The following is a 144,179-nucleotide window of genomic DNA, read 5'->3' on the forward strand; positions in this document are numbered from 1 at the left end:
ATATGTTTCCTGATGCAAATGAGAAGTTGAAGAGGAGGAAGAATGAATCCATTATTGACCAGAGGGATAGAGATGTGTTTGGCCAAGCGCATATGATCATTGTCTATGATCAGAGGAGCTGGTGAGGGCGTTCACCATCGGTGTGGTGGTGGTGGATATTGACGTTTGTATCTTTGATTGAGGAGTTGCATCTGCGCTGATCAATAGACTGTATTTTATACTGGTGAGGATTGAAAAATTGAGCATCAATTCAGATCGGCAGCAATTTTGATTGTACTGTGGAGTAAAAAACATGGCCACTAACCAGGAAGTGATGTTTTTATCTATCTATCTATCTATCTATCTATCTATCTATCTATCTATCTATCTTGTTACAGTACACTACAAGTTTTTATTACATAGTGAACTCCAGTCAGGGATTCTCACAGTTTCTAAGCATGAGCAGCTCCCTTCCCCCTCAGACAAGCTGAAATTGAGAGCAGAGAGCTGTCTGTGACTAACAAACAAAGCACACACACCGAGCCTGCAGCGGGCGTGGAGGGGGGCGCACATAACTTCTCCCTATCACAGCAGAGGCACTGCATTCCTCTCTGGCTTCACAAGGCTTGACAAAGAAAAGAAGATTAGATATATTACAGAGACAGCGCAACTAGAAAAGACTGCAGTAAGCCAGACCACATTAGAACAGGTATAGGAACTTATAAGATACAAGAAATAAAGCTGAAAATTTTGTTACAGAGTCTCTTTAAGTTGACACATTGCTCCCTGCCTGTCCCAGAGTTGGCGCACTACACATTTGTAACACTATATGTTGGGCATTTTTGGCCTGCTTGTTGGTTATGATGGATCTTGTATGTGGACAGAGCGAGAAGTGCTTGTACCTACCTCATCTGGTTCTACAGTGTTATGTTCCCTGCTGGATGTAATTGGTTTTATGCATATGACTAGCTCTGAGAAATATACCAGACTGATCCTCTGATGAAGCGGTTTGATGGACCGTGAAACGCACGTCAGGCTTAACTACATCAGAACATCAGAGTCATATTTGATATTGAGTTTTATGATTCTGTATCTAGCACAAGGGATTGCATGACTCTTTGATACGTGATCTACTTTTTATGGATTTGGATAAAAAAAGTAAAGTTTTGAGGAACAGTTTTGCATTTTGCCTCAAACAAACCCGGTGGTTTTATATATACAGTATATTTGCTGTATGTACTGCTATCAGTTTATTTCACAAACAGATTTTTTTCTTTCAGTTAAGGTCACATCAACAAATTTAGGAAGCGCTAAAGCTTGGTTGGTACCGCCAGAAGATGGTTCGGGGAACCTACGGCGACCACAACCTGAGGAAATATCATTCTCTGATCCACCCTCTACCACGGGAACATAAGACGAGAACTATCACACTACTTTGCACTGGGATCTGAATGACCTGGTCCGCCACGTGATTCTTCAATCTGTCACAGTCATGATTGCCACATGCTCATAGCTCCCAACTGTCCCTCTTTTGGAGGGACAATCCCTCTTTGGGAGCCCTGTCCCTCTTTCCTCCTCATTTGTCCCTCTTTCAGGACTGATGTACAGACCTATGTAAATATATGTATTTTTTTCTACTGAAAAAGGAGTTAAATTGACTGCTTTATTCCCATCCTTTAAATTGACATATTTATTTCCATGTGTTAATATCAGGACCGGATTTACCATAAGGCATTGTAGGCACGTGCCTACAGGCTCCTTATGTAGGAGAGGCGGCTCCCCCCCCAAGTGTCCTCCCACCCATTGGGGAGGGCTACTTAATACTGAGGTGGGGGCACATCTAACTCCCTATACTTGTGGTAGGGACACATCTACTGCCTAGATTAATGGGGTTACCTAATAGGGGAGGAGGGATGCCTACCTAATATGGGTGTGTGGCCTGAGGTGAAAGGCGGAGTTTAGTGCACCAGAACGCCTGTGTCTTCAGGCTTCTGATCTGAAAATCCGGCGCTGGTTAATATGAAGGAAAATGAACCAGGATAGAAAGGACCAGTGTGGTCTGAATTATAAAACCACATATTTTTCTTATGAAATCTTTATGGCATCTAGGGGTGTGCCAGAGATGTGATTAGGGGTGTGTCAGGGGTGTGATGAGGGGTGTGGCTTAAGTGTCCCTTTTTCTTATCTCAAAATGTTGGGAGGTATGCATGTTGTGAAAAACAATAGTTTCATTGTGCAAACGTACCCACAGTTGCAAAATCACAGAATCGATCATTGTGGGAAAAAGTCACTGCAAAAATTACATTGTCGGTATGGACTTTAAAAGACGAAGCGTTTTATGAGACTTATTTACTTATGAAGTTCGTAAAAGTACGCTTAGGGCCTTTCACACAGGGGCGGTGCAGTATTTTTACCGCAACCCACCGCCGGGAAATGAAAGTCTATGGAGACTTTCATACTTCTGTGGTACGGTGCACGGAAGTGACTTTTCGCCTCATCCCCAACGCTGGTCCAAAACTACGTTACTGCTGTGTTACTGCGTCGACTTGCGGCAATCTGCATCTGGATGGAAGTCATGTTAGTCTGTGGTCACACATGTTTCTTTAAACACATGGGCGTCGATGTTGTGGCACTCATGCCCGGAAGCGTATTTTAACAATATACTCCAGGCAGGAAGTTACGGCAAGCGCTTCCTGCTTGGCCGGTGGCCAGACTATTGTGCTGTGTTCTCTGAAGGCCTGCTTTTGGCGTGTTTTAATGCAACACTAAGCTAACGCTGGTTTGCAGTCTGAAACCGACCTTAAAGTCAAATAATAATCTCAAAACTTATGTGTATGTGTATTAAAATATATATTTTTTTAAAAATCATAATATGTACCGGTATATATAACAATAAACAAAAAAAGTATACACATGCATATGCATGTACATAAAATAATAAAAATACATAATACATGTGATGACACATGAACCAAACAAGACAAGGAAAAATACCATGCGACTGTCGACAGTTTTCATAAAATGTATTGATTGGACCACGGCCCAATGCACGGTTGAAAATGGCCCAGCATGCATCTTCCTCCCGCATACAATGCTTCCCTAAGGGCAATTTGCATGCTTTTTTGTACGCATAAATGTAATACTGCATTTTATCATCATGATAAAAAATCTGATCGCAATCGCATGTAAAAAAGCAAGCGTTAAGAACGAACGCAAACTCATGGTTTTCTGCACAGACAAGTGTGCTCCCAGCCTGAAGGATTTAGAATATAGATTTCTTATTGCCTTGGAACGTTGGACTGAAATTTGAGTGGGATGGTTGTTTCAGATAAGTTTGCACGAAAAATAAATACATATCCAAATTTGAGTTCCGTTTCACACTAGGGCGCTGCCAGGGGCGTAACTAGAAATCACTAGGCCCCCCTGCGATACTTTGAATGGGGCCTCTTGCCCAAATCCAAACCCCACCCCCCTTTCCGAGTAGATGCAGTCATTAAATCAGTTGTGCAGAGAGCAGAAAGCTTTTTCTCTTCATGCCCTTAGTTGTCAGTCTCTCAGGACAGGGAAAATAAACTTCTACCCCCACGGTGCCCCCTGCAGCTTATGGGCCAGCCTGCAGCTGCATCCCATGCAGGGTCTATTGTTACGCCCCGCTGCGTCGCTCTCCCTCGCCGCTCACCCGGCACAGAGACCATTAGTCTCTATGAGCCACTAGACAACAGGGCCGCATTTGTACTTTCCAGTGCCCTAGGCCTGCTGTCATCTACCCCCCCCCCCCCCCCCCCCGCCACCACCACCACCAAAAAACATTCTGACCAACACTGACTATCGATCATTGGTTTGAATGGGCTCATTTCAGTTGTGCTGCTCTGCCTCCCATTCAGCCAAGAATCAGAGGATGCTCTGTCTGCTCAATAATTCCTGCAATTTGTGCTCCTGCCCGAAAGTGCACAGCAGCCAATAGTGTTCTGGGAATGCATACTTGAGAAATGACGCTGATATATGTACTTGTCAAGAATGCATAACACTATACTGGCGTTGGTTGCTGTGCCCATCTGGGCAGGAGCAGAAAACTTGCGCAAGTCGCAAGTGGCCAGAGCATGCGCTGCTTCTTTGTCCTCTGTGCGACTGGCTGCAGTCATAGCCACATACAGGTGACAGGGAGCGCGAGTGGCCAGAGCATGCACTGCTTCTTTGTCCTCTGTGAGACTGGCTGCAGTCAGAGCCACAAACAGGTGACAGGGAGCGTGAGTGGCCAGAGCATGCGCTGCTTCTTTGTCCTCTGTGAGACTGGCTGCAGTCAGATCCACAAACAGGTGACAGGGAGCGTGAGTGGCCAGAGCATGTGCTGCTTCTTTGTCCTCTGTGAGACTGGCTGCAGTCAGAGCCACAAACAGGTGACAGGGAGCGTGAGTGGCCAGAGCATGCGCTGCTTCTTTGTCCTCTGTGAGACTGGCTGCAGTCAGAGCCACAAACAGGTGACAGGGAGCGTGAGTGGCCAGAGCATGCGCTGCTTCTTTGTCCTCTGTGCGACTGGCTGCAGTCAGAGCCACAAACAGGTGACAGGGAGCGTGAGTGGCCAGAGCATGTGCTGCTTCTTTGTCCTCTGTGAGACTGGCTGCAGTCAGATCCACAAACAGGTGGCAGGGAGTGGGAGTGGCCAGAGCATGCGCTGCTTCTTAGTCCTCTGTGAGACTGGCTGCAGTCAGAGCCACAAACAGGTGACAGGACAGCTCAATGGAGAGAAACAAAGAACAGATAAGTAGCAAACATCCTGTCAATACCCACTTTGGATGTTTGGTTGTAATTAGAGCGGACCTGAACTCAGAACTTCCTCTCTGCTTCAAAAGATACACAATAACATAATAACCTTTAAAAAAAACATTTCTTTGTTACAGCTGATACAAATCCTGCAATCAATCGGTAGTGTCTACTTCCTGCTTTCATGGAAGCAGACATATTGTTAACATCCTGTGCTTTCAAATTAGCTTAGATGTTGTGGCAGTCAGGGGACACAGGAGAGATCAAATTACAACGTCAGATTAGACACAGATGAGGGGGAATTACACAGGCTCTCTAAAAAAAATACAAGGTAGATTTTTCTATGTTTTCCTTCTGTCCTGTGCAAGAGTTCAGCTCCACTTTAAAGCATCTGAATGATATTTATTTATATTTGAAAAATCTATGTATCTCTTTTGAATGTTGAAAGTACATATGGTGGTTTGCTCTAACATATTGACAGTATACAGGAACAAAGTCTTAAGAAGGCTTATTCACAGAAAGATTACTTTTTTTCTTTTAAGCCAATAAATGGTATCATCCTCATTCAAAACTCTCTGCTTTCGCTGTGGCTAAAATGGTACAATGCTTTACTGCTACAGGAAAGGAGAAGGATGCCAAACTATACAGACTAGCATAGAGGTAGTAACAGCTCAGGTGACAGTGACAGTTTAGCAATGAAAGTAAAGCAAACAGCATTTTTATTCCTCTCATAGATGGTAGGAACAGAAAATGAGTCAGGAAAGAGTTAACTGAGACCACTGCTGGCTAGGAAGAAAAAAAAAACCCTAAAGCCATAAATTTAAGTAGACTAGAGATAAGAAAGTGTAATTTATAGCTGCTGGGGTCAGTGTCAAAACTGTAAAGCCCCGTCTACACCATAAGAGGTTGTAGCGATCCGGCGGCTCGATTAGCCGCCGGATCGCCTCCTGCGCGTACCCGCCGCGTCCCCGCTCGCCGCGCGTGCGCCGCATTCGATTCCCCGCTCGTGCCCGCTCGTCCCCGCCGACGCCGCTTATCTTCTGCTCGATTCCCTGCCATTGTCCCCTAGCGGGGAGCGAGCAGGGAATCGGCGGAAGCAAGATCCGTCCTGTCGGATCTTATCAATCGAGCCGCATCAGTGTAGATGAGGCTTTTAGGAGAAAGTGAAGAAATTAGCAGGGTTCACTGATGTCTTTAAATGCCTACATTAAAACTCAGCGGAACTTAGTTCTATCTGCTTTGTAATGTAAATCCCTGGTATTTCTCACATCAACTTGTATGATCATGATAAGAGGAATTGATCATCAGATGAGGTGACAGCAGATGTTGATTGAGAGAGAGACTTGCTGGAATTGGGGAACTCTGGAATTCAGCTATTAGTGCAGAGCAGGGCGCTGGCTGGCTGCGCTGCGGGACCAGAAGAGGTGATTAATTTTGACATATGACCTCTTCTCTCTCCAAGTCATGCCGGCCTTCTTATCTTATCTGATTTTATCGCCCTAGGCCGTGGCCTTTGTGGCCTTTCCAGAAATCCGGCCCTGCTAGTCAATAGATTACGCCAGTCTATGCATCGCTAGATCGGATAGGTGAGAGGCCAGCAGGAAGCTTTTGGCCCCATTTAAAGAGGTTCTGTGGAGTAAAGAAACAAAAACAAAAACAGACACTTACCTGGGGCTTCTCTATCGCCCCCCTGCAGCTGTCCTGTCACCGTCCTCCTCTGATCCTCCGTTCCCCGCCACCGGTGCTGGTCTAATTATTTGTCTAACAAGACGGATAGTGCGCGCTCCTGCTCCGTCTCTGGGAGCTTACTGCGCAGTTTCGCTGATGGGATAATTAGACTGGGACCGGCGGCGGGGAACGGACGATCGTAGGATGACGGCGTGGGCCCTGACAGCTACAGGTGTCCGATAGAAGCCCCAGGTAAGTGTCTGTTTTTGCTTTTTTTTTTTAACTCCACAGAACTCCTTTAAAGCTTTATTATTATTATTACTATTTATTTGTATACAGTAGTGCCAACATCTTCCATAGCGCTGTACAGCGTAAGCCTTCCTCCTCTTTAGCTTGTCTCGTCACCGTTCTTAATTAGCTGTAAGCAAACATTTCTCTGCCACGTTGTTGTAGGAGCAGGAGCTCCCCTTGGGGTTCGTGCAAATATAATTTATTAGCCACTGATTCCATTGCATCAATTATACTCGGCTGCCTGTTGGTTGTGAAACTGGAGGCGGTGATTTGTCAACTACTCGAAGAGAGATTCACTCAAACCGTTATGTCAAAAAGAGAGTTGGTCCCACACCAACATTATGGATCCACCAACCCTTTTCCACGCACAGCAGAGGATAGCAGCACAGCAGAGCTGGCCAATAAAATGATAATCATTTCGTCTTGTAGGCAAACTTTACCACTTCACATCCAGACCTCGTTTCTCACTTATGGACAAAGCAGTTTTGACAGTTTAGCTATGTCCTTATTTAATCAGAAATAACTTGATCCCTACTTACGGGATCGGTTGAAAAGGGCGCCCGAGCTGCCTGTATGAAAAGGGCGCCGCCATAGACATCAATGTTATTTCTGGAAATATGGGCTACAAGGTGTAGAAAAGGGCGCCCGAGTTTTGATATAGGCTACAAGCGGGCTCCCCTTTGTAGCCCATATTTTTTCGGCTACAAGGTTTTCGGCTACAAGCGGGCTCCCCTTTGTAGCCCATATTTTTTCGGCTACAAGGTTTTCGGCTACAAGCGGGCTCCCCTTTGTAGCCCATATTTTTTCGGCTACAAGGTTTTCGGCTACAAGCGGGCTCCCCTTTGTAGCCCGTATTTTTTTCGGCTACAGTAGGGCGCCCCTTTGTAGCCCATATTATTGCATTTTTTGTAGCCTATGTTTTTATATGGGCTACAAGCACTGTAAGCCGAATTATTTCATTCCCCCACGATCCATGGCGCCCTAGAGGGGGAATAGTAATTTACACATCCCAGAGTTTTTTTGTAGCCTATGTTTTTATATGGGCTACAAGCGCTGTAAGCCGAATTATTTCATTCCCCCACTATCCATGGCGGCCTGGAGGGGGAATAGTAATTTACACATCCCAGAGTTTTTTTGTAGCCGAAGTTTATATGAGCTACACCAGGTGCCTTTTTTGTAGCCAAAGTTTATATGGGCTACACCAGGTGCCTTTTTTGTAGCCGAAGTTTATATGGGCTACACCAGGCGCCTTTTTTGTAGCCGAAGTTTATATAGGCTACACCAGGCGCCTTTTTTGTAGCCGAAGTTTATATGGGCTACACCAGGCGCCTTTTTTGTAGCCGAAGTTAGTATATATGGGCTCCACCAGGCGCCCTTTTTTACCGGCGCCCTTTTCATATAGACCCCTACTTACTACTATTTTTTCAAGACAAACAAACTAGGCTTTCATTGTATGCCGTTTCTTCTTTTGTTTTCTATGAATTTTAGTGGGAAAACAAGGGGAAAAAAAAATAGAAAAAACACATTATTTTTCGGTTTTACCAATTCCAGTTTAAAAATAAAAAGTGCTACTTTAGATAAAAAAAACACAAATTTTGTTTGGCTATTCTTACCGCTTATCACAAAACTTAGATATTGTTCCTGTCACACTTTATGGTAAAGATATTTGATTCCGAAATAATGCTACAGAGTGTATTTTTCACTATGAACTGAGAAAATAAAAGTATTTTTAATGGTAAAAATCAATCTCATTAGCTCAGGAAACATATATTCCCATTCACCAATTAGTGCTGCATCAGATAGTGCCAGAAATGTGCACAGGAGCGAGCCCAATCCTGCACAGCACTGCTTCTGTACAAGTCAGTAGATCTACTGACCTATGGCTTAGATGAAGTCACAGAGGACGTAGATATACTGTAGTGGTGGATAAAGTGGTTAAAGAGGCCCTGTAGTGACTTATAGTAGAATTCAGTAAATTATGCATTCACTTTTATGGTAATTTACCTGGTTTTACCATCAGAAACACTACCTATATTTGTAGTTAGGTTCATAAATATTTGGACAAAGACAACTTTATTCTAATTTTGGTTCTGTAATTACCACATTGAATTTAAAAGGAACCTAAACTGAGAAGGATATAGATTTTTCCTTTTAAAATAATACCAGTTGCCTGACTCTCCTGCTGATCCTGTGTCTCTAATACTTTTAGGCACAGCCCCTCAACAAGCATGCAGATCAGGTGCTCTGACTGAAGTCAGACTGGATTAGCTGCATGCTTGTTTCAATTGTGTGATTCAGCCACTACTACAGCCAAAGAGATCAGCAGGACTGCCAAGCAACTGGTATTGTTTAAAAGGAAACATCCATATCTCTCTCAATGTAGGTTCCCTTTAAAATGGAACCACTCAGATGCAGTTGAAGTGCAGACTTTCAGACTTCAGGCTTTCATTGCCAGCATAGGTTTTTCAACCAAGTATTCGAAATAAACATTTTATTTCCAGGTATTTAATTTGTCCAATTAATTTACTTTCGAGCCCCTGAAATGAAGGGACAGTGTTAAAAAATGATTTAGTTGCCTCACATTTTTGTGCAATTGTTTTGTTCACCCCACTGAATTAAAGTAAACCAGAGCTGACATCATATGAAAAATCGATACTTACCCGGGGCTTCCTCCAGCCCCATAAGCATGTGTGAGTCTCTCGCCGTCCTCCTGCGGTCTACCGTTCAGCCGCGATCAACCCCGGTAACTGGCTCAGTCGGGTCCAGTCTGGGTCTAGTGCGCATGAGCGGGAGGTCTGGAGGAACTGCATTTGATTGGCCTAATTCCAAAATCAAGTGCATCTCATTGACTCATCTCCAGATCACACAGCATCTTCTGGGGAGGCCGTGCGGTCCAGCCGGACCCATGGAATGTGGCATCAGTCATCAGTCTCTCATTGTCACTACATGCGCTGGGACTGCTCACCCGTCCTCATATCTCACGTCAGCGGCCCAGAAGATGGAAATCTCTGTGTAGACATCAGGAGAGAGGGAGCCGTAAGTCTGTTATTACCACCAATATTGCAGATTTAATTAGAGGTTAGCTGATGTGGAGACGTGTGGGTGGCAAGCAGGCATAAGTAATGGATTTGTGATTGACATCTGTATATGGAAAAGAGGAAGCCGCGTCATATCTCTGACCTCTGCCAGCCGCCGCCGCCGTTCCTCTGCTTCATTAAAGTGCCGTTCAAACCACAATTTTTTATCATTACTATTTTTTTATTTGACAGACTGGGGAAGACTTAGAACATTTGCGGGGCTTTAACTGATGTCACTTCCTCCTCTTGATACTGTAACCGTGTAACTGGGAGAAGAAGTGAGGAAAATCTTCTTAGTAGGAACACAGACAGCTATAAAAGTCTCACAGATTATTATTGTAATGGTTTTCCACATTACAGATATTTTGTGCTCAGGGCTCTTTCACACCTCAGCTGGTTTTTGATGTTTTGACGCAATGGCGATAGTTTGTGTTTTCTAAGGTAAAATGAAAGTCCATAGACATTCATTTTACCTTTCACATATAACGGTGCGTTTTTGTGCGTTGCGTTTGACACACCCCGGAGCTTTTAATCCTCCGACGCTTGCGTTTACGTTACATTGTAAATGAATGTAAAATGCAAGAGCATGCGTTTTTAAAAGGTTTCAATGCACACAGTTACAGTTGAGAGTCAAAAAACAATAACTTCACCTGCGTTTTCCTATGTGCTGTAATAGATTGAAAACATATTAAAAATGCATAAAGACGCAGTAAAACGCAAACAGCAAAACGCAAGCTTTTAGCTTTTCCAAACGCAAGCTCTGATGTGAAAGAACCCTCAGTTCTCAGGGAGGCAGGATAACCGATAGTAGTGTTCCTAGCTATCGGGAGACAGGAACCAATGACCCACAACAGTACAGATAATCTTATCATTTTTACTGATCATCATCAATCGCACTATGACCATGTCCTTCATCAAATGAGATATTTAACAAGTCCTGCCTAACAGGTGCAAGGTGATTGGCTTTCCATATTTTTCATAGGTGTAAGATCCTAAATCAGGCCTGGTTTTACCATAAGGCTCTGTAGGCTCGTGCCTACAGGCGCCTGACGATGGAAAGGCGGCTCACTCCCCTCACCTAGTGCTTCCCTCCCTCCTTCCCTATGCAGAGTCCTAGCAGAGCGTAAATGAGGGGTTACTTACCCAGCTCTCGGCATTACACTGACAAGATCTCCCTTCAGTCAGAAGCACCTCTAGCTAACTAATACTGAGGGTACCTCTGGCTACCTAATACTAAGGGGTACCTGTAGTTGCCTACACTGGGCAGGGTAAGGGAGAAGCGACAACTGAGCAAGCCAACACATTTGCTTTGCAGTTTGGTGGGGTTTGTAGGTTAATGGCGGGCGAAGTTTAAGGTGCTGGGACATCTTTGCCTATAGGCAACCGTGAGGTAAATCCAGGCCTGTCCTCAATGCCTTGTCACTCTGAGTGGTTAGAAAAGGTTGATTGCCCCTGTTTCAATATTCCTGGTCTCTTAACTCATCGTAAGCCTTAATTTTATCATCTTAGCAACTGAAGATCTTTAGGGACTGGACATTGTGGGCGTTGTATGTTAGCCACATGAAGTTTAGTGTGCATAGGTTTACCGGTTAACAACTCACCTAGCGATGCTTGTTTAGTTGCACATCCAGTTGCTCTGTAAACATGTAAGAACTCTGCGGTAAAAACATTTCCAGATTTACCTGTAAAAATTGGAGTCTGAAGAGCTTCTTTAAGAGTTCTGTTGAATCTTCCAACCTCTCCATTTGCTCGGAGGTAATAGACAGGTGGTTTCCTATACACAATATTTCTCTCTCACAGAAAAAGTTCAAACTTCAATGATACAAATTGTGGTCCATTGTCCAACACCAGTTCCTTTGGAGGACCTTCCTTGCTAAATACTGTAGAGAAAAATGTAATGACAGTAGCGGTGGTGACATTGGGCACAAAGACAATTTCTGGCCATTTACAAGTTCCCATTAATGTTATGGCAACGTAATAATCTACGGGGGCTGCACAAATCTTACCTCACATCCTGTTCTCAGTGACCCAGACTCTGCAGCAGGAAATAAGGGGAAAGCTAGAAACAAGACAAAAATAAAAAATAGAGGTTTTAACCTTTTGACACTATGGCCTCAATTCACTAAGATCATGCTAGAGATAATAAGGCAAGAGAAAACTTACCTCCACACGTGAGAGAGTTATCTTACCTCTTCATTCCTTAAGTTACCTCTCCTGTAGTTAATTTACCTCCTCTGTAGTTAATTTACCTCCTCTGTAGTTAATTTACCTCCTCTGTAGTTATTTTCACATGCAGCTAATTAACAGCCTGTCTTTTATTTTAAGGATTGGAGAGTTAATTTAAAGACAGAAGAGTTAACTTTAGGCTTGCCTGAGGTAAAATGTTTCCTGAATACTACATGCCTTATCACCATGGTAACAACTCTAGAAGAGTTATTAAAGACAGGAGATAAGTTTAGTGAATTGAGGCCTATGTCCAAAACTGAAAAAACAAAACACTTTTTGACTGGGTTTCCCTTTAAAGGAATACTTAAGTCTGGCCAAAAAAATGACTTTTACTCACCTGGGGCACCCCTCAGCCCCCTGCAGCTGAACGGTGCCCTCGCTGTGTCCCTCCGATGCACCAGGACTCGCCGGCGGCCACTCTCGGTTTGGCAGTCACCGGCCGACAGACTGGGAACGCGGCTGATTATCCGCGTCCCCGGACGCAATAGTCCCCACCTATAATGCTATTTCGTCCGGGGACGCGGATAATCAGCCGCGTTCCCAGCCTGTCGGCCGGTGACGGCCAAACCCGGAAGTGGCCGCCGGCGAGTCCTGGTGCATCGGAGGGACACGGCGAGGGCACCGTTCAGCTGCAGGGGGCTGAGGGGTGCCCCAGGTGAGTAAAAGTCATTTTTTTTGCCAGACTTAAGTATTCCTTTAAGGCATGTGCCCCATTGTAAACCTGCTTTATCCACCCCCCTCTAATTCGGATCATGTCCATCTTGACATAGGTTTCTTCATTAATAGTACCCCCTAAGTGTCTCTAATTATGATAAATGATGTATAATGAATCAATATTTTAACCCCTTCTGCTTCCCCCTCCCTATGGAAGATAATGAGGGTACATCTGTGAAACAAAATGCAGAAATATCAATTTTAGTTGCTTTAAATCATTGTTTTGTGAATGTCGCTATTTAGGAAGGTCCTCAGGCCTCTCTGTCTGTTGCAGCAGAAACCACCTGTAGGATTCATAGTTTTTGTTTTGTTTTTTTCCCCCAAAAAAAGTCCTATCAGAGTGGTATGAAACTCAAAAATACATTTGTGCTCTAAAACATTAAACACAGCAGAGCAGACCACCAATAAAAAAACATTATAAAACACAGCAGACCACCAACAGAAAACAATGAGACTGATGTTAAGTCACTGAAAGGCACATTTACATGTTACAAAAGCTAACTGATTACATTGCCACCAGTTGCAGGATACATTATTAGATTGTATTGTAATCAAGTAATTAGTGTGCAAACAAAGTGGAGAAAGTTCTCTGCCCTGGATACAGCAGATGCTTTTCTGCACTGTTTACACATCTCAAGATGCCCATACATTCCTTGATTTGATGCATTGATTTCTGACAGATTCGATCATAATGATGCCAAGACTTTCAGCCCGGCATGCTGGAAAGATCTTGCTTGAAAAGGGGTGGTCGTGGTGGTAGTGGGGTTCCATTATCAGCCCCCCATGTTAAATTTGTACTCCCTGAATCTGCGATGAGTGTTGCAGCAGAGCTCACACTCGCCTATCCACTGGGACGCTCCTCTTGTGTCTTCTCTTCATCACGTCCAGTTCTTACCATGCGACTTGATGGCATGTGCATGGTCACATGCACGCAAACGGGATTCATGAGGAGCATGCCAGCAGACAGGTAAGCTTAAGCTGCAAGCTAGCTTCAGTCTTGCTGATCTCTCTGGCTGCAGTAGTGTCTGAATCACACACCCGAAACAAGCATGCAGCTAATCCAGTCTGAATTTAGTCAGAGCACCTGATCTGCATGCTTGTTCAGGGGCTGTGGCCAAACGTATTAGAGGATCAGCAGGGCAGTCAGGCAATGTGCATTGTTTAAAAGGAAATAAAAATGGCATCCTCCATATACCTCTCACTTCAGGTGTCCTTTAAAGTGACAAACAAAGCAGCCCCACCCCCCTCCCCCAGCCCTGTCCAGTACCCCCTGCCCCGGGGCAGACGCACCACAAGCTATAATCCACACCAGTTGCTTATAAAACAAAAGTACCCCAAACTCAGGCCTGAAAATCCCTATTCCAGAAGGCAGCAGGATTGCGGAGGCTGCCTGAACAATGCGTCGCGGCCCTCATTGCGTTGTGTGTCACCAGCCTCTCGGTAAAAAGTCTAATGACAGCCTTCGACACTCGCAAAAACATAATTCCAGCCTCTGGTGACAGTAAAATGTATAATACCAAACTCAGTAAAAGTTAATGGCTACCTTTTATTGGTTAATATCGAGTAGATTAAAACCGCAAGACAGTCGAGAATCTCTCCTCTGACAAAGAAATTTCATCCGTCTGGAAAGCTTGCAATTTTAATCAAGGCTGCCAATAAAAGGTATCGCTTAAGTCTATACTTATTATTTAGCAGGATTTTTTTTTCTTTCGATGGCTGACACTGTAGAGCTCTCTGCTGCGACGGATTGCAGGAAGGCTCTGCTAATCCCAGGCGCTGGCGGGGACGATGCAATAAACTTCTGTGAGGCCCGTAACGCCGGTGATCGCTTGTTTTTCTTTTTAGAAACTTGCTGACTAGATCAGGGGTTCTCAAACTGGGTTCCACGGCACACTGGGGCGACTCGAGTACCTCCCAGGGGTGCCTCGGCATTAGTCCTCATCCTTTGTGCATTGCTATCAGGTAATACAATTGCATATTGAGATATAAGGCGGCTGCATTACCCGCCAGTTCACCTTTAGTCCCGGCGCAGCAGTGGACATCAGAGGAATCAGGGTGGAGCGATGGACGGGCCAGATTTGTACTCTTTACCACCCAAGGCCACTGCCAGTAGCTGCCCCCTCGGTATACTGTAGTCAGATGAACCCCCCTTTCAGTATAGGTAGCCAGATGGCGTACGTTAAAAAAGGGCGTCGGGAAAAAAGGGCGCAGGGTTTTAAACGATAAGCATGAATAACGTTTAAAAAGAAATTGTGCTATATTTCGTTTAAAAATAATGTTTTATAAAGTTATAAATCATTAAATAATGTGTATAAAATCGGCAATTGTAAAAACGTTAATCTTTAGTCTCTAAGACCCCCCTGGTGGTGCCTAAACCTAAGACCTCCTGTGATAAGCATTAATAAGGTTTGAAAAAATATTGTGCTGTTTTTCGTTTAAAAATAATGTTTAAAAAATTATAAATCATTAAATAATGTGTAATCATGAGAAGCAGTTATAAAACAGTAAATGTCTCCGGGCGCTGCTTGTAAAACGTTATTTTTCTCCGGCGCCCTTTTTTCCTGTTGGACGCCCATTAAACGATATTTATTATGGGAGTGAATGGCGGCGCCCCTTTTGTCCACTTGCTTCAGGCACCCGAATTTACTGTTTCCAGCCAGATGACCCTCCTCAAGTTTAGATAGACTGGTGACTCCCCCACTTCCTTCCAGTATATGTATTCTGATGACCCCCCATCCCCCTTTTCCCTCTAGTATAAGAAGCCAGATGACCGTCCCCCCCTTCCATATAGATAGCCTGATGACTCTCCTCCCTCCAATATAGGTAGCCAGGTGACTCTTCTCTTCCCCCTAGTATAGCTTGCTGCCCACCCGTCCTTGGTCCTGTGGTGCCCTAGGCCAGGGCTCAAAACCGGCCCTGGTGATGGATCAAAGCGGCTTGGCCTGGATAGGTAAAGAAAAGTTTGTCCAGCTAATAGGGGTCCCTTACCATCTGGAATGGGTGCTGAGGAGATGCTGTATAATTAAAGGAGGTGATACTAACTGCAGTCCCCAAGTGGAGAAATCTCTATGTGCTCTACAAGATTGCCTTTTTATCCTTATCTTCACTTGGTGTGTGTGTGTGTGTGTGTGTGTAGGGGGGGGGGGGGGGGGGGTGGAGGTTTGCTATTTCTGTAGTTGTTTTTGCCGAGGGGTGCCTTGAAAAAATGTCAAAGCCACCAAGGGTGTCCTCACTCAAAAACGTTTGAGAACCGCTGGACTAGATGCTAATAGCAGATGATTCAAAAACAACAAGCATCCGCCAGAAAAGTTTTGCATTGATCTAGCACTTAATTTTGTGTATAAGTGAATGCATGAACAGGACTTAAAGGTAACCTAAACTAAGAAGCACATGTATTTTTCCTTTTACTAGCCGACCCGCGGCGTAGCATACGCCACATAAGAGGGTAGAGGGCAGGAAGGGGGTATTGGGCACAGCGGCGGGGAGGGGGGTTGGACCCCCCCTCAACTGCGTCCCCCATGTGTGCTCTACCTCCAGCTTAAGCTCAGCAGGAACCCCCCCCCCCCTCACCTGGGTCCCCCATGTGCACTCCCCCTCCTCCTTAAGCTCAGCAGGAAACCCCCCCCCTCACCTGGGTCCCCCATGTGCACTTCCCCTCCTGCTTAAGCTCAGCAGGAACCCCCCCCCCCCCCCCTCACCTGGGTCCCCCATGTGCGCTCCCCCTCCTGCTTAAGCACAGTAGCAGCTGCCACTATTAGTAAGAGGAAGCGGGCGGGAATGACTCACCTCTTCCGTATTCCATCGTGCGTTCCACTGTCGTCACTTCCTTACACTGTATTGGTGTAATTTGCCTTTTTAAAACAGAAGGAAATCTGCAATAATTCAGCTATAAGTGAACATTTGTGGTTACCCACAATGCACTGCTACTAAATATGCAAATTACCCCTTTTCCCCCTTGGTAGGCCAAGCAAGCATCCAGAACCGCTGGTGTATAGCAAGCATATAGCTTTAAATTTTACACAGTCATATCAAACCTACATGTGACAGCCTGTTTCAGACTTTTGGTCCTTATCAGTACATGGCAGAGATTGATATGGCTGTATGAGATAGGGCTTGGACCAGTAGAACAGAGTAACCAAGCAGCTCAGGGTGACCCAAACCACTCAGAATGTATAGGAGGATAAAAGGGACCAAAAAGACCTCCTACTAAAAAAAAACAAAGCTTGGTGTAATTTGCCTTCCTAAAACAGAAGGAAATATGCAATAATTCAGCTATAAGTGAACATTTGTGGTTCCCCACAATGCACTGCTACTAAATATGCAAATTACCCCTTTTCTCCTTAGTAAGCCAAGCAAGCATCCAGAACCACTGATGTATAGCAAGCCTATAGCTTTAAAATTTACACAGCCATATCAAACCCACATGTGACAGCCTGTTTCAGACTTTTGGTCCTCATCTGTACATGGCAAGGATTGATAGGGCTGTATGAGATAGGGCTTGGACCAGTACAACAGAGTAACCAAGCATCTCAGGGTGACCCAAACCACTCGGAATGTATAGTGGGGTAAAAAGGACCAAAAAGACCTTCTACTAAAAAATAGTGTTGTCCGGAACTCCGGATCATGAACGATTCAGATCTTTGATCCAAATCTCTTTTGTGAGTCGAATCATCCGAATCATCAAAATGAGTGATTCGGATCGCAAAGGGGGCGTGACCAGGAGCGGCATGCCCCCCTCTCAGCGGGCAGCGGGGTCCTGGAAGCAGAGCAGAGATGGATCGCTCTGTTGGAGGGGAGCCAGCCTTGCAGGTACAGGTAGATGAGAGAGAGGGGACATGGGTGTCACTGCCAGATATGTGTAGAGCACACATACTGGCTTCAATGTGCTGCTTATTTTATGCTGTCTGTTCCGTAGTTGTGCACAGTGAACAAATTGGAAACTTTTGGCTCAGAAGCACAGCTCAGTAACTTTGTAGACAGCGTGCTGGGCTAGAAGGGCAAGCGCAATATGATCCTCCTGCACTGCTCTAAACAGCTGCACTTCACTTCTGGGAATGCTTTGGGGATTTCTTTCTTTCACTGTGCGACGTTTGCATTCAAAGTATACAGATGAGCATATAGGTGAAATATATGTAAAGCATATGATTGCAGCATGTGGGTATTGTGTGCAAACAAACATTTCTGCTCTCTGCTCGTCCCTCCTCCTTTCTCTGTCCACTCCCTGCCCGTCTAAGTTCACCATCTTCCCTTCTCTGTGTGTCCACCCCCTCCCCTTCTCTGTCCAAGGTAGGGAAAGTCCTGTCCTGCTAGTCATTTCACCCCCGAATGCTTCCCTAGTAAAACGATCCGAGATTTGGATCAAAGATCCGGATCTTTTCAATGATCCGATTCGAATCATCCGAATCATTGAAAAGATTCGAACTTCCCATCTCTACAAAAAAAAAATCAAAGCTTGGTATAATTTGCCTTCCTAAAACAGAAGGAAATATGCAATAATTCTGCTATAAGTGAACATTTGTGATTTTCCACAATGCACTGCTACTAAATATGCAAATTATTCCTTTTCACCCTTAGTAAGTCAAGCAAACCTATAGCTTTAAATTTTACACAGTCATATCAAACCCACATATGACAGCCTGTTTCAGACATTTGGTCCTCATCAGTACATAGCAGGTATTGATAAGGCTGTATGAGATAGGGCTTTGACCAGTACAACAGAGTAACCAAGCAGCTCAGGGTGACCCAAACTACTAAGAATGTATAGGAGGATAAAAGAGACCAAAAAATCCCTCCTCCTAAAAAAAAGCAAAGCTTGGTGTAATTTTCCTTCTTAAAACAGAAGCAAATCTGCAATAATTCAGCTATAAGTGAACATTTGTGGTTACCCACAATGCACTGCTACTGAATATGCAAATTATCCCTCTTTGCCCTTGGTTTGATATGACACTACTTCTTCTTCTTGCTTGGACCAGCCCCTTCTTCTTGCTTGGACCGGCCCTGGGGGCGGGGCGCTACTTCTTCTTCTTGCTCGAAGGTTGAGGCACTTACTCTATTATATATATAGATATAGATAATAATACCAGTTGCCTGACTCTCCTGCTGATACTGTGTCTCTAGAGCTGCTCAAATCCGAATCTGGGAGAAACCCAGATAGTTGCTATCCGGATATCTCCCAGTTACCTGTGCGAATATCTCCCAGTTACCTGTGCGGAGTGGGCGGGGGGGTCAAGCTTACCTGTCTGATGTCTTCTTCGTCCGTCCCTGGCGCCTCCCACGATGCAGTCCATGCGCATCCCGTGACTACAAACACTTCCTCCTTCAACCCGGAAGGAGGAAGTGTTTGTAGTCACGTGACCGCATCGTGGGAGGCGCCAGGGATGAACGAAGAAGACGTCAGATAGGTAAGCTTGACCCCCTTGCCCAGCCCGCACAGGTAACTGGGAGATATCCGGATAGCAACTATCTGAGTTTCTCCCGGATTCGAATTTAAGCAGCCTAATGCTACGTACACACATGCGACAACGATCGTTCGTTGAGAACGACGAACGAACTTTTAATTGATGAAAGAACGACCTAAGTAAAGTTAGTTTTAAAAGGTGTGTAACAATCTGATCGTTAGAACGAACGTTACATCACGTAAAGCAACTATTGCGCCTTCGCATAAAAATGAAAAGTTTCACGGAGAATTGTGAAATGCGCATGTCAAGCCTAGTACGAACGACCGTTTCCAATGATGTACTACTTTTGCAAACGATCGTCGTTGGTTAAAATCCGCCGAGACAGAACTTTCTTTTGTAGCGATTTGGCTCGTTCGTCATTTGCCTTAATAGTCGGTGGTTCGTTTTTTGCAACGATCGTCGTTGGTAAAGATCGGGGAACGATCGTTACAAACGACTATAGTCGCATGTGTGTACGCACCTTTAGTCTCTAATACTTTCAGCCACAGCCCCCGATTATTCATGCAGATCAGGTGCTCTGACTGAAGTCAGAATGGATTAGCCGCATGTTAGTTTCAGGTGTGTGATTCAGCCACTATTGCAGTAAAGAGATCAGCAGGATTACAAGGCAACTGGTATTGTTTAAGGCTGGTTTCACAGTGGGACGTTACAGGCGCACGTTAGAGCAGCCTGTAACGCAGCCCACCGCACAGTAATGAAAAATCAATGGGGCTGTTCACAGTGCGGACGTTGCGTTACATTGTAACGCTGCGTCACAAGGCAACGTACTGCATGCAGTACTTTGGACGCGGCTGAGCCGCGTTAGACTGCTTGCACATGCTCAGTAATGTTGGGGAGGAGCGGAGAGCGGCCAGGCACATGGCTAATTAATATGCACTGCACGTTATGACGTGCAGTGTTTACTTCCTGGAGCAGCCGCTCTGTGCGGCGATTGGCCGGCGGGACCACGTGATGCCACATGCGCACAAGAGTGCGCATCACGGCATCACTGACGCCAGAGTGAGCTGCACAACGCGGCTGACTCTGACGTCCAGATCCAGCACCACCAGGCGTTGAGTTAGGGGGACGTTATGCGACCTTAACGCCCCCTCTAACGCAACGTCCTGGTGTGAAATTAGCCTAAAAGGAAACATCCATGTCCTTCTCAGTTTAGGTTCCCTATAAGTTATCCCATTTGATGCTGTGAAATGTTTAGCTTCTTCTCACTCACCTAGCCTCCTAGCCTGCAGGGGTGCCCAATAATGAGCAAGGGATTATGGAGCTAGGTAATCACCCCAAAATTGCACCTATCAGCTGTGCACAGCCAACCCGGCTAATATGTACCAGGGGTATCCTGAGACCCCTTACACGTTTACCCAAAGTTTGTAAAGGTCAATAGAAAAATAGTGCAGTCTGTGCTGCAGTCCGGTTTGGAAATACAGGATCTTCTCAAAAAATTAGCATATTGTGATAAAGTTCATTATTTTCTGTAATGTACTGATAAACATTAGACTTTCATATATTTTAGATTCAAATACACACAACTGAAGTAGTTCAAGCCTTTTATTGTTTTAATATTGATGATTTTGGCATACAGCTCATGAAAACCCAAATTTCCTATCTCAAAAAATTAGCATATTTCATCCGACCAATAAAAGAAAAGTGTTTTCAAAACAAAAAAAGTCAACCTTCAAATAATTATGTTCAGTTATGCACTCAATACTTGGTCGGGAATCCTTTTGCAGAAATGACTGCTTCAATGTGGCGTGGCATGGAGGCAATCAGCCTGTGGCACTGCTCAGGTGTTATGGAGGCCCAGGATGCTTCGATAGCGGCCTTAAGCTCATCCAGAGTGTTGGGTCTTGCATCTCTCAACTTTCTCTTCACTATATCCCACAGATTCTCTATGGGGTTCAGGTCAGGAGAGTTGGCAGACCAATTGAGCACAGTAATACTATGGCCAGTAAACCATTTACCAGTGGTTTTGGCACTGTGAGCAGGTGCCAGGTCGTGCTGAAAAATGAAATCTTCATCTCCATAAAGCTTTTCAGCAGATGGAAGCATGAAGTGCTCCAAAATCTCCTGATAGCTAGCTGCATTGACCCTGCCCTTGATAAAACACAGTGGACCAACACCAGCAGCTGACATGGCACCCCAGACCATCACTGACTGTGGGTACTTGACACTGGACTTCAGGCATTTTGGCATTTCCCTCTCCCCAGTCTTCCTCCAGACTCTGGCACCTTGATTTCCGAATGACATGCGAAAGTTGTTTTCATCCGAAAAAAGTACTTCGGACCACTGATCAACAGTCCAGTGCTGCTTCTCTGTAGCCCAGGTCAGGCGCTTCTGCTGCTGTTTCTGGTTCAAAAGTGTGTTCATGCTTCCATCTGATGAAAAGCTTTATGGAGATGAAGATTTCATTTTTCAGCACGACCTGGTACCTGCTCACAGTGCCAAAACCACTGGTAAATGGTTTACTGACTATGGCATTACTGTGCTCAATTGGCCTGCCAACTCTCCTGACCTGAACCCCATAGAGAATCTGTGGGATATTGTGAAGAGAAAGTTGAGAGACACAAGACCCAACACTCTGGATGAGCTTAAGGCCGCTATCGAAGCATCCTGGGCCTCCATAACACCTGAACAGTGCCACAGGCTGATTGCCTCCATGCCACGCCACATTGAAGCAGTCATTTCTGCAAAAGGATTCCCGACCAAGTATTGAGTGCATAACTGAACATAATTATTTGAAGGTTGACTTTTTTGTTTTAAAAACACTTTTCTTTTATTGGTCGGATGAAATATGCTAATTTTTTGAGATAGGAAATTTGGGTTTTCATGAGCTGTATGCCAAAATCATCAATATTTAAACAATAAAAGGCTTGAACTACTTCAGTTGTGTGTATTTGAATCTAAAATATATGAAAGTCTAATGTTTATCAGTACATTACAGAAAATAATGAACTTTATCACAGTATGCTAATTTTTTGAGAAGATCCTGTAGATACCTGCCTAGCAATTAAAATGGAAAGGGTATTTTTAAAGCAAATGTAAACCGAAACTGGAAAAAAAAATATGAAGATACTTACTAATGGGGAGGGAAAGCTCTGGATCCCCATAGAACCTTCCCGGTCCTCTCTCCATACCTTCGTTCCACCGCTGTCCCCCGTTGAAATCTCTCACTGACGGAAGTCCTCAGAAGGCTTTGGAAACACTTGTGTCCCCGAATGCTTCTAAAGATGGGCGGCTCCGTACTGCTCATGCACAAGCACAGGGCCGTTTCTTGGGCAGTGCGGGCAGGGCAACCACCCTGGGAGCAGATCTGCAAGTAGAAGAAGGGGGGCGCAGGCAGAAGGACATAACCGCTAGGGAGCTGGTGAGACAAATAGAAGAAGAAAGATTACCAGCGGGATCACCTTACTTGACTCCTCCTGGGCTGCCTGTGTCAGACGTCAAGTCATCATCACGCCACCACCGCATGATGACACCTGATGTCCTGTAGCGGTACTGCAGGCTGTGAGTGCGCGGCGCCCATGGAGGAGTCGGCTTTCCGGGCTCTCCTCGTCTGTGTGGTCTCCTGGTCCCTGCTTCCTCCTGGTTGAGCGGCTGGTCACTAGTAAGTAGGCAGATCTACTTATGACCTGTGATTGTGTGACTGTCCCTAAAGAGTAAGGGTTCCTGAGTCCAGGGGGGGGGCACAATTTTTTACACCCTCGCCCTAGGTGCAATTGAGCCTAGAAACAGCGCTGCACAAGCACGCACTCACTTGTGCACACTACATACACTCTTATCTTCAGAGGCACTCAGGGACATGATGAGTGCTTCCAACTTGAAAAATACAAAGCGAGACCGAGAGCCCAATATATTGTAGTGCCTTAGTAGCAGATGATAAAGTGTGTAATCAAGCAATTGTTATACTCACAAGTATAGGTTGCCACAAAAGGCAACCACTGGATAGGCAGGTGGGGAGAATTATAACCTGACTCCACTCAGGTATAAGAAGTCGCTCTCTGTACATAGGAAGAAGGGGATACAGGGGTGGACTAGTTGATTTGTAAAACAGTATAACAGGGGTGCCAACAAGAGTAAAAGCGATTAAAAGCCATTTAAAAGAGGGAAGTTGGTGGACTCGCCTCCCTCGTAGAAAAAAAATGGACAATCGGACGTTACTCACATACAAAGTAACTTTTATTAAAAGCTCCAATATTTGCAACGCGTTTCATGGGTCACTATCCCGCTTCATCAGGCAATAGTTTGGAGGGTACACTGTCGGGTCAATATCCTGGCTAAGCGCCTCCATATATCTCATATAGAGAGTCGGGGCAATATCCTGGCTAAGCGCCTCTATATATCTCATATAGAGAGTCGGGGCAATATCCTGGCTAAGCGCCTCCATATATCTCATATAGAGAGTCGGGGCAATATCCTGGCTAAGCGCCTCCATATATCTCATATAGAGAGTCGGGGCAATATCCTGGCTAAGCGCCTCTATATATCTCATATAGAGAGTCGGGGCAATATCCTGGCTAAGCGCCTCTATATATCTCATATAGAGAGTCGGGGCAATATCCTGGCTAAGCGCCTCCATATATCTCATATAGAGAGTCGGGGCAATATCCTGGCTAAGCGCCTCTATATATCTCATATAGAGAGTCGGGGCAATATCCTGGCTAAGCGCCTCCATATATCTCATATAGAGAGTCGGGGCAATATCCTGGCTAAGCGCCTCCATATATCTCATATAGAGAGTCGGGGCAATATCCTGGCTAAGCGCCTCTATATATCTCATATAGAGAGTCGGGGCAATATCCTGGCTAAGCGCCTCTATATATCTCATATAGAGAGTCGGGGCAATATCCTGGCTAAGCGCCTCCATATATCTCATATAGAGAGTCGGGGCAATATCCTGGCTAAGCGCCTCTATATATCTCATATAGAGAGTCGGGGCAATATCCTGGCTAAGCGCCTCTATATATCTCATATAGAGAGTCGGGGCAATATCCTGGCTAAGCGCCTCCATATATCTCATATAGAGAGTCGGGGCAATATCCTGGCTAAGCGCCTCCATATATCTCATATAGAGAGTCGGGGCAATATCCTGGCTAAGCGCCTCTATATATCTCATATAGAGAGTCGGGGCAATATCCTGGCTAAGCGCCTCCATATATCTCATATAGAGAGTCGGGGCAATATCCTGGCTAAGCGCCTCTATATATCTCATATAGAGAGTCGGGGCAATATCCTGGCTAAGCGCCTCTATATATCTCATATAGAGAGTCGGGGCAATATCCTGGCTAAGCGCCTCTATATATCTCATATAGAGAGTCGGGGCAATATCCTGGCTAAGCGCCTCTATATATCTCATATAGAGAGTCGGGGCAATATCCTGGCTAAGCGCCTCTATATATCTCATATAGTGACCCGTGATACACGTTGCAAATCTGCTTTTAATAAAAGTTACTTTGTATGTGAGTAACGTCCGATTGTCCGTTTTTTTCTACGAGGGAGGCGAGTCCACCAACGTCCCCCTTTTAAACGGCTTTTAATCGCTTTTACGCTTGTTGGCGCCTCTGTTATACTGTTTTACAAATGAGTGCTTCCAAAGTTTTCCAAGGACTCCCAAAGTTGGTCAAATAACTTCAATGCGGGGGACAGCGGAAGACCCAAAGAGGACCTGGAAGGCTCTATGGGATCCAGAATCTTCCCTCTACATATGCATGTTTCAGGAACTAAGTATGCTCGCAAACCAAGGTTCCACTGTATTTTTTTTTTTAAATCTGGCTTAAGTTTTACTTTAATAACATTTAAAGGAATACTATCACATATTTTTTTCAATTGACACAGGAATTGTTTGGGAAGTGCTGCTAAGTACTGGTGTATACATTTTAGTAGCAACTTCTTTGTTTACTGTTATCAATATACATTCAAACTGTTCTGACGCCAAAACTGAGGGCTGACTGAGCCATGAGGAGAGGGAAAATTCCCCTCACACTTGAACAGTTAACTCTATGGGCTTGATTCACAAAAGAGTGCTAACTGTTAGCACGGCCGTTTTCGCGCGAATTTCCGCATTTCGCGCAATCGCGAATTTTCGCGCAAAACGATAATGTTTTCGCGTGCAAATGCAAATTTTTGCGTGAAAATATCGATTTCGCATGAAAATTTGCGTTTGCGCGCGAAAACATTATTGTTTCGCGCAAAAATTCATGATTGCGTGCAATGCGAAAATTCGCACAAAAAATGGCCGTGCTAACAGTTAGCACTCTTTTGTGAATCAAGCCCCATGTGTAGCTCTGTGTGTGACAGAGAAGAGAGCTCCCAACAGCTGCAGCTCCTGTGTCCTGTGTTTCTGACTGACCTGTCTGAAGAGAGCAGAGGAAATGTAACTAATTGTCACAGCTTTTTTATACTGTTTTTGCTTTCAGAGTTTGATATGTTTGATATTTGCTTTCTGTAGTCTGATATGCAACTCTGGCTGTGCATTGAAGCAGACACCCCTTCTGCAATTGATTTGTCCCAGTATAGCTAAATCCTACCCTTAATAAATTACAGCTTTTGCCTCTGATATTTAACATGAAAAGTAGGAAAATGTTTACACAGCTACTTAGACATTATTTGCACACTGTCATGTTAGAACACTTGGGTATCGATAGTATTCCTTTAATTTCAAATAAAAGTTTGTTACATTGTACACTATATATATATATATATATATATATATGTATGTGTGTATACACACACACACACACACTATATATACTTATATAAAACTATATAAACAAGAATTTCACAACAACCCCGCCCGCCCAAAAAAACAAAACAAAACAAAAAACGCTCCCAGGGGCAACCCTACCATGAAGCTAATTGAATCACGTGATTCAAGGCAGCATCAGCTCTACATCCAGCTGACCTTTTTTCAGTCCCTCCCTCTGATCTGCTGCTTCATGGAGCACAGAGCTTGCCTGCTGTCTGAGTGTGTATGTGCTGGCCTGCCCATTACTTACATATTACTTAACCACTTCCCGACCGCCTAACGCACAGAGGCGGCCGGGAAGTGGACCCCGCAAGGACCGCCTTATAGACAAATGGCGGCGGTCCTTGTAGGGGCATGGGCGGAGCGATCGCGTCATCCGTGACGCGATCCTCCGCCTGGCGCCGCTCACCCGCCGCAACATCCCGCCGGCCATACGGAAGCGCCGGCGGGATGTTAACCCGACGATCGCCGCATACAAAGTGTATAATACACTTTGTAATGTTTACAAAGTGTATTATACAGGCTGCCTCCTGCCCTGGTGGTCCCAGTGTCCGAGGGACCACCAGGGCAGGCTGCAGCCACCCTAGTCTGCACCAAGCACACTGATTTCCCCCCCCCCTGCCCCAGATCGCCCGCAGCACCCATCAGACCCCCCCCTGCCCACCCCCCAGACCCCTGTTTGCACCCAATCACCCCCCTAATCACCCATCAATCACTCCCTGTCACTATCTGTCAACGCTATTTTTTTTTTATCCCCCCCCCCTGCCCCCTGCTCCCTCCTGATCACCCCCCACCCCTCAGATTCTCCCCAGACCCCCCCCCATGTACTGTATGCATCTATCCCCCCTGATCACCTGTCAATCACCTGTCAATCACCTGTCAATCACCCGTCATTCACCCCCTGTCACTGCCACCCATCAATCAGCCCCTAACCTGCCCCTTGCGGGCAATCTGATCACCCCCCCACACCTATAGATCGCCCGCAGATCCGACATCAGATCACCTCCCAAATCCATTGTTTACATCTATTCTCTCCTCTAAACACCCACTAATTACCCATCAATCACCCATCAATCACCCCCTATCACCACCTGTCCCTTTTACCTATCAGATCAGACCCTAATCTGCCCCTTGCGGGCACCCAATTACCCGCCCACACGCTCAGATTGCCCTCTGACCCCCCCTTATCAATTCACCAGTGCATTAATTACATCTGTTCTTCCCTGTAATAACCCACTGATCACCTGTCAATCACCTGCCAATCACCTATCACCCATCAATCACCCCCTGTCACCCCCTGTCACTGCCACCCATCAATCAGCCCCTAACCTGCCCCTTGCGGGCAATCTGATCACCCACCCACACCATTAGATCGCCCGCAAACCCGCCGTCAGATTACCTCCCAAATGTATTGTTTACATCTGTTATCTTCTCTAAACACCCACTAATTACCCATCAATCACCCATCAATCACCCCCTATCACCACCTGTCACTGTTACCTATCAGATCAGACCCTAATCTGCCCCTTGCGGGCACCCAATCACCCGCCCACACGCTCAGATTGCCCTCAGACACCCCCCCTCCTTATCAATTCGCCAGTGCATTAATTACATCTGTCCTTCCCTGTAATAACCCACTGATCACCTGTCAATCACCTGCCAATCACCTATCACCCATCAATCACCCCCTGTCACTGCCACCCAACAATCAGCCCCTAACCTGCCCCTTGCGGGCAATCTGATCACCCACCCACACCAATAGATCGCCCGCAGATCCGACATCAGATCACCACCCAAGCGCAGCGTTTACATCTATTCTCTCCTCTAAACACCCACTAATTACCCATCAATCACCCATCAATCACCCCCTATCACCACCTGTCACTGTTACTTATCAGATCAGACCCTAATCTGCCCCTTTGCAGGCACCCAATCACCCGCCTACACGCTCAGATTGCCCTCAGACCCCCCCTTATCAATTCGCCAGGGCATTATTTACATCTGTCCTTCCCTGTAATAACCCACTGATCACCTGTCAATCACCTGTCAATCACCCATCAATCACCCCCTGTCACTGCCACCCATCAATCACCCGCTGTCACTGCCACCCATCAATCAGCCCCTAACCTGCCCCTTGTGGGCAATCTGATCACCCACCCACACCAATAGATCGCCTGCAGATCCGACGTCCGATCACCTCCCAAGTGCAGTGTTTACATCTGTTCTCTACCCTAAACACCCACTAATTACCCATCAATCACCCCCTGTCACTGCTACCTATCAGATTAGACCCCTATCTGCCCCTAGGGCACTCAATCACCCGCCCACACCTCAGAATGCCCTCAGACCCCAGCCCTGATCACCTCGCCAGTGCATTGCTTGCATCTATTCCCCCCTCTAATCACACCTTGAGACACCCATCAATCACCTCCTGTCACCCCCTAGCACACCTACCCATTAGATCAGGCCCTAATTTGCCCCGTGTGGGCTCCTGATCACTCGGCCAAACCCTCAGATCCCCCTCAGACCCCCTTCCGATCACCTCCCCAGTGCATTGATTGCATCTATTTTCCCCTCTAACCACCCCCTGAGACACCCATCAATCACCTCCTGTCACCCCCCTAGCACTCCTATCCATCAGATCAGGCCCAATACAACCTGTCATCTAAAAGGCCACCCTGCTTATGACCGGTTCCACAAAATTCGCCCCCTCATAGACCACCTGTCATCAAAATTTGCAGATGCTTATACCCCTGAACAGTCATTTTGAGACATTTGGTTTCCAGACTACTCGCGGTTTTGGGCCCGTAAAATGCCAGGGCGGTATAGGAACCCCACAAGTGACCCCATTTTAGAAAAAAAGACACCCCAAGGTATTCTGTTAGGTGTATGACGAGTTCATAGAAGATTTTATTTTTTGTCAAAAGTTAGCGGAAATTGATTTTTATTGGTTTTTCTTCACAAAGTGTCATTTTTCACTAACTTGTGACAAAAAATAAAATCTTCTATGAACTCGCCATACACCTAACGGAATACCTTGGGGTGTCTTCTTTCTAAAATGGGGTCACTTGTGGGGTTCCTATACTGCCCTGGCATTTTAGGGGCCCTAAACCGCGAGGAGTAGTCTAGAAAACAAATGCCTCAAAATGACCTGTGAATAGGACGTTGGGCCCCTTAGCGCACCTAGGCTGCAAAAAGGTGTCACACATGTGGTACCGCCGTACTCAGGAAAAGTAGTATAATGTGTTTTGGGGTGTATTTTTACACATACCCATGCTGGGTGGGAGAAATTTCTATGTAAATGGACAATTGTGTGTAAAAAAATCAAACAATTGTCATTTACAGAGATATTTCTCCCACTTAGCATGGGTATGTGTAAAAATACACCCCAAAACGCATTATACTACTTCTCCTGAGTACGGCGGTACCACATGTGTGGCACTTTTTTACACCCTAAGTACGCTAAGGGGCCCAAAGTCCAATGAGTACCTTTAGGATTTCACAGGTCATTTTGCGACATTTGGTTTCAAGACTACTCCTCACGGTTTAGGGCCCCTAAAATGCCAGGGCAGTATAGGAACCCCACAAATGACCCCATTCTAGAAAGAAGACACCCAAAGGTATTCCGTACGGAGTATGGTGAGTTCATAGAAGATTTTATTTTTTGTCACAAGTTAGCGGAAAATGACACTTTGTGAAAAAAACAATTAAAATCAATTTCCGCTAACTTGTGACAAAAAAAAAAAAACTTCTATGAACTCACCATACTCCTAACGGAATACCGTGGGGTGTCTTCTTTCTAAAATGGGGTCATTAGTGGGGTTCCTATACTGCCCTGGCATTTTAGGGGCCCTAAACCGTGAGGAGTAGTCTTGAAACAAAAATGACCTGTGAAATCCTAAAGGTACTCATTGGACTTTGGGCCCCTTAGTGCAGTTAGGTTGCAAAAAAGTGCCACAAATGTGGTATCGCCGTACTCGGGAGAAGTAGTATAATGTGTTTTGGGGTGTATTTTTACACATACCCATGCTGGGTGGGAGAAATACCTCTGTAAATGACAATCTTTTGATTTTTTTTACACACAATTGTCCATTTACAGAGGTATTTCTCCCACCCAGCATGGGTATGTGTAAAAATACACCCAAAAACACATTGTACTACTTCTCCCGAGTACGGCGATACCACATGTGTGGCACTTTTTTGCACCCTAACTGCGCTACAGGGTCCAAAGTCCAATGAGTACTTTTAGGATTTCACAGGTCATTTTGAGAAATTTCGTTTCAAGACTACTCCTCACGGTTTAGGGCCCCTAAAATGCCAGGGCAGTATAGGAACCCCACAAATGACCCCATTTTAGAAAGAAGACACCCCAAGGTATTCCGTTAGTAGTATAGCGAGTTCATAGAAGATTTTATTTTTTGTCACAAGTTAGCGGAAATTGATTTTAATTGTGTTTTTTCACAAAGTGTCATTTTCCGCTAATTTGTGACAAAAAATAAAATCTTCTATGAACTCACCATACTCCTAACGGAATACCTTGGGGTGTCTTCTTTCTAAAATGGGGTCATTTGTGGGGTTCCTATACTGCCCTGGCATTTTAGGGCCCCTAAACCGTGAGGACGAGTAGTCTTGAAACGAAATTTCTCAAAATGACCTGTGAAATCCTAAAGGTACTCATTGGACTTTGGGCCCTTTAGTGCAGTTAGGGTGCAAAAAAGTGCCACACATGTGGTATCGCCGTACTCAGGAGAAGTAGTATAATGTGTTTTGGGGTGTATTTTTACACATACCCATGCTGAGTGGGAGAAAGATCTCTGTAAATGGACAATTGTGTGTAAAAAAAAATAAAAAATTGTCATTTACAGGGATATTTCTCCCACCCAGCATGGGTATGTGTAAAAATACACCCCAAAACACATTATACTACTTCTCCTGAGTATGGCAATACCACATGTGTGGCACTTTTTTGCAGCCTAACTGCGCTAAGGGGTCCAAAGTTCAATGAGCACCTTTGGGCTTTACAGGGGTGCTTACAATTTAGCACCCCCCAAAATGTCAGGACAGTAAACACACCCCACAAATGACCCATTTTGGAAAGTAGACCCTTCAAGGTATTCAGAGAGGGGCATGGTGAGTCCGTGGCAGATTTCATTTTTTTTTTGTCGCAAGTTAGAAGAAATGGAAACTTTTTTTTTTTTGTCACAAAGTGTCATTTTCCGCTTACTTGTGACAAAAAATTATATCTTCTATGAACTCATTATGCCTCTCAGTGAATACTTTGGGATGTCTTCTTTCCAAAATTGGGTCATTTGGGGGGTATTTATACTATCCTGGAATTCTAGCCCCTCATGAAACATGACAGGGGGTCAGAAAAGTCATAGATGCTTGAAAATGGGAAAATTCACTTTTTGCACCATAGTTTGTAAACGCTATAACTTTTACCCAAACCAATAAATATACACTGAATGGTTTTTTTTTTATCCAAAACATGTTTGTCCACATTTTTCGTGCTGCATGTATACAGAAATTTTACTTTATTTGAAAAATGTCAGCACAGAAAGTTAAAAAAATCATTTTTTTGCCAAAATTCATGTCTTTTTTGATGAATATAATAAAAAGTAAAAATCGCAGGAGCAATCAAATAGCACCAAAAGAAAGCTTTATTAGTGACAAGAAAAGGAGCCAAAATTCATTTAGGTGGTAGGTTGTATGAGCGAGCAATAAACCGTGAAAGCTGCAGTGGTCTGAATGGAAAAAAAGTGGCCGGTCCTTAAGGGGTAGAAAGCGCTAGGTCCTCAAGCGGTTAAATATGCGCTGCTCTGCTCTCATCTCCATGCGTGCTGTTCTGCTCTCTGGCTTCCCTGCTGTGCTGGTAAGCTGAAGTATATTGCTGTGCATTTATGACTAAGGAAAGTGTTCTGTGTGTACGTGCGTGCGTGTGTGCATGCGCGTGTGTGTGTGTGTGTGTGTGTGCGTGCGTGCGTGAGAGTGTGTGTGTGCACATGCTGCCCCAGCCAGTCCCCTTTAGCTGTCGCAACCCAGCCACCTACCTACATATCTGCACTCAGTCGAACACCTATTAGCACCCATTGACTCGACCATCAGCATCCAGCCCAATACAGGTAAAAAGGGCTCTGCCAGAGAGATTAATGTAAATTGCAGCAATATACTGTATAAATAATGGCAGCGTTTTTGCTTTAGGCAGCAAAAAGCCTACAACCTGCCCTGATGCCTCCCGTATTTTTATCACTCTCGGAAAATTCCCTTAAATGGTCATCAGGACTGCTGAAACTAACCACAAACGTCATCAGCCAACAACCCCGCTTCTCTAGAACCTTTTAGACGTTAAGCATGACAATGTATCTATGCGTAGAAAGCATCTCCGCTGCGGGTTGTGCGCATTTTCATTTTTGTGCTGCTGCTTCTGATCCGCCACCATCCAGGGCCTTGTGTGTAATTGTGTCTGTTAAACCGACATATCCATATTTATACAGAGGAGTTTAGCACGGGTTTTTTATTCCGCTCTGTAGCCGACACAAAGAGCCCTCACTGAATCCTCGCAGTCCCTCCCGTGGCCGCCGCTCGTGATCTAGTGGATATTGTGCTTTTACAATTCCCTGAAAGTGCTCCCCGTAGCATTTGTAAATGCATTTTCCTCTCAGCCAAATGCGTGCTGAACAGGAAGTGCGGCCGACGGAGAGGCGGTATTTTCACAATGTGTCAGGGAAGAGCTGGGATTCATTCTTTTCATTTGCAGGTGTCAGCCAGTCGCGCGTTCTGCGAAGGTTCAACGAAAACATATTGCGGTCCCAATTAATGTAATAATCACCTCCGAGAAAAGACAAGACGAGTGGGGAGAATGCTCTTCAACAAACGGGCATTTTTATCAGAATTTTGTTTTGCAGGAAACGGAATTTTTTTTTTCTCCGTTAGCAGCTATAAAGTTGGCCAGATTGGGCTTGATAGTGGCCTGTTTCAGCAAATGATCAATCACTATTCAATAAAGAATCGATCGGTAGTTGCACTGACCCATGTATAACCCAGCTATGAGGCCTCTGATCCCTACCACTCTGCCTCTGCCACTTAAAGAGACACTGAAGTGAAAAAAAAAAAATTATGATATAATGATTTGTATGTGTAGTACAGCTAAGAAATAAAACATTAGGAGCAGAGACATAAGTCGAATATTGTTTCCAGTACAGGAAGAGCTAAGAAACTCCAGTTATCTATGCAAAAGAGCCATTGAGCTCCATGCCTTTCAAAGTCGCAAAGAGCTCTGTCTTCTGAATCTCAAGTGTCAGTCACTGTATTGTTTTTTTCTGTCCGAGGACAGTACAATAAACCTGCTCTGTAAAATCATTTAGAATGCTGAGTAGTGTGTAAACTGCAAATATTAGAGAATGAATGATGCAATGTTATAAAAAAAAAAAAAACTATATAACTGAAAATAAAAATATGATATTTTCTTTGCTACTAATGTTCTAGTAATTATCCGTACTACACAACCAATTCATTATATCATAATTTTTCTTCGCTTCAGTGTCTCTTTAAGCTACCTACACACGTTCCACAAGACACAACATGCAAAGGACCACCCGTACGACATGATGAACCGAACGACCTGACGTACCGCACGACCTGTATGTCCACGCGTCCGGACGGATAAACGACCAACTCATTTATATACTGCGCACAATAGCGGAACAACGGACTACACACTGAAAACAAGTACAGTCATTCGAACGACTTGTACACACGGACCATCTGTACAATATCAAATACCATAGGCAAACATAGTTCCGACAGTTGGATCTGGCGCAACGCCTGTTATCAGTCGCTTGTCAAGTCGTTTGCATGCCTACACACGCCTGATTGTCGTCCAACAGTCTAAAACGGACTAAAGTCGGACGACAATCAGTCGGTTTTGTTGAGTATGTGTACGGGCCTTAATCATACATTGCTGTTCCCTATCATCCTTTTATTCTATTGACTGTTCAAGTTAGAAGTATTGGATGTGCTATGCAGGGGGGAGGAGGGGGGGTGGTTGTGGGAAGGCCATATAGGCCCATGCTCTGGACGCTAGGAAAGCTGGGGCAGTACTGTGTTGCTGTGTTATGTCCTAGTCCCACTGCCCCACCACCACACACACACACACACACATTCATTCACTGTGACAGACCTGCTCTCCTACACAAAGATCCCCTCACTTGCTGCAGTAGCGCTGTACTGTCATACACAGACCTGCAGGTCATCAGTGGTGGCTCAGAGTGATAAGAGAGGGAGGCAAAGCCCAGTGATGGCTTTAGCATCTCTCTGGCATCCCTATAGCATCCCTCTGGCATCTCTCTGGTGTCCTGGATAAATGAGAAATAATAGCATCCCTCTGACATCTCTCTGGCATCCCTCTAGCACAGGGCTTTTCAACCTTTTCACTAATTGTAGCACTTCTTTCCCCTGAAAAAAGTATCACCAGTGTGCATGCGCAGTCGAGTGGACCCGATCTGGCTCGGTTGCATCTGCTGGAGCCCGAGCAGAGAGCTGTTACTGCGCATGTGCAAATGCTACAAGCCCTGATAAGGAGATCTATGAAGGATTCTAGCACTGGATTCCCTCTACTGAGGAGGAAGGTGGAAGCCTCTTTAGGATCCAGAGGCTTCCCCCTCCAGAGCTAAATAACCCCTAGGCGCACTTTTTCCCCCTTACAGGTACACTTACAGCTTTTCTTATAGGTACCGCTGCCAGGTTACTACTGATCTGAGGTACACTCAGATCAGCGGTAACCTGGCAGCAGTGAAGAGACAGCCACGGGAACTGTGCACAGTGACGGCACGTATACTTCAAATACAAGTGAGCAGTGATGTCACTTCCTGTATTTGAAGTATATGTGCCATCAATGTGCACCGTACCCCTGGCTGATCTGAGGTCTGAAGTATTCAGGGCAGCACAGTTAGGAGCAAGTGAAGGGGAGCGAACTGTGGGGAGACAGAACCAGGACAAGTGGCAGGCAAACCTGTCGCGTAACACCTGGCCAACAGCAGAGTACCACTGTTGGTACGCGTACCACAGGTTGAAAAGCCCTGCTCTAGCATCCCTCTGACATCTCTCTGGCATCTCTCTAGCATCTCTCTGGCATCCCTCTGGCATCCCTCTAGCATCACTCTAGCATCTCTCTGGCATCCCTCTGGCATCCCTCTGGCATCTCTCTAGCATCCCTCTAGCATCTCTCTAGCATCCCTCTGGCATCTCTCTAGCATCCCTCTGGCATCTCTCTAGCATCCCTCTGGCATCTCTCTAGCATCCCTTTGGCATCTCTCTAGCATCCCTCTGGCATCCCTCTGGCATCCCTCTAGCATCTCTCTAGCATCCCTCTGGCATCCCTCTAGCATCCCTCTAGCATCTCTCTGGCATCTCTCTAACATCCCTCTGGCATCTCTCTAGCATCCCTCTAGCATCCCTCTGGCATCTCTCTAGCATCCCTCTGGCATCACTCTAGCATCCCTCTAGCACCTTTCTAGAATCCCTCTGGCATCCCTCTAGCATCCCTCTGACATCACTCTAGCATCCCTCTGGCATCTCTCTAGCATCCCTCTAGCATCTCTCTGGTATCCCTCCAGCATCCCTCTAGCATCTCTCTGGCATCCCTCTGGCATCTCTCTGGCATCTCTCTGGCATCCCTCTAGCATCTCTCTAGCATCTCTCTGGCATCCCTCTAGCATATCTCTGGCATCTCTCTAGCATCTCTCTGGCATCCCTCTAGCATCCCTCTAGCATCTCTCTGGCATCCCTCTAGCATCTCTCTGGCATCTCTCTAGCATCCCTCTAGCATCTCTCTGGCATCCCTCTGGCATCTCTCTAACATCCCTCTGGCATCTCTCTAGCATCCCTCTAGCATCCCTCTGGCATCTCTCTAGCATCCCTCTGACATCACTCTAGCATCTCTCTAGCATCCCTCTGGCATCACTCTAGCATCCCTCTAGCACCTTTCTAAAATCCCTCTGGCATCCCTCTAGCATCCCTCTGACATCACTCTAGCATCCCTCTGGCATCTCTCTAGCATCCCTCTAGCATCTCTCTGGTATCCCTCCAGCATCCCTCTAGCATCTCTCTGGCATCCCTCTGGCATCTCTCTGGCATCTATCTGGCATCCCTCTAGCATCTCTCTAGCATCTCTCTAGCATCTCTCTGGCATCCCTCTAGCATCTCTCTGGCATCTCTCTAGCATCCCTCTAGCATCTCTCTGGCATCCCTCTAGCATCCCTCTAGCATCTCTCTGGCATCCCTCTAGCATCTCTCTGGCATCTCTCTAGCATCCCTCTAGCATCTCTCTGGTATCCCTCTAGCATCCCTCTGGCATCCCTCTAGCATCTCTCTGGCATCTCTCTGGCATCCCTCTAGCATCTCTCTGGCATCCCTCTCGCATCCCTCTGGCATCTCTCTGGCATTTTCTCAACCAGGATTCCTTGAGGACTCTGCAGGGGTTCCTTGGATTTTCCCCGATCGTGGAGGAAGTATATTAGAGCTTATTACAATAGGAGGTACTGTAAAAAGCAGCACTAATTTGGGGGTCAGAATAAGAATGAGCACAGTATAATGAGTGGCAGTGTAATAGGAGGTAGTGAAATTAACAGCCTCACCTACCTTTAAAGACCATGGCTCTGGTAAAATAAATGCAGGGGTTTCTCGAGATTAAAAAATTGTTTGCAGGGGTTCCTTGAGATCTGAAAGTTATTTGCAGGGTTCCTCCAGGGTAAAAAGGTTGAGAAAGGCTGCTTTAGCATCCCTCTAGCATCTCTCTGGAATCTCTCTAGCATCTCTCTAGCATCCCTCAGGCATCCCTCTAGCATCCCTCTGGCATCTCTCTAGCATCCCTCTGGTATCTCTCTAGCATCCCTCTGGCATCTCTCTAGCATCCATCTAGCATCCCTCTAACATCCTCTAGCATCTCTCTGGCATCCCTCTGGCATCTCTCTGGCATCTCTCTGGCATCTCTCTGGCATCCCTCTGGCATCTCTCTGGCATTCCTCTGGCATCCCTCTAGCATCTCTCTGGCATCCCTCTAGCATCTCTCTGGCACCCCTCTAGCATCCCTCTGGCGTCTCTCTAGCATCCCTCTAACATCTCTCTGGCATCCCTCTGGTATCTCTCTGGCGTCCCTCTGGCATCTCTCTGGCGTCCCTCTGGCATTTCTCTGGCGTCCCTCTGGCATTTCTCTGGCGTCCCTCTGGCATCTCTCTGGCGTCCCTCTAGCATCCCTCTGGCATCTCTCTGACGTCCCTCTGGCATCCCTCTAGCATCTCTCTGGCATCTCTCTGGCGTCCCTCTGGCATCCCTCTAGCAGCTCTCTGGCATCCCTCTCACGTCCCTCAGGCTTCACACTGGCATCCCTCTGGCATCCATCCTGCATCATCTGGTCGTTTTACATTGAAATGTAAAGTGTTGCCCTGAGGTTAGTTATGCTAATAGGACATTTCATTTCCAGAGCAGAGGCTTCTGGGAATTTTAGTGCCACTTCCTACAATGATCTGTGACATATTCTGAGCACCCTTTGAACAAAAGTTACCATCAGCAGCATGCCGACAGTCCCCTCTGCCAAGGAGAATTCAGCTTATTGCCTATTTCTGCATTCATTATATTTGTTTAATTTCCTTTTCTGCAGATTACAATAACAGTGAAAACCCCGCTGAGAAGTATTTCTACTGAAAACTGTTTACTTAAATTTACATGATTTTCTTTGGAAACACGAGACTGCTCTGTACTTTAAAACACATCTCCATGATTCAGGCCCTTCTTTGGGTTGATTCACAAAGCGTTTTAGTTGATTTATCTAACCTTACTTACTAACTTACAATTTATCTCTCCTTAAAGGACCCCTCCAGCGAAAAAGTAAGCCGTTAAAATCTGACAGAACCAACACTATTCCATCTCCTCATGGGGGAATATTCAGGATTTTCTTCAAAATTATTTTCAGTATTTTCTTGCTTGCTGTTGCTGGTTATTTACAAGGTGTGATAATATCACCTTGGAGAAAACGCAGGAGAAAAAGATAATTGCATATGGGCTTATCTGTTTCTGAGTCATAACTTATCCCTCCATATCTGTTTACCGTATTTTACGGACCATAAAACGCACTTTCTCGCCCCCAAAAGTGGGGGAAAAAAGTCACTACGCCTTATGCTCCGAATGTAAAAAAAATAAGCACCTACCGCTGAGTGCAGAGCAGAACATTACTCCCGGCTCCAAAAGCTGCGTGGTCGGGACCTAGGAGCCCCATCTCAGCCAACCATTAGGCAATGCAGGGCCGGCAGCCAATCCAGGAGGGGGTGTTGCCGACAAAGTGTAGGGGCGGTGAGAGGGGGCTAAGAGGAGATGGACTTGGAGTGTGCCGGTGCAGTGTCTAATTGTGCTGCACTGCACCGGCTGCTGATTGCAATACAATTGGGGCATCATCTTCCTCCAATCATCCGCTGACCACTGGGCACCCTAACAATTAGGGGCACGCTGCCTAATGTCTCCCTGATGGCCAGAAGTACCAAGGATAGAGAACCCAGAAGGAGGCTCTGGAGAGGTATATATAAAGTTGCGCTCTGCACTGATAAAGGCCTGACTTCTTTGTTGTTTAGTGTATGCAGGGATTAGTGTAGCTGTGTTTAGTCTAAATGATGGAGTAGCAGGGGTTAATGTAGTTGGCCAGTGTACTTTAGATAATGACAGCTTGAGGAAAAGGTCCGCAAGTCACCCCTGCACCATGGACTCACCAGGTTTAGTACATATTTTGTTCCCTGTTTTTTGTCCTCTTGTAAGGAAACGCGGAAAGGCCGCCGTCTCTCAGGGTGAGGCGGCTGTTTCCGCGTCCAGCATGGCGTCACAACGCGGAAAAAACGCCGCATGCCGCATAGGCAGTGCGGCGGAATCCGCTTTGGTAACGGCGGAATCCGCATCAGAGGCGGCCCCCGCACTAGATACATTGCATGACAGTACTGGTGTGGCTGGACTGCTAGTCCACCAAGTTTCAGACTTACACGCGCGCGAGCACAGAGGCAGAGTTTAAATAGCAGTTAGAAGGGAGTCGGCTGACCAGCTGGGTCAGCTGACAAATTCCACTGCTCCCATTGGACCAGCAATTAGGGAGGTCCTGGAAAGGTCCTAGAGTATATATACTGCTGGTTGTTCACTTGCTCTTTGTCTGGCGTGCGATCACATACGTGGAAGCACCCAGATCCGTAGTCAGATCCGCAAGTGTGCCGGGACCAGCTGGAGCTGTAATCCTACACTTAGCTAGATTATTTTGATAGCTAAAGTACTAGTTTGATTGTGATTATCTGTTATGACTTTTGCCTGCCTTGACTACCCTTCTGAACTCTGATCCTGTACCTCGATATTTCTGATACTCTGTTGCCGAACTCCGGCTCGTTCCTTGACTCTGCTTCTGCCTCCTGATTTTGTACCCCATAATATCTGGTACCCCGTTGCTGAACCCTGCCTGTACTTTGACTCCGCCTTTGCCTCCTGATCTTGTACTTTATCTGTCCGTGTGTGTACGACTTGGCTTGTCCGATCTCGAGAACCGACCTTACTGTTAGAGGCGGTTCCTCGCTCTGTTAGTAATCCTTCCTCCTGAAGGTTACTTCCAGTCTGTCCTTCCTACTGTCAGTCTGACTCCTCCCGTCTTGGAGAGCTCAGGTCTGCGGAAGGAATCTGTGCAGTACTCCTTGCTGCACTGAGTCCTAGTCCTCTAAGTGTTACTGTTACACCCAACACTACACTCTATTCAGGTGAACAGAGGTTAGCTAGTATATCGGATTATCAGTGATACTGCAGATCACGTATAACCTGGTATATATCTGTATTCCCAGTGATTCTGCAGATCACTGGTAATCAGATCCTCTCTGTGCTTCACCGATCGTTACACCTCTAAACCTAGGTACATCTTATGGTCCGGTAGCGTCTTCTGGTCCGAAGCATACAGTATCTCACGTATTAGCTCTCCTTACAGTTAAAGAGGAACTCCAGCCTAAACAAACATACAGTCTTTAAGTTATATTAGTTATGTTAATTAAAATAGATAGGTAATATAATCTCTCACCCACCCTGTTTCAAAAGAACAGGCAAATGTTTGATTTCATGAGAGCAGCCATCTTTTTGGTTGAAAGGAGGTGACAGGGAGCATGAGACACAGTTCCAACTGTCCTGTGTGCTGATCACCCCTCCCAGTTGCTAGGCAACGTGAATAACAACATAGGAAATCCCATCAGGGAAAAAAAGCCGGGGCAGTTTGATGGGTGGAGCCTAGCTAAAAATGCAGCTAAAAATGACGCTTTGGTAAGAAAAACAAAGTTCTGATGCTGTGAAACTGTTAAAGAAAAACCAAGCCTTTTCAGTGCTGCTGAGTAGATTTTTAGTCCGGATGTTCACTTTAAGGTGAAAAAAGTAAGCTTTGTAAATTAACTGCCTTGGGAAATCTTGAGTTCAGTCAAACAAGAAGAGATAAACCACGAGTTAAAAAGAATCTGAAGTGAATATTAAAAACAAAAAACGATACCTCATTTACGGAGAGATAAAATGTGTGTTAATAAGAAAGGTGAGGTAATTCAGCAGAAAAAATTGTGAACCAAAATATATTCTCATTTCTCGCAATTTTTTTTCTTCAAATTAAAACAATGTTTCAAGTGATAGAAATGACCACTTCTCCAAAATCAGGTTTTTCTCGATAACTTGACCCAATGATAACTGAAAATTATGTACCGTAGGCATAACATTCCTTTAGGGTTATTTTTTTTTCAAACCGATTCTTCTATCAAATCAATGACCCATTAAAAAGAAAAAAAGATGGTGGACTGGAGTCCTGATATGTCTCTTCAAGTAACTGTTCTACGGGATGGACTTCTTGACAAATTTGATATTCACAGAGTTTAACCTTCAAGAGAAATGATGAGATCTTTTATAAAGAATTGTATGAAGATGCCAATCTTACAAGAACAACCACAGGGAGGGGAGGTGGAGAATTACAGTGTATAGAAGTGGGGCTGCTTATGGAAGAGGTACCCCACAAAACACTTGACCCTGCCCTAGTTACAAAGTAGGCTTCAAGATCAACCACAGTTGCTCTCGCCTTTGTTACTTATACTTCCAATGGTTAATGTAAAAGGTAACTGCGGCAACCGTACAGGTTCACATCAAAGACGCAACTGAAGTGGAAAGAAACGGTAAACTCCTCTTCAGAGGTCATTGACACAATCGTTCGCGAAACTAATTTCATCTTTTAATTGCTTGTTATGGCTGATTGTTCCACCTCGGTGGGTTTGCCCAAAGACTTCATTGAAAGGCAAAGCGGATTCTGGGCAGGAGTTTGGCGCGGCGGGCCCCGGAACACGACGGCGAGGACGTGAAGCTGTGTAAACCCTAATAACACGTCTCGAGAAACAGATAAGAAATTAATCAGTGTATTATGTGGCTGAAAAAACAAACAGGAATAATGAGCATGGATTAACGTCCCCCCCCCCCCGTTCTCTTTGTGCAACAATGTCGCTTTCCAGATGTTATTAACGGAAGCGGGTTTAAATCATTAGCACCGCAGACATTTCAGCCTTGCAGCCATTCAGAGATTTTGTTGACGTTGAGATTTCCATTGTAGAGTTAATAATCCTCTGGAAGAATTTATTAGCTGGAACATTTCTGCGTTCCCGGCGGAATGCCGCCGATGTCACATACGAGACATGGGCACATTGTGTTCCCGAAATCTCTTTCTGACCAGTTACTGCATTGCCGATGACTTCTCTTCCATGCTTTATTAAGACAAGAGAAGTACATTAAATAAAGACTGCGGGATGTAAGGAATAGAAATTACCCCTAGTTATATCGGTTATTAAACTTAATCTTTTCAGTACTGTTTTTTCCTTTGTAATCTGCTTTGAAGGACTGCTGAAAACTGTATCGTGTGGAGTGACTTTTAATGGGCTTTTAGGTGTTTTTGTTTTAACATACTACTGTGTTAGCTGTAATAAGTAACTTCATCAAGGCAGAGTGCAGTCATTATACATTTAGGGGTTTGACCAAGTTGCCATGAGTGTGTCCAAAAGTAGGAGGCGTGGCCCCCTAAATCTCTTGAGGTAAGTTCCTTTTACCTTTTAAACTGTTTTTAAACATTTTATATTTTTGGGGGCACATCCTTCCCTCCAATTTTATTGTGGGTGTTTTAGAGATATACAGTTGTGCTCATAGATTTATATACCCTGGCCAAATTTATGACTTCTTAAAAAGAACCAGAGAGGAAGAGCATAACAGATTTATACATACCTGGGGCTTCGTCCAGCCCCGTCAGCCTAGATCGCTCCCACGCCACCTTTCTCCGCTGCCTCTGTCCACTGCTACCGGGTCCCATCATTTCGGCCAGTCGACGCAAGCACAGTGCGCTCCCTCCGAACTGCGCAGGCGCTTGTGTAAAGCAGGCGCCGGTGAGATGGAGAGAGCCCCTGTGGATGCGTCCAACTGGTCGCGTCTGGTGGAAGTGACGGGACCCGGTACCGGCGTTAGAGGCAGCAGAGGACAGCGGCGTGGGGCTGGAGGAAGCCCCAGGTATGTATAAAATCTTTTTCATTTTTCAAGTTCCTTCCTTTCTGATTCCCTTTAACCATTTTTCATAGAATACTAGCTGATTGCCCGGCGTTTCCCGGGTATGTATTTGGCTGGTGTTGGCTCCGCCCATTTTTTCTGGCCCTAACACACAATTACTCAATGACCAAGTTTGTGAGCTTTGCAGTCTTTGGTATCAATAATTTGCATTGAAATTAAAAAATCTGATTGGCTGTTTGTGGCTCCACACCCTTTTCTGAATTTGAACCCCAGTCACCCAATGACCAACTATACCAGGTTTGAGGCCTGAGCCATTAACAGTGCAAGAATGGTAGCAATTAAATATTCCCCTTGAAAAGCAATAGGTGAAGTTTGATTCACTTTTGTAGGCTCCACCTACTTTTCTGAATATTAATCTCAGTCACCCAGTGACAAACTGTGCAGAGTTTGAGAACCCTGCCATTAACAGTGTAAGAATGGCTGCAGTTTACATTTTCCCAGGGAAATTTGTATTTGTCTCCACTAAAGTTGGGCGAACAGTTCGGCTGTGTTAGCCGAACTGTTCGGCTGCCCAATCTGTCATGTCCCCGTGGCTCTTACTACTTCCGGGTCGCAATGACCCGGAGTAGTACGTCTGCGCTGGCCCGGCGGAGCGCGTCCTAGATCGCGCTCCCGTTGCCGGGCACTCTCTGCGCATGTGTGTGACGTCATGAGTGACGTCACACACATGCGCAGAGAGTGCCCAGCAACGGGAGCGCGATCTAGGACGCGCTCCGCCGGGCCAGCGCAGACGTACTACTCCGGGTCATTGCGACCCGGAAGTAGTAAGAGCCACGGGGACATGACAGATTGGGCAGCCGAACAGTTCGGCTAACACAGCCGAACTGTTCGCCCAACTTTAGTCTTCACCCACTGATGACCCGGCGTTGCCTGTGTATGTATTTGAATGTTGTTGGCTCCGCCTACTTTCTAGCCCTAACGCACAAACACTCAATGACCGAGTTTGTGAGCTTTGGGGTCCTTGGCATCAATAATTTGTATATTCCCATGAAATGAAACAAATCAGATTGGCTGTTTGCGGCTTCACCCCCTCTCCAGCATTTGAACTCCAGTCACCCAATGATCAACTGTAGCAGGTTTGAAGCATCTGCTATTGGCAGTATAAAAATGGCAGCAATTTAAATATTCCCCTTGAAAATCAACAGGTGAATTTTTATTGGCTATTATAGGCTCCACCCACTTCCCTGAATATTAATCTCAGTCACCCAGTGCCCATCTGGGCAAAGTTTGAGAACCCTGCCATTAACAGTGTAAGAATGGCTGCATTTTATATTTTGCCCAGTGAAATTTGGTTTTGGTTCCGCCCACTTTTTGTAACCTGGACACACAGTCACTCAATGACCAATTTTGTGAGCTTTGGGGTCCTTGGCATCGATAATGTGTACTTTCCCATGAAATGAAACAAATCTAATTGACTGTTTGTGGCTCTGTCCCCTTTTCTGAATTTGAACCCCAGTGACCCAATGACCAACTGTTCCAGGTTTGAGGCTTGTGCCATTAACAGTGCAAGAATGGCAGCAATTTTAATATTCTCCTTGAAAAGCGATAAGTGATTTTTGATTGGCATTTTTAGGCTCCACCCACTTTTCTGAATATTAATCCCAGTCACCCAGTAACCAGCTGTGCAAAGTTTGAGAACCCTGCCATTAACAGTGAGGAAAGGCTGCAGTTTACAATTTCCCTGAAAAATCTGTCTTTGACTCCACCCAGTTTTTGTAACCCTGACACACATTCACTCAATGATCAAGTTTGTGAGCTTTTGGGTTCCTGGCATCAAAATTCTGCTAATGGAAGCAGTTTATCCAGCAAAGAAATCTGATTGGCAGTGTTTGGCTCCGCCCCTTTACTGAATTTGAACCCCAGACACTTAATGACCGACTGTAGCAGGTTTGAGGCTTCTGCCATTAACAGTGTAAGAATGGCTGCAGTTTCAATATTCCCCTTGAAAATCAATAGGTGAATTTTGATTGGCTCTTGTAGGCTCCACCTACTTTTCCGAATATTAATCCCAGTCACCCAGTGACCAACTGTGTGAAGTTTGAGAACCCTGCCATTAACAGTGTAAGAAAAGCTGCAGTTTGTTGTTTTTGGCTCCGCCCACTATTTCTAATCTTAACCACTTGAGGACCCAGCCTTTACCCCCCCTTAAGGACCAGCGCTGTTTACAGAGATCTGTGCCGGGTGGGCTCTACAGCCCCCAGCACAGATCGCCCCCTTTTTTCCCCACTAGGGGGATGATGTGCTGGGGGGGTCTGATCGCTCCTGCCTGCATGTGGCTGTCGGGCCCCCTCCACCGCAGGATTCCCCCTCTCCCTCTCCTCCCTCCCTGCCCCGGAGATCGGAGGCTGCACAGGAACGGATCTGTCCTGTGCAGCCTCTAACAGGCTCCTGCCTGTCATGTGACAGCGATCCCCGGCCGCTAATTGGCCGGGGATCGCTGATCTGGTACAACGCTGCTACTGTTTGCAGCGTTGTACAAATGTAAACAAAGCGGATTATTTCCGCTTGTGTTTACATTTAGCCTGCGGCGGCCCGCAGGCTATTCACGGAGCCCCCCGCCGTGAATTGACAGGAAGCAGCCGCTCGCGCAAGCGGCTGCTTCCTGATTAATTAGCCTGCAGCCGGCGACGCAGATGTGCGTCACTGGTCCTGCAGCTACCACTTTGCCGACGCACGTTATGAGTGCGCGGTCGGCAAGTGGTTAACATACAGTCACTCAATGACCAAGTTTATGAGCTTTGGGGTCCTTGGCATAAATAAGTTGCATTTTACCATTGAAATTAAACAAATCTGAATTTAAACCCCAGTCTCCCAGTGACTGACTGTACCAGATTTGAGGCCTCTGCCATTAAGAGTGTATGAATGGCAGCAATGTAAATATTCCCCTTGAAAATCAAAAGGTGAATTTTGATTGGCTGCTGTAGGCTCCACCCACTTTCCTGAATATTAGTCCCAGTCACCTAGTGGCCAACTGTGTCACGTTTGAGAACCCTGCCAATAAGAGACCGGCTGAAATCAATCTAACAAATCTGATTGGCTGTTTGTGGCTTTAGTGAATTTGGACCGCAGTCACCCAATGACTGACTATATCAGGTTTGAGGCCTCTGCCATTAACAGTGTAAGAATGGTAGCAATGTAAATATTCCCCTTGAAAATCAATAGGTCAATTTTGATTGGCGCTGTAGGCTCCACCCACATTTCTGAATATTCATCCCAGTCACCCAGTGGCTAATTGTGTAAAGTTTGGGAACCCTGCCATGTGAAAAATTTAGTTGTTGGCACCGGCCACTTTTTCTAACCTTGACATACAGTCACTCAGTTGTCAAATTTATCAGCTTTGGGGTCCAATACTTTGTATATTCCCATTGAAAAATAAACAAATATGGCTGTTTGTGGCTCCGCCCCCTTTCTGAATTTGAACCCTAGTCACCCAATGACTGACTGTATCAGGTTTGAGGCATTTGCTATTAACAGTATAAGAATGGTAGCAGCTTAAATATTTCCGTTGAAAATCAAAAGGTGAATTTTTATTGGCTGTTGTAGACTCCACCCACCTTCCAAAATCTTAATCTCATTCACCCAGTGACCAACTGTGCAAAGTTTGAGAGCCCTGCCATTAACAGTGTAAGAATGGCTGCAGTTTATATTTTCCAGTGAAATTAGTTTTTAGCTCCGCCCACTTTTTGTAACCTTGACACACAGTCACCCAGTGACCAAGTTTGTGAGCTTTCAGGTTCCTGGCATCAAAAATGTGTGAATGGAAGCAGTTTATCCACCAAGGAAATCTGATTGGCTGTAGGTTGCCCCGCCCTTTTAGTGAATTTGGACCCCAGTCACCCAATGACCAACTGTAGCAAGTTTGAAGCCTCTGCCATTAACAGTGTAAGAATAGCAGCAGTTTAAATATTCCCCTTGAAAATCAATAGGTTAATTTTGATTGGCTGTTGTAGGCTCCTCCCATTTTCTTGAAACTTAATCGCATTCACCCTGTGATCAACTGTGGCAGGTTTGAGAACCCTGCGATTAACAGTCTAAGAATGGCTGCAGTTTACATTTTCCCATTTAAAATGAATGGCTGAAATTTGTTTGGCTGTGTTATGCTCCTCCCACTTTTCCTGGATTTGTAACCTCGGTCACCAAGTGACCAACTGTGCCAAGTGTGGGAAGTCTGGCTTGATTACTGTGAGAATGGCAGCCTTTTCCATTTTTTCCATTGACTTGAATGGGTGAAATCTGATTGGCTGTTTGTAGCTCCACCCACGTGTGCAGGGGGGCCGCGAGACCCCCAGAACATATCATCCCAGGTAGTAAGGGATCTGTGTACCAAGTTTTGTTCAAATCGGTCAAGGCGTTTTCGCGTGATCGCGGCACGCACGCACGCACGCACGCACGCACGCACGCACGCACACACACACACACACACACACACATATACATACATACACACATCCTATTTTATATATATAGATGAATGATAACACAAAAACTGTTCTTTCACTCATGGTTAGTGGTTGGCTGAAGCCTTTTATTGTCAAACAACTGTATTTACGCTTTTAAAATCATAATCACTACACAAACTACCAAAATGACCCATGTGTCAAAAGATTACACATCCCAGCTCTTAATACCATGTATTACCCCCTTTTACATCAATGACAGCTTGAAGTCTTTTGTTGTAGTTGTGGATGAGGCTCTTTATCTTCTCCGATGGTAAAGCTGCCCATTCTTCCTGGCAATAGGCCTCCAGTTCCCGTAATTTCTTGGGCTGTCTTGCATGACCTGCATGTTTGAGGTGTCCCCAGAGTGGTTCAAAGATATTGAGGTCATGAGACTGAGATGGCCACTCCAAAACCTTCACTTTAGTTTTCTTGTAGCCAATGACAGATTGACTTGGCCTTGTGTTTTTAATAATTGGAATGTCCGAGTGTGTCCCATGCTCAGCTTCCTGGCTGCTGAGGGCAATTTTTCCTCCAGTATTTTTTGGTAACTTACTGCATTCATATTGGTATCAATTCTGAACAAATGTCATGTGCCTTGGTAGCCCGCATATCCCCAAAACATTGATGCACCACCATGTTTCACAGTAAGAATGGTGTACCTTTCATCATAGGCCTTGTTGACTCTACATCAAATGTAGTGTTTATGGTTGTGACAAAAGTTCATTTTTATTCTCATCACTCCAGATGACTTGGTGCCAGAAGGTTTGAGGCTCGTCTATGTGCTGTTTGGCATAATGTAAGCTGGATACTTTGTGAAATTTGCGTAGTTATGGCTTACTTCTGGTAACCCGACCATGCAGCTCATTTTTCTTCACGTGCCTCCTTATTGTCCATCTTGAAGCTGTCATGCCATATTTTTTCAGGGAGTCCTGTATTTCACCTGAAGTTATTTGTGGGATTTTCCTTGCATCCTAAGCAATTTTTCAGGCAGCTGTGGCTGGAATTTTAGTTGGTCTGACCGTAGTTTGGTTTCAAAAGAACACATAATTTTCCACTTCTTAATTAGAATTTGAACACTGCTGATTGGCATTTTTAAACTTCTTGAATTGTTTTCTTATATTCCTGTTTTATAGAGTCAAACTACCTTTTCCCGCATGAAGGAAAGACAAAAGAGACCGAGAGCCCAATATAGTGTAGTATTTTAATAAAATGGAGGTATAGTGCAACAATGCAATGGTTATACTCACAAACAAGGGTTGCCCCATAGGCAACCACTGGATAGGCAGGTGGGGAGAATTATGACCAGACCCCACTCAGGTATAAGAAGTCGCTCTCTGTGGACAGGAAAAGATGGGGATACACCCCTCCACCCAGGGTGCACTAGACAATATGCAGGCATGTATAACAGAGGCGCCAATCAGAATAAAATAATTAAAAAAATCTGTCTAAAAGGGGGAAGTTGGTGGACTCACCTCCCTCGATGAAAGAAAAAAACGGACTATGAGACGTTACTAAGATTCAAAGTAACATTTATTTACAGACTCCAAGGATGCAACGCATTTCACGGGTCACTATCCCGCTTCATCAGGCAATAGTTTGGAGAGTACAAAGTTGGGTCCGTATTGTGGCCAAGCGCCTCTGTGACACGTCTCATAGTCCGTTTTTTTCTTTCATCGAGGGAGGTGAGTCCACCAACTTCTCCCTTTTAGACGGATTTTAATTATTTTATTCTGATTGGCGCCTCTGTTATACATACCTGCATACCTTTTCCCGCAGATCCATTGACATTTATTTTTGCTTTCCCCATGACTTAGAATCGAAAAACACCTCAGTTCAGCACTGGATGAAAGATGGAAGGGTCTGTCAGGAGTCCAGAAACTCAATGACCTTTTAGACACACCCACTAATTATAAGCAAACAATTACAAGTAAAGTTGATTACCATTAACAGCCATTAAAAGCCGTTGGGGTCAAGTTGTGTACATGTTAATAGGCCAAATCACCGGGGTATGTAAACTTTTGATCAGGATCGTTTGGGTAGTTTGTGTAGTGATTATGATTTAAAAATAGTAAAAAGAGTAAACACATTTGTTTAAAGAGGAACTCCAGTGAAAATAATGTAATAAAAAAGTGCTTCATTTTTACAGTAATTATGTATAAATGATTTAGTCAGTGTTTGCTCATTGTAAAATCTTTCCTTTCCCTGATTTACATTATGATATTTATCACATGGTGACATTTTTACTGTGGGCAGGTTATGTAGCTGCTGCTTGCTGTTTTGGCAGTTGGAGACAGCTGTAAACAGCTATTTCCCACAATGCAACAAGGTTCACAGACAGGAAACTGCCAACAGTACCTCGGTCCTCAGAGCTTCTTGTGGGAGGGGTTTCACCACAATATCAGTCATACAGCGCCCCCTGATGGTCTGTTTGTGAAAAGCAATAGATTTCTCATGTAAAAGGGGGTATCAGCTACTGATTGGGATAAAGTTAAATTGTTGGTTGGAGTTTCTCTTTAACAATATATGGCTCCAGCCAACCACCAACCTCGAGTGAGAGAAAGGCTTTGGTGTTATTTATATTTTATGAAAACATGAATTCTGCCACGGTATGTAAACTTATGGAGCACAACTGCAGCTTAATCAAAATAAATGAATTGTTCCAGAGCGATACAGTGGCAGCCATCTTCATTCTCAGGGCTGGATTTCTAGACAGCCACAAAGTCACAGGACTAGGCTGGCCGCTGTCTAAGGGGGAGGCAGTACATGGAAGAGGAGGCCCCAAATGAAAAATGAAGGCTGCAAATGGAGAGCAAAACACAACAGCTACATTAAAAAGAGTGAGGCTGCAGTACATTAAAGCAGCAGGGACAGCCATGCCATTCCAGGAAAAAAACAACAACACATATATACGGTAAGTAGATAAATGCTTGTTCTACTTAAAGTGTCCCAGAGATGACCGAGTGACGCATCCGTGCTTATGGGGCTGGAGGAAGCGCTGGGTAAGTAAATCTTTAACATCTGAAGTATCTGGTACACTTTAAATAACATGCAGTGTGTATTGTACTGTCTACATTTTGATTTCAGTGAATTTTATATATTAAATAAAGATAAAACTGTTCCAGGCACTTTCAATCTTTACTGCCTCTGACTGATGTCATTTCCTCCCTTAGGGTCGGTACACACTTCTCTAGTTCCAGATCGGATCCATGTTAAACGGATCAGTTTTTTTGACTGGGATCTGATCTGGAGGTTAGGGCATGTTCCGGTCCGCACGCCACGTTCTGGTCCTCACCTCTCGACGCCACCACTCGTTTTGCTGCTTTTCCCGCCGCTCGGGCCCTTTAACAGCCCGGAGGTCAGCTCTCCATTGGCTGCAACAGGCCAATACTGCCAAGCAACAGGGAGAATTTTCATTGGTTCATTATGAACCAATGAGAATTACCTCTGTTGCTGAGGATTCCCATTGGTCTATTGCAGCCCAATGGAGAATCCCCATGGTTGAGTCGGCCTCCGAGCCCTTCAGAATGGACTGAGAGGCGGTGATGGACGGGGGGACGCGTGAGTATGATGTCACAACGGCGACGGGAAACGGGCGACTAGCCTAGTGAGAGCGGACAGTGTCCGTTCTCATAGGCTTGCATTGGACACGTTTTCCCGCTCTGTGCAATGTTTTCTTTCCGTGCAACATGGATCCGTGTGCGATGTGTGTTTCTGCACGAGTGGGAGGGGGTCTTTTTTAACACAGAATCCGCTTCCAGTGTTTCTGCAGAGCTTTAAAAATGTATCCCACAAATACTTTTTTTAAAACAAGTGTAAACTGGCCCTTACTCTTTTTTTGTTCTCCTAGAAACTGCACTGTCAAATCCAGCTTGCTTTGTAAACACACGTGAGCACAGCATAGATAGTATTTCAGCAGCTTCTGCAGAGGGGTGAGGTGTATTTCCCTTCTCAGCCTCATGTCACACTGAACTGCCCTCAGCCAATCAGTGAGGAGCAGGAATGTGGGAGGGGAGATAACAAGCTTCCCTCTCCCTGGCAATGTACCACAATAGAGCCAGGCTGGCTGAGCTAAGATTTATTACAGCAGAAACATTTATGATTATATTAGAATGGTTGCAATGCAGGGTCAGGATGTAGACTACATAATAAACACAGCAGTGAGTAAAAGTGTAATTTGATTTTGTGGCTGACAATCCCTCTTTACACCTAGAGGAGGTGGCTGCACAAGGAATGGGGGCTGCTGCACATGCAGAAGGTTGGTATAGATGGTCGGGTGAAGGAGGCTGAAGATGGAAGGGGAACTGTAAGAAAGTAGACCCAAGGGTGGAAAAAATATAAATCGGGCCTTGTTCATTTGTTTACACAATACTTGCCTGGCTGTGGTACTTATGCTGCGTACATCAAATAAATGCGTCTGGAAATTTGGGCGCCCAGTAATGCTGATAGTAAAATATTGGTATTAAATACCCATATTATATTATAGTTAAAACTAACCCTTCTCTCACATGGCACCCTCCCCCTGATGCATAACCCTTAACCCCCCCCCCCCCCACACACACACACACACACTACCTACCTAACGCCTAAGCCTTAACCCCCTGCCCCCACAAACTATCCACCTAATGTCTAACCCTTAACCCCCCCCCCTACAAACTACCTAACACGAACCCTGAATACCCCTCCCCCCAACAAACTACCTACTCAATGCCTAGCCCTTACCCTACCCCCCCCCCCCCACACACACACACAAACTACCTAGCTAACTCTTAACCCCCCCCCCCCATGTTCAAACTGCCTACCTAACGCCTAACCCTTAACCCCCCTCTCCCAACTACCTACCTAACGGCCTAATCCACCAAACACCCCCCACCCCGTTGCGGCCCCCAAACTCCGAATTCTTGGGCACCGCCATAGGTGCCTTGAGCCGTAATTTCGGTGCCTGATAAATAGCGAGAGATGTACCAACGCAAATTTCCGCTCCGGTGCCCAAATACCACTAAAATACATTGGCGCCATGTGCCCAAATTTACTGCTTTGACTTATGCCAGCCAGACAATCTGACCCCACTGGCAGCATGCTGGTTCCTGCCATGAATCAGACACTACCGCAGCCTCACACAACAGTCCGGAAGTTTTTACTCGCTCCTCTCACCACCGACTTCCGATAAGTAGGTTGGAGCGTCTGGCAGTAGTTGTGTAAATAACATAAATTTTTGTGAAATGTTTTCTTTGTTTGGCTTTGTAGCTGAACCTGCTCGGTGTCACGTAGATAGAGATATATCACCTGCAGCAAGTGACCTAGTTACAGATGGAGGAAGCATGAATGTAATATACAGCGGGTGCAGAAAAGAATCGCCCTCCTGAAAATATTCTCCCTTTGTCGCTTTGCAACATGAAATGAAGACACACAATAAATAATTTTTCCAGCTGTATTTTCTCATTACAGATTACAGCAGCCAAGTGAAAGATAGAATACCAACAATCGTGAAAGCAACTTTTTCTTTAAAGGGTCCTTGAATGATGTAAAATTATATGAAGTGCAGTAGCATAAGAACAATAAATGGGGCCCCCCAGCAAAATTTTAATGCCCCCCTCGTGTTTACACCCTTTGCCTCCCCATGGTGCCTTTCATGGCCTTGGGGCCCATCCCACAAGGGTCATAACGTGTGGCCATCAATATCTTCACATTCATAAGTGTAGCTACAAAAATACCTGATCTGAAGAATAGTCCCCTATACCGGAGGAAGGGAAAGTGTGTAGTTAGGGGTCCCCCACAGCTCTGGGCTGCTCCCCTCTAGTTATACCCCTGAGGAGGTGACCCTACTTGGGATGTCTTCAGTGCCCCCATAAACTGTGTGCCTCCTCCATTTTGTTGGCCTTCACTCCGTCTCGTAGCAATGCTCCCCTCTTCTCCCCCACTTAAAACCTGGACCAAGAAGAAGCAGGGGTACATGCTCTGTCCTCTCCAGGTTCCTTCCTCGATTGCGCTCCTGAACAGCTTTGCAGCAGTCAGGGGTGTTCTGGGTAACTATGCGCAACATTTGCAACTGCTGCATGCTCAAGACGCTCATGCCTGAGGCTCCTGCAAACAGCTGTGGGGGAGTCCACAAGAAGAGGGCACGGGGAGTGGACTAAGAATCAATAAAAAATGAATAATGCAATACCAGTCATATGTTCCACAAAATGTACATACAAAAAAGAGAAAAGAAATTATAGAAAAGTTTCAACTAGGACTTTCAATGAGTATGCAGGTGTCCTCTGGGTGACATCACTGGCGTCCACCGAGGGCAACATAAAAGCCTGCCAGCTGTCAGAAAGCACTCGTTCCCTTGATGGAAACCGTTTGCGCAGATGTTACCTGACCCTTCCTCAGAGGGGATGAAAGAATTCTCTTTTCTACGCACAACATTTACCCACCGGCCCGAGCCATAAGTTACAGCGGCGGACCATCCCCCGGAGGCCTGGACAATGCACAGCCGCCCCGCTCACTGTCGCTCTCGATGAGACGTCACCCCATGTATGGCCGTCATCTTTCTTCAACAAGGCTGAATTTTCCTTTCACCGCACTCAATCTTGGGACGGTAAATTACAAAAGACGTCAATTAAATCTCAATGTTTTTTTTTTTTCCTTTCCATTCTTCCTTCTCTCTTTTGAAAAGCTGGCCTTGAATAATGCAGGACAGGACTGGGCCGCAATCTGCCTTAATTATTTCATTATTGATGAGCACTGATGACACCTCCTCCGCTGACATTCTGATTAGTTGGTGAAAAATTAATCCGTTGTTCTTACGGTGACTGCATAGAACCCCCCTCCCCCCACTGCTCCCTCTCCCCTCCCCCCTCCTCCAGAAATGCGTTTAGAGGATTCAGGAGTCTCAGCCATGGCTTTCCACGAAACTTAGAAGGTGCAATTATATTCAATTAACATCAGAGATGTCAGCACCTCGTGCTACGGGGGGAGACGGGCGATGAGGAGATCAGTGATGGGATTCACTGCTTGGGCCCTTGCCATCCCTTCTCCAGACTTTACACACAACTCTGCACTGTCTACACACAGGACAGAATATAGCCAGATCACCCGCATGGCAGGTTAGGCAGGTGCCTAGGGCCCAATGAGCGCCTAGGGGCCTGGCTGGCACCTTTACCGACTAACCTCCTTCATCTTACCTTACCAAAGAAGCCAGATTTCCACCAACAGTGGGGCCCATAATTGGCATCTTGCCTAGGGCGCCATTTTGTACACCTGATGGGTCGCGGCAGAATCGCAATAGAAACATGTTAGTGAAAAAGACAAAGAAATGTGATTGTATTGCAACCTGTTTGACGTTGTGATTGTACTTCTTAGATAAAAAGGCCTAGTTTTCCTAGGATGAAGGTGTGGTGGGGGCATGGCTGGAGGTGTGGTGAGGTGTGGCTGGAGGTGTGGTGGGTGTATGGCTGGAGGTGTGGTGGGTGTATGGCTGGAGGTGTGGTGAAGTGTGGCTGGAGGTGTGATGGGTGTATGGCTGGAGGTGTGGTGGGTGTATGGCTGGAGGTGTGGTGGGTGTATGGCTGGAGGTGTGGTGAGGTGTGGCTGGAGGTGTGGTGGGTGTATGGCTGGAGGTGTGGTGAGGTGTGGCTGAAGGTGTGGTGAGGTGTGGCTGGAGGTGTGGTGAGGTGTGGCTGGAGGTGTGGTGGGTGTATGGCTGGAGGTGTGGTGAGTGTATGGCTGGAGGTGTGGTGGGTGTATGGCTGGAGGTGTGGTGGGTGTATGGCTGGAGGTGTGGTGAGGTGTGGCTGGAGGTGTGGTGGGTGTATGGCTGGAGGTGTGGTGAAGTGTGGCTGGAGGTGTGGTGAGGTGTGGCTGGAGGTGTGGTGGGTGTATGGCTGGAGGTGTGGTGGGTGTATGGCTGGAGGTGTGGTGAGGTGTGGCTGGAGGTGTGGTGGGTGTATGGCTGGAGGTGTGGTGAAGTGTGGCTGGAGGTGTGGTGGGTGTATGGCTGGAGGTGTGGTGAGGTGTGGCTGGAGGTGTGGTGGGTGTATGGCTGGAGGTGTGGTGAGGTGTGGCTGGAGGTGTGGTGGGTGTATGGCTGGAGGTGTGGTGAGGTGTGGCTGGAGGTGTGGTGGGTGTATGGCTGGAGGTGTGGTGAAGTGTGGCTGGAGGTGTGGTGAGGTGTGGCTGGAGGTGTGGTGGGTGTATGGCTGGAGGTGTGGTGGGTGTATAGCTGGAGGTGTGGTGAAGTGTGGCTGGAGGTGTGGTGAGGTGTGGCTGGAGGTGTGGTGGGTGTATGGCTGGAGGTGTGGTGAGGTGTGGCTGGAGGTGTGGTGGGTGTATGGCTGGAGGTGTGGTGAAGTGTGGCTGGAGGTGTGGTGGGTGTATGGCTGGAGGTGTGGTGAGGTGTGGCTGGAGGTGTGGTGGGTGTATGGCTGGAGGTGTGGTGAGGTGTGGCTGGAGGTGTGGTGGGTGTATGGCTGGAGGTGTGGTGAGGTGTGGCTGGAGGTGTGGTGGGTGTATGGCTGGAGGTGTGGTGAAGTGTGGCTGGAGGTGTGGTGAGGTGTGGCTGGAGGTGTGGTGGGTGTATGGCTGGAGGTGTGGTGGGTGTATAGCTGGAGGTGTGGTGAAGTGTGGCTGGAGGTGTGGTGAGGTGTGGCTGGAGGTGTGGTGGGTGTATGGCTGGAGGTGTGGTGAGGTGTGGCTGGAGGTGTGGTGGGTGTATGGCTGGAGGTGTGGTGAAGTGTGGCTGGAGGTGTGGTGGGTGTATGGCTGGAGGTGTGGTGAGGTGTGGCTGGAGGTGTGGTGGGTGTATGGCTGGAGGTGTGGTGAGGTGTGGCTGGAGGTGTGGTGGGTGTATGGCTGGAGGTGTGGTGAGGTGTGGCTGGAGGTGTGGTGGGTGTATGGCTGGAGGTGTGGTGAAGTGTGGCTGGAGGTGTGGTGAGGTGTGGCTGGAGGTGTGGTGGGTGTATGGCTCGAGGTGTGGTGGGTGTATTGCTGGAGGTGTGATGGGTGTATGGCTGGCGATGTGGTTAAGTGTGGCTGGAGGTGTGGTGAGGTGTGGCTGGAGGTGTGGTGGGTGTATGGCTGGAGGTGTGGTGAAGTGTGGCTGGAGGTGTGGTGAGGTGTGGCTGGAGGTGTGGTGGGTGTATGGCTGGAGGTGTGGTGAGGTGTGGCTGGAGGTGTGGTGGGTGTATGGCTGGAGGTGTGGTGAAGTGTGGCTGGAGGTGTGGTGGGTGTATGGCTGGAGGTGTGGTGAGGTGTGGCTGGAGGTGTGGTGGGTGTATGGCTGGAGGTGTGGTGAGGTGTGGCTGGAGGTGTGGTGGGTGTATGGCTGGAGGTGTGGCTGGAGGTGTGGTGGGTGTATGGCTGGAGGTGTGGTGAAGTGTGGCTGGAGGTGTGGTGAGGTGTGGCTGGAGGTGTGGTGGGTGTATGGCTGGAGGTGTGGTGGGTGTATAGCTGGAGGTGTGGTGAAGTGTGGCTGGAGGTGTGGTGAGGTGTGGCTCGAGGTGTGGTGGGTGTATTGCTGGAGGTGTGATGGGTGTATGGCTGGCGGTGTGGTTAAGTGTGGCTGGAGGTGTGGTGAGGTGTGGCTGGAGGTGTGGTGGGTGTATGGCTGGAGGTGTGGTGGGTGTATAGCTGGAGGTGTGGTGAAGTGTGGCTGGAGGTGTGGTGAGGTGTGGCTGGAGGTGTGGTGGGTGTATGGCTGGAGGTGTGGTGAGGTGTGGCTGGAGGTGTGGTGGGTGTATGGCTGGAGGTGTGGTGAAGTGTGGCTGGAGGTGTGGTGGGTGTATGGCTGGAGGTGTGGTGAGGTGTGGCTGGAGGTGTGGTGGGTGTATGGCTGGAGGTGTGGTGAGGTGTGGCTGGAGGTGTGGTGGGTGTATGGCTGGAGGTGTGGTGAGGTGTGGCTGGAGGTGTGGTGGGTGTATGGCTGGAGGTGTGGTGAAGTGTGGCTGGAGGTGTGGTGAGGTGTGGCTGGAGGTGTGGTGGGTGTATGGCTCGAGGTGTGGTGGGTGTATTGCTGGAGGTGTGATGGGTGTATGGCTGGCGGTGTGGTTAAGTGTGGCTGGAGGTGTAGTGAGGTGTGGCTGGAGGTGTGGTGAGGTGTGGCTGGAGGTGTGGTGGGTGTATGGCTGGAGGTGTGGTGAAGTGTGGCTGGAGGTGTGGTGAGGTGTGGCTGGAGGTGTGGTGGGTGTATGGCTGGAGGTGTGGTGGGTGTATGGCTGGAGGTGTGGTGGGTGTATGGCTGGAGGTGTGGTGAAGTGTGGCTGGAGATGTGGTGGGTGTATGGCTGGAGGTGTGGTGAAGTGTGGCTGGAGATGGGCTGGAAGCATGACTGGATATACAGGGCTTGATTCACAAAACGGTGCTAACTGTAAGCATGCTGTGAAATTTCACGTGATAACGGTTTTAGCGCGCCAAAATTCGCATTCGTGCATTAACATGAATTTTTCATGTGTTAATGGTTGCGTTCGCGTGATAAATTCACGTGAAAAATGGTTTCCGTGCAGAAAACGATTTTCGTGCGCAAAATTTCGCGTTTGCGCGTTAACGTGAATTTTTTGTGCATTAACAAGCGAAAATTCACGTTAACGCGCAAACGCAGATTTTTGCACAAAAAACGTTTTTTGCATGAAAACCATTTTCACGTGAACTGAAAACGCGATAAAAGCCGTGCTAACAGCCATGCTAACAGTTAGCACCGTTTTGGTGCAAGGCATGGCTAACTAACAAAACCTGAATTTTATGTCACAAGTGGTCAGCTTTTGGACTTTTTTTTTACACAGTACAGTACAGGTAGTCCCCGACTTACGAATGACCGACTTACGAACAACCCGCTAATACGAACGGCATGGGTTCTGGGTTTCCAGAGGAGCAAGTAAAAAAAAATAAATTCAAATTGGAAAATCGATTTAAAAAAATTCTAAGTAAAAATGGCTTTTAAACTTGTATAAGCAGGTACAGAGGTTAGAGGTGACACAAAGGGGGACACTGGGAGCACAGGGGGGCACAGAGGAGGTACAGGGGACAGAGATGACACAATGTTCCGACTTAAGAACAGATTCAGGTTAAGAACCTACAGTCACTATCTCGTTCGTTAACCGGGGACTTCCTGTACTATGTTATAAATTCTGCCGCCTGTGCTGATAGTGTGAATTTTATTTTTACACCGAAGGTCCACTTTAACTGTCCACATTTGCCCGCATTCAAATTTACTCGGTGCCAAGTGGAGCTTGCAGCTTATAAATTCACACCAAGAAATTCTGCAACTACCAGGATCTAAACGTCTAAAACTTGTGAAAGCCGCAGCAGTCAGGGTTCTGTTCCCGCTTGCCTTTGTTCTCTGCGGCGCTTCGCTTAACGATACGGGTTGGGGGTCACCCTGGTGCCTTTAATCTGACTCTAGTGCTAAACTTATTATTGCATGAACACTACCTCCACATCTAGCCTGACCTAGAAATAAAAAAATCTGCTGGAGGAGCCCCGAGGCGCAGAATCACTCTACAAACACCATATCTGAAAGTGTTTTTGTGCTTTGGTATCCTCAGGAGATCACAAGACGCTTCGACAAGCGACCGGTCAGAGCGGCAGAAGCCCTAAACTCGCATAGCTCAGGAGCGGAGGACACCTGAGGAGCAGAAGACGACAATCAGAGACCGTAATTGGTCCATGAAGACTTAGAAGTGGCTCCATGGCCTTTTCTACGTACGAGGAAATCGATGGAGGTCCTGAAAGTACGGTGCATATACATTCTCTGAAGTTCTTGTCAGTTCACACACTGTGGCCCATATGCAAGTAACCTTTTCTCCTAAGTTTTCTCCTAGGTGATATTTTCACGGCTTGTTATAAAACATCTTTTAATGCACCAGCAAGAGAGAATATACTCAAAATAAATTTGATAGTACTTTTTCACCAACTTTTGGGTACTTTTTCAATTGTAAAATGCTAAAAAGTTAGTTTAAAGAGAAGATGAAAATTATCTCCTAGGAGAGAACTCAGGTGAAACAGTGAATTGCATATTGGCCTGTGTGTCCAAAAATAAAGTTGTTTTAACCTCTTCAGGACCGTAACTTACACCGACTAGTGACTAGGCTATTTTTTCCAATTTAGGCCATTGCAGCTTTAAGGCCTCGCTGCAGGGCCCTGTAACTCAGCACACAAGTGATCTCCACTCCCCCTCCCCCCTTTTCTGCCCACCAACAGAGTTTTCTGTTGGTGGACTTTGATTGCTCCCCCAATGTTTGTTTATTTATTTGTATTGTTTTGTTTATTTTTTAAATAAATATTCCTATTGTATTAATATTTATTTATCTCCTTCTCCCTCTCTCCCTTGCCAGCCTATGACAGCGGATCGCACCTGTCTCCCCCAGAGGGACAGCCGTGTCACATCGCTGCACTGTGTAAATAGATGCCGTCTAACAGTCTCCTAGCAGCGATTGCCGCTGGGAGACTGATAACAAAAGCAGAGCTCCGTCATTAAAGGGAACCAGAGATGAAGCATCCTCATGCATTTTACCATATATATCAGTAAGAACATTAGAGAGAACACCTACCCTGCTCCCCGTTTCATCCTCACTGCTAAAAGTGTCTGTTATCAGCTGTGATAAGAATCCTGGACTGAGCATTCAGTCTGGCTTTGCAGGGAATAATTATAGCTGAGTCATTATAGCAGAGCCACAAGGGGGCAGGCTTGGGCTTGAAAAGACACCAGAGAAGACAGACTCAGCTATAATCTTTCCGTAGCAAAGCTAGACTGAGTGGTCAGTCAGGGATTCTTATCAGAGGTGATAACAGTCAGATTAAACATAGAACAATGAAACAAAGAGCAGATTAGGGGCCTGATTCACAAAGCGGTGCAAACACTTTGCACGCCTGTGAAAAGCCCTTTATCACGCCTAAACTTAGATTAGGCGTGATCTGAAGCAACTCACGCGAAACTCCCGCGCGCAAAGTTTTACGCGCGCAATCGTGCAGCGCCCATTAAGCCCTATGGGACTTTGCGCGCGCGCGCCTGCACGTTTGCGGGCGGGAGCTTCGCGCGATCAGCAGCACAAATCGGTGATAACTCTGCTAATGCAAAGGTTATCACGCCTAAAATCTTTTAGGCGTGATAACTGAGCTATCACCGCTTTGTGAATCAGGCCCTAGGTGTTTATTGTCATGTTCCGACTGATTTATAAGATAAAATACATGAGGGTGCTTCGTCTCTGGTTCTCTTTAAAGCAGAGATGCGCGCAATCTCCTGCAAAACCCCGCCCCAGCCCCCAGGACTTGGCGTCAATTGGGGTTAGGCGGTCCTGGGGCTACCGCCACGATCACGCCCATTGGTGTGACGCGTTCCTTTAGCAGTTAAAGTGGAACTGTAACAATAATTGAACTTCATCCCAGTCAGTAGCAAGTTACTCCCTTTCCCATGAGAAATCTTTACCTTTTCTCGAATAAATCATCAGGGGGCTCTGTATGGCGGATATTGTGATGAAACCCCTCCCACAGTGCAATGTCAGGATCTAGGTCCTGACAGTTTGGTCTGTGAATCTCGTTGCAATGTGGGAAATAACAGCTGTTTCCAACTCAAGTAACCAGTATCTCCTTCTGTGCATATATATATATACACTGTACAGCGCTGCGTAATATGTCGGCGCTATATAAATACTAAATAATAATAATAATAATAATAATAATAATATGTATATCTATAAAACAACAACCTTTTAGCCTATTGCATTGTTAGGGGGTGTGGTCATAGATAACAACAGTTGGTGCGGTCTGTTTTTCATGTCTTCCAGTAGTAAAGATAATGACCTGCAGGCTGATTGTGGATTAAACTATAAGAACAAATGACATGGGGAATATCAATCATTTGCTGATCTCTCTATTCTTTTTTTAGCATCTCACTTTGCAATGTATTGATTTATTTTTTTGCTTTTCGCTCTTTGACATGACACAGTTTTGGCTTCTAGAATAACAGTGCCCATACATTACTCGATTTGCAGCATCGATATGCGGCTGATTTGATCAGAATGATCGAATGCAGCAGAGATTGATAACGAAACATAGAAGCCCGATTGATGGTTTTGAGCGATTTGCGGTTGAATCAATCGAAGGGATCAAACCAGCATGCTGGAAAAATCTCGGTCGATATCCCAATGATTGATGGACCCGATGGACCCCCAACTGGTCTCCTCCATGCCATGCGCCCCCACTGTGTGCCTCCTCTGGTGTCTTCTCTCCATGCTACATGCACGAGCCATCCTGCACCTCAGTGGCGTAGCTACAGACCTCTGATGCAGAATTTGGATTAGCCCCCCCCAACCTACTTCCATCCCTACATTAAATAGTGCTCCCTCTCCCTTCCCTTGTATAGGAGCCAGATGTACCCCCACTCCATCCTTCCCCCACCCTACAGCATTACGGAGCGCAACAGGGAAAATTTCAGGCAGCACGCACAGACTCACCTTTCACAGGTTCCAAGCATTGGAGGTTCCATCTGTCTTCTCTGCACTGCTCTGTACTTCCTGCTTCTCAGATCGGGCACTAGAGCTCAAGCAGGAAGAGCAAGAAGTATAGCGCAGTTATGCAGAGCAGGGGCGCCTCTAGCGATTTTGTCACTCCAAGCGAGGAAACCTGTCCCCCCCCCCCCCCATGAAAATATTCGTAATGCGGCAGCATGTCGCAAAAAAATAATCATAATGCGGCAGCAGTTAACCAGAAAATAATTGTAATTCGGCAGCGTTTCACCAGAAAATAATCATAATGCAGCAATGTTTCCCCAGAAAATAATCATAATGCGGCAGTGTTTCACCAGAAATTACACTTATTGCAGCAGAATTTCACCAGAAAAATACACGTAAATGCGGCAGCATTTCACCAGACAATACACAATGTGGGCAGCGTTTCACCAGAAAATACACATAGGCAGGGCTCCACTTTCATGAGGAACAAAGGGGGGGCAGAAGGAGGCACAGGGGGACTGAAGAAAACACACAGGGGGACATAGGGAGGTACAGGGGGACAGAAGGAGGTACGAGGGTCAAAAGAAGTCAAAAAGTAGGACAGAAGGAGGCACAATGGGACAGAAGGAGGCACAGGAGAACAGAAGGAGTTACACAGAGGGGCAGCGGGAGGTACAGGGGGACAGAAGAAGGCATGAGAGCCAGAAGGAGGCACAACAGAGGACAGGAGGCGGCAAAGGGGGACTGAAGGAGGCACACAGAAGAAGGCACAAAGGGGAGGAGACACAATGGGGGACAGATTGAGGCCCAACGGGGGACAAAAGGAGATACAGGGGGACTGAAGGGGGCACACAGGGGATAGAAGGAGGCACAAAGGGGGCAGAAGGAAGCACAATAAGGGACAGAAAAAAAAAACAAAGGGGGCAGAAGGAGGCACAGGGAGACAGTAGGAGGCACAAAGGGGAACAGAAGGATGCACAAAAGGGGGACAGAATGAGGCACAAAAAGGGGGGCAGAAAAGGCAGAGGAGGATGTAAGGAGGCACAGGGAGACAGAGGAGGACAGACAGGGAGACAGAGGAGGACAGACAGAGACTGAAGAAGGCACAAAGTGGCACAGAAGGAGGCGCAGGGGGACAGAGTAAGGTGCAGGGGACAGAGCTGGCACATGGGGACTGAAGGAGGCACATGAGGACAGAAGGTGGCAGAGTGGGACCGAAGGAGGAACAGGGGGACAGATGTAGCATATGGGGACAAATATAGGCACAAGGGGACAGAAGGAGGCACAAAGGGGCACAGAAGGAGGCAGAGGTGGCACAGGGGGACTGAAGGAGGCACATGGAGACAGAAAAAGGCACAAAGGGAGACAGGAGGCATAAAGGACAAGCAAGGGGTCAGACATGGCACAAGGGGGGGGGGACTGAAGGAGGCACAAGGAGACAGAAGAAGGCACAAAGAGGACAGAAAAAGGCACAAAGGGGGAAAAAGGATGCACAAGGCACAGAAGGACACAGTGGCAGCTGCCTGCAACTTACGCCATCAGATGAAGCAGAAGCAAGTAATAGAACTCCCATGGGGCGGGGCTTAGTCAGGGGGCAGGGCTTAATCCAGCAACATGGTGCCCCCAGGACCTATGCCTAAAGGCGCCAATGATGCAGAGAAAACAGATGGGACCTCCAACGCCCGATACCTGTCAAAGGTGAGTCTGTGTGTGCTGCCTGAAATGTTCCCCACTGCAGGAATCAGTTGAGGTCGGAGTTACGCCACGTCCAGCCCACAAATGAGGGTAACAACGGGGAGAGAGGGGAGGGCAAGCAGGATCCCCCGTGATCCCTACACCAATGCTGCACCTGTGGACTATCCAAAGGCTTCCCTCTACTGAGCTGAATATCTATTTGGACCACCTTTCTTTCCCTCAGGTAGGGGCGTAACAATAGACCCCGCAAGGGATGCAGTCGCAGGGGGGCCCAGAAGCCGCAGGGGGGGGGGGGGGCTAGAAGCCACAGGGGGCCCTGTCCTGACAGACTGAGAACTAAGGGCTCTTCGCTCAGTTGTTCTAATGACTGCATCTGCTCAGCCACTGATAAGGAATCATACAAAGTGCTGTGTCCTGTAGTAATGCTTGAGGAGTCTGGGGATGGAGAGGAGGTGGGAGGGGGCCCCATTCAAAGTTTGGCAGGGGGGCCCCGTGATTAGTTACGCCCCCTGCGCCTCAGGTAATCTTTATGTACAAGCAGATTAACACATAAGGAGCCAGGACTCAAATACCTAAATGAAAGTATTAGCTGTGTATAATTCTTATCAGCAGGGTTTATAAATAAATACAGCATGTGATGACGTCCAGACACGAGCGGCTCTCACGGATAGTTCCGTTGGTTTCGCACGCATGCCATCTCAGCGCCACATCGCAGGAGAAACAAAAAGGTTAAAATGTAATCTGTATTGCTGCATTAAATAAGTTACGTTATTTCCTGATATCTGTCCCCAGCGAGAGCTGTAATGGGAAGTGAATCTTGAAGCAGAATTTACTGTAGCATTATCAGTTCTAAAGTAATCTACGTCCGCTGAGAGCATCAGGATGAAAACTTCCGTATCGCTCACAGATTGCGCCCTCTGCTCTATGGAGGGCGTCGCAAGAATGAGTAACAGCAGACTGAAATAATAGGAAGGGCTGGGGCCCACTAGAAATCACAAAACACAATCACAATACACAAGCATTGTGTAGCAAGTTTAGCAGCTTTTTCTAGAGTGATTTCTAATGATTTTATAGTGCTGCATTTTCGGCTGACACAACCAATCACAGACCAATCTCAGAACTCGGAAGCATTGGACCAATCAGAGAACGCAGAAAAAACTTGGAAGTATTTGGCCAATCAGAGAATGCAAAAAGTAACCATAAAAAGGGCTACTCTGAAATCAAAAATTGGAACTCGGAAATCATTAGGAAAATCGGAAACTGGCATTGGCGGAAATCAGATTTTCTATGGAATCGGAAACCAGGATTTCCGACTATCCCTACTTTTGAATTTAGAGTGTACCTGAGATGATTTTAAGTGAACCAGAGACGAAGCACCCTCATGTATTTTACCATACATATCAGTGGGAATCATTATAGCTGAGTCATTATAGCAGAGCCAGAAGAGGGCAGGCTTGGGCTTGAAAGGACATCAGAGAAGACCGACTCAGCTATAAAGATTCCTGAGCAAAGCCAGACTGAATGCTCAGCCAGGGATTTTATCAGGGCTGATAACAAGCAGGCTAAGCAGTGAAGGATGATACAGAGAGCAGGGTAGGTGTTTTCTCTAATGTTCCCACTGAAATATGTGGTAAAATACATGAGGGTGCTTCGTCTCTGGTTCACTTTAAAAAGAAGAAATTATACTTGCCTGGGTCTTCCTCCGGCCCCATGTACTCCATGGGCTCCCTCACCATCCTCCTGGGCAGCGCTGAACGTGTTAAATGTTCCCCTGTACAAAGGCTTCACTAACGGCCAGTCAGGCTGGTCACACTCATGTTGCCGGGAGCGTTCTGCGCCTGCACAGTACTACCTGCACAGCACCCATGTACGATGGGGGCACACGTGGCTGGGCCACGCAAGCGCACTACAGCCCTATTTGCGTGGCTGAAGTCTTTGTACCGGGGAAGATCATTCATTCATGCAGATTATTACAATAAAACTAAAATTAAAAAATACATCAAATTACACTGAAGCCTTGTGCAGCCCCTATGCTTATGGCAATTTTATAAGGAAAGTAGGACGCCAGTTGGGGTGTCACGCTGTTCTTTTGTGCTCACAATGAAATTAAATTCAGCAAGCATTAATATATCCCCACTGCTGCTCACATCTGTTTCGCTATTGATGTGAAGCAGACTTTAATTGGATAAAAAAAAGAAACCAGTTTGCCATATTTTGAGTATTAGTAATTACTTTTTTTTTTAGCAAGATCTGCCAAGATGGCCGTGTGTGTGTGTGTGTGTGTGTGTGTGTGTGTGGTGTGTATATGTGTGTGTGTGTGTTTGTGTGTAGTTGGGTGGGGATTGGTACTATGTACTAATGATGGCCATAATGTGCAAATTATTACACAAAATTTGCGTAAAATTTTGCAAATATGTCCACACATAATTACGATTTGGAAATTCATCTGATTTCGTATATAATCCATTAATCCATAATTTTGTGCCGTCTGTGGTGTTAATAGCAAATACCCAATACGTGCTATCGTCAAAATTGCTATGTATGTTAAAGAGGATAGTGGGAACAAGTAAAAAAGATCTTGTAGTTTTTGAGAAAATTGATTTTACACATTCAAAAGAAAAATGTTTTTAAACCGATACAGCACCGCTGCATCATGTATCTAGGCCCTTGTGCACTTCACTTCAGCCCCAGAGGCATAGATACACGTAGCTCACTGTTTATAGCAGCACGTGCATGCACATGCCCATGATTAGCAAAAAGTACAAATCAAAAAAAGCCTAACTTATGGCGAAACAAAACAATGTATAGATCATTTTGGTGTGAAAAGTAGTCTGGCTCTCTATACTGGGGGAAACTATACCTGGCTACCTATACTGGGGGCACCTATGTGTGGCTAACTTATACTTGGGCACCTATACCTGGCTACTTATACTGGGGGCACCTATACCTGGTTACCTATACTGGGGCACCTATACCTGGCTACCTATACTGGGGCACCTAAACCTGGCTACTTATACTGGGGGCACCTGTGCCTGGCTACCTATACTGGGGCACCTATACCTGGCTACCTATACTGGGGCACCTATACCTGGCTACCTATACTGGGGCACCTATACCTGGCTACCTATACTGGGGCACCTATACCTGGCTACCTATACTGGGGCACCTATACCTGGCTACCTATACTGGGGCACCTATACCTGGCTACCTATACTGGGGCACCTATACCTGGCTACCTATACTGGGGCACCTATACCTGGCTACCTATACTGGAGCACCGATACCTGGCTACCTATACTGGGGCACCTATACCTGGCTACCTATACTGGGGCACCTATACCTGGCTACCTATACTGGGGCACCTATACCTGGCTACCTATACTGGGGCACCTATACCTGGCTACCTATACTGGAGCACCTATACCTGGCTACCTATACTGGGGCACCTATACCTGGCTGAGGGTGGTTGAAAAGGGCGCTGGCTGAGGGTGGACGAAAAGGGTGCCGCCATTGACTTTAATGCAATTACCGTTAATACAGTGAAAAAAGCGGAAAAAAGGGCGCCGCAATAAATATCGTTAACAGCATTAGAACATTAAAGTTTTTGAAGTATGTTATCGTTTTAGAAGCTTGCAACGTTATGGTTTATATCATATTATTTCATTTGTATGTACAGATTTTACGTTATCAAAGATATTCTCATTTCTATGTGGAAAAGGGTGTTTCTGCAGAGGGAGTGGTTAGGGTTAGACAACACCAGGGGGAGTGGTTAGGGTTAGGCACCACGGGGGGGGGGGGGGGGGGGGTTAGAGTTAGGCACCACTGGGAGGTTGGTTAGGGTTAGGCGCCACTAGGGGAGTGGTTAGGTTTAGGCACCACCAGGGGAGAGTTGGGTTAAGCTGTGTTGTTGAATTACGTAACGTTTTCTATCGTTAATATCTTTTCATATTATTTCCCGCCTGTTCATTTTACAGACAGTGACATCTTGTGGTTGATCTAGTATACTGCGGTTTAAAGTAATAATGTTGTTACTGCCAACAGTCCCAACTGATCAATTGCGATTGTTCATATGAATAATCGTTTGTAAATGATAGTTCGACAAATTGTATCATTAGTGGTCACATGTACAAAACTAGCCAACGAATACTGATTTTCCTGCCTAGAACGGAAGTCTAATGTGGACAGTGTACAGCTTAGGAGGACGCACGCTAATCAACTTCCTAGTACTGCCGAACCGGGACGTGTGAGAGGTGACCGGGACCGGAGTGGAGCAGCATTGTTATATGCTATTGTTCAAGTATACCTATGTATGCAGTTTATATTTGGGGCCATTTGCGCGCATATTTACACGGTTTTAGGGCTCGTTTCCACTTGTGCGTCGCAATTTCGACGGGAAAATTGCGGCAACGAATCCGCATGCGGTTGCGGTTTCGTTGCCGTTTCTATGCAGATTTTCACGTGGAATCGCTCGCGGTTTTCACAACGCGATTTTAACCATGTCAATGCCGGCATGCATTGACATGGGTTTTTTAAACGAAAACGCACTCGGAAGTGCCGGGAAAACCGCAAGACTTAAACGCTTGCGGTTTTCCTATTCAGTTACATTACCGACGAATCGTGCGGGTGTCTGGCGTGCAAATTCTGATGGGTCTGCCGTGCAGATTTTTTCTGCACGACAAACCGCACAGAATCACGCAGAAGTGGAAACAGGCCTATCTGCGAATCTGCATGCATAAAACGTATTCGCTGTAGTGGAAACGGGCCCTCACTATGAAAGTTACATGGTTTCTATAGATGCTGGAAAACGACCTTGAGAGTGTTATGCAAAGTTGAAAGAAATCATCTGGTGAGCAGGGGATGAAAGGGGGGCTGTGTCTATCCCCTCACTCATGGTGGTAGTTATCCCCTCGCACAGTGTGTGTTTTGCACAAGGGTGATCTGTGGAGGCAGTTAGAGTTGGGCCGAACCTCCGATTTTAGGTTCGCGAACCTGGTTCGCAAACTTCCGCGGAAGGTTCGGTTCGCGTTAAAGTTTGCGAACCGCAATAGACTTCAATGGGGATGCGAACTTTGAAAAAAAAAATAATTATGCTGGCCACAAAAGTGATGGAAAAGATGTTTCATGGGGTCTAACACCTGGAGGGGGGCATGGCGGAGTGGGATACATGCCAAAAGTCCCCGGGAAAAATCTGGATTTGACGCAAAGCAGCGTTTTAAGGGCAGAAATCACATTGAATGCTAAATGACAGGCCTAAAGTGCTTTAAAACATTTTGCATGTGTATACATCAATCAGGTAGTGTAATTAAGGTACTGCTTCACACTGACACACCAAACTCACCGTGTAACGCACCGCAAACAGCTGTTTGTGTAGTGACGGCCGTGCTGGACTGGTGCGCACCATGGCGAGAGTGCAGGTTTTGGTGGCTTTACAGCCCATATGGTCGCCTGGCTGATGTAGCTGAATGACAGAACAGTGACTGTCCAGCTGATCAAATTTGGTCTGACCACAATGAAGCAACGACCTTATTATCTTTTGTGTGCCCCCCGAGACACTCATCTAGGCGCCGGTCATTGCAGTGGTGCAGGTATCTAGGTGCAGGTATGCAGTGGTGGGTTCACAGAACAGGTATGCAGTGGTGGGTTCACAGCACAGGTATGCAGTGGTGGGTTCACTGAACAGGTATACAGTGGCGGGTCCACTGAACAGAACAGGTATGCAGTGGTGGGTTCACTGAACAGAACAGGTATACAGTGGCGGGTTCACAGAACAGGTATGCAGTGGCAGGTTCACTGAACACAACAGGTATGCAGTGGCGGGGTCACTAAACAGGTATACAGTGGCGGGTCCACTGAACAGAACAGGTATGCAGTGGCGGGTTCACTGAACACAACAGGTATGCAGTGGCGGGTTCACAGAACAGGTATGCAGTGGTGGGTTCACAGAACAGGTATGCAGTGGTGGGTTCACAGCACAGGTATGCAGTGGTGGGTTCACTGAACAGGTATGCAGTGGTGGGTTCACAGCACAGGTATGCAGTGGTGGGTTCACAGCACAGGTATGCAGTGGTGGGTTCACTGAACAGGTATGCAGTGGTGGGTTCACAGAACAGGTATGCAGTGGCAGGTTCACTGAACAGGTATGCAGTGGTGGGTTCACTGAACAGGTATGCAGTGGTGGGTTCACTGAACAGGTATGCAGTGGTGGGTTCACAGAACAGGTATGCAGTGGCAGGTTCACTGAACAGGTATGCAGTGGTGGGTTCACAGCACAGGTATGCAGTGGTGGGTTCACTGAACAGGTATGCAGTGGTGGGTTCACAGCACAGGTATGCAGTGATGGGTTCACAGAACAGGTATGCAGTGGTGGGTTCACAGCACAGGTATGCAGTGGTGGGTTCACAGCACAGGTATGCAGTGGTGGGTTCACAGCACAGGTATGCAGTGGTGGGTTCACAGAACAGGTATGCAGCCAGACAGGAACAAGTTAAGCCTAACTAATCTTTCCCTGAGAGACAGTCTGCAGCAGCTCGCCCTACTCTCACTAACGCAGGCAGCACACGAGTGACCGTAATGGCCGCCGCTGCCTGCCTTATATAAGGGGCGGTGGGGCTCCAGGGGCTAGTGTAGCCTAATTGGCTACACTGGGCCTGCTGACTGTGATGTAGAGGGTCAAAGTTGACCCTCCATGTGCATTATGGGGCGAACCGAACTTCCGCAAAGGTTCGCCTGCGGGACGCGAACGCGAACCACTGAAGTTCGCATGGAACCGTTTGCAGGCGAACCGTTCGGCCCAACTCTAGAGGCAGTACTCACTATGAGAGCATACCTCTCGCTGTGTTTTTATTTTTAAGGTCATTCAATTTGGATTGCCTGTGTATGGACGTCTGGCGCGGCTAACCTGGTTGAAAATTATCTGAGATTTGTCCTCATATATAGTCAGCAGCCGGCATTAAAAGAGAATAAGGATATCAGAGACTGAGCGCAACATCACAGTGATACGTTTTTTTGTTAGTGTACAGCTCAGAACAGGTTGGACGTGCATTAAATTGCCTCGGTTCCCAGCTGCATACAATTTGCATGCAAGCTGGGAGAGCTCCCGTCTCTTGCGTGTTACTGAATGTGTGTCTGTATTTTCAGGGACATGATGGAACGATTTCCACATTTTTATGATTCACTGGCTGTCCTGAAGAAATGCATTATGGGAGTAATTAGGTAGACAGTGCAGACAACATCCCTATTACCAGAGACTGGCAAACGTTTGCCTGTTGGGCACGGCACGGGTCACGGTAAGCATGCAACCTGCGCTGTGCCCGACGGGTAAGTATCTGCTAGTATTCATTCATTCATTAACTGCAGCCACTGGACTGGCATTCCGCCATTTACAGAATGTAGCAGCTGCAGAGTGGCCGATCTCTTACACAGGCCAGACACGAAGGAAAATTCCATTTACGTTTCAACGTTTCTTTTAAAAAAGCTGATTTTAGGAATAAGATTAAATACAAAATGTTTACAATCCACTAAAAGAGTTACTACAAAGTCAATAAAAATGTATCACTGAAAAGTATGACAGACTAACCAAGCAGCTCAGGGTGACCCAAACCACTAGGAATGCATCGGGGATAAAAGAGACCGAAAAGCCCTCCTACTAATAAGCAATGCTTGGTGAAATCTGCCTTCTTAAAGTGAACCTCCAGACTAAAAATCTACTCGGCAGCACTGAAAAGGCTTGGTGTTTCTTTAACAGTTTCACAGCATCAAAACTTTTTTTTCTTACCCAAGCCTCATTTTTAGCTGCACAGAAGAAAACTGCCTGGGCATTTTTCCCCTGATGCAGTGCAAAGCATGATGGGATTTCTGACATAGTTATTCTCCTTCTGCTGTTTTGGTGCAAATTTTTTTTTTAAATTTGAGATTTGAAGCCTAGCGCGCGCAGCTGGGAGGGGTGCTCAGGACACAGGACAGCTGGAACTGTGTCCCATGCTCCCTGTCACCTCCTTTCAACCAAAACCATGGCTGCCCCCATGAAAAAGATGGCTGCCCCCATGAAATCACGAACATTTGCCTGTTCTCGTAAAACAGGGTGGGTAAGGGATTATATTACCTATCTATTCTAATTAACATACGGTAACTAATGTAACTTAATGACAGTATGTTTGTTTAGGCTGAAGTTCCCCTTTAAAACAGAAGGAAACTTGCAATAATTCAGCTATAAGTGAACATTTGTGGTTACCCACAATGCTCCACTACTGAATTTACAAATTATCCCTTTTTGCCAGGCAAGCATCCAGAACCGCTGGTGTATAGCAAGCCTATACTATAGCTTTAAATATTACACAGCCACATCAACCCCACATGTAGACAGCCTGTTTCGGGCTTTTGGCCCTCATCAGTACATTTTTTATTGAATAAAACGAAAACCTAAACCACAGTACCTAGGGTTTGACACCTCGTGCTAGGTAATAAATGACGTATTGGGTGACTGCAGGAGGTCTCCGGTGCCACCCCCCGGCATGGTAATACCCAGAGCGACACTCCCCAGCCGCCACCCCCTTAGTCCGCCACTGAACTGAATATTCTGGCTGTATGGCCCCCCTGATAGCGATCAGCTGCATGAAGTCCATTGGCTTCATCTGACATGAGTCAGCCAGGGTGTAGCTATAGCACCTGGGCCCAAGGGTGGCGGGTTTATTGTTTTTCCCCTCTAGGTCTAGTATGTTCGAGCTCCCCTTCTTTATGCAGCAGCCCCCCTCCTACTCTATGTGCATCGCCCTCTTGTGTAAAATATATGCCGAAAAGGATCAGAAAGAAATGGGGTCCTGGGAAAGATAACAATTTTTGCCCACCACTGATGGTCGCCTAGATGGGGGGGGGGGGGAGGGGCTAGCATCCACCGGGCCCCTAGACTCTCTCCAGGCCCTAGGCAACTTTCTAATGTTTGCCTTGTGGAGGATCTGGCTCTGCATCATGTCTCTTTAACGTACAGCTCTCTTGGGTCTTAGATTCCATTTTCATGTGGGTTTTTTGTGTGTATTGTTCTCTTTCATATGTAGCAGCCCCTATTTCATGCCCAAGTACCTCCTTGGGTTGCAGAAATTTACAGAAATCCGACCCTGCCTGTGACTGCGGTGGGGCCGGAGGCTAAGATGGCCCACCTCTGTCTCCACATCTGAATAGCAGAGCGGCACAGTGGAGCACAATACCTACTCCAGCGCTGGGTCATTTCCTCTCCCCTGTAGCCGGTGCATCATCAGGAGGCAGGAGCCGGAGGGACACTGCTGCATGCTGACCGGTTGCACTGAAGAGAAGGAGACCCGGCGTTGGAGTAGGTATTTGTGCTCCACTATTCAGATGGAGTCTCCAAGGTGAAGTTTATGGTGTCCCTTATTACGGGGAGAGGGGGGGGGAGGGGAAACACTCACTAAAAGCTCTGTACACACAGATTACCAATTCGATTACCAATCAACTACCAATCCACAATTGTTGAATTCAACGACAGCACAAAGATGGTCAGACGATCAGAGGATCGTGAGTGGAAGCGCGAAAATGAAGAATCGGAAGTTCGAAATTCACCAAACATGAGTAGGTTGACTCAATCGCTCATTTGTTATTGTTGGATATGAGCAAATAACACCAATTATTGTGTGAACCAATCCGCCTGGATGGCTTGGTCTGTATCAGGAGTAGGGAGCCGATGGCTCGGGAGCCAGATGTGGCTCTTTTGATGGCTACATGTGGCTCACAGACTAATCAGTCGGGGTTGATACACTAAGCTACACTGCTCAAGCAGCCCAGCTTAGTGTGACAGCACAAGTAACATTTTCAAAATAGTGCACGCTAATGCTGTAGCATGCACCACTAACTTACTCACACTACCCCCAAAATGAACGACTGGTCCAATTGTCCAACTCTGGACCCAGTCAGGTCAAGTGACTTTGTAGAAAGTCACTTGACAGGCAGCCTATTGGGCCAAAGTGCAGGGATCTCGTCCTACAAAGTGAATCAACCGCCAAGTCAGCTAGCTAATTGTACAAGCTGTTAGTCTGTATTTCTCCTTTCTAGCTCTCAGGGAAATTGCTGATGTTGTTGGCTGACACTTCCACTGCCGGGCGGATCAACTGTATACTCATCACCATGGCAACAGGGATGTGAGCCCTAATGTCCCAGTTTGAAACATATTGTATGGCTCTCACAGAATTACATTTTAAAATATGTGGCGTGTATGGCTCTCTCAGCCAAAAGGGTTCCTGACCCCTGATCTATATGAACGATGACAGCTGTGTTTTACTGTCAATAGGATACTTTTTTTTATAAGATTCTCAGCCAACTTGATCCATGGTCGGTCAAGCATGTGTGCAGAGATAAAGGTGGGGAGGGGGGCAGGAGTAGTTCGGGTGGTGTTGATGTGGAAGAACCGGGGAGAATTTTTTTGTAAAGTACTAGTTGCATTCGGGAAGTTCTTGTGGGGGAAGCTCACTGTTTGGTGTCAAGTGAACCCAGAATACACACTTGCATCCTTGTTGGGGGGCAGAGCTGAGGGGTAATCTGCTAAACTTTTATTTTCTCCCTGGAACATGGATAGAATAATCACAGCTCTGGAAAGTCTTTTTTTCCCTTCCTAAACATCGATTTAGTGTATTCGTCTTCTAATTAACACCGAGTTAATGGAGTGTTTATTTCAATTCCCTGTTATTTATGCATTAATGCAGTCCCATCACGGAGAATGGGCAGCGATGTGCCCGGAGGGGTTCTGCACCGAATGCAGGAGAGACGAGACGATTTTCCACACGCAGATCTCTTCTGACAGTCCGGTGATAGGAGGAAAGTTCTGAAGATTCCGGACACGGCTAACTTGTAGGAACTGTAAGTTCCGGGCTTCTGATCAACTATCAACTGGCTGTATAAGGATTCAGGACTTGCCCTTGTAGAACATTCTATCAGGTTCTCATGACCCCTGCGCCCCCACTAGGGAAATCTTCCTGCCCCAAGAAGCATCAGGAGCAGGGAAGATCAATGTGACGCAAATCATTCTTAGCTGAATATGTATTCTGTATGTAAATGTATGCATCTTGAAAAAGGACCAATCAAATTAAACCTTGGTGGGTTTAAAGTGGACCTGAAGCTTACCATTAGTAGAGGGAAGCTTGTGGATAGTCCAGAGGCTTCCCCAGGCCAGGATCCCTCTAAGGGACAATGGCTTTTCAAATGTACTTTCATGCAGGGCGGGGCCGAGGCAGAGGCGAGAGAGGCTCCAGCTAGTGTTGGGCGAACATCTAGATGTTCGGGTTCGGGCCGAACAGGCCGAACATGGCAGCGATGTTCGGGTGTTCGACCCGAACTCCGAACATAATGGAAGTCAATGGGGACCCGAACTTTTGTGCTTTGTAAAGCCTCCTTACATGCTACATACCCCAAATTTACAGGGTATGTGCACCTTGGGAGTGGGTACAAGAGGGAAAAATTTTTAGCAAAAAGAGCTTATAGTTTTTGAGAAAATCGATTTTAAAGTTTCAAAGGGAAAACTGTCTTTTAAATGCGGGAAATGTCTGTTTTCTTTGCACAGGTAACATGCTTTTTGTCAGCATGCAGTCATAAATGTAATACATATAAGAGGTTCCAGGAAAAGGGACCGGTAACGCTAACCCAGCAGCAGCACACGTGATGGAACAGGAGGAGGGTGGCGCAGGAGGAGAAGGCCACGCTTTGAGACACAACAACCCAGGCCTTGCATGAGGACAAGAAGCGTGCGGATAGCAATTTGCATTTTGTCGCCATGCAGTCATAAATGTAATACAGATGAGAGGTTCAATAAACAGGGACCGGAAACGCTAACCCATCACAGATGTTCATTGTTCATGTTACTTGGTTGGGGTCCGGGAGTGTTGCGTAGTCGTTTCCAATCCAGGATTGATTCATTTTAATTTGAGTCAGACGGTCTGCATTTTCTGTGGAGAGGCGGATACGCCGCCGATCTGTGACGATGCCTCCGGCAGCACTGAAACAGCGTTCCGACATAACGCTGGCTGCCGGGCAAGCCAGCACCTCTATTGCGTACATTGCCAGTTTGTGCCAGGTGTCTAGCTTTCGATACCCAATAGTTGAAGTGTGCAGATGGATTGTTCAACACAGCTACGCCATCTGACATGTAGTCCTTGACCATCTTCTCCAGGCGATCGGTGTTGGAGGTGGATCTGCACGCTTGCTGTTCTGTGTGCTGCTGCATGGGTGTCAGAAAATTTTCCCACTCCAAGGACACTGCCGATACCATTCCCTTTTGGGCACTAGCTGCGGCTTGTGTTGTTTGCTGCCCTCCTGGTCGTCCTGGGTTTGCGGAAGTCAGTCTGTCGGCGTACAACTGGCTAGAGGAGGGGGAGGATGTCAATCTCCTCTCTAAAGTCTCCACAAGGGCCTGCTGGTATTCTTCCATTTTGACCTGTCTGGCTCTTTCTTCAAGCAGTTTTGGAACATTGTGTTTGTACCGTGGATCCAGAAGGGTATAAACCCAGTAATTGGTGTTGTCCAGAATGCGCACAATGCGTGGGTCGCGTTCAATGCAGTCCTAGGCCGAAGAGGTCATAGCCTAGGGTCACAAAACCTGTTTATTTGGGCAATTTCAATGGTGGCGAGTCTGACGTACATAAATCGCAGCAATGGCCGTTAGCAACGTCTGAATCTCACGAAATGTCTTATGCAGGTAGAAGACATATTGTTAGACTTGGGCTCCAAAGATGGGTTCCCTACATCTCTGCAAACCAGAGTTACAGGGCTCCAAATTTGGTAAAATCCCCCATAGGCTTTCATTGGGCCTCCTATTTACAGTTCCAAAATCTCACATCTTTTCAAAGGGCAATTACTCAGCAGTGGCAAATTTTCTAGCATTGTAGGGACCCTTAGGGGGAACATGACTGGTGAGTTTCGGGCCCCTAGGCCAAAGAGGTCATAGCCTAGGGTCACAAAAACCTGTTTATTTGGGCTATTTCAATGGTAGTGATGGTGACGTACATAAATCGCAGCAATGGCCGTTAGCAAAGTCTGAATCTCACGAAATGTCTCATGCAGGTAGAAGACATATTGTTAGACTTGGATTCCAAAGATGGGGTCCCTACATCTCTGCAAACCAGAGTTACAGGGGTCCAAAATTGGTAAAATCCCTCATAGGATTTCATTGCCTCCCTATTTCACTTTCCAAAATCTAACATCTTTTCAAAGGGCAATGGCTCAGCAGTACCAACGTTTCTAGCATTGTAGGGACCCTTAGGGGGATCATGACTGGTGAGTTTTGCCACTGCTGAGCCATTGCCCTTTGAAATGGTGTGAGATTTTGGAACGGTAAATAGGAGGCCCAATGAAAGCCTATGGGGGATTTTACCAATTTTGGACCCCTGTAACTCTGGTTTGCAGAGATGTAGGGACCCCATCTTTGGAATCCAAGTCTAACAATATGTCTTCTACCTGCATGAGACATTTCGTGAAATTCAGACGTTGCTAACGGCCATGGCTGAGATTTATGTACGCCACCATCACTACCATTGAAATAGCCCAAATAAACAGGTTTTTGTGACCCTAGGCTATGACCTCTTCGGCCTAGGGGCCCGAAACTCACCAGTCATGTTCCCCCTAAGGGTCCCTACAATGCTAGAAAATTTGGTACTGCTGAGCCATTGCCCTTTGAAAAGATGTGAGATTTTGGAAAGTGAAATAGGGAGGCAATGAAATCCTATGGGGGATTTTACCAATTTTGGACCCCTGTAACTCTGGTTTGCAGAGATGTAGGGACCCCATCTTTGGAATCCAAGTCTAACAATATGTCTTCTACCTGCATGAGACATTTCGTGAGATTCAGACTTTGCTAACGGCCATTGCTGCGATTTATGTACGTCACCATCACTACCATTGAAATAGCCCAAATAAACAGGTTTTTGTGACCCTAGGCTATGACCTCTTTGGCCTAGGGGCCCGAAACTCACCAGTCATGTTCCCCCTAAGGGTCCCTACAATGCTAGAAAATTTGCCACTGCTGAGTAATTGCCCTTTGAAAAGATGTGAGATTTTGGAACTGTAAATAGGAGGCCCAATGAAAGCCTATGGGGGATTTTACCAAATTTGGAGCCCTGTAACTCTAGTTTGCAGAGATGTAGGGAACCCATCTTTGGAGCCCAAGTCTAACAATATGTCTTCTACCTGCATGAGACATTTCGTGAGATTCAGACATTGCTAACGGCCATTGCTGCGATTTATGTACGTCAGACTCGCCACCATTGAAATTGCCCAAATAAACAGGTTTTGTGACCCTAGGCTATGACCTCTTCGGCCTAGGACTGCATTGAACGCGACCCACGCATTGTGCGCATTCTGGACAACACCAATTACTGGGTTTATACCCTTCTGGATCCACGGTACAAACACAATGTTCCAAAACTGCTTGAAGAAAGAGCCAGACAGGTCAAAATGGAAGAATACCAGCAGGCCCTTGTGGAGACTTTAGAGAGGAGATTGACATCCTCCCCCTCCTCTAGCCAGTTGTACGCCGACAGACTGACTTCCGCAAACCCAGGACGACCAGGAGGGCAGCAAACAACACAAGCCGCAGCTAGTGCCCAAAAGGGAATGGTATCGGCAGTGTCCTTGGAGTGGGAAAATTTTCTGACACCCATGCAGCAGCACACAGAACAGCAAGCATGCAAATCCACCTCCAACACCGATCGCCTGGAGAAGATGGTCAAGGACTACATGTCAGATGGCGTAGCTGTGTTGAACAATCCATCTGCACCCTTCAACTATTGGGTATCGAAGCTAGACACCTGGCACAAACTGGCAATGTACGCAATAGTGGTGCTGGCTTGCCCGGCAGCCAGCGTTATGTCGGAACGCTGTTTCAGTGCTGCCGGAGGCATCGTCACAGATCGGCGGCGTATCCGCCTCTCCACAGAAAATGCAGACCGTCTGACTCAAATTAAAATGAATCAATCCTGGATTGGAAACGACTACGCAACACTCCCGGACCCCAACCAAGTAACATGAACAATGAACATCTGTGATGGGTTAGCGTTTCCGGTCCCTGTTTATTGAACCTCTCATCTGTATTACATTTATGACTGCATGGCGACAAAATGCAAATTGCTATCCGCACGCTTCTTGTCCTCATGCAAGGCCTGGGTTGTTGTGTCTCAAAGCGTGGCCTTCTCCTCCTGCGCCACCCTCCTCCTGTTCCATCACGTGTGCTGCTGCTGGGTTAGCGTTACCGGTCCCTTTTCCTGGAACCTCTTATATGTATTACATTTATGACTGCATGCCGACAAAAAGCATGTTACCTGTGCAAAGAAAACAGACATTTCCCGCATTTAAAAGACAGTTTTCCCTTTGAAACTTTAAAATCGATTTTCTCAAAAACTATAAGCTCTTTTTGCTAAACATTTTTTTCCTCTTGTACCCACTCCCAAGGTGCACATACCCTGTAAATTTGGGGTATGTAGCATGTAAGGAGGCTTTACAAAGCACGAAAGTTCGGGTCCCCATTGACTTCCATTATGTTCGGAGTTTGGCCATGTTCGGCCCGAACATCTAGATGTTCGCCCAACACTACACGTGACCCGTTCGGCCAATCACAGCGCTAGCCGAACGTTCGGGTAACGTTCGGCCATGTGCTCTTAGTTCGGCCATATGGCCGAACAGTTTGGCTGAACACCATCAGGTGTTCGGCCGAACCCGAACATCACCCGAACAGGGTGATGTTCTGCAGAACCCGAACAGTGGCGAACACTGTTCGCCCAACACTAGCTCCAGCCTCAGGGCACAGTGTAGGAGGGGGAACACAACTCACTCAGCTATAATTCCCCTATTGTGTTTGAACCATAGAGAAATAAGAAAAGGGATACATGGCAGTGACTGCAAGCCAGATAACTAGAGATTAGTCTGTTGGGGGGGAACAGTAAATTCGGGCGCCTGAGGCAAGTGGACAAATCGGGCGCCGCCATTCACTCCCATAATAAATATCGTTTAATGGGCGCCCGACAGGAAAAAAGGGCGCCGGAGAAAAATAACGTTTTATAAGCGGCGCCCGGAGACTTTTACTGTTTTATAACTGCTTCTCATGATTACACATTATTTTATGATTTATAATTTTTTAACCATTATTTTTAAACGAAAAACAGTACAATCTTTTTTAAAACATTATTTTTAAACGAAAAACAGCACAATATTTTTTTCACACGTTATTAATGCTTATCACAGGGGGGTCTTAGGTTTAGGCACCACCAGGGGGGTCTTAGGTTTAGGCATCAACAGGGGGGTCTTAGGTTTAGGCACCACCAGGGGAGTCTTAGGTTTAGGCACCACCAGGGGAGTCTTAGGTTTAGGCACCATCAGGGGAGTCTTAGGTTTAGGCACCACCAGGGGGGTCTTAGGTTTAGGCACCAACACGGGGGTCTAGGGGTTAGGGGTAGGTACAGGGAGGGTTACTTACTATTTTTTTTTAAACGTTATTATACGTTTCACTTTTTAAACGGAAGATTAACGTTTTCACAATTGCCAATTTCATGCACATTATTTAATGATTTATAACTTTATAAAACATTATTTTTAAACGAAATATAGTACATTAAAATTTTTTAAACGTTATCCATGTTTATCGTTTAAAACCCGGCGCCCTTTTTTCCCAGCGCCCCTTTTTAACGTACGCCTGTTGGGGGCCCTGGGGCGCCTCTTAGTCTAATAGTAATCAGTGGGTGAGGGCTGGGGTGGGAGGGATGGAGGGGCGTTCTTTGGTGTCTCTTCCTCTTCCCAGGTCCGCTTTTATGTGTTGAATTGAGGGGAATGACCCTGGGGGAATAGGGGAATGACCCTGTCGGCGCACTCTACCGCAGGGTCATATGAACAACGGTTTTATGCGATGGGGTGGAGCATTGCAACGCAATGGCCTAGTTTAAGACCGGCCACAACTGTACTGCGCATGTGCAAATATGGTCCATACCTAGGCTGTGGCACATAACCACGTGTCCATCATGCTTTGGCGCATGCGCGGCCCATACTCATGCAGGTGCAGTACAGCCACACATTGTAGTGTGCCCATGAACAACAGGAGGGTCTTGGCAGAAGTCGTGAGGTCAGGGAGGACACGGTAAACCTCTGGAGCATCTGGGGGCTTCCCACCACTAGGTAAGTATCTGTTATTTTATCGTTTTTATGCCACAGGTTTGCTTTAAAGAGACACTTAAGTCAAACAAAAAAAATGAGTTTTACTCACCTGGGGCTTCCAATAGCCCGCTGCAGCTGTCTGGTGCCCTCGCCATCTCCCTCCGATCCTCCTGGCCCCGCCGGCAGCCACTTCCTGTTTCGGTGACAGGAGCTGACAGGCTGGGGACGCGAGTGATTCTTCGCGTTCCTGGCCACAATAGCGCCATCTATGCTGCTATAGCATATATCATATACCATATAGCAGCATAGAGGGTGCTAATGTGTCTGGGAATGCGAAGAATCACTTGCGTCCCCAGCCTGTCAGCTCCTGTCACCGAAACAGGAAGTGGCTGATGGCGGGGCCAGGAGGATCGGAGGGAGACAGCGAGGGCACCGGACAGCTGCAGGGGGCTATTGGAAGCCCTAGGGAGTAAAACTCATTTTTTTTGTTTGACTTAAGTGTCCCTTTAAAGAGACACTGAAGCGAAAAAAAAAATATGATATAATGAATTGGTTGTGTACTATGAATAATTACTAGAAGATTAGCAGCAAAGAAAATATTCTCATACTTTTATTTTCAGGTATATAGTGTTTTTTCTAACATTGCATTATTCTATAATATGTGCAGATTACACAACACTCAGCATTCAAAATAATTCTTTCAGAGCAGTCTGTGAAGTAATGACCTCTCCTCTAGCAGAGAAAAAGTAAACAGTTCACTTACAGTTGAGATAATAAAAGTCAGATAACAGCCCTCTCCACGACTAACTTAGTCGGAGAGCTTAATGGCTTGTTTGCATAGAGATAACAACTGAAGTTTCTCAACTCTTCCTGTACTGGAAACAATTAGACTGATGTATCTGATCTTAATGTTTTATTTCTTAGCTGTACTACACATACAAATCATAATATCATAATTTTTTTTTTCGCTTCAGTGTCTCTTTAAGTTAAAATGACATCCAAAATAATAAGTAACCAAGAAAGATATTCTTTTTTTTGGAATTTTTTTTGTCCCTAAACATCTCTTTTAAAATGCTTGATTGTTCAGTAAGTACAACTATTTTGGAGTACTTTCTACTAATGATCCGGCTGAACTGGCCTTTTCGGCATATTTAGGAACCACTTTAGATAATAGCAGCTATCTGCAGGTGCGTACCTGTTATTGTCCACAGCGGTAAAATGTTTACTCATGTTTAAAACATTTCCCACCACCTCGAATGAAATACGCAGAAGTGAAATACTTTATCTTTCGTTTTACTCCATTCGGCTTTAAGTAAAAATGTGCACCAGAAGTGAAATTTAGAAATGTATGTTTTGTAACTCAACACAAAATAGTCTGAGCTCACACAATTCATTAATGGTATACCTGACAGGAAGTGCTGAGAGGGGGTGAGGCCAATTAACCTTCTTGGCGGTAGAAAAAAACAAGACAGAAGCGGTAACCCCGAGCAGGACTTGTGGTAGCTGCCGGCAGGACTGGGCAGAGCACAGCGTGCAGCAGGTGTTTTCACTCACCTCACTGAGGATCCAGACGCCAGCAGCCATTCTCCTTCATGTCCTCTGAGTCTCTGCATTCCTCGGGTGAGATCACCATTTGTCGTCATGACGACAGACTGCGATCTCACTACAGGACGGAGAGAGAACTGCAGTATTGGATCCCAGGGAGGTGAGTCTGTGCTGGGGCTGCTGCATATCTCTCTGCGGTGTGATTTTTTTCCCCCAGTTCTAGGGTCAAAAAGCCTGCAAAAAAATTGCACCGCTTTTAGATCATCAAATCCGGAAAGAATCATAACGCCAGGGGGGTTAAGGCAAGCAGTTGAATTAAAATGAACCCTCTTCACTTCACTATGTGTAAAGCCTGATACGCACTTAGACCTGGTGCACACCAGATGAGTTTTTCTGAGCGTTTTGAGTTTTTAAATCTGCTGCTAATGTTATCCTATGTGTCTGTGCACACTGGAGCAATGAGGTTTTGTAAAAAAACCCATAGCATTACATTGGGAAGAGCTTTTAGAGGTTTCAAAAGCTCTTCCCAATGTAATGCAATGGGGTTTTTTACAAAACCTCCTTGCTCCAGTGTGCACAGACACATAGGATAACATTAGCAGCAGATTTAAAATCTCAAAACGCTCAGAAAAACTCCTCTGGTGTGCACCAGGCCTTAGGGCTGGTGCACACCAAAAACCGCAAGCAGATCCGCAAAACGCTAGCAGATTTTTAAACGCTTTTTTTTATTTTTATGAGGCGTTTTGCTAGCGTTTTGCGGATTGCTGCTGCGGTTTTCAGTATAGTAGATTTCATATATTGTTACAGTAAAGCTGTTACTGAACAGCTTCTGTAACAAAAACGCCTGCAAAACCGCTCTGAACAGGCGTTTTTCAGAGCGGTTTGCGTTTTTCCTATACTTAACATTGAGGCAGAAACGCATCCGCAATCCAAAAAATGCCTCACCCAGGCATTTTTCGTTTCTACAAAACGCCTGCCGCTCTGGTGTGCACCACCCCATTGAGATACATTGACCAAGCAGATCCGCAGCCGCAAGCGGATCTGAAAACGCCCAAAAAGCCGCTCGGTGTGCACCAGCCCTGAAAGAGACTCTGAAGCGAGAATAAATCTGGCTTCAGAGCTCATAGTTAGCAGGGACATGTGTGCCCCTGCTAAAACGCTGATATCCCGCGGCTAAACGGGGGTCCCTTCACCCCTAAACCAACCCCCGCAAACCTTGGTCGTAGACTTGGTCGTTCCTGGAGGCAGGGCTAACGGCTGCAGCCCTGCCTCCAGTAGCGTCTATCAGCGGCGCATCGCCGCCTCTCCCCCACCCCTCAGTGAAGGAAGACTGAGAGGGGCGGGGGAGAGGCGGAGATATGCGCTGACAGACGCGCGTGGGGCAGGGCTGCGGCGGTTAGCCCTGCCCCAACCAGGAAGAGGGGATGCGCTGCACGGAGGGGGATTTGGGGGTGAAGGGACCCCCGTTTAGCGGTGCGACAGCGGCGGTTTAGCAGGGGCACACATGCCCCTGCTAACTATGAGGTCTGAAGCGAGATTTACTCTTGCTTCAGACTCTCTTTTAGCCTGCTACACACTTTCAATTATTATTGGCCAATCACTGACCAATTTTACCACCTCCATGTAGTATGAGTTTACCAATATAATCTGCTCATAGTACTGATTATTTGTTGACACCATACTACATTAAGGGGGTAAAATTGGTCAGTGATTGCCAATCATACTGTAATTGAAAGTGTGTACCAGGTCTAAGGCCAGGGACCCACTATAGATGGCTAATCACTGTTGCAATCACTCAGTGCTCTTGCTAGCATTTTGTACAGCAATTTACAGAGTTTTAGAAGCGATTTTAGTATAGTTTAATGACAGCGATTTGCGATTTCTGTTTTTTTTTGTAGTTGGGGTAGTAAAATCAATGCAAAATCACTTCGGTCACTCCTATACTTAAAGGACACCTGAGGCGAAAATAAACTAATGAAATAAACGGTTGTATCTATCTTCCTTCTCCTAAAAATGACTTTTTAAGATATTCCACAGTTTTATTTTATGTTTAAAGGGGCACTACAGCGAAACACTGTAAAATTTAAAATATGTGCAAGCATATACAAATAAGAAGTACATTTTTTTCCAGAGTAAAATGAGCCATAAATTACTTTTCTCCTATGTTGCAGTCACTTACAGTAGGCAGTAGAAATCTGACAGAAGCAACAGGTTTTGGACTAGTCGATTCTCAGGGATTTATTTATTTTCAAAAGCACTTAGTGAATGGCAGTTGCTCTGTCCAACTGCCAAAAATTTGTATAGGGAGCAGGAAAGCTGACTAGCATCATTGTTTAAATACTTTTTCAGGTATATCTTTATAAAGAATAAAAAGCCTTGCTGAGAATCCCCTATGAAGAGATGGACTAGTCCAAAACCTGTCACTTCTGTCAGATTTCTACTACCTACTGTAAGTGACAGCAACATAGGAGAAAAGTAATTTATGGCTCATTTTACTCTGGAAAAAATGTACTTCTTATTTATATATATTTGCACATATTTTAAATTTTACAGTTTTTCGCTGTAGTGCCCCTTTAAATCTACTTTTTAAGTTTTAACTGTTTCATTGTTTTTGCTCAATGACACATTCATTGAAGTATGCCAGAGCTAAAATGTATGAACCATTGACCCTTTTTGTCTCTTTCCTGCTCTCAGAAGCAATTTTTTGTTAGGAAAGTGTTATAGTTGGAATTTCTTATCAGTGAGGGTCACACTGTGGTCACTTCCTGTCTGAGTCAGGACTGAGTCAGCCACTTACATACCGGATATTTAACTCTTTCAGGCAGAGAAATAAAAAAAGGAACACAGCCTAGTTATTTGTGTGCTATGTACTGTACATACCCATGTCTTTCTCCTCATGTCACCTTGGGTATCCTTTAACATTGAATCACAAACGCTCCAAAATTGTTGCACCTCACACAATTGCGATTTGGCCTAATCTCTCCAGTGGGTTCACCTGCATACACTTTTATTGCCATAGCGCTGTTTGGGATCACTGGCGATCATCAGAAATCCCAAAGTGCAGCTGAAATCACTTTAGTGGGTTCCTAAAGCCCAAACTGCTTGGTGAATCGGCCCCATGATAAGCCGATATATGTCATGAGAAAATGTTGTGAATTGACTCCAAGGCTTCTTGCATTTTGCTTTCAGCCCCGTGTGATTGCCGTTTCCCTCTCAGGTCTCAGGAAATAAGCTTGTCGTCACCCGAAATAGGCAGGGGAGGGGCTGTCACGTCTTTGGTTAGCCATCATCCCAACAATGCCTTGCGTCTCCACAACATTCTTATCTCCCAGCAGCAAAGAAGCCGCCGTTCAGTTCGGAGTGCGGAGCGTGTATGTCGGTCTCGGCCTATTAAGCAATGTTTTGAAGTGGGACACAATAGGCCGGGTATTTGTAAGTGGCACGCTTATACAGAAGAGCAGAATAAACACGCAGTAAAAAGACCAGGAGAGGAGGACGACAAAAGAGACTTAATTGTCTCTGTTAATATGATAAAGCTGGCTGTGTCCTCTTCAGGCTGACAGTTCTTTTCTCTCACTGATTACAGCACAAACAGGATTCCCACAAAGAGCCCTCCGACAAATTACACGCGGCATAAGGACTTTGCAGATGTAAAATGCGGTATTAAAACGTTCCGTAGGCTCTGCTGGGAAGAGTAACCGTATGACATCCCAAGTCTCCCCAACAACCACGCTGGTGTCTTCAGATGGGGGCCTGTGATTGATAAAGAGGAAAGGAGATCTGTATGATGATCTCAGTAGGACCATAAAACCTATTCCCTGAGCACAAGCATGGCCGGATTTCAGGCAAGGTCACAAAGGCCATGGCCTACGGCACCAAGAAAGCAGGAGGCGGGCTGTGGGCATCAAGATGGCAGTAGCAGTTAGCCTGGCAAACATTCGTCCTGCTACACAGAATTTGCTCATTGCGATAGGTGGCTACCAACAGCCGGATCTGGCACTTGGGGGATGAAGGGTCAGTGAACAGGCACTTACAATGATCTCTGAGCTGCCTGCCGCTCGCCAAGGAGCTTACACTCTAATCCCTGCCATCACTTCACTAACTGTCCTCAGAGGAGCCTACAATCTAATCCCTGCTGTGTTCGGGAGGGGGGGGGGGTGATAGTGGGCCTTGGGCGGTAAAAAGTACAAATCCGGCCCTGGGCACAAGTAGAAGAACTTTGATTCGTGGCTTGGAGGGAGGAGCCGCTGCAGTTGCTTGGACTGCATCATTCCCACTGTTCAATCTGCAAGGAGATACCACCTGGCTGCATGCAAAGGCTTCTTCTTAGTTCTCAAAAAACTTTAAACACTAAGGGCTTGATTCACTAAAGCGTGCTAACACTTAGCACGACAGTGATAAGCCGCTTTGCACGTGATATCATGTGCTAAGTATCATTATCACGTGCTAAGTATCATAAGATAATGATGCTTAGCACGTGATAATGATACATTGCACATGCAAAGCCTTTACACACGCGTTTGTACGTGCAAAGCCTAATTATTCCCTCGGATACTAATCGCGTGGCATTCCCCTAGCCACGGCTGCTCTCAGCACCTGGCTTTTAAGCTACTAACACCGAAAAATAAGCCAACAAACATGCATTTTACGATCGGTTTCAGAAGATGTAATGTGATGTGATGTGAAAGACAGAAGAAGAAGACTGCAACCAAAAAGCCAAAACCCATAGGATCGTTAAATGATGCAGGATGTAGGGGAAAGGGACCACAGACACTTTTAAAAAAATTGCTAACAGCTCTGTACACACTTCTGATGAAGACTGATTATCTCCTGAAGTGATCACTCATGTCGGTCATTCAAAATGCCCGAAGCACCATTGTGGTGGGTTTGTTTATCGTTCCTAGTTCCCTTAAAGTGGGATTAAATATGATGAATTAAGAAATACATTACTTGGCACCCTCACAATAAAGTCTGGCATACTGGTAAATGCTTTGTTTTATATTAATCCTCAGAATCAGAATAATTTATTTCCCCAAGTACAAAGAGGGTTTGTACCCGGAATTGGTTTTGGCTCAGACAGGTTCCTGAAGGATGGGGGTAATGTCCGAAAGTAAAGAGCCGAGGCTGCCATACTACGGCGCCACCGGTCAGACTTGCCAATCATCTGTCATCCCTAAGGAGCCATGGGGTGAGGGGGACAGAGGGAGGCAAAGGTTCAGCAGAGATGGCTCAGTTCTTCGTGAAAGAAACCTGTGGTGATGGCTGACGCTGCTGAGCATCCCGATTGCCGACATCTGGCCAAGGTGTTTCAGTTCAAAAGGTGCAGTAGTGTTAATTTCTGTGGTGGGCCCCGACTCCCGAGCAGCATTCAGTAGGGCTGGTCAAGATAATCTGGCTGTCACAGAAGCATCTGGCTGCGGCGGTCCTTACTTCCAGTTTAGTGGCTGGCATCATGAAGGGCTTAGCCAGAGGTGTCCCTGCTGCGGTGGAGCAGCAGCAGCCAATGGATTGATGAATGGAGCCGGCATCCAGCAAGGCCAAAGGTGTCCCGATCAGCGTGGTGTCCTTCCTCAGTGGAGCCCTGATCTCCTGGGTAGCAGTGGTGGACTCCCCAAGGCCTGTATCTGCACAGACAACAGACCCAGGCAGCGGCATGGTGGAGAAACCTCAAGGTTCCGGACTCTTCATGACCCGCACCAGCCCCTCAGGCTACACCGTGACCGGACCAGACTGCACACATTGAGGGCGGGGGGGGGGAACAAGGTGAATTGGTAGAGAAAAGGGAAGAAGAATAAGAAAAAGTCAGAATCCTGTGGCCATGGCTGCCAATTACGGCACCATCTTCATGAACATGAGCATCTATCTATCTGTCTGTCTATCTATCTATCAACGTCCATCCTGCGTGAGCGTCTACTGTACCTTGAGCTCCAAAATCGCAATTGCACCAGAATCTCAATTGCTTAAAACCTAATTCCTCGTCGGCCTCGGAAATATCAGAGCTGGCAGGCTATGTTCACAGTGATGCGTTGTAGTATAATGGCTGATTTGTGATGCGGCACACCCGAACTGCAATGCACCACCTATGCAACGTTCATAGTACGGGCGCTGCGATATATACCGGTGCACGGCATTGTAACGCACTGCATGCAGTGCGAGTGTTAACAGTAACATAAAGCATACTTTGCATTGACTGTACTCTTCACTGTATGCGACACAATGCGCGGATAACGTACGGTGTCACTGCTCCGCTGCATTCCTGCTCAGGGTACACAACGCAATGTTCATAGTGAACGTAGCCCTTAGGTAATGAACGTTTGAATAATACTGTTTTTGGTCGGGGGGGGGGGGGGGGGGGCGTGTACACAACTTTTTGAAAAATATTTATTTTATTGAGTTTCATCCTAATTTAAGCTGTGCTTTGAATTTTCAAAAGAGGCGTTCATTATTAACGATATTTTCTCCCTGTGTGTACGAGCCTTCAGGCCTGCCAGCAGCACGAAACCTTCTGCAGCATCAGCGACACTGGGCTGAGAAATAAAGAGTCTGCAGGACTGACCACTCAAAACTGAGGAGCTGTTCCCGAACCGCGACAGGGTTCCGGCAACGAGAAGTGTGAGCGAGAAACTTCACCCTCAAACATGCGGCTATCGGCTCATTTTCCTGCAGTAATTTGGAAAAGGTTTGTTTGTGTGTCAATCAAACTTACACGGGGGGAGAAAAAAAATGCTGAGAACTGGAATGACTCCCCGTCCCGCGTCTCGTGTTTACGATATCGTTTCTCTCAAATTGAACCCTGTGGAAGGAGCTGGCAGCGGCGCGGAGGTGATAAGCAGGTGGCAAAGTTCTTCTAATTGCCTCAGTTTTGTTGTGCGTGTAAGTGAAAAACTAACTATCTCCAGCTAAACAGACGGCCTAAACAGTGAACTGTCGCCTTATCGCTGCCGCCTGGCATTTAATGCGTTTGTTTGATGTGGCAACATTTACTTGCCGTATTTGTATCTTAAAATGAAAAGAAATTCCTATTGGGGGAAAGTAAATTATATTTTTTTTTAATTAGGATTGCCTGTGGTTACTCAACTGGATCCATGAAACTGATAACATCCCAGGGAAACGAGCCCCAGGCAGCGCGACGGCGCGAGTGTGTGACCGCGCCGCCCCTATCATTCCATTGTTGTAGGTGGAGCCGCCCTACAGAGTGAGACTGGGAGGGTCAGGCTGTTGCCCCTTGTCTGGCTTGGGCTACAAACTGAAAACTAACAATAAATATATAATGAGCATCGCAGTTTTTCAATATGGCTAGGCTAAAACGCGAATGTAATGCCGATGACATGGTTGGGATTAAGTCCTGCCGTTGTCTGAAAAGTGCTGCAGGACTCTGCTATGCTACGCTCTGTGAGACTAATCTACAGCTTGAAGTGCAGCTGATAGAGCAGGTCAGAAAATCTCCCTCTCTTTGGGCGCCCGATGTGGCTGGTCCGTCTAAATTAAATTTTCCGTTTTTGAAAATCAAATCGTTCTAGTTTTGAAAATATTTTGTCTTTTGTATTTAATTTTTTTTTCATTTTTGAAAATCATCATTTTGAAATTTATCATTTTGAAAATGATTAGGTTAGGAAGGAGGAGTTTAAGGTTAGGAGTCAGGAAGGGGGGTTTTAGGTTCAAGAAGGGGGGTTTAGGGTTAGGCATCAGGAAGTGGGATTTTAAGGTTAGGTGTCAGGTAGGGGTTATTTAGAGTTAGTGGTTGGAAGGGGGGGGGTTAGGGTTAGGGGTTGGGAAAGGGGGTTTAGGGTTAGGTGTCAGGAAGGGCGATTTTAGGGTTAGAGGTTGGGAAAGGGGGTTTTAGAGTTAGGCATCAGGAAGGGCAGTCATACGGTTAGGCGTCAGGAAGGGAGGTTTTAGGGTTATGTGTCAGGTAGAGAGGTCTTAGGTTTCCGAGTAGGTAAGTGGTGTTTTAGGGTTAGACGTCAGAAAGGGAGGTTTAAAGAGAACCAGAGATGAAGCACCCTCTTGTATTTTACCTTATAAATCAGTGGGAACATGACAGTAAACACCTAATCTGCTCTTTGTTTCATTGTTCTCTGTTTAATCTGACTGTTATCACCTCTGATAAGAATCCCCGACTGAGCATTCAGTCTAGCTTTGCTACAGAAAGATTATAGCTGAGTCTGTATTCTCTGGTGTCTTTTCAAGCCCAAGCCTGCCCCCTTGTGGCTCTGCTATAATGACTCAGCTATAATTATTCCCTGCAAAGCCAGACTGAATGCTCAGTCCGGGATTCTTATCACAGCTGAAAACAGACACTTTTAGCAGTGAGGATGAAACAGAGAGCATGGTAAGTGTTTTCTCTAATGTTCTTACTGATATATATGGTAAAATACACAAGGGTGCTTCGTCTCTGGTTCCCTTTAAGGCTTAAAGAGAATCTGTATTGTTAAAATCGCTCAAAAGTAAACATACCAGTGCGTTAGGGGACATCTCCTATTACCCTCTGTCACAATTTCGCCGCTCCTCGCCGCATTAAAAGTGGTTAAAAACAGTTTTAAAAAGTTTGTTTGTAAACAAACAAAATGGCCACCAAAACAGGAAGTAGGTTGATGTACAGTATGTCCACACATAGAAAATACATCCATACACAAGCAGGCTGTATACAGCATTCCTTTTGAATCTCAAGAGATCATTTGTGTGTTTCTTTCCCCCATGCACGAAGTTTCAGGCTGCTCTTTTCTTCTTGCAAACAGCTTTGCCCTTGTTTGTAATTCCTCAGTATGTGAAAGCCCAGCCAGCTCAGAGGACGATTTATCCAGCTGATTAGAGCAGCTTCTCTCTTCTCTCTTATCTAAATAACACACAGGCAGTGTGCATAGAGGGGCCAGAAAGGGTGAGTTCATAGCAGAACCACAACACTGAAGAACTTGGCAGCCTTCCAGACACATGCCGACAAGTCTGACAGGGGAAAGATACATTGATTTATTACAGAGACTGTCATAGTAGAAAGTGCTGCAGTTAGCCAGAACACATTAGAATAGCTTTTGGAACATGTAGGATGATAAAAAACAGGATGCAATTTTTGTTACGGAGTCTCTTTAAACAAAAGGCGGGGGAGGGACGGAGGGTTCTTTGTGAGAGTAAGTTAGGTTTAGTTGTAGTAAAATATCAGCAACCTTCACCAATACTATTGTCCACTGGAGCTTTATTTTTTACATTTGGCGCCCAATTCACAATGATATACATGTGACCCGGCACCAATTTTTCCTCATGCCACTATTTCATGCACACATGAGGCCTTACCATGAATTATTACTCTGCACCCCCAGTCACTGCCAATTATACCGCCGGGTACTAGGTACTCTGGTAGCAATGTGGAAGGTTTATGAGGTATGACCGCTTCTTCTGATCATGGCCAGACTGTAGAGGGATACAAAAAGTCACAAAAGAACTAAAGAAGGAGGAAGATCATTTTCGTTAAGTTAATGAACTTTGTTATCAAAGTATTGTAAAAGTTAGAGATTCTATTTTTTTAAGCACGGAATATTGCAACAGGAAGACTTAGATCAAACTGATCAGAGACAAACGTCCTTTGAAACGTTCTCCTCCTTTCAGAAGAAGGTCTATGTGTCTGCGGCGAGGAGCTCAATAGACGTGTGAGAGGTGTCAGAGGCGGGAGGGCAGCATTGCAAGACTCACAGTGCGGCCCTAACAATGCTCTAACAGGGACATTGATTTCACAGGACTCTAATTAAACACAGCGGTTTTGTGGAGAACTTTCTGTTCTCTTCTTTAGAGTCTGCCAGAGAACTGCGTGGCGTCTAACCTCGCTCAGCAAGACTGCAGGACTGACCAGGACAATGGTTCAGTTTGGACTGTCTTAAAGTGTACATGTAAGGAAAAAAAGGTGCCCAACTTCTTGAGATAAGAAAGAGGGACACTTAAAGGAGAACTGTAGTGAGAGGTATATGGAGGCTGCCATATTTATTTCCTTTTAAGCAATACCAGTTGCCTGGCAGCCCTGAACAAGCAGCAGATCAGGTGTTTCTGACTTTTTTGTCAGATCTGACAAGATTAGCTGCATGCTTGTTTCTGGTGTGATTCGGCCAATACTGCAGGCAGCTAGCTCAGCAGGGCTGCCAGGCAACTGGTATTGCTTAAAAGGAAATCAATATGGCAGCCTCCATATACCTTTCGCTACAGTTCTCCTTTAACCACGCCCCTGCCACACCTGTAACCCTAGTCACGCATACCATAAAGATTTCATAAGAAAAATTATGTTGTTTGATAACATATATCACACTGGTCCTTTCTATCCTGATTCATTTTCCTTCAAATTAACATTTGAAAATAAGAATTATATCAATTTAAAGGATAGGACTACAGTGTAGAGTCACTTAAACACATTTTTTTTCAGTATAAAATTACATATATTTCCACAGATCTGTTCACGAGTCCTGAAAGAGGGACAAGTGAGAAAGAAAGAGGGACAGAGTTCCCAAAGAGGGACTGTCCCTCCAAAAGTGGGACAGTTGGGAGCTATGCCAATGTAGATACTTACCTTAGTAGAGGAAAGCCTCAGAATAATTTAGAGCAGTAGTTCCCAACCCATGTGCCGCAGCAGACGCTGGTATGTGTCGCTGTGTCCCCGCTCTGGCTCCCTCTTAGCTGCTCAGCTGACCCTGTAACTCATCCTCTGCACCGTTTGTAATTATAGCAGGACTACAAGAAAATGGCCGCCGGAGCCCACATTCATGCCATTATTTTTGTAGCCCTGCTCTAACTACAATCAGAGTGTAGGCGAACTGGGAGGCAGAACGGCAAATGAGCAGCTATGAGGGAGCCAGAGCAGGTACACAGCTTACTGATGGAGGAGGAGCGGAGGGATAGACAAAGTGCTCGGGGTAATAGAAGCCTATGGGCAACGCATGCGGCATGTACTGTAAACGATGGTGTATCTCGGCGAGGACTGATGGGAATCCCAGCAACGTACTTCCTGCCCAGCAGTGACTGTAAGGGTTAGGCATCAGGAATGGTGATTGTACGGGAGGGGGGGGGCGGACGAGGTTCGGGGTTGGGTTAGGTGGTGCACCGTAACGTCGCAGTATGAAAATCTCCAAAGACTTTCATTGCATGGCGGTGGGGTGCAGTAAAAATACCACACCGCCTCTGTGTGAAAGGACCCTCAGGCATTGGGGGGTCCTCTGTGTGAGAATAAACTTAGGTTTTGCTAAATATCTAATACCGATATTTTACTATCGTTTTTACACTTTAATACTAAAATATCGGTGTTACTTACTGATATTTGACTATTGGGATTACTGGGTGCCCACGTTTCTGAGCGCCTTGTTTTGATGTACGCCCCCACAACCCCCGTAGAGGAGCCCAGCGCAGTCCAATCCAGGCCTGATTACTGCAAACAATGCCCGCTTCCAGCTGGCGCACAGAGGCGTTTATCTGCACAATAAACACGCTTTACACGGGACCCGGAGTCGCACCTTATAACACTGCCATAAAGACGCAGCCGCCGCGGACCACATGACCAGCCTTTTCTAACCGCAGACTTTAAACAATTTCTCCCAGATTAAAATTCTCCCTTTTATTGTGGGGACTCAGAATGTAATTACACATTGGCAGAAACAAACCCATGATAAGGGTATTCATAAGCTTCCTAAATATTAATGAGAAAAACATGTTTTGCGTCCAAGATACAAAGCGTCGCCAGATCGCTAATGCAACATCTTAGAATGAAACGGAAAATAAAACAACTTTTCATTGAATGTAATACCCAGAATGCTTTGTAGATCTGAGGTATAGAGCCGCCACTACACTGGGGCTTGCTGAATAGGGATTTGCAGGCTGCTAGGAGTTCACTATCAAAGGAAGGAGAAACACTTTCCCTATTTACACAGTTTAGAGTGTATGAAAGGATTTCCCGTTCTTTTCTTTGTATAAAATACACAGAACAGATGTGAGAAAATAGAAAACTAAATTTAAAACAAACCCCAGGCAAACCTCGGGTGAAAAAGCAAATACTTACCTTAGGAGGGGGAAGGTTCTGGATCCTCCGCGTGCACAAACCACTCGGGTTTCATGTGCAGACGCGACTGTACTCGTGCAGGCTGGAGGGGACTCGAGACATTGTGGGAGGCCTCTAGACCACAGGTGTCAAACTCAAGGCCCACTGATCCAATTTCCTCCCTCCTTGCCATCCTATGTGATAATGTGGCCCTCGAAAGCTTTAAAGGACAACCGAGGTGACGTGACATAAAAAGATAGACATGTGTATGCATAGTGCCAAACACATAAATGACTATGATGTGTTCTTTTTTTTTTCTTTCTCTGAAAGAGTTAAAAAACAGGTATGCAAGTGGCAGTTTCTGTCCAGATCGAAACTGGGTGAGCCTATAGCGTAACTGATATGGAATTAGAGCTATAAAACACTTTTCTGTCAGCAAACGGCTTCTCGGAGCAGGATAGAGATAAAAAGGTTCAATAGTTTATGGATTTGAGCTCTGGCATAAGTCAATGCATGTGTCATTGAGCAGAGACAATGCAACAGTAAAAAAAAAACCCTAAAAACCTAAAAACTAGATTTAAAAGAAAAGATAGACACTAGATAAAAAAAAAACTGCGGGATATCTACAAAAAAAAAATATTAATTTTTAGGAGGAGGAGGATGGATACAATTGTTTATCTCATCAGTTTATTTTCACCTCGGATATCCTTTAAAGCGGGATTTTCACCATAAAAATCAAATTTCAACAGCAACTGGTCTGAGTGTATTAAGTGATAAAGATGCTAATCCTGCATTCAAAAACTTTTTCTGCTGTTATGGTGTGGCGTTATCATACCTTAGGAACACTGGCCCTTTAATTGCCATTGCCATCGGCTGGCAAACCAGTTGCATGCTGGGGGGTCTTTTATCTATAATATATTCATCCTCTTCCCTCTATTTCCCCCTCCTTCTAATGACATAAGACAGTGCATTTCCTAGTATAGACCTCGGTGGGAGTGTCTGGAGGCTCTGGGAGGAGGGTGGGTAATGAACACACAGTTAGCAAGAGGAGAAAAAAGAGGTAGGGGAAAATGATGTCAGGATTAGCTTCATTCAAAGGTAACCAAGATGGAAACTGCCTAGAATAGGGTTCTCTGCTTTTCCTTTACAAAATTCACTGGAATCATAACGTGGACAGTGCAATAAATCTGTTATGTAAGTAGAACTAGTGTTTATCTACTTATATATGTGTTTTTATTTATAGGTTAGCATAGGTGTCACTTGTTCTTTAAATGTCCATAATTGTCAGCAGTAATAGAACAACTGAACACTGCCTTCCTGTCCAGAGGATGACTGTTTCTGGTTAAAACACTGTCAGGTTGAACATAGTGCAGCAACAACCCACTGCACTCTCCTGTGAAATTAGCATGAGGCCCTCTCCTGGGATCCAAACTTTGTTGTGTAGTTGATAAAACAAACACACACACTACACACCTATACACACACACATACACATACACACACACACTACACACTTATACACACACACATACACACACACACACACACACACACACACACACCACACCACACCCACACACACACACACACACACACACACACACACACACACACACACTACACACACACACACACTACACACACTACACACCTTCCCTGCCCACCCAGCACCCTCTTCCCATATAGCAAAGTAGCAGAGTAGTACAATAGTTAGCGCTGTGTGACATTGAGTAGGACACGGGTAAAGTACGGGGACAATGACGTCAAGATCAAGGGAAATGGGGGCTTGGGAGGCATGTGCAATAAAGTCACCAAAAACGCCTGAAATATAAAAATACAAAAATCTGCGTTAATTTAAAAAAGACACATTGTTTAAAAAACCACACACACACAGAACTGCCAGAATTCAACGTACGAGGACAACACAGGCAGTCCCCAACGTGGTAGTGGATCAGCGGTTCATATTGGCGGGCTATCATAAGTCAGGGACTCCAGGGCCAGCTGGCAAACTTGTGAGGAACCCCCCCCCACACACACACACACACGATGTGGAATGATTGCACAGCGTCCGACAATTTACTCTGCTTCTTTTAATGTTCTCACATGACATGCTGCGGCTCAACACAATAGCACACTGGCTGGCTGTGAGTCTGTGACAAACAAACTGCTCCCCCTCAGCCACTCCATTCCTCCTCAGTCAGGACAGCAGTGCCACCTCCTCCCTTCTGCTGTGCAAGTCAAATGAAACACTGCTGCTCTCCTGCCTCTCCCCTCTTCACTCACTGTCAGACTCCTCACACAGCACAACAAGCTGCTTTTCCCCAATGATGACATCTCCCCCTCGCTCTCTTCTCCCCCTACTCTTACTGCATGCTGTTAATGTAAACACACAGTACAAATATGCTGCCCTTGTAATCTCTGTGCCTGATACAAATGTTTCACCTTGCTTCATGAGAGAACCGGCCCTAAAGGGAATCCCTGTATTTGAAATATAAGATGCAATGACTTTTTCTCCCCATTTTTGGGAGAGAAAAAATGTGTCTTATATTCCCAAAAATATAAGACAGTAAGTAACTGTATGAATCGACGATGGTATCTTGGCCTGGCCATACCGAATGCTATACAGTCTTATTTCAATGACTGAAAATGCACTTGAAACAAATCCTATCTCAGCATGGTGGAATCTGGATGTGTGTGGGGGCCTGTTCCTTTAAGGCAAGTTGCCAGTTTAGGAATAACACACAAAGTTCTGTTCCATTGACTTAGTGAAGTGCTGACGTCTCAGAGCTGCACAGTCCTTGTCATGTACAATATGAGCATTAGTCGCCATGTGAATTTCTTAATAGGAAAAGCAAGTCATTTAACAGTTGAATGCGGCGGCGCTACACTCTGCAGGCCAGCCTGAGCTCGCTGAACAACTCGCACGCCGACTTCCTTCTAATAAACCTCTGCCTGCTGCCTCCACGTCTCCCCGCAGCCTCCCCACCTGCATGCCCAATTCACCCAGACTCCTTCTACTATATGGGATAGAAACGGAACCATGCCAGAGAATCTGTGCTGTGTCTGACCTCCGTAAGACCCTGCGAGAAAAGATCAACCGGCAACCAAACGGCTGTACTGCTAGCCTTGAATGCTTTCCAGGACCTGCATCGTACAACGTATTCTGCAAGAATATTTTTCTTTAATAGCTGGAATATAGAAAGGAGATGAGATGGGGAGGGGGTGAAGGGAGGGGAGCAGAGTGGATGGTATAGGACAGTGATAGGCAAACTTGGCCCTCCAGCTGTTAAGGAACTACAAGTCCCATAATGCATTTCAGGAGTCTGATGGCCACGGTCATGATTCATAAATGCAAATGCATTGTGGGACTTGTAGTTCCTTAACAGCTGGAGAGCCAAGTTTGCCTATCACTGGTATAGGAGGGGAAGGAAGGGGAGGGGATGCGACAGAAGCGAAAAGGAGTAGCGGAGCTTAGGGGGCAGGAGCTAGTGGAAGAGAGGAGAATTGAGCAGGTGAGTGTACTAGACCAGGGCTGGGCTAACGCCCGCGGGCAGTGCTGGGCCGAAATTACGCATTAGCGTAATTACGCATCGTAATTCACTACAAATGCACCGTAAGCGTTACGTGTAAGGTTACGGCATTACGCGTAATTAATTACGCGTAGACCGTGGGGTTACGTTTTACGCGTAACAAATTACGCGTAAGACAGTAAACTCCCATTGAAATTACACAGTCTGCCGTAATCGCGTAATATTACGCTCCCGTATAATATAAAAAAGCCGCCGACTTTAAGGGTTAATAGCAAAGCCCCCTTAAGTGCTAAGAGCCTCAAATTTGGAGAATATATTAAGGAGATCAGAAGGAATAAGAGGAAAAAATTTTTTTTCAAAAAGACCTTATAGTTTTTGAGAAAATCGATGTTAAAGTTTCAAAGGAAAAATATATACATTTAAAAACCCGCCAACTTTAACGGTTAATAGCAAAGCCTGCTTAAAATTTAGGAACACCAAATTCACAGGGTATATTAAGGGGATCAGTGGGAATAAGAGGAAAAAAATTTTTTTCAAAAAGACCTTATAGTTTTTGAGAAAATCGATTTTTAAGTTTCAAGGGCAAAAATGTCTTTCAAATGCGGAAAATGTCAGTTTTTTTTGCACAGGTAACAATAGTGTTTTATTTTCATAGATTCCCCCAAGTGGGAAGAGTTTTACTTACTTCGTTCTGAGTGTGGGAAATATAAAAAAAAAACGACGTGGGGTCCCCCCTCCCAGACCTCTTTAACCCCTTGTCCCCCATGCAGACTGGGATAGCCAGAATGCGGAGCACCGGCCGCGTGGGGCTCCGCACCCTGACTATACCAGCCCGCATGGTCCATGGATTGGGGGGTCTCGGAAGGGGAGGGGCAGCCAAGCTTTCCCCTCCCCCTCCGAGCCCTTGTCCAATCCAAGGACAAGGGGCTCTTCTCCACCTCCGATGGGCGGTGGAGGTGGAGGCCGCGATTTCCTGGGGAGGGGTTCATGGTGGCATCTGGGAGTCCCCTTTAAAAAGGGGTCCCCCAGATGCCCACCCCCCTCCCAGGAGAAATGAGTATAGAGGTACTTGTACCCCTTACCCATTTCCTTTAAGAGTTAAAAGTAAATAAACACACAAACACATAGAAAAAGTATTTTAATTGAACAAAAAACATAACCACGAAAAAAGTCCTTTAATATTCTTAATTAACCATTAATACTTACCTGTCCCTTTAAAAGCCAGTTCCCACGCAATATCCTCGGAAATATACTAATCAGTTACAATGTAACAAAGTTATTACAATGTAACAACTTTGTTACTTTGTAACACCACCGCACCCGACGTCACTCGCCGCTCACCCGCCGGCCGCCGCATACACGCTAGTCCCCGCCGGCTCCCGCCGTCCACTCCGCCCACACCTGTCACCCATATACATGCTGGCACCCATGGGTGCCAGCATGTATATAGGTGACATGTGGAAGAGGCGGGGAGGGCAGCGGAGCCGGCGGGGTCTTAGCGTCCCTTCACCCGACAGAGCTCTGAGCTATATTAGCTCAGAGCTCTCGAAAGCATCTTTGTATTTGGGCTCCAAGGAGCCCCATTGGTCCTTAGCAGACCAATGGGGTTCCTTCAAATCAGAAGGAACCCCATTGGTCTGCTAAGGACCAATGGGGCTCCTTGGAGCCCAAATACAAAGATGCTTTCGAGAGCTCTGAGCTAATATAGCTCAGAGCTCTGTCGGGTGAAGGGACACTAAGTCCCCGCCGCCTCCGCTGCCCTCCCCGCCTCTCCCACATGTCACCTATATACATGCTGGCACCCATGGGTGCCAGCATGTATATGGGTGACAGGTGTGGGCGGAGTGGACGGCGGGAGCCGGCGGGGACTAGCGTGTATGCGGCGGCCGGCGGGTGAGCGGCGAGTGACGTCGGGTGCGGCGGTGTTACAAAGTAACAAAGTTGTTACATTGTAATAACTTTGTTACATTGTAACTGATTAGTATATTTCCGAGGATATTGCGTGGGAACTGGCTTTTAAAGGGACAGGTAAGTATTAATGGTTAATTAAGAATATTAAAGGACTTTTTTCGTGGTTATGTTTTTTGTTCAATTAAAATACTTTTTCTATGTGTTTGTGTGTTTATTTACTTTTAACTCTTAAAGGAAATGGGTAAGGGGTACAAGTACCTCTATACTCATTTCTCCTGGGAGGGGGGTGGGCATCTGGGGGACCCCTTTTTAAAGGGGACTCCCAGATGCCACCATGAACCCCTGCCCAGGAAATCGCGGCCTCCACCTCCACCGCCCATCGGAGGTGGAGAAGAGCCCCTTGTCCTTGGATTGGACAAGGGCTCGGAGGGGGAGGGGAAAGCTTGGCTGCCCCTCCCCTTCCGAGACCCCCCAATCCATGGACCATGCGGGCTGGTATAGTCAGGGTGCGGAGCCCCACGCGGCCGGTGCTCCGCATTCTGGCTATCCCAGTCTGCATGGGGGACAAGGGGTTAAAGAGGTCTGGGAGGGGGGACCCCACGTCGTTTTTTTTTTATATTTCCCACACTCAGAACGAAGTAAGTAAAACTCTTCCCACTTGGGGGAATCTATGAAAATAAAACACTATTGTTACCTGTGCAAAAAAAACTGACATTTTCCGCATTTAAAAGACATTTTTGCCCTTGAAACTTAAAAATCGATTTTCTCAAAAACTATAAGGTCTTTTTGAAAAAAAAAAAATTTCCTCTTATTCCCACTGATCCCCTTAATATACCCTGTGAATTTGGTGTTCCTAAATTTTAAGCAGGCTTTGCTATTAACCGTTAAAGTTGGCGGGTTTTTAAATGTATATATTTTTCCTTTGAAACTTTAACATCGATTTTCTCAAAAACTTTAAGGTCTTTTTGAAAAAATTTTTTTTCCTCTTATTCCTTCTGATCTCCTTAATATATTCTCCAAATTTGAGGCTCTTAGCACTTAAGGGGCCTTTGCTATTAACCCTTAAAGTCGGCGGCTTTTTTATATTATACGGGAGCGTAATATTACGCGATTACGGCAGACTGTGTAATTTCAATGGGAGTTTACTGTCTAACGCGTAATTTGTTACGCGTAAAATGTAACCCCACGGTCTACGCGTAATTAATTACGCGTAATACCGTAACCTTACACGTAACGCTTACGGTGCATTTGTAGTGAATTACGATGCGTAATTACGCTAATGCGTAATTTCGGCCCAGCACTGCCCGCGGGCGTTAGCCCAGCCCTGGTCTAGTACACTCACCTGCTCAATTCTCCTCTCTTCCACTAGCTCCTGCCCCCTAAGCTCCGCTACTCCTTTTCGCTCTTATTCCTTCTGATCTCCTTAATATATTCTCCAAATTTGAGGCTCTTAGCACTTAAGGGGGCTTTGCTATTAACCCTTAAAGTCGGCGGCTACCTAACATTGATCCATGCGTCAACTTTTCCGCTTGGCAGCATGACCTTACGCATTAATTGCTAGTAGGATTTTACGCGTAAGCCTATAACGTAATAACCTGAATTACGGTATACTTACGCGTAATTGCGTAAGTGCTATGCGTAATTACAGACATGTACCGAAATTGAATGTCTATGCCGTAAGCGTAATTTCGTAATGCGTAATAGCGTAAAATTACGCGTAATGATCCGTAAGCGTAGCTTTCTCCATTACGACCAGCACTGCCCGCGGGTTGTATTCGGCTCGCTAGTATTAAGAATCCTCTCCTCCCTCCCTGCTAAGTTGTGTGCAGTGCTTACTCATTGCACTTTCCAGCGGTGATCTTCTTGGCGATGGTGGTGTCATGTGACCTTTCCCTAGCAGGGCCGGTTGCTGCCTGAGGCAAACTTGTGAGGATGCGCTGCCCCCGATTTGGAATGATCACACAACACCCGACAATTTACTCATGCTTCATTTAATGTTCTCACGTGACATTCTGCAGCTCAACACAATAGCACACTGACTGGCTGTGAGTTTGTGACAAACAAACTGCTCACCCTCAGCCACTCCATTCCTCCTCAGTCAGGACAGCAGTGACACCTCCTCCCTTCTGCTGTGCAACTCAAATGAAACACTGCTGCTCTCCTGCCTTCCCCCTCCTCACTCACTGTCAGACTCCTCACACAGCACAACAAGCTGCTTTTCCCCAATGATGACCTCTTCACCTCGCTCTCCTTTTGCTTCTCTTCCTAATCTGACTGCATGGTGTTGGTGTAAACACAGTACAAACATGCAGCCCCTGTAATCTCTGTGCCTGATGAAAATGTTTCACCTTGCTTCATGAGAGAACAGGCCCTGGCCGCCAGTATATGCCAGCGTGTCACATGACGCCACCGTGGCCATGGAGATTGAAGCTGGAAAGTGCAATCTGGGTAACCTACGAGTAAACATGCTATCAGCTCTGCAGAGAAGGCGGAGAGTACATGACACAAAATTAAACACTTTAAAGAGGGCTTGGATGCTTTAAAGACAGCTTGGATGCTTTTCTTGCATTGAAGGGCATCCACGGCTATATTTTTTAGGTAATTCCTGGAAGCGTTGATGCAGCGATTTGGAATGGGACTGCCCTCTGGAGTCGGGAAGGAATTTTTCCCTTTTAAGGCTAATTTGCTAGTAGAATGCAGCCTGCTGCTGAAAAAGTTTGCTAGCCTTGTACTACTGTAGACCCTTACACCAGCGATGAGGTTTCCCTTTAGGCTAAGGGTCCCTACTCTACTATATTTGTCAATCAGCAAGCAAACACTTCATGCTCATAACCTGGGATTCCTGCCGAAGCAACCATTCTAGGAACACAGGCATACACATAAATCAGTCAGAGAAAGTCAGGATTATGAGCAAGAAGTGTTAGGTAGAGTAGGGACCCTTACCATAACGGGAAAACCTCATCGCTGGTGTAAGGGTCTAGTACAGAATGCCATTGCATGCGATCCATTTTGGAAGCTAACATCCCCTTTCTTTAACCACATAATCTTGCAACCGAGTTGTTTTTAATGCTGCTAGTGTTCCCGCTTGATGTTAGTGTCATGAGTGCAGAGTATTAATGATTGCTTGTATCAAAAGAAGAAGCTAATATCAGAGGCTAAGATGGATAGACGGCATATGTGAAGCTATGAACATACCTGTGCAACAGCTGAAAGAAGCAGCGACTGACAGACACATCTGGTGTGCTGGAGTATACTGTATATGGTCATGATGAGTCAGATTCGACAGAATGGGGACGAGAAGAATGTATTGCTGATCTCAACTTGTCAATATTTTGTAGGAGAAAAGCAGATGAGGAAACTCATGCAAACACTGAAAGAACCATGTCCATGTAGACAGTGTCCTGGCCTGGAGTGGATCCTGGAACTTTAGTGCAAACACCGGAAGAGCTTGCAAACTCCATGCAGATAGCGTCCTGACTGAGACTGGACCCTGGGACTCTTCCTGTTCTTCCTGTGTTTGCACCACTGCCCTGGCTGGGATCCTGGGACTCTAGTGCTAACACAGGAAGAGCCTGCAAACTCCATGCAGATAGTGTTGTGGCTGAGACTTGATTCTGGGACTCTAGTGCAAACACAGAAATAACCTGCAACCCCATGCATATAGAGTCCTGGCTGGGCCTGGATCCTGGGACTCTTGCACTGTAAGGCCAGTGTTCTAGCCATTTAGCCACCATACCACCCTGAATCTCAGTCCGCGTTACGTGGCGTGGATGGACTGGAGCATTAGAACCTCTCTGTACTGACTGCATGCGCAGCGCACTTTGAGTGGTGGGCCGTGGTCCCTTGTATGGTCTGCTGTGACATTGAGTGAATCCATGCTGTTCCAAAAACAAACAACCATGTACTGGCCCATAGAAATCACAGCCGGATTAACACCATCCATGTTGGTCCACCGCCCGTTACGACGGTTCAAATTAATATATGGACAAGAAACATATTTAACAATGAATGACAACACAGTTATGATTAGAGAGGGACACTGCAGTACTTTAATATGATTTAGTATTTATATAGCGCTGACATATTACTCAGCGCTGTACAGAGTATATATTGTCTTGTCACTAACTGTCCCTCAGAGGGGCTCCCAATCTAATCCATACCATAGTCATATGTCTATGTATGTATCGTAGTCTAGGGCCAATTTGGGGGAAGCCAATTAACTTATCTATATGTATTTGGGATGTGTGAGGAAACTGGTGTGCCTGAAGGAAACCCACACAAACATGGGGAGAACATACAAACTCTGTGCACATAGTAGCCGGGATTTGAACCAAGGACCCAGCGCTGCAAGGTGAGAGCGCTAACCACTACGCCATCGTGCTGCTCAACTTCAACTACAAACCGCAGAGAAGACCTAGTGGTGGCATCAAGGCTGGTTTCTTTGTTTTTGATTACATTACATCTGCCACGGTGAGCAGCAGAACCGGTGGGAGGTCAACTGTGATGGAAATGTTTTTGTCTTTTCACATTGTATCCTTTTTTTGTCTATAGCTATGAAATAAATGAATCATTCCGCCCAACATACCATGTTACTATTCTGCATTGGCCATTTATTGTGTGTATGAGAAACCATTTCTATACATGTCAAAAGCTGAAAGAACATTGATTTATTTATTTACATTTCGCACAGCATATTTGTTGGAGGAATTCCGGCCCTCCCTGCAAGCAAATATGTATTATAGGACACTGAATTCATACTAAGACAAATACAGTACGGTGTAAAGACAGTGTGTACATTATACACATCCACACTATACACACACTGTACACTGACACATACACACTCTGCTCATAGGCTATGAACTTTATTAGGAGCATTTAAAGCATACTGGGTAGAGCCCTCCTTTATGAGTTGAACTATACTGATACTGGGTAGGGTCTCCCTTCATTGGAAACACTAAAGTGATACTGGGTAGGGCCTCCCATTATTAAAAACATTATACAGGTAGTCCCCGTCCCCGACTTATGAATGCCCAACTTACGAACAACCCACCAATACGAATGGCATGCATTCTGTGTTTCCATGGGAACAAGTCAATTTTTTTTTTCAAATTAGACTTATAGTTTTTGAGAAAATCGATTTCAAAAATATCAAAGAAAAAAATGGCTTTTAAACTTGTATAAGCAGGTACAGAGGGCAGAGGTGACACAGAGGGGGACACTGGAGGTACAGGGGGGCACAGAGGAGATACAGGGGACAAACATGGCACAGTGTTCTATTCAGGCTAAGAACGAAGCTACAGTCCCTATCTCGTTCATTAACCGGGGACTATCTGTACTAAGAATGGGTAGGGCCTCCCTTTATTAGGAACACTATACTAATACTGGGCAGGGTCTCCCTTTATTAGGAACACTATACTAATACTGGGCAGGGCCTCCCTTTATTAGGAACACTATACTTATACTGGGAAGGGCCTCCCTTTATTAGGAACACTATACTATACTGGGTAGAGTCTCTCTTTATTAGGAACTCTATACTAATACTGGGTAGGGTCTCCCTTTATTAGGAACACTATATTAATACTGGGTAGGGCCTCTCTTTATTATGAACACTATACTAATACTGGGCAGGGTCTCCTTTTATTAGGAACACTATACTAATACTGGGCAGGGCTTCCCTTTATTAGGAACACTATACTAATACTGGGCGGGGCTTCCCTTTATTAGGAACACTATACTAATACCGGGCAGGGCCTCCCTTTATTAGGAACACTATATTAATACTGAGTAGGGCTGCACTTTATTATGAACACTATACAAATACTGGGTATATAATGGGAATGGTCTCTTTTTTTAGGGTTAGGCACCACCGGGGGTGTTCTTAAGGTTAGGCGCCAATGAGGGGGGGGGGGGGGTTCTGTGTGAGAGTAGGGTTAGGTTAAGCCATAATGGAATATTGGTAAATATTACCGATATTCTACTATGGAAATTCAGTGGTAGAATTATAGCTAATTTTAGCGAGATTCTACTACTGGCAAACCCTGCACCCTTTTATCCAGGCACCTTTTTTTCATGGATGCAGGGGAAGGTATTATTGTGCAATCTGCAGTGCATTCTGGGATGTTCTTCTGCTCACTCTAGTTGTAAAGAGAGGTTATCAGAGTTACTGTAGCCTTTCTGTCAGCTCGAACCAGTCTGGCCCTTCTCCTCTGATCTCTCTATCCACAGAACTGCTGCTTAGTGGAGTGCTCACACAGAGCTCAGCAGACAGACATATAAAAAGACACACACATGATAAGCATACACTGGAGATGCACATATATACCCGCAATACACACTATAGATGCGCACACACACAAACAACTAAGTGGGTCCATAGCGCGTCTGGAAACTTGGGCACCACCATGGGAGCTATTGCGATGCATAGCAGACAATTTGGGTGCTATAATATAGCAGAACTCCAAATACTGACAGAGGGGAGCTAGTTGAGGCATACAAAGTCCATGTACTGTACAATGTATCTAAACTCCAAATAGCGGCAGTCATGGTTGTTGCTAGCCCCAAAGCTCAGTGGCACGTGCCCCAGATCTATTCTAGGGTGCCCTGGATGTCCCTCAGAAAGAGTCAGCTGTGGTGCCTCAATGGTGGACATGCTGGAAGTAGTGTTGGGCGAACATCTAGATGTTCGGGTTCGGGCCGAACAGGCCGAACATGGCCGCGATGTTCGGGTGTTCGACCCGAACTCCGAACATAATGGAAGTCAATGGGGACCCGAACTTTTGTGGTTTGTAAAGCCTCCTTACATGCTACATACCCCAAATTTACAGGGTATGTGCACCTTGGGAGTGGGTACAAGAGGAAAAAAAAATTAGCAAAAAGAGCTTATAGTTTTTGAGAAAATCGATTTTAAAGTTTCAAAGGGAAAACTGTCTTTTAAATGCGGGAAATGTCTGTTTTCTTTGCACAGGTAACATGTTTTTTGTCGGCATGCAGTCATAAATGTAATACATATAAGAGGTTCCAGGAAAAGGGACCGGTAACGCTAACCCAGCAGCAGCACACGTGATGGAACAGGAGGAGGGTGGCGCAGGAGGAGAAGAAGGCCACGCTTTGTGAGACACAACAACCCCGGCCTTGCATGAGGGCAAGAAGCGTGCGGATAGCATGCTTTGTACCGCCATGCAGTCATAAATGTAATAAAGATAAGTGGTTCAATAAACAGGGACCACGCGGCAACGCTAACCCAGCAGCAGCAGACGTGATGGAACAGGAGCAGGCGCAGGAGGAGAAGGCCACGCTTTGTGAGACACAACAACCCAGGCCTTGCATGAGGGCAAGAAGCGTGCGGATAGCATGCTTTGTACCGCCATGCAGTCATAAATGTAATAAAGATAAGTGGTTCAATAAACAGGGACCACGCGGCAACGCTAACCCAGCAGCAGCAGACGTGATGGAACAGGAGCAGGCGCAGGAGGAGAAGGCCACGCTTTGTGAGACACAACAACCCAGGCCTTGCATGTGGACAAAAAGCGTGCGGATATAGCAGCAATGCTTTTTGCCGCCATGCAGTCATAAATGTAATACAGATGAGAGGTTCAATAAACAGGGCCCGGAAACGCAACACCATCCCAGATGTTCATTGGTCATGTTACTTGGTTGGGGTCCTGGAGTGTTGCGTAGTCATTTCCAATCCAGGATTGATTCATTTTAATTTGAGTCAGACGGTCTGCATTTTCTGTAGAGAGGCGGATACGCCGATCTGTGACGATGCCTCCGGCAGCACTGAAACAGCGTTCCGACATAACGCTGGCTGCCGGGCAAGCCAGCACCTCTATTGCGTACATTGCCAGTTCGTGCCAGGTGTCTAGCTTCGATACCCAATAGTTGAAGGGTGCAGATGGATGGTTCGACACAGCTACGCCATCTGACATGTAGTCCTTGACCATCTTCTCCAGGCGATCGGTGTTGGAGGTGGATCTGCACGCTTGCTGTTCAGTGGGCTGCGGCTGCATGGGTGTCAGAAAATTTTCCCACTCCAAGGACACTGCCGATACCATTCCCTTTTGGGTACTAGCTGCGGCTTGCGTTGTTTGCTGCCCTCCTGGTCGTCCTGGGTTTGCGGAAGTCAGTCTGTCTGCGTACAACTGGCTAGAGGAGGGGGAGGATGTCAATCTCCTCTCTAAAGTCTCCACAAGGGCCTGCTGGTATTCTTCCATTTTGACCTGTCTGACTCTTTCTTCAAGCAGTTTTGGAACATTGTGTTTGTACCGTGGATCCAGAAGGGTATAAACCCAGTAATTGGTGTTGTCCAGAATGCGCACAATGCGTGGGTCACGTTCAATGCAGTCTAGCATGAATTGAGCCATGTGTGCCAGAGTCCTACCAGAATCCTCATCATCCTCTTGTGAGCGTTGTGATAGTTGTTGTGATGCATCATAGTCGTCACCTTCCTCCTGGTCTGCTTCTGCTGACCATTCGCGTTGAATTGTGGAAGTCCAACGTGCACCGCTCTGGCCCTCGTCAGTGGTGGCATGAAATTCCTGCTCCAACTCCAGCTGTTCCTCCTCCTCTTCTTCGTCATAGCTGCTGGGGCCAGCGTTCCCTGAGGCGGATGGCCTGATGTTGGTACCATCACGCTGATCGTTTTCTCCTTCAGATTCCCCCAGTTGCATCATGACAGCTGTTTCCTTGATTTTTAACATCGACCTCTTCAGTAAACACAGCAGTGGTATGGTAATGCTGACTGAAGAGTTGTCACTGCTCACAAGCAACGTGGATTGCTCAAAATTTTGGAGGACTTGGCAGAGGTCCAACATGTTGGCCCAATCGGATCCACAGAAGCTTGGCAGCTGGCCGGATGCGCCTCGGTACTGCGCCGTCATGTACTGGACCACTGCACTCTTCTGCTCGCAAAAGCGGGCTAGCATGTGCAGCGTAGAATTCCAGCGCGTAGGGACATCACACAGCAAGCGATGGTGGGGGAGATTGAAGCGCTCCTGCATCTTGGCGAGTGCCCCCGAAGCAGTACTGGAATTTCTACAATGTTTGGACACTCGACGCACCTTCAACAGCAGATCGGGCACGCCTGGGTATGTCCTCAGGAACCGCTGAACTACTAGGTTCATCACGTGCGCCAGGCAAGGGATGTGTGTCAGCTTAGCCAACCTTAAAGCGCGAATGAGATTACTCCCATTATCACACACAACCATGCCCGGTTTCAGGTCCAGCGGTGCCAGCCACAAATCCGTCTGTTCCTTTATTCCCCTCCAAATTTCCTCCCCTGTGTGCTGCTTATCCCCAAGGCAGATTAGCTTCAGCAACGCTTGCTGACGCATGCCAACAGCTGTGCTGCACTGCTTCCACGATCCTACTGCTGCTGGGTTAGCGTTTCCGGATGAGGTACAGCTTTGAGATGCGTTGGAGGAGAAGGAGTCAGAGAGGTAGGTGCTGCTGTTATCCAGTGGGAGGGACGGCGGTGCAGCTGTTTGTGGCGTGGGCAACACCCGTGCCGTAGCAGGTGAGGAATCGCTGCCAGGCTCCACAAGGTTCACCCAGTGCGCGGTAAGGGAGATGTATCGACCCTGGCCGAACGCACTCGTCCAGGTGTCAGTGGTGAGGTGAACCTTGCAGGCAACGGCATTCTTCAAGCTTCGGGTTATTTTGCTGACCACGTGCTCATGCAACTCAGGCACTGCAGAGCGTGCAAAGTGGTAGCGGCTGGGAACCACGTAACGTGGGATGGCCACTGACATCATGCCCTTGAAGCTGTTTGTCTCCACCAATCGATATGGCAGCATTTCGCAGGCCAGAAGCTTGGCTATGCTGGCTGTTACTGCCACGGCCCGGGGGTCATTTGCTGGCAATTTCCTCTTGCGCTCAAACATCTCCGACACAGACAACTGAACCGTAGCGCTGCACACGGAAGGGCTGTTGGTTGTTGTGTTTGATGAACACTGGGAGACCTCAAGAGCACTACTCCGGAAAGTGACAGTGTCAGCGTCGTCTGATGTTTGTGAATGTTGTGAACCACGCAATGGCTGGGCTACTGCTGCTGCTGAGGCGGGTCTGGTGAACCCAAGGGAGGCAGTGTTGTTTCTGGTACCCTGTCCTGACGCGTTTGCCCAAAGAGTGGGATGTTTGGATAGCATGTGACGGCTCATGCTGGTGGTGGAGAGGTTGTTAATATTTTTCCCCCTGCTCAGGCGGGTCTTGCACACCTTGCAAATCGCCATGGTAACATCCTCAGTGCAGTCTTCAAAGAAAGCCCAGACTTTGGAGCACCTGCCTCCTTGCTGGCGATTTCTGTTTGCTCCTCTTTTGCCTCTCACTTGAACTTCCACGCTTGTGGTGCCTGAAATTGCGCGCCGCCTACCTTGTGGCACAAGGCGAACTCGTGCAGCAGTGTGTTCTTCAACAGACTCATCTGTGCTGCTGCTACGACGGCGATGCTCTCGTTCACAAACAAAATCTGGGTCTCTGTCCACATTGTCCATACCCTCCTCTTCCATTTCCTCAAACTCGTCATATGTCATTGTGGGCCACCGCCGTGGAGTAGAGCTCCCCACAACAACCTCTGCGCAGCACACTCCAACGTCGTCTTCCAGATCTTGTCGGCCGACCTCCTGCAATTGCAACCCCTCCTGCCCAAATTGCTCTGGGATTTGGGTTTCCGAGTCCTCTTCGGACTCGCCTTGTATTTCAGTGCGCGGTGCATTTCCCACAGTTAACGGTTGTGAATCCAGGCACAACATTTCTGGCTGTTCCTCCATTGACCTTTGAAAGGTGGAAGTTTGTTGGGCTGGGAATAGCTCCTGCGAATACCCCATTGTGTCCTGAGGTAATTCATCGGACTGGTTATCTGGCAGTTGTGTGCGTGGTGTCGCTGCCGGTTGTGTCAGCTTTGTGCCCACTGGCTCCTTGTAACTGGCTGAGGACTCGGACCTCGTGCGTGATGTGCTGGTGCTGCTTAACCCACTGCTGGACGCTTGAGAGGTCATCCAAGTAATTATCTGGTCCTGTTCTTTTGGATTTGTGAGGGTTGTTGTCCTGGACAACATGGGCGGTATTGAGTGGGTTTTCTTGGGTGCTCCCCTGTGGCCTGTACGTGAACCGTCAGGGGAAACACCTCTTCCCTTGCCACTCCCTCTTTCACCGGATTTCTTCCTCATTTCACTTATCCTTACAGTACACGCTGACTGGCAGCAGTACAGTGGCAGTACAGAAATGCTATACAGTACCACTATTCCCAGCAGCGACACAGAGCACAATGCTATACAGTGACGGGTGAGCGGTGTACCACTATTCCCAGCAGCGACACAGAGCACAATGCTATACAGTGACGGGTGAGCGGTGTACCACTATTCCCAGCAGTGACACAGAGCACAATGCTATACAGTGACGGGTGAGCGGTGTACCACTATTCCCAGCAGCGACACAGAGCACAATGCTATACAGTGGCGAACGAGCGGTGTACCACTATTCCCAGCAGACACAGAACAGTACACAGAATGCTATATAGTGTGGCTGAACGAGCGGTGTACTACTGTTCCCAGCAGACACAGAACAGTACACAGAATGCTATATAGTGTGGCTGAACGAGCGGTGTACTACTGTTCCCAGCAGACACAGAACAGTACACAGAATGCTATATAGTGTGGCTGAACGAGCGGTGTACCACTATTCCCAGCAGACACAGAACAGTACACAGAATGCTATATAGTGTGGCTGAACGAGCGGTGTACCACTGTTCCCAGCAGACACAGAACAGTACACAGAATGCTATATAGTGTGGCTGAACGAGCGGTGTACTACTGTTCCCAGCAGACACAGAACAGTACACAGAATGCTATATAGTGTGGCTGAACGAGCGGTGTACTACTGTTCCCAGCAGACACAGAACAGTACACAGAATGCTATATAGTGTGGCTGAACGAGCGGTGTACTACTGTTCCCAGCAGACACAGAACAGTACACAGAATGCTATATAGTGTGGCTTAACGAGCGGTGTACTACTGTTCCCAGCAGACACAGAACAGTACACAGAATGCTATATAGTGTGGCTGAACGAGCGGTGTACTACTGTTCCCAGCAGACACAGAACAGTACACAGAATGCTATATAGTGTGGCTGAACGAGCGGTGTACTACTGTTCCCAGCAGACACAGAACAGTACACAGAATGCTATATAGTGTGGCTGAACGAGCGGTGTACCACTGTTCCCAGCAGACACAGAACAGTACACAGAATGCTATATAGTGTGGCTGAACGAGCGGTGTACCACTGTTCCCAGCAGACACAGAACAGTACACAGAATGCTATATAGTGTGGCTGAACGAGCGGTGTACTACTGTTCCCAGCAGACACAGAACAGTACACAGAATGCTATATAGTGTGGCTGAACGAGCGGTGTACCACTGTTCCCAGCAGACACAGAACAGTACACAGAATGCTATATAGTGTGGCTGAACGAGCGGTGTACCACTGTTCCCAGCAGACACAGAACAGTACACAGAATGCTATATAGTGTGGCTGAACGAGCGGTGTACTACTGTTCCCAGCAGACACAGAACAGTACACAGAATGCTATATAGTGTGGCTGAACGAGCGGTGTACTACTGTTCCCAGCAGACACAGAACAGTACACAGAATGCTATATAGTGTGGCTGAACGAGCGGTGTACCACTGTTCCCAGCAGACACAGAACAGTACACAGAATGCTATATAGTGTGGCTGAACGAGCGGTGTACTACTGTTCCCAGCAGTGACACACAATGACTGGGGGGGACCCTGGCTAGCGTGGCTGGAGCGCGAACTACCCTGCCTGCCTACCCAAAGCTAAACCCACAGACAAATGGCGGAGATATGACGTGGTTCGGGTATTTATTTACCCGAACCACGTGACAGTTCGGCCAATCAGAGCGCGTTCGGGTCCGAACCACGTGACCCGTTCGGCCAATCACAGCGCTAGCCGAACGTTCGGGGAACGTTCGGCCATGCGCTCTTAGATCGGCCATATGGCCGAACGCTTTGGCCGAGCACCGTCAGGTGTTCGGCCGAACTCGAACATCACCCGAACAGGGTGATGTTCTGCAGAACCCGAACAGTGGCGAACACTGTTCGCCCAACACTAGCTGGAAGCTGTGGTGCATTAATCAGGGGCATGCTGGGTGCTGTGGTGTCTCTATGTGGACATACTGGGTGCTATGATGCCATGCTGGGCACTGTGATGCCTTTATGGGGGCATGCAGGGAGCTGTGGTTCTTCTACAGGGGCCTGCTGGGAGTTGTGGTGCCTGAATGGGAGGCCTGTGGAAGCATGGGAGGGGGTCCACTGGAGGATCAGGGAATGCTATGGTGGGACTGTCAGACAACCTAGTAGCAGGCCAGCCCGCCCAGCACAAAGCCAGACCAGCCAGCACAGAAGCCCGGTAACTCTGCCTAGTTATGTTTAAGTGACACACCCTATTTATGTGATATGCTGCATTTTTTTATATTAATGGAGAGGGGGCTTCATCCAACATTTTGCTGGATGTAGTGTAGTGGGGGTGTCTCAGCACCTTGCAGGGAAAAAAATATAGGAGACAAATACGGGAGCCCAATAGTGTAGTATATTAGTATGCAATTGAAAAAAGAAATTTCAATAAATTACTACTCACAAAAGGAGGTTGCAAGGGCAACCAACCGTAGGAAGCAGGTGGAGACCATAAACCCGACTCCACTCGGGGTAGTCCCAGCCGGGACCTGGATGTGGTCGCTCTCCTTGAAAAAGTAGGGACAGGTGTCCACTGTGGGGCACCCACAGGTGGTCTGTCACCACCCCTCAAACACAGATTGTTTGGGGGTATAGCTATGCACAATTGAAGGTAAAGAGGCGCCCTGGTTGAAATAAAAGCATCTAAAAACAGCTTAAAATCGAGGAAATAATATGAGGTGGCTTACCTCAATAACGAAATCCTTGTATATGACAAAAGATTTTTATTTAGCACAGGCAACGCGTTTCGCGGGTCCAAGCCCGCTTCATCAGGCCAATAAAAGTGCCTACAATAGTGAAAGAGCTCCTCAGTATAACTATATCGACAGCGTTATAGGTTAATACAATGAATACTTATGCATTATACATTTATATCCCAATAGTATACATACCACTGGGTTAAATGAAAACGATCGAATGATTCGATAGATCCATCAATCAGAAAAACGATTTTTCAAAAAAGTAAATATAACCTAATTTAAGGATCTAGACTGCCGATCTAAAATGGGAGATGGTAAATATGCAAATGCAGTGTTCAGCTGCATTTGAAGGTATTTATATAATGTTCAAAAATCAACAGTCCATGGGCCTGATTCACAAAGCCGCGCAAACCGTCCAGCACGGGTGCGCCAAACAGCCAGCACGCGAAGCGCCGCCCACGGCCTCCCGCGCGCGCAAAACGCCGCGACCCACGCGACCGCGGCAAAACGCGTTTGCAATAGTCCGCGACCGCGCAAATCGCGGCACCCCACGCGCGCAAAAGCCCGCGAACGGCACCCCACGCGCCAACCACCCAGCACACCCGCGCCAAACAGCCCGCACGCCCCCGCAAACCAGGGGCGCCGCGAGGCATAAAGCGAACCAAGCGGTCGCTTGGGGCCTCACAATCTTAGGGGCCTCGGCGGCTCCGTGACGTCGGCGTGACGTCACTTTTTCCCCGCAGCCCCGCCGGGCTGGCAGAGCAGAGCAGGGCTACAGGAAGATGGCCGCCGCCGAAGCCCTGCTCTGGAGACTATGTCTCCAGTACAGGGCTTCGGGTGGCCATCTTCCCGACCCGTAGCCCTGCATGAATCAGCGCGGGAGATTGGAGGAGGAAGCCAGGGAGGGAGCTCCGTGGGAACTGCGCGCCTGAGGAGCCGGCCGGGAGAGGAGACCAGGGAGAGAAGACTTCTGCCAGTGCCAGCCTGCCAGGTGAGTAAATTCTTTTCTTTTTGCAGCCGCAGCCCTAATTGCGAATTTGCGATTGATTTCTGCTGAACTGTGCCCTAATTGCATTTGATATCTGCTGAAAATGTGGCCCTAATTGCGATTGATTTCTGTTGAACTGTGCCCTAAATGCGTTTGATATCTGCTGAAAATGTGGCCCTAATTGCGATTGATTTCTGCTGAACTGTGCCCTAAATGCGTTTGATATCTGCTGAAAATGTGGCCCTAATTGCGATTGATTTGCAGCCGCAGCCCTAATTGCGAATTTGCGATTGATTTCTGCTGAACTGTGCCCTAATTGCATTTGATATCTGCTGAAAATGTGGCCCTAATTGCGATTGATTTCTGCTGAACTGTGCCCTAAATGCGTTTGATATCTGCTGAAAATGTGGCCCTAATTGCGATTGATTTCTGCTGAACTGTGCCCTAAATGCGTTTGATATCTGCTGAAAATGTGGCCCTAATTGCGATTGATTTCTGCTGAACTGTGCCCTAATTGCGTTTGATATCTGCTGAAAATGTGGCCCTAATTGCGATTGATTTCTGCTGAACTGTGCCCTAAATGCGTTTGATATCTGCTGAAAATGTGGCCCTAATTGCGATTGATTTCTGCTGAACTGTGCCCTAAATGCGTTTGATATCTGCTGAAAATGTGGCCCTAATTGCGATTGATTTCTGCTGAACTGTGCCCTAAATGCGTTTGATATCTGCTGAAAATGTGGCCCTAATTGCGATTGATTTCTGCTGAACTGTGCCCTAATTGCGTTTGATATCTGCTGAAAATGTGGCCCTAATTGCGATTGATTTCTGCTGAACTGTGCCCTAAATGCGTTTGATATCTGCTGAAAATGTGGCCCTAATTGCGATTGATTTCTGCTGAACTGTGCCCTAAATGCGTTTGATATCTGCTGAAAATGTGGCCCTAATTGCGATTGATTTCTGCTGAACTGTGCCCTAAATGCGTTTGATATCTGCTGAAAATGTGGCCCTAATTGCGATTGATTTCTGCTGAACTGTGCCCTAAATGCGTTTGATATCTGCTGAAAATGTGGCCCTAATTGCGATTGATTTCTGCTGAACTGTGCCCTAATTGCGTTTGATATCTGCTGAAAATGTGGCCCTAATTGCGATTGATTTCTGCTGAACTGTGCCCTAAATGCGTTTGATTTCTGCTGAAAATGTGCCCTAATTGCGTTTGATTTCGGCTGAAAATGTGCCCTAATTGCGTTTGATTTCTGCTGAAAATGTGCCCTAATTGCGTTTGATTTCTGCTGAAATGTGGCCCAAATTGCGTTTTTATTTTCTGGTGTCTGGGGTAACTGTTGCTGCATTTATTATTTAATGGTCATAGTTGGCTATATTTGCTGTGCTACGGTTAAGCTTCGCCCATACAATGTCATGGCCGCGCCAATCTTTCGGCGCGCTACGCGCGCCTCAATCACCCCAACATCCATTTTTTTTCCCCGCAAACAGCCCCGCCCCAATCCGCCCTCCTGCTCCACCCACATGTCATGGCCACGCCCACTTATGCGGGATAGCCACACCCATTTTTCGCCGCGGCAGGATAGGGCCTCTTGCTACAGTCCGCTTGGGGCCACAAAAACCTTAGCTGCACCACTGCCGCAAACCACGCCCACATGCCCAAAATTTCCATATGCTGGAGGAGGTTTTTATAACAAAAATTAATTAAAAACTAAAGTTATAAAATATATATATATACAGATACACATACATACATATATATATACACACATATACATATACATGCAGCCACAAATTAAATTAATAATAAAATAATAATAATAGTACTAATAATGCACAAATTACATATGCAAGAATCCAGCATTCATAGTACAGTATAGGAGATATTTATCTTGCCCGTGAATATAAAGCTTGTAAGATAGACTAAAGTGCATATATCAATCTAAAAAAAGGGGGAACAATTATCACAAGACTTGGCCAGGTATAAATAGACATGTGTCTGACACTAACTGACACTTTAAGAATACCTGGTCATTGATATCATAAAAACAGCAAAAAACTGTGCATAGTTTAAACAGCAGGGGGAGCGCTTCATATAACTGTAATAATGGGAGTAAGCTTGACTTACCAAATGAACAAGTCGATATGGCAAAGGGAGCCTCTAATGGAGACTCTGAAGAGCTGCAATATATATTAGCTTTGCTAATCTCTGCAGCTGCAGTAATGAGAGCTCAACGAGGGGTGGATCAGATGTTCAGAGGGTGGGATGACATCACATAAGATGATGACTTCCGCAGGAAGTTGTGGCGCCGCCATCTTGGTTTAGGGCATTGATATATATATTGTGGGAAACTCGCCAGTGCTCATGTATGTTAGACATAACAGCAGCTGAAAGAACCCTGTTGCTGTTCTGTCACTAGATGGCAGCAAAGTGCACAATGTTTCTATTAGTAGGGTAATACAGCGTTTTCTTAGATTAGGCAAATAGAAATAAATACATTTTCTCATGACTTAATTTTGTGCTAATGTGCATATAGATATTCAGTGTGTGATCCTGCTTAACCCTTTGGGGATCTATTTTTCAGAGATAAAGAAATAAAAGGTTTTACATATAGCCTGAATTTTTTTTATTTTTTTGGGGGGGGGGGGGGGGGGGAATGAGGGGGTGGGGTCTGGGTAACAGGGCAGAAAATAGAGAGGAGGAAGGGAAAAAAGATAAAGTGAAGAAAATTGTATGTGAAGGGAAGACAGTGGAATTATGGGGGTAAGTGATAAAACTCTGTGGGCTGTGAAGGTAATATGGTTATTAGTAATTATGCTCCAGACACTCGTTTAGGCCCTCTGGTTTGAGTGTTCTGAGTTTAAAAATCCAGAACATCTCCCTTGCCCGTAAACGGGACATACGGTCTGTTTGGGAAGAGATGTCTGTGATATGCTCAATTGGTGTAAAAGCAAACAGTTTGGGGTCGGAATTATGAAACTCAGCGAAATGTCTAGACAGACTGTGTTTGGCAAATGATTTTTGGATATTTCTTCTATGTTGTCCTAGTCTTGCTCTGATTTGCTGACTAGTGCGCCCTACATATTGTTTATTGCAGGGGCATGTGATGAGATAAATGATGTGTGTGGTGCTGCAACTGAAGGAATGGGTGAGGTTGAATGTCTCATTAGTAACGGTGCATGTGAACAAAAGGATGCCCGGATGAAGGTAGTCGCATGCCAAGCATTTTGGCGATCTGCATCTTTGTATGTTTGGGACAGTATGGGAGTCTCGTATGGGGGCATTTAATGCTCGAGGTCTACTTGGGGCTAGGATGTTCTTTAAAGTTTTGGCTCTTCTAAAAATTAGCTTCGGTTTCTCTTCAAGCTTAGGACAGAGGTATGGATCTTTTAGTAAGGTTGGCCAATATTTGTTCACAACAGATCTGATATTCTTGTGATTGGAACTGAATCGGGTAATGAAAGAAGGTTGGCTAATCTTGGTCTGGTCTTTGTCTTTCGTTTGTGTGTCTAAAAGTGATTTTTGGTCTAAAGTTCTTGCTCGCTGTCTGGCTGACTTTATTAATGGTTTGGGAAAAGATCGATCTAGGAATTTTTTCTCTAGGTTGTCTGCTTGAGTGTCGAAAGTGGGCAAGTCTGTACAGTTTTTTCGTATTCGTCTAAATTGGCCGAATGGTAGGTTTGTTTTCCAAGGTTTATGATGCGAACTCCCATAATGGACATAGGAGTTCGCATCTACCTTCTTGAAAAAAGTCTTGGATTTTATAATGTTATTTTCAATATACAGTGTGACGTCTAGAAAATCAATGGTTTGTGGATGGGTATTCATAGTGAATGTGAATCCCCAATCGTTATCGTTGAAAGAATTCCCTAATTGATTGATAGTAGTCGTATCACCCTGCCAAATGATTATGATGTCATCAATGTAACGCCAATATTTTATCACCTGGCTTTGGAGAGGGTTTTGGTCAAAAAATAGTTTCTCGAAGAGGCCCATTGTTAAATTAGCATATGATGGAGCTAGATTTGCCCCCATAGCTGTGCCCCTGGTCTGTAAATAGATGGCGTCTTGGAATGAAAAAATATTGTGAGTAAGTATGAATTCAGTAGCATGTAAGAGAAAATTCTTTTGAGGGATTGGCATGGTGGTATCTAGGTATAGGTAATGAGCTAGGGCCTGTAAACCAATTTCATGTCTGATGTTGGTGTACAGCGCTGTAACATCCAGTGTTACCCAATGGTAACTGGGTAACCATACTATGGACATGAGTTCTTGTAGTTCTTGAGTTCTTGTAGGAGCTGGCTAGATATGCACTTTAGTCTATCTTATAAGCTATATATTCACGGGCAAGATAAATATCTCCTATACTGTACTATGAATGCTGGATTCTTGCATATGTAATTTGTGCATTATTAGTACTATTATTATTATTTTATTATTAATTTAATTTGTGGCTGCATGTATATGTATATGTGTGTATATATATATGTATGTATGTGTATGTATATCTGTATATATATATATTTTATAACTTTAGTTTTTAATTAATTTTTGTTATAAAAACCTCCTCCAGCATATGGAAATTTTGGGCATGTGGGCGTGGTTCGCGGGGGCGTGCGGGCTGTTTGGCGCGGGTGTGCTGGGTGGTTGGCGCGTGGGGTGCCGTTCGCGGGCTTTTGCGCGCGTGGGGTGCCGCGATTCGCGCGGTCGCGGACTCTTGCAAACGCGTTTTGCCGCGGTCGCGTGGGTCGCGGCGTTTTGCGCGCGCGGGAGGCCGCGAGCGGCGCTTCGCGTGCTGGCTGTTTGGCACACCCGTGCTGGACGGTTTGCGCGGCTTTGTGAATCAGGCCCATGGACTGTTGATTTTTGAACATTATATAAATACCTTCAAATGCAGCTGAACACTGCATTTGCATATTTACCATCTCCCATTTTAGATCGGCAGTCTAGATCCTTAAATTAGGTTATATTTACTTTTTTGAAAAATCGTTTTTCTGATTGATGGATCTATCGAATCATTCGATCGTTTTCATTTAACCCAGTGGTATGTATACTATTGGGATATAAATGTATAATGCATAAGTATTCATTGTATTAACCTATAACGCTGTCGATATAGTTATACTGAGGAGCTCTTTCACTATTGTAGGCACTTTTATTGGCCTGATGAAGCGGGCTTGGACCCGCGAAACGCGTTGCCTGTGCTAAATAAAAATCTTTTGTCATATACAAGGATTTCGTTATTGAGGTAAGCCACCTCATATTATTTCCTCGATTTTAAGCTGTTTTTAGATGCTTTTATTTCAACCAGGGCGCCTCTTTACCTTCAATTGTGCATTTTGCTGGATGGGACTACTTACACCGCTGTTAAGTTCATGTAAATTTGGCTCCACCCATGATCACACCCACAATCTGGTGCATGGCCACACCTATTTTCCATCTGGAGTGCCCAAAAATGCCCTGGATCTCTGAGGATTCTAGAAATGCCCCTGGCGGCGGTGATTTTAAATAGTAGCATAAGGCACAAATATTTAGTCTACAGCATACATGTCAAACTCCGGCCCGTGGGCCAAATATGGACCTCAGAGCCATTCAATTTGGCCCTCAAGTGGGGTCCCCACTTTGCATTTTGTTTTGCCCACTTTTGACCACCAGGGAAGCCATACTGCAGGTGAAATCCCTAGAACACCAGGGAAGCCATATGAGGGAGATAGGGGGAAAGAACTAAACAATAGGGAGCTGTATATGGGAGGGTGGAGGCCTCTAGACACCAGGGAACTGTATAGGGTAAAGAGGGGACCACTAGACACCAGGGAACTGTATAGGGTAGAGAGGGGACCACTAGACACCAGTTAACTGTATAGGGTAGAGAGGGGACCACTAGACACCAGGGAACTGTATAGGGTAGAGAGGGGACCACTAGACACCAGGGAACTGTATAGGGTAGAGAGGGGACCACTAGACACTAGGGAACTGTATAGGGGTTCCAGGGGGCCATTAGACACCAGGGAACATTATAAGGGAGGAATGTGGCCAGTAGACATTGAGGTTTGCCCGCAGCTTTGAGTTTGACACCCCTGGTCTACAGGTAGCAGAGGTTAGTGGCTTAGGGAATGAGGTTAATGTTAGGTGTAGAGTTGGGCCGAACGGTTCGCCGGTGAACGTGGTTCGCGCGAACTTAGGTGGTTCGCGTGCGGGTGCCGCACGCGAACGTTTTGCGGAAGTTCGGTTCGCCCCATAATGCACCTGAGGGTCAACTTTGACCCTCTACATCACAGTCAGCAGGCCCAGTGTAGCCAATTAGGCTACACTAGCCCCTGGAGCCCCACCCCCCCTTATATAAGGCAGGCAGCGGCGGCCATTACGGCCACTCGTGTGCCTGCATTAGAGAGAGTAGGGCGAGCTGCTGTCTGTCTCTAGGGAAAGATTAGTTAGGCTTAGCTTTTCCTGGCTGCATACCTGTTCTGTTCAGTGAGCCCTCAGCCCACTGCATACCTGTACTGTGATCCTGCCACTGCATACCTGTTCATTGATCCTGCCAGTGCATACCTGTTCAGTGATCCTGCCACTGCATACCTGTTCAGTGATCCTGCCACTGCATACCTGTTCAGTGATCCTGCCACTGCATACCTGTTCAGTGATCCTGCCACTGCATACCTGTTCAGTGATCCTGCCAGTGCATACCTGTTCAGTGATCCTGCCACTGCATACCTGTTCAGTGATCCTGCCAGTGCATACGTGTTCAGTGATCCTGCCACTGCATACCTGTTCAGTGATCCTGCCACTGCATACCTGTTCAGTGATCCTGCCACTGCATACCTGTTCAGTGATCCTGCCACTGCATACCTGTTCAGTGATCCTGCCACTGTATACCTGTTCTGTGAACCCGCCACTGTATACCTGTTCTGTTCAGTGGACCCGCCACTGTATACCTGTTCTGTTCAGTGAACCCGCCACTGTATACCTGTTCTGTTCAGTGAACAGTTTGGTGTGTCAGTGTGAAGCAGTACCTTAATTACACTACCTGATTGATGTATACACATGCAAGATGTTTTAAAGCACTTTAGGCCTGTCATTTAGCATTCAATGTGATTTCTGCCCTTAAAACGCTGCTTTGCGTCAAATCCAGATTTTTCCCGGGGACTTTTGGCATCTATCCCACTCCGCCATGCCCCCCTCCAGGTGTTAGACCCCTTGAAACTTCTTTTCCATCACTTTTGTGGCCAGCATAATTATTTTTTTTTTCAAAGTTCGCATCCCCATTGAAGTCTATTGCGGTTCGCGAACTTTAACGCGAACCGAATGTTCCGCGAAAGTTCGCGAACCCGGTTCGCGAACCTAAAATCGGAGGTGCGGCCCAACTCTAGTTAGGTGTAGGTAGAACAGGTTAGTGTTAGCTGAATATAGCGGAAGGTTACTGTGAGAGTCAGGACAAGGATATGGAAGGCGAACATAGAAAAAGTAAAATTACCAATATTCTATTATCTGTAAAATACAATAGTAGAATCTCGATAATACAGTTCTACCTATCAGTATTAACCAGCACCCACATTTTGGCACCAGTCTAGTTTAGGGGATGCAGCAGGAAACCTCTTAGGGAAATTCCGCTATGGTGATTGGGTGGACGGCACCCTCTTGAATTGCTAGGTTTCAGATTGGTTGCAGTAAACTACTCTCACACTATTCAGCCAATCACAACGCTTCATACTGTAGAGGGTGTTGTGATTGTAGTACTGTCAAGCATACGCCCTACCTTAGGCCATTTCCCCTTTGACCTCTGGCCAAGTGCTTTTCCTACTAGATAACCTAAAACAGCCTCCTAAAGCAGTGTGCCTCTATGGGTGTCCACTAACGGTTCAATTTCTAGCGAAAAATCGTTTGAGCGATCAGAAATTCTGATCGGATTGGTTGTGAATAATCTCCATTGGTGGGCACCATCGATTATGAACGAGTGAAAAAAATGTCGCCCGAATGAATTTTCGTTGGACCAAAATTTGGATTTTCCTGTTGGTTGTGATAGATAGGAAGTAAAGATTGGTTCGTTGATGGTGTAGTGAACAATGTATTACAATATTTCACTTCCGATCAGAATTTCTGATCGCTCAAACGATTTTTCGCTAGAAATTGGACCGTTAGTGGCTACCTTTAGTATGAGAGTTGTATACTACCCCACCTCTTGCTCCCCCCATTCCTTTAGATTGTAAGCTCACAAGGGCAGGGCTCTCTCCCCCTGTTGTGTCTTGGAATGTGTTACACATTTTATTCATATTACTTTTGTCACTGTAATTACCAGTTCTGTACTTTGTACCAACTCTGCATTGTGCATACTGGTGTATGACATTGTCTGTATTATTTTGTATCCCATGTTTGTTTCTTACTTTGTACAATGGCATGGAATATGTTGGCACTTCATAAGTCAATAATAATAATAATAACTGTTCCCTATGAGGTTTCCTGCTGGGTCCCCTAAACTAGAGAAGTGCCCAAATTCCTGCAGGTCCCTTTTGTATGTGCACCACAAACATACTTTACATACAGAGATAGACATATACGCAGCAATACACTGTATAGCATACAGCATAGACAGACACTGCAGACACACACACACTGTAGTGACACATACACTGTAGTGACACACACACGCGCACACTACTGCAGATAGACAGACAAACCCCACAGACAGAGGCAAATAGTATAGACACACACTACATACATAAATACACACACACACTTTAGACACACTACATACACACACACACACCATAGAAACACTACATACATACACACAGTATGGACACACACTAGACAAACACACACTATGTACATACACACATACAATACAATGACACGCACACTACATACATGCACTATACACACACAAACACTACATACAGACACACACTATAGCGCACTACACACACACACACACTTACACACAATGGCACACACACAAACACTACATACAGACACACACTATAGCGCACTACACACACACACAATGGCACACACACAAACACTACATACAGACACACACTATAGCGCACTACACACACACACACAATGGCACACACACAAACACTACATACAGACACACACTATAGCGCACTACACACACACACACACACACACACACACAATGGCACACACACAAACACTACATACAGACACACACTATAGCGCACTACACACACACACAATGGCACACACACAAACACTACATACAGACACACACTATAGCGCACTACACACACACACACACATACACACGCACGCACGCACACACACACACACACACACACACAATGGCACACACACAAACACTACATACAGACACACACTATAGCGCACTACACACACACACACAATGGCACACACACAAACACTACATACAGACACACACTATAGCGCACTACACACACACACACACACACAATGGCACACACACAAACACTACATACAGACACACACTATAGCGCACTACACACACACACACACACACACACAATGGCACACACACAAACACTACATACAGACACACACTATAGCACACTACACACACACACACACAAACACACACACACAATGGCACACACGCAAACACTACATACAGACACACACTATAGCGCACTACACACACACACACACACACGCAAAATGGCACACACACAAACACTACATACAGACACACACTATAGCGCACTACACACACACACACACAATGGCACACACACAAACACTACATACAGACACACACTATAGCGCACTACACACACACACACACACACACACACACAATGGCACACACACAAACACTACATACAGACACACACTATAGCGCACTACACACACACACAATGGCACACACACAAACACTACATACAGACACACACTATAGCGCACTACACACACACACACACACATACACACACACACACACACACGCACGCACGCACGCACACACACACACACACACACACAATGGCACACACACAAACACTACATACAGACACACACTATAGCGCACTACACACACACACACACAATGGCACACACACAAACACTACATACAGACACACACTATAGCGCACTACACACACACACACACACACACACAATGGCACACACACAAACACTACATACAGACACACACTATAGCGCACTACACACACACACACACACACAATGGCACACACACAAACACTACATACAGACACACACTATAGCACACTACACACACACACACAAACACACACACACAATGGCACACACGCAAACACTACATACAGACACACACTATAGCGCACTACACACACACACACACACACGCAAAATGGCACACACACAAACACTACATACAGACACACACTATAGCGCACTACACACACACACACACAATGGCACACACACAAACACTACATACAGACACACACTATAGCGCACTACACACACACACACACACAATGGCACACACACAAACACTACATACAGACACACACTATAGCGCACTACACACACACATACAATAGCACATACACAAACACTACATACAGACACACACTATAGCGCACTACACACACACACACACACACAATGGCACACACACAAACACTACATACAGACACACACTATAGCGCACTACACACACACACACACACAATGGCACACACACAAACACTACACACAGACACACCCTATAGCGCACTACACACACACACAATGGCACACACACAAACACTACATACAGACACACACTATAGCGCACTACACACACACACACACATACAATGGCACACACACAAACACTACATACAGACACACACTATAGCGCATTACACACACACACACACACAATGGCACACACACAAACACTATGTAATGGATAGCGGAGAAACCGCCGCAACAGCAAGCGGCATGGCGGCTATCTCCGCGTCGCAGCCGGAGATTTCCACCGCACAGTTACATGCTGGTGCTTTGCCTGGTCCTTCTATCGCTCATAGACTAAGGGCTACATGCGCGCGAGCCGAGCGAAAGGACCTTTATGCATCTAGAAGGGGAGTCAGCTGATCGTTCGGTCAGCTGACTCCAGCTATGCTCTGGATTGGCTGAGTGACTGGGGCGGCGCTATAGAGTGCGTTTAGTATATATAGGACCTGACTGTCAGTTGTTCCGCGTCTGCTGTTGCATATGCTACGTATTAGCACTCAGACCTAGTCAGATCCCAAAGTGTGCTAGAACCAGCAGGAGCTGGGGATCCACACTTAGCCAGATTCTGTTGATAGCTTAAAGTACTAATTGAATTGTATTATTTGTTATGACCTTCTGCTAATTTGACTATTCTTCTGCTCTCTGATTCGGTACCTTTGCCTATCTGATATAGTTGCCGACTCTGCCTGAACTACTACTCTGATTTAGCTTCCTGTCTCTGTACCGTATCTGTCCGTGTGTTGCCGAACCTGCTTGTCTGACTCTTCTTCCCTCACCAGGGAGCTTAGTCCTGGTGAGGGACTCTCAGTTTAGTTATCACCTGCTCCTCAGGTAGATAGCTGCAGTATAGTCTTCATCACCTGCTCCTCAGGTTGATAGCTGCAGTACAGTCTTAATCACCTGCTCCTCAGGTGACTAGTTAATACAGCACTGTCGGGATCTCCTGCCCCTCAGGGAATCACCTGCTGCAGTACAGTCTGAATCACTCGCCCCTCGAGTGATCACTCTACATTGTTACTGTGTATCACCCGCTTCTTGGGTGAGACTATCACCATTGCTCTGAGTCTCCAGCCTGCTGGGGTACTGAGTACTGTGTTCCTTAGAGATACCCCCTTCCACTAGTGCCCCTGGGATAGTGGGTATCTCCTCCAATATAACTGTTGCACCAAAACACTTCATTACACCTGTGTGTCCTGTGTCTTGCTATACTTGTATTATTGGTGATTCTGCAGATCACCACATAATCAGGTATAGCATCTGTATTATTGGTGATACTGCAGATCACCAATAATCAGAAAATCTGTGCTTGCTAACACCAATCGTTACACACTACATACAGACACACACTATAGCGCACTACACACACACACACTAAGGCACACACACAAACACTACATACAGACACACACTATAGCGCACTACACACACACACACACACACACACTAAGGCACACACACAAACACTATATACAGACACACTCTATAGCGCACTACACACACACACACACACACACAATGGCACACAGACACCCCGGGTTCTGTAACCTCCAATTATCTTTTAATTCAGCGGCTGTCTTCATTTCTTCCTTTCATCTTCTTGTTCTCTTTTAAAAATAATTTATTTCAGCGAGCGCCATGGCAGCCCCTGGGACCGCATCCAGCCTGGCATATTTAAATACGCAGCGCTGCCAGATGCTGCATGTCAAAAATAAAGTTGGTGGCGGCGGATTAAAATTAGATTTTGATACTAAACAAATATCCGTTTTTCTTTTTCCCTTTTTCTTGAATCAATATTAAACTTTCCTCGCCGATGAGGGGAGTTAATTCGCTGTTGACCCGGTTGCGCCTTTTGTTGATTTACCAATTTATTTTTCTTAAACGTGATATTTGAATTATATTGGCGGACGTTAGTTCCGGGTGGCGTGCGAAAGCGCCGTTCCCCGGCAGCCAGCGAAGCACCTTCATGCTTTCGGACTGTGTGTCCTTTGCGGCGTGCGACCGTGGAAAGTGATAAATAAGGCTTAATCCGCCGCGGCGGCATGTTACCCAGGAGTTAATTGTTCTCAGCGTAGCGGGAGTGGGGCGATGGCGGTCAGGGGTCGCCAGGAGCTAATTAGCATATAAAGGACTGTGTTCTGAAAGGAAATGGTTCCACCCAAAATTTATTGCATAGCTTAGCCATAATTTATAAGTAAGTAGAGAATTTATAGAAATGAGCTTAGCTTTGCTGAAAAGGCAAATTCCTGCAGAGGAAGGCGCCCCGCGTACAAACGGTCAATAGGAATGCGGTACTCCTAGCGCCAGACTGCGGCTCTATTTGGCACAGATCCTGCATGCAGGTTCCAGCAGATATACATATTTCTCTATTATCCTGGCCGAGGCATCACTGCAGGGGGGCCTCCGGCTGTGGGGGCCCCTACTTGCCCGGCCCTTCTGCCTCTAATATAGGGGATCCAGCCACCTGTTCAGGTGCGGTTATGGCCACACTTGTGGTCGGTGGGCTAATCATGATGAACACACTTGTTGTACAAGCCGTGGCACATAGGCTCCCAGGCTGTGGGGCTCAGCAAGGGGGAGGGGTGGGAACATTTGGGGGGGGGGCAAAAGTTTTGCAGGGGGGACCCATGACTTGTAGTTATGCCCCTGTGTCCTGGAGTGCTACTAACTGTGCTATGTTCTGATGGAATTCAAGATAGCTCATGTTGGCCATTGGCTGCTGTTGGACGATGATGAACTGTCTGGTTACCTTGTGCTTCAGACATTGGCCCTGGTATAGAGGTGTCCTCCTCCATTTGGCCCTGTTATAGAGGTGTCCTCCTCCATTGGCCCAGGTATAGAGGTGTCCTCCTCCATTGGCCCTGTTATAAAGGTGTCCTCCTCCATTGGCCCTGTTATAAAGGTGTCTTCCTCCAGTGTCCCTGGTATAGAGGTGTCCTCCTCCATTGGCCCTGTTATAGATGTGTCCTCCTCCAGTGTCCCTGGTATAGAGGTGTCCTCCTCCATTGGCCCCGTTATAGAGGTGTCCTCCTCCATTGGCCCTGTTATAGAGGTGTCCTCCTCCATTGGCCCTGTTATAGATGTGTCCTCCTCCAATGCCTCCTGTTGTAGCAGTACCCTCCTCTGCAGACTGATGATGGTGGAGTACGCAGAGGTCTTTAGCAGGGATGCTCGGATACCCCTTTTTAAAATCCGAATTGAATTTGGATCCGGATAACCAGATATCCGGATCCGAATCAGATATCCGAATCCGAACGTTCTGGTACTCCGAATAGAATCAGATATCCAAACCCAGTATCCGGATTGGATTCGGATAGAAAAACGGAAGTGGCCTTTAAATTGCTTCTAAAACGTTTTTTAGGGTAAATGATGCATGTTGCATCATGTTGTGTTTTTTTTGAAGATAAACTCTAACTGATTATGTGGGGAGTTAAAATACAAAAAAATAAGTAAATAAAAAAAATATAAAAATGGCTGTAAATTAACATCAGGACTAGGTTCCAGACAGCAGTTGTGCAGCCCATATTGTGTCCAAAGTCCAACTGCACAACTGGGACATGACAGGTTTCAGCCCAGACACCTCAAAAAAAAAATATGCAGCAATTGTGTTTTGGGTTTTTGTGGTATCAGCACAGCAGCAGTGGCCTGTGGCATCCTGGCAGTGGGAGCAGCACAGGCAGGCAGCAGGAGCAGGGCAATGCAGCAGCAGCAGCAGGTGTAACGTGTGCCAGGAGCATGACGGACGTGTCACGTGTATGTGACACATAGCGTTAGTACGGCTGTAAAAAAATTGTGAACCAGGCGGCTTAGTTAGTAATAGTTAACAATCAGGAGGAGCCAGGAGGTTGTGGTGGTAAAGGGTGGTAAGGCAGGCATAGTGATTCCCAGACACTTGCCAACAACAGGGAAAGACTCGCCCAACAGGGTCTGGCAGCAGTTTTTCCTTGCACGGGAAGAGGTGGAGGGAGCAGAGGAGGACACTGAGGACTGGCTGCCTGAACAGGCCTCAGTGTCGGCAGGATTAGCAGAGGGGGTTCTGGTGCTCTGAGTCTGACCACTGCCAGCGCCAGCTTGCTTCAGCCAAATGACGTAAGGTACTTGTACTTTATTAAAATCGGGGTTGGACTTTAAAGCAAATCAGCACAGAGTGACAGACAGCAGGACCTAACCAGCACTCACAGACACAGGACCTAACTAGCAGCTGCTGCAGCACAGACTCTGACTGTCACCGAATGAAATCAAGCTAGCTAACTAATAAACAATATAACAATAGTGTAGTGAAGGTGTTTATCACTGGATTAGGTTTATCACAGCACTTGCTAGGCCAGCAGCACTGGAGCATGTCTCTCAGTGAGCAGTCACAAGCAAGGACGAGATTTCTCATCATGGCACCCCTCCTTAATATACAGGGGGGGGGGTGGTGGTGGTCAGGGTTCCCTTCTGTGATTGGGTGCTAGGGCTTAGGCTGGGAGCCCTCTGATTGGCTCAATGAGGTCAGGAGGGGCTGGCCAGGGTTCCCTTCTGTTATTGGTTGCTAGGGCTTAGGCTGGGAGCCCTCTGATTGACTCAATGACGTCATGGACGTTATCTCTATGGTTACAGTATCTGGATTCGGATATCTGACCGGATTCCGGATTTTAGATAGATATCTGCGTGACCTTGGATAGCGCTATTAGGATTTGCACAGATATCCGGAATCCGAATCCGAATAGCTGAAAAGGTTTGGATTATCTGGGTAGTTCAGATATCTGAATATTGGATGAGCTCCCCTGGTCTTTAGTATTTTTCTGGATGTGTGCTTTCTTCCATCCAAAAAAAGAATCCTTTCCCCTTTAGTTTGAGTAGCTTTTTTGAAAAATCAAAAGTTTAAGGGGGAATTAGAACCCCAAATTAGCACCACCCCGGATTGGCGAAGTTCATGAGCTTTAGTGAGTTCCTGAAGGACCTGGAGTTGTCTGGCTTCTTCTCACCACTGTGTAGCTCACAAGATGTTAAATCCCATTCTTCTGCTGGCAGGGAGAACACCTTGGTCCTAATTCGATAAACATTTCTTCTAAGTTTTCACACAAGTTTTCTAACATGTTTTTCCCACTCAAGTTGCCCCAGTCTCACTTGAAGGACATCCGAGGTGACATGAGATAGACATGTGTATGTACAGTGCCAAGCACATACATGACTATGCTGTATTCCTTTTTTTCTTCCTGTCTGAATGAGTTAAAGGAAACCAGACATGAACACTTTGGCACAAAATAAACATATCCTCCGATAGATTTTACAAAATAAATGCTATACCTGGTATTTTCGCCGCTCTGGTGTGCCGTTTTTTTGTGTTTTTTTACTAAAACTCCATGCAAAACACAGTTCATCAGAAAAGCATATTATTTAGTGGGCTGTTTGCAAAATAAAATCACTATTTCTAAAAACCTCTTATGAGTAACAAATATAAATAAAAAAACATTTTTCAATATACCCTCGGCACCAGCAGCTCCTCCCATCTCATCACAGCTCTCTGTGATGCTGTGAGTATACAGAACAGGAAAGGAGAGCCACAAGGGGGCAGGCTTGGGCTTGAAAAGACATCAGAGAAGACAGACTCAGCTATAATGATTCCTGAGCAAAGCCAGACTGAATGCCCAGTCTGGGATTTTATCAGGGCTGATAACAAGCAGACTGAGCAGTGAAGGATGAAACAGAGAGCAGGGTAGGTGTTTTCTCTAATGTTCCCACTAGTAATGTTCCCATATGGTAAATACAAGAGGGTGCTTCGTCTCTGGTACACTTTAAGCATCAGGTATGCAATTAACAGTTTGTGTCCGGGTCCTGACTGGGTAGGACTATAGTTTAACCTTTGCTGATAAGGAATTACAGCCATAAAACACATTCCTGGCAGTAATGGCTTCTGAGAGCAGGAAAGGGATGAAATGGGTCAATAATTCATATACTTTAGCTCTGGCATACTTCAGTGATTGTGTCATTTAGCAGACACAATGAAACACTAAAAACTCAAAAAGTAGATTTAAATAATAAAAAAAAACACCTAGATATCTAAAAAATGTCATTTTTAGGAGAAGGAGGATAGATACAATTGTTTATCTAATCAGTTTATTTTCACCACGGATGTCCTTTAAGTTTGGTGTTCTCTTACCTGCCTTTTAGTGCTCTTTACTTTCTGGTAGCTTTAAAGTTGTTTTGTAGGTAAGATGAAAAGAATATCTCCCGGGAGGAAACTCAGGCGATAAGTTAATTGAATCCGGGCCCTTAACACAGCATGAAGAATTCCCATTCATCCACCGCCAGCGAACCTGCGAGCATTAACAATTAATGAACTCTACGGGGAATGGCTTTACCATATGGCCACGGTGCAGGGAAGCAGCTATGTGCTGTAGTATGATCCGCCCCCTCCTGTTCCCCTGGATCTATTCACCATCATTATTGGGCAGAGCCTGTCTTGTAACACTGAGAGTAGATGGTTATCCAAGGACCATGCAAGCCTTTCAAGATGACAGAACACACAATGATGAACAGAATTCCCCAGATCAATATAGAATAGCAAATGAGTGCCCGTTGGGCCCCAGCATGTCCATAACTACGGCTTAATGTGAATATACAGTATGTGAGTAATGAGACTGATAGTTACATATATCAGATGACACGACCAATTGAACACTAAGAATCAGGGCACTTTATTATTAGATTTATATTCGCATTATATGAATAATGCAAGTTGTATGCGCCAGGGAATGACAGCAATGGGGAGGGGGGGTGGCACTAGACTGCTATGGAGTAACAGGGCGGGAGCGGCACTAGACCACCAGGGAGCAACAGGGCAGAGGGGGTTGCACTAGACCACCAAGAGGGAAAGCCATATGGGTGGATGGAGTAAGCTATAAAGGGAGGTGCACGACAGAAGGATATTGTTATGATTCATGTTTTATCATCTCCTGCCTGCTGGTGGTGGTATTGAGTTGGACTGCCTTGGACTTCCACTATCCACCAGCAGGTGGCTTATCATTACATTTAAGGACTTGCAGTTCTTTGTATGACCTGCAGAGGCCTCTAATGTGTCTCTGATCAATTACCACCAGCTGCTTCCTGTTACATGGACTATATAAGTCTGCCTCTTCCTCCAAGTCATTGCCAGAACTTCCTTAGTTATAGGTCTGAGCAGTGGCGTAGCTAAGGAGCTGTGGGCCCCGATGCAAGTTTTACAATGGGGCCCCCCAAGCATTCTATAAATAACAATTGATACCGCGCTCCAAAACGCGCCAAGGGATCAGTGAATAATGGCGCACAGCGCCTATGCATAGAAATGGCGCCGCATTAAAAAGATACGCTTATCGCTATTTATCGTTAGTACTGCATAATAATGGCGCACAGGGAAAAAAGAAGAAAAACGGCACACACTAACGTTATTTATCAATAGTGACACACACTAACGTTATTTATCAATAGTGGCACACACTAACGTTATTTATCAATAGTGGCACACACTAACGTTATTTATCAATAGTGGCACACACTAACGTTATTTATCAATAGTGGCACACACTAACGTTATTTATCAATAGTGGCACACACTAACGTTATTTAGCAATAGTGGCACACACTAACGTTATTTAGCAATAGTGACACACACTAACGTTATTTATCAATAGTGGCACACACTAACGTTATTTAGCAATAGCGCCCTACATAAGCCAAACTGCAGAAGTTATTTAACTGCAAAACGATGAATGGATTTAATGTAACACTGTCAAGGTTAGGCACCACCAGGGGGGGTCTTAGGGTTAGGCACCACCAGGAGGGTGGTTAGGATTAGGCACCACCAGGGGGGGTCTTAGGGTTAGGCACCACCAGGAGGGTGGTTAGGGTTAGGCACCACCAGGAGGGTGGTTAGGGTTAGGCACCACCAGGGGGGGTCTTAGGGTTAGGCACCACCAGGGGGTCTTAGGGTTAGGCACCACTGGGGGGGTCTTAGGGTTAGGCACCACCAGGGGGTCTTAGGGTTAGGCACCACTGGGGGGGGGGGGTCTTAGGGTTAGGCACCACCAGAGGGGTCTTAGGGGTAGGCACCACCAGGGGGGTGGTTAGAGTTAGGCACCACCAGGGGGGTGGTTAGGGTTAGGCATCACCAGGGGGGTCTTAGGGTTAGGCACCACCAGGGGGGTCTTAGGGTTAGGCACCACCAGGGAGGTCTTAGGGTTAGGCACCACTGGGGGGGGGTCTTAGGGTTAGGCACCACCAGGGGGGTCTTAGGGTTAGGCACCACCAGGGGGGTGGTTAGGGTTAGGCACTACCAGGGGGGTGGTTAGGGTTAGGCACCACTGGGGAGGGTCTTAGGGTTAGGCACCACCAGGGGGGTGGTTAGGGGTTAGGCACCACCTGGGGGTTTAGGGGTTAGGGATAGGTACAGAGAGGGTTCTGTGTGTTAACGCTAAATAACAATAAGGCTTTAACGCTAAATAACAATAAGGCTTTAACGCTAAATAACAATGAGGCATTAACGTTAAATAGCGATAAGCGGCAAACGGATTAGCGGCAACACTGTGCGCCATTATTCACAGGCGCCATTTTCAGATGGATGCACCTGCCAATGGCAACTACAGTGTCAGAGGTGCAAGAAGGGGATGGGGAGCAGTTTGTTAATGATAACCACTGTTCAAAGTATCTATAGAAGTGATTATTATGAGCACAGGACCAATAGAGAGCTAATACTGTAGTTAAGGGAGGGCCATTCAGGGCCCCTCTACCCCAAGGGCCCCGATGCGGTCGCTACCTCTGCAACCCCTATTGCTACGCCCCTGGGTCTGAGTCTCTGGTCACCTCTGTTACCTGATACCTGATTTCTTGTACCCTGTTCTGTGATCTGATTACCTGCTGCTGAACCTTTGCTTGTCCTTTGCTTCTGTTTATTCCTCTGTACCTCGTATGTATCTGATTACCCGTTGCTGACTCTGATATTCTGTTGACCTGTCTTTGCTTGCTACCTTTGATACCGCGTTATTGTGTATATATAAATATATTTGCTTGTACATATTTGTATATATCTCTCCTGCACGCCGTTTGTAAATAGATAGATTGGTAGTCAGGGTTTTGGTTATATGTGTGCATACTGTTTTGTTTTGTTTGTGGGAGATTCACTGTATATATTGTTTGCATATTGTTGCATGTTATTTACATGATTTGGTTCTTAAAGAGACACTGAAGCGAGACTAAATCTCGCTTCAGCTCTCATATATAGCAGGGGCACGTGTGCCCCTGCTAAAATGCCGCTATCCCGCGGCTAAACTGGGGTCCCTTCACCCCCAACCCACCCCCCGCAAAAGATGGTCGGAAAGTTGGTCGTAGAAAATCTCTTCCTGGAGGCAGGGCTAACGGCTGCAGCCCTGCCTCCAGTCGCGTCTATCAGACGCGCATCGCCGCCTCTCCCCCGCCCCTCTCAGTGAAGGAAGACTGAGAGGGGCGGGGGAGAGGCGGAGATACGTGCTGACAGACGCGCGTGGGGCAGGGCTGCGGCGGTCAGCCCTGCCCCAATGCGGAAGCGCTCCCCCGCATTACGGAGGGGATTTGGGGGGACACGTGCCCCTGCTATATATGAGGTCTGAAGCGAGATCTATTCTCGCTTCAGACTCTCTTTAAAGTAGAGTGACCAGATTTTTGTAGGCTCAACCTGGGACGGGGTGAATTGGGGGGGGGGGGCGCCGAAAAATAGGGGGTGCGGCGCGCTCCGCGCCGAAAAATTTGGTGTCTGCAGCGCGCACGAAAAATGGGCGTGGTCATGACATTCTGTGGGCAGAGCTAACAGAATGATGCAACAGCGAGGCATAAGAAAGCAGTGTTTACGCCGTGATGTGGTCAAACGTGGATTCACATCATAGGTGTGCAGAAACTGTGTGATGCTATTTAATAGTATGCCATAACCCCAAAGCAGCAAACACAGCCAACTATGACCATTAAATAATAAATGCAGCAACAGTTACCCCAGACACCACAAAATAAACGCAATGGGCAACATTTCAGCACAAAATAATCGCATTGCGGGCAACATGTCAGCATAAAATAAACGCAATGGGGGCAAACATGTCAGTACAAAATGAACGCACTGCGGGCAAACATGTCAGTACAAAATAAACGCACTGCGGGCAAACATGTCAGTACAAAATAAACGCACTGCGGGCAAACATGTCAGTACAAGATAAACGCACTGCGGGCAAACATGTCAGTACAAGATAAACGCACTGCGGGCAAACATGTCAGTACAAGATAAACGCACTGCGGGCAAACATGTCAGTACAAAATACACGCAATGCGGCCAAACATGTCAGTACAAGATAAACGCACTGCGGGCAAACATGTCAGTACAAGATAAAAGCACTGCGGGCAAACATGTCAGTACAAGATAAACGCACTGCAGGCAAACATGTCAGTACAAAATACACGCAATGCGGCCAAACATGTCAGTACAAGATAAACGCACTGCGGGCAAACATGTCAGTACAAAATACACGCAATGCGGGCAAACATGTTAGTACAAGATAAACGCACTGCGGGCAAACATGTCAGTACAAAATACACGCAATGCGGCCAAACATGTCAGTACAAGATAAACGTACTGCGGGCAAACATGTCAGTACAAAATACACGCAATGCGGCCAAACATGTCAGTACAAGATAAACGCACTGCGGGCAAACATGTCAGTACAAAATACACGCAATGCGGCCAAACACTTCACCTGCAAGAAAAGGCATTTACTCACCTGGCAGAAGACGTCCCCTCACGCAGCCGGCCTCTGGTGCCTCAGGTGCAGCTCCCCCTGGCCTGGACGATGTTCAATCTCCCGCTCAGCCTCTCACAGGCAGAGCAGGGCTACGGCAAGACGCTGCGGCTAGTTCACTGTACGGTGGCCAGAGTCCCGAGGCCGGGACGTCCCGCTGCTAAAAGCGGGACGTTTCCCGGGACCTCATGCAGCCTGGGACAGCGCCCCCCGAAGGCGGGACGCGTCCCGGGTAAAGCGGGACGTATGGTCACCGTATTTAAAGAGACTCCGTAACAAAAATTGCATCCTGTTTTTTATCATCCTACAAGTTCCAAAAGCTATTCTAATGTGTTCTGGCTTACTGCAGCACTTTCTACTATCACTGTCTCTGTAATAAATCAATGTATCTTTCCCCTGTCAGACTTGTCAGCCTGTGTCTGGAAGGCTTCCAAGTTCTTCAGTGTTGTGGTTCTGCTATGAACTCCCCCTTCCAGGCCCCTCTATGCACACTACCTGTGTATTATTTAGATTAGGGCAGCTTCTCTCTTCTCTCTTATCTTTTACAAGCTGGATAAATCGTCCTCTGAGCTGGCTGGGCTTTCACATACTGAGGAATTACAGACAAAGGCAAAGCTGTTTGCAGGAAGAAACGAGCAGCCTGAAACTTCAGTGCATGAGAACTGCAGGGGGAAAGAAACACACAAATGATCTCTTGAGATTCAAAAGGAAGGGTGTATACAGCCTGCTTGAGTATGGATGTATTTTCTATGTGTGGACATCCTGTACATCAACCTACTTCCTGTTTTGGTGGCCATTTTGTTTGTTTATAAACAAACTTTTTAAAACTGTTTTTAACCACTTTTAATGCGTCGAGGAACGGCGAAATTGTGACAGAGGGTAATAGGAGATGTACCCTAACGCACTGGTATGTTTACTTTTGTGTGATTTTAACAATACAGATTCTCTTTAATAAAACACGTTTTTTGCACATTCCTGTTTCAGTATCAGTGTTTCTGCAAACTGTGGTCATTCCTTGCAATACCTGTTTATTGTTCCGTAACAGATATGCAGTGATGGAGGGGTGTAAGTGTCATGGGATTGTGTGTACAATATGTGAAGGGTGTTTTCTTTTTACTTACGAAGGGGAGGGTGGATAGAAGTGTATTGGAGGGGAACATTAGTGTGGTGTAAGATTTCAGCTGTATAAGAGGGAGGTGTACGTAGCTTAGTGGCCACTCCCACAGGGTGGGTGCTCTAAAGGCATACATGAAACAAAGGCGCGGGGAAAAAGACGCGGGTGGATAACGAAATCGTAATAAACAATAACGATTGTTTTTAACTGGGCAAGAAGTGAAGCCGAAAACATGTCAACAATAAGTATCATTGTAAAACAGATGGGAAATGAAAACAAAAATATATTTACTTTAAAGTGAACCAGAGACGAAGCACCCTTGTGTATTTTACCATATATATCAGTGGGGACATTAGAGAAAACACCTACCCTGCTCTCTGTTTCATTCTTAATTGTTCAGCTTGCTTCTTATCAGCATTCAGTCTGGCTTTGCTCAGGAATCATTATAGCTGAGACTGCCATCTCTGATGTCTTTTCAAGCCCAAACCTGCCTCCTTGTGGCTCTGCTCAGGAATCATTATAGCTGAGTCATTATACCAAAGCCAGACTGAATGCTCAGTCGGGGATTTTATCAGGGCTGATAAGAACCAAGCTGAGCAGATAGGCTAGGTTTCCACTGCTGCGAATCTGGGCCGATTCCCCGCCCACAAATTCGGATGGATTTCAGCAGCCTATAGAAGTGTATGTAAGCCATCCAAATTCGTGGGCGAGGAAAAATCTGAGACCCTGGAGCATAATTTTGTGCGGGACTGTCCGAATCCCATAGCTGCGCATAGCACAGCTAGAGGGATTCGGCTACGAGAGACAGCAGCTGTGCCGGCATTGCGTCTCGCAAGACGCATGCTGGCGCACAAGTGGAAACGGGGCCTGAAGAATGAAACAGAGAGCAGGGTAGGTGTTTTCTCCAATGTTCCCACTGATATATATGGTAAAATACATGAGGTTGCTTCGTCTCTGGTTCACTTTAAACACTGTTTCATTATTCAATAATACTTACCTAACTTAGCTAAACCTAACCCTACTCACACAGAACCCTCCTCTGGTGGTGCCTAACCCATAAGACCCCCCCCCCTTCCCTGTGGTGCCTAACCCTAAGACCCCCCTGGTGGTGCCTAAGACCCCCCCCTAAAACCCCCCTGGTGGTGCCTAACCCTAAGACCCCCCTGATGGTGCCTAAACCTAAGACCCCCCTGGTGGTGCTTAACCTGAGCGCTTTGAGTCCGAAAGGAGAAAAGCACTATACAAATGTTCGGATTATTATTAATAAAATCACCCCCTTTCCTGACGCCCTTTCAAACATAGAAGCAATAACATATTTGATATCATCAAATTTGTGAATACAAATGAAATAATATGGCAAAAAACTAGAACTTTGCAAGTTTCAAAACCATAACATATTTCAAAAACTTTAATGTTCTAATGTTGAAAACAATATTTGTCAAGCAATATTTCTCCTCTGGGCGCCGTTTTTAACGATATTTGATATTTTTTGCAAAACAAAATGCTACATAACTGAAAATAAAAATTTGAGACTCTTTGCTTTGCTACTGATGTTCTAATTATTAAATCAATAATTTCCAACAGGTCTGATCGGGTTCCAATCAATTTTTGGATCAATGTTGTGCAGTAGTGATCAGAAAATCGATCGGAACCTGATCTGACCTGTCACAAATTATCGTTTCGAGTGCCAATCTGATGGGAGATGGCATGGTGTGTAGCGCTGTAAAGCCTCATCTACACCATACAATTTTTTGTCCGTTTTGATTCGATCCGACATGTCCGATCGGGATTCGATTCAATTTACCATTGCGAAACAATGGCAAATTGAATCGAATCCCGATCGGACATGTCGGATTGAATCGAATCAATTAATCGAATTGGACAAAAAATTGTATGGTGTAGATGGGGCTTAATGCCTAGTACACACAATGCAATTTCTAATCAGATAGACAGGGCAAATGGATTATTTCTTCGATTGTAACCCTCTGGCAGGGTCCTCCCTTCCCTAGTGTAGTCTGCATGATTGTGTGCTACTTTCATATGACAGCCTGTACTTGTATTACTGGGCCTACCTAACCAGCCCATATTGCATGATCATGTATCTTGTACTGTTTGCCTTGTATAACTTTGTTCTATGATGTATAACCTTGTTATGTCTGTCATCCTTGTATCATTGTATATATTTATTGTTCAGCGCTGCATAATATGTTGGCACTTTATAAATACAATAAATAATAATTTCTGACAGGTCCGATCTGATCTCTGATTTTCCAATCACTTCTATACAACATTGATCAGAAAAACGATCGAAAATCAAATCATACATGAAAATAAATAATCGATTTGACTCATCTGACGGGAAATTGCATGGTGTGCACCAGGCATTACAGAAAGCAGCAGCAGCTTATTCACTTCTGTGGAAGGCGGTCCAGCCTATCTTGTACAAATACAAATACATTGGCCATTACTACAGACAGTCTATTTGCTTAGTAAACAGAGGCTCTGTGTTCTATTGTTTCCAGGGGTGTTTGTTTTCCTGTCTTCCCTGTGTTGCCTTCCATATGCAAAGCCTGTGTGGAACAGATGGTGAGAACTCTGGAACAGCCCGTACTTCTAGATCCTGAGCTGCCTGCACTCACCTTGTCACTGACCGCACTGTGCCACAGAAAGCACAGAAGACTTCTCAAGAGCAGACCCAACTGGTTTTCAACAGGAGGCATAATTGCATGGATTCCTAACATTCTTCAACTCTTTTAACTCTCGCTTGATAGAGAATGATTAACACAGTGTGCGAGAGCAGAGTCTGGCAATCAGACATGCAACTGGTGGGGAAGGTGGCTCTGTCAGCAGCAGCCTTGTTCCTGTTGGCTTTGGCTTACAGATTCTATAAGTTCAGAGCACTGGACAGATCGGAGAAAGCAGACAAACATGGCTTCGGTCCCGGACACGCGGAGGGCGACGTTGCGGATATCCCCCAGCGAGATTACTTCGATGATGAAAGCGGTAATCTGAGATTCAGACGTGTAAACAGTAACCTGCAGAACGGCTTAGTCACAGATCCTGGAGACAAACATCTTACCGAGGCCTCTCTCGAAACAAACAAACTTCACTTCAAAGTTCAGGAGGGATTACAAAGTGCTGATGTCATCTGTAAAGACCAAAATGATTTTAATGAAGAAGTCACGGCGCTATTGCATAACAACCTTGATCCCCTGCAAAGCCACGGTTATCTTGGAGATGATCCAACCTGCCAGAAGGATGTGTTGGATGGAAAAGAAACGACAGAGACAACAGAAGCTGAGGAGATTCGGAGTGACCACTGCAGAGAGGACCCAGAAGGCAGAGAAATGCTGGAAAAGTCGGAGTTGGCTAAAGACTATTCTGAAACAATCTCCAAAAACGTTACAGCACTTAGCTCTATCGCCTTGTCCGTGAGTCACCACAATGCTACCAAGGAAGAGTTGCACAGGTTTTCTTCCACTGCTGAGGTCCAAATGCAGGACAGCGTCGTAACAGAAGATGGCGGCCCACTTCGGATACTTGCATCAGGTGGGCTACGAGGGAAAATTTATAATTATCATGTTGAGTCCACTTCTCAAACATTTACAGCTGTCAAAAAGTCAGAAATTGGGGTCTCTTCTCCACAAGTTCAATTTTCTCAAACAGAAACCTATTTAACGAAACTGGAAGAGGTAAAACAATTAGAGACAAGTGTCAAAGGCACAAAGAAAACCTCAGATGAAGTAAACCATGACAAGAATTCAGAACAAAAACAGGAGGACAATATCAGTGACAGTGACACTAATGCCGGAAAAATTAGAACGCATATTGATGGAGAACCTAAAGAATTCAGATCAGTTTTCTCACCATTCAAACTTCAATCATCCCCATTGATTCTTAAATCTGAAGAGACTTCTGAAATTCGGATGAGTTCCCAACACTTGCCACCCTTGGAAACAAAAGAGGACTTATCGACCTTCGAGGACAATACAGATGCAACTTTTGAAAATGGAGTTTGTGCTTCAAAGTCACATACCAAAAAATACTTCCCAGTACTGGAGGAGAAGCCAGAAGAGACTCCAGAAACTGAGGTTTGGATCCCCCAATCTCCTCTCACCGATGTGAAAATAGACTTGCCAGTAAAACGGTTCTTGCCATCTCTGGAAGACAAAACCCAAGAGACTTGTGAAATTAGAGATGGTGCTTTGCGATCACTACTCAAAGGAGATGTACCAACATCAGAAGAGAAAGGGGAAACACAGATGAATGTTAATGACCACATAGACATTGCAGATGGGCATACAAAAGATAAAATAGAGGATCAAGTAAAATTATTACCCAAGCAAGATCTATCCAAAGATAAAAACAAAGAGGACACTATTACAGTTGTCAAAGCAGAAAGTCCCAGATCTAAAAACGTAGCTGTGGCCACCACAATCCCTTCAGTGCTAAACTCGCTTGATCAGAGCAGTTCGCCAGCCGTAAGCAGACAAACGGGACCAGGTACCTATCATGTGTCTCTGGGCCCAGAGTCCACGTTCGATATACATGTTGATTTGGGAAACTGTTATGAAGTCCTGTGTTTGGCCAAGAAACACAACCTGGACTCACTTAAATCAGCTGCTTACAAAGCCATGAGCAATGAGTACCTCCAAGTGCTGCAGAACCCATCAGTCTTTGGGCGCCTCAACGTTACTGAGCGGGACCTTATTCTTGAAGGTAGGATGAAGGGTAGACGGTTTGTAGCCGTCGCTGACATTGACACGCAAGCGCTTTGCACATCACAAAACAACAGCAGTCTAAGTTATTATGACAATGACAATGATGTGTGGATTCCTCTATCTAAAATTCCCACTGAAGCTGTCAGTAGAGGCAGCACGATGGCAACAATGTTTAATTATCTGTTTGTTGTCCTTGGATGTGACGGTCCCGAGAGGCAAATGAAGCCATCTAAACGTGTCTTGTGCTACAATCCTCTAACAGACAGCTGGAAGGATGTCAGCCCTCTCAAGGAAGCCAGGCCTCACTGCAAGCTTGTGGCACTTGACGGCTACCTCTATGCCATCGGGGGAGAATGCCTTCACACGGTGGAAAGGTATGACCCCCGCCAGAACCGGTGGAGTTACGTGGCACCCCTTCCAAATGACACCTTTGCTGTTGCCCACATGGCAACTGCCTACGATGATGAGATTTTTGTGACTGGTGGCACCTTGCGTTATATGCTGCTGAGGTACCGTGAACGAGAAAACCAATGGAAGTATAGCGCCATTAGCGGCAGTAAAGACCGGACAACAGAGATAGTGGCCTGCAACAACTTCCTCTACCGGTTTGACCTGAACCGCAGTATGGGCATCAGCGTCCACCGCTGTAACATCAGGGCCAGAATTTGGTATGAGTGTGCGACCCACGCGGTGCCCTACCCGGTACCCTTCCAGTGTGCTGTCATAGACAATAGTATCTACTGCATCAGCAGAAACTTTCACCTCCGCTTCCTGGCTGAAGACATCTCTCCAAGATTCATGGAAACCAATCTGCAGACCGTGCCGTCACCAAAGGGCCTCCTCTTCCCCTTCGTCCTCGTCCTGCCGCCCAAGGCCACGGAATAAACGAGTTCAAATGGTCCCCACCAAAAGCTGTTTATCCTTCTGTGTTTTAGTGGAAATCCGGGACGCAGAAAGAAAGTCAATCAAGGCTTATTAACAGTCCGATCATGACAAAGGCTAATTTCTCGTACGGCACATGAAAACCCGGGAATGTTAATTATTCACAGCCTTTTATGGCAATTCTCCTGACAAATGGACAGTTATGCGCTGTCGCAGCAAACAAGTCCGGCAGATTGCACCAAAGTTTTTTTTTTCTTTTTTCTCCTATCTCGAAGATGGAAACTTTTCCCGACACTCCATTTCATATTCATAAAGGACGTATAAATCCCATAGCCTAGCAGGTAATGCGCAGAGAAGCAAAGTAATTGCTTTACATTACTCTGTATCTCACAGCTATGATGGCTCAGTAGGTGACTTGTGCCTGTTTGGTGGGGGACAATGCAGTTCTCGTGTCTGTGATGCAAAATACTGCTCCAGATTATTAAGACAGGTGACCCAAAAATTTAAGGGCAGATGGGTCCATGGTCCAGGTGTTCCATCAAAGTAGAATGTACCGTCAAAGTAGACTACATGTATGTTAGCATGACCTAACTTGTCACTACTCTCACACAGAACCCTCCTCTGCCAGGCAACTAATAACCCCCCCCCCCCCCGGAGGGAACTAATAACCCCCCTTGGTGAACAACTAATAACCCCTCCCGGAGGGAACTAACCCCCCCCCCCCTTCCTAACCACCACCACCCCATGGGGCAACTAATAACCATGTAAATATTGATTGCTGCTTTGATAAGTATGCTAGGATGTTGGAACACCGGCACTGATATGATTTATTAGATACATTTTGCACTACAGTACTATATATGTAAAACATATGAGTATATTGTGTATGTCTATATATTTATAAATGTAGATTTTTGCAAGATAGTGGTATTAGTGCATCCACACATCCAATCCTGCTGATTGGCCAATTTATTTTACCACTGGCATGTAGAATGATGGCTAACAGATCTTGAATGCTGTGAGCAATTTGTGTTGGTAAGGGCTGTGTACATATATACAGTTTTTATTGGCCAATTTTACTACTGTCATGTAGTATGAGAGCTTACTTACACAATCTGCTCATAATATTCAATATTTGTAGGCCCTGATACTGCATGCAGGTGATAAAATTGGTTTGAGATTGGCTAATAAAAATGTAATATGTGTATGCAGCCTGCTACACACTTTCAACTATGATTGGCCAAATACTGACCAATTTTACCACCTACATGTATTATGAGCAGATTGTGTAGGTAACCCCTCATACTACATGGCGGTGGTAAATTGGTCAGTGATTGGCCAATCCTAATTGAAAGTGTGTACCAAGTTTATGTTGTAGATGGGTGAAGTGAATTAATTTACTTTGGATGGTTACTTTAAAGGGGAACTGAAATAAGAGGTATACAGAGGCTGCCATATTTATTTCCTTTTAATCAATACCAGTTGCCTGGCAGACCTGCTGCTCTATTTCTCTGCAGTAGTATCTGAATAACACCAGAAACAAGGATGCAGCTAGTCTTGTCAGATCTGACTTTAAATTCTGAAACACCTGATCTGCCGCATGCTTGATCAGGGGCTATGGCTACTAGTATTAGAGGCAGAGGATCAGCAGGGCTGCCAGGCAACTGGTATTGATTAAAAGGAAATAAACATGGCAGCATCCATATACCTCTCTCTTCAGTTCCCCTTTAAGTATCCACATATAACATAAAAGTGATAAGATTGTATAATCAGAATTGTATCATTAGTGGGCCACTGTTGGTACAATTTGACAAACGATTGTTCACATGAAC

The 144,179-nt window shown here is 46.2% G+C and overlaps 1 protein-coding gene and 1 long non-coding RNA gene across 2 annotated transcripts; one reads left to right on the forward strand and one right to left on the reverse strand.

Moving 5' to 3' along the window:
• Positions 1 to 9,622: 9,622 nt before the first annotated feature.
• LOC137522988 (uncharacterized) lies at positions 9,623 to 116,485 on the reverse strand. The gene is made up of 4 exons (XR_011022493.1): positions 116,282 to 116,485; positions 11,783 to 11,835; positions 11,459 to 11,656; positions 9,623 to 9,707 (listed from the first exon to the last, which is right to left on the reverse strand). It is a non-coding gene; the product is annotated as an uncharacterized lncRNA (long non-coding RNA).
• A 23,033-nt stretch (positions 116,486 to 139,518) lies between these two features.
• KLHDC7A (kelch domain containing 7A) lies at positions 139,519 to 142,350 on the forward strand. The gene has a single exon (XM_068242280.1). The coding sequence runs from the start codon at positions 139,519 to 139,521 to the stop codon at positions 142,348 to 142,350; it is 2,832 nt and encodes a 943-aa protein (XP_068098381.1).
• The last annotated feature ends 1,829 nt before the right edge of the window (positions 142,351 to 144,179 follow it).

Source organism: Hyperolius riggenbachi, chromosome 6, assembly GCF_040937935.1.
Source record: "Hyperolius riggenbachi isolate aHypRig1 chromosome 6, aHypRig1.pri, whole genome shotgun sequence".
Lineage (NCBI taxonomy): Eukaryota > Metazoa > Chordata > Amphibia > Anura > Hyperoliidae > Hyperolius > Hyperolius riggenbachi.

Excerpts from the sequence above, each read along its gene's own strand:
- KLHDC7A (XM_068242280.1), top strand. The coding sequence starts at position 139,519 with ATGATTAACACAGTGTGCGAGAGCAGAGTCTGGCAATCAGACATGCAA.